At 37.7% G+C, this 144179-nt stretch overlaps 4 protein-coding genes and 1 pseudogene across 8 annotated transcripts; 1 reads left to right on the plus strand and 4 right to left on the minus strand.

Moving 5' to 3' along the window:
* Positions 1 to 22097: 22097 nt before the first annotated feature.
* On the minus strand, positions 22098 to 44858 carry MAT2B (methionine adenosyltransferase 2B). Of its 4 annotated transcripts, none has more exons than XM_042992850.1 (8): positions 42248 to 42419; positions 35807 to 36001; positions 33371 to 33485; positions 33029 to 33181; positions 29899 to 30092; positions 28449 to 28562; positions 27676 to 27847; positions 22098 to 22267 (listed from the first exon to the last, which is right to left on the minus strand). In XM_042992850.1, exons 1-7 carry the CDS (start codon positions 42308 to 42310, stop codon positions 27677 to 27679), a joined length of 1005 nt encoding a protein of 334 aa, XP_042848784.1. In that variant the 5' UTR covers positions 42311 to 42419; the 3' UTR covers positions 22098 to 22267; position 27676. The 4 variants fall into 4 exon arrangements, with proteins under 4 accessions (XP_042848784.1, XP_042848791.1, XP_007077698.1 ...); XM_042992857.1 differs by lacking the exon at positions 22098 to 22267 and adding an exon at positions 25906 to 26074; XM_007077636.3 differs by lacking the exons at positions 22098 to 22267; positions 42248 to 42419 and adding an exon at positions 44658 to 44858 and having other exon boundaries at positions 26920 to 27847.
* A 15635-nt stretch (positions 44859 to 60493) lies between these two features.
* HMMR (hyaluronan mediated motility receptor) lies at positions 60494 to 100152 on the minus strand. Of its 2 annotated transcripts, none has more exons than XM_042992883.1 (18): positions 99950 to 100152; positions 95824 to 95922; positions 95276 to 95355; positions 91622 to 91666; positions 88289 to 88477; positions 86495 to 86581; positions 86307 to 86407; positions 84681 to 84755; positions 84369 to 84547; positions 83554 to 83702; positions 78901 to 79115; positions 75828 to 75944; positions 69108 to 69254; positions 68686 to 68838; positions 68496 to 68595; positions 67639 to 67815; positions 61859 to 62021; positions 60494 to 61343 (listed from the first exon to the last, which is right to left on the minus strand). In XM_042992883.1, exons 1-18 carry the CDS (start codon positions 99993 to 99995, stop codon positions 61324 to 61326), a joined length of 2142 nt encoding a protein of 713 aa, XP_042848817.1. In that variant the 5' UTR covers positions 99996 to 100152; the 3' UTR covers positions 60494 to 61323. The 2 variants fall into 2 exon arrangements, with proteins under 2 accessions (XP_042848817.1, XP_007077696.3); XM_007077634.3 differs by having other exon boundaries at positions 91622 to 91669.
* Positions 100153 to 100430: 278 nt separating this feature from the next.
* Positions 100431 to 106333, plus strand: NUDCD2 (NudC domain containing 2). Its single transcript, XM_007077633.3, has 4 exons — positions 100431 to 100849; positions 103041 to 103089; positions 103295 to 103446; positions 105830 to 106333. The coding sequence occupies exons 1-4, from the start codon at positions 100661 to 100663 to the stop codon at positions 105911 to 105913; spliced, it is 474 nt and encodes a 157-aa protein (XP_007077695.1). The 5' UTR covers positions 100431 to 100660; the 3' UTR covers positions 105914 to 106333.
* Positions 106334 to 114553: 8220 nt separating this feature from the next.
* CCNG1 (cyclin G1) lies at positions 114554 to 120902 on the minus strand. Its single transcript, XM_007077632.3, has 7 exons — positions 120679 to 120902; positions 119313 to 119576; positions 117339 to 117592; positions 116690 to 116768; positions 116512 to 116610; positions 116085 to 116279; positions 114554 to 115284 (listed from the first exon to the last, which is right to left on the minus strand). Exons 2-6 carry the CDS (start codon positions 119574 to 119576, stop codon positions 116088 to 116090), a joined length of 888 nt encoding a protein of 295 aa, XP_007077694.1. The 5' UTR covers positions 120679 to 120902; the 3' UTR covers positions 114554 to 115284; positions 116085 to 116087.
* Positions 120903 to 132282: 11380 nt separating this feature from the next.
* On the minus strand, positions 132283 to 133653 carry LOC102968241 (annotated as a pseudogene).
* Positions 133654 to 144179: the final 10526 nt, after the last annotated feature.

The raw sequence follows: 144179 nt of genomic DNA on the forward strand, positions 1-144179 counted from the left end.
GGTCTGAGGCTCTGTCAGCATGTAGGAAAGGTTCCACTTCAAATTATCATTCCCCTCCCTACCCACTTCAGTGATAGAGGTTACAGGGTTTTCACACTTGAGAAGAACTCTTTCAGAAAGATCTCACACAAAAGTCCCTCAGAATTGATCCATCTGTTATGGACGGAATTGTGTCCCCCAAAATTCATATGGTGAAACCCTAACCCATAATGTGACTATATTTGAAAATAAGACTTTCAAGATAATTAAAGTTAATAAGGTCACAAGGGTGGAGTCCTAATCCAAATGGACTGGTCCTTACAAAAAGAGGGAAAGAAACTAGAGCACTCTCTCTGCGCATGCACTGAGAAAAGTCCATGTAAACACTCAGTGAGAAGGTGAGAAGGCGCCTTCTCCGTTTGCTAGCCCAAAGGAGAGCTCTTACCAGAAACCCACCCTAACAGCATCTTGATTTGGGATTTCCAGCCTCCAGAACTGTGAGAAAATGAATGTCTATTGTTTAAGCTACTCAGCCAAAGATATCTTATTATCACAGCCCAAGTCAATTAATACATCACCCTTGCTTTTTAACCCACAAAAATTGACCCATGCCATACTAAGGAAATAGATTCTACAATAGTCAGACTTACCAGATTTTGAACTTGCACTCCCTAATTACCTTTTCATAAAAATAAAGCTAAAAGGATATTTTCCTCTAATATGGATATTTTATAAAACTTGATCGTTCACTTTATTCTGACGTTACTCTGTTTGTCTGAGGAATTGGATATATAAGAAGCAAATAACTTCCACTGATTACCAAATAAATGCATAATGAAAATATGCAAAAGCCATGGGGTCTACACAAAGCCATCCTAGATATCATTACTGCTCCCTTCAAGCCTGCTTAAGTTTAAATTATAGAAAAATGATGGAAAAGTTCCTTTCGTTGTTTAGCTATGATGTTTAGAAAAACAGAAGGGATCATGGAGATTTTATGTTTGACACTAACAGAAAAGAACTTCCGTTGGAAAGCAAAATGCTTGTATGCTTCAGTACTCTGTAAAATGACCAGAAAGTCACTCTAAAATTTACTTCTGAAAAAGTGTCAGATTTTTAGTGACCTCATGGGAGCCAGATTTTGGTTAATTAGAAGCTCATTTATGAACAGGCGTTTGAAAGTTCAGTGAGGAACCATAACAATTTTTAGACAGGTTTTTCTTCATTTGTGGTCTAGGCAGAGAAGTCAGATAATATTGGGATCCATCCCTCTTTCTTATGATAGTTCTGTTTTTGCCACAACACACATTCAGTGAGCTGGTGACTTCTGAAGGACAAACTTTAGTTGGCCTCCTTTATTGATTTGCTTGACCCCAGAAATACACAATAAATAACATTATGTTCAACTATTTATTATTTTATTTTATTTTATTTTATTTTATTTTATTTTATTTTAAAGACAGAGAGAGAGAGAACACACGCAAGCAAGTGGGAGAGGGGCAGAGGGAGAAAGAGAGAGAATCTCAGATAGCCTCCATGCTTACCTACAATCCCACAATCCTAGGATCATGACCTGAGCTGAAATCAAGACTGGGATGCTCAACCAACTGAGCCACCCAGGCAGCCCTCCAACTTTAAAATACCAACCAGACTTCCAACATTATCCATCCAGTCTAAATCCTTCACTGATGAAAGAAAGAAAAAAAAAGAGGAGAGAGAAAGACCACACAAAGAGCAGGCAGCAAGCCAAAGGCAAGACCATTATAAATAAAATGATCTGCTTCAGCAAGGAGGCTTGATATTCTCCATCTAATTTGAATATTGTCATCCGGTGAGCTAATAATTGGATCATCTCTTTATATGTACCATATATAAAGTACCATAAAAGGGGATACCATCAGTGACAGAGCAAGAAGTGTATATATATTGGAGAAGTGTCTCTAACCTCCTTCTCTTGACCTATAATGACCTAAGCCTGCTACCCGGATTTTGCTCAAGGTGATGTTTGTAGTATAACAAATGTCCTTCCAATTAAGAGCAATTAAGTCTAGACCTATTTAAGTTATTCTTCTCACTACCTGGTATTATATTTATTTTTACTTGTATATTGCTCCTGAGCTCAAACCAGAATCAAACCCACAAAAGGCAGGGTTTGTATCAGTCACTTCCATTTCCTCAGTATTTGATGAATAAATAAATTAATGGATGAAATACAAGGGGTTGAGAATGCTGCCGTTGCTTTTAGAAAGCCCCTAAGGATGATATGAGAACTTAAGTGATCTAGAGGGAGGGAAATGGAACAACTACTGTAATCAGAACATTACCCCTTGATCATTAAGCAAGAGCTAGGAAAAGCCATCTGATATAAAATAGAGAGATCTTGTTGGGAACTATCAAAGGACACTGCCCCCCATAATCAATGACTATTTATAAAAAACATAACTTCAATATGATGGGAAACTATGTAGCCATTTTAAAAATCAGATTACAGATTGTATTTTAAAGGGGAAAAAAGGTGACTATAAAGGGGAGGTGGCCTGGCTCTATACCTATTCACTGGCTGGCATGTGTTTATGAGAAATAGTCATCTTTGAAATGGATGCCTCTTTGAAATGGATGCCTGGGCCATCAAAGCTTAAATCAGGCACTTGCATCACAAAGAAACAAACAAACAAACATACAACACCTGTCAGGGTTTACACTATAATCTCAACCTAATCTGTTAAACTCCCTGGGACTCACCCAACAGCAACATGGCTCTTCCAAGTATCCTCTGATCCTTTCTCTTACTTTGGATTCCTTTTCTTATCTATGTACCAGAGTCTTGCCTCCCATTTGTCCATCACAGATCTTTGTGTTTCTTGCAGGTGCAAACAGAAGGTTCCTATCCTATCTGTATCTACCCAAAAACTAAGACTCAAACTGAAAACTAAACATCTCCTTACGGCTGCAGGCTTACTGATGCCTACTGCATGGTGTTGTCTTAAGAACAAAGTGGTCATCCCAAAGTCAGATGTACTGGGTGGGGATAGGGAGAAGTTCCTGGAGGATGTCCCCTCAAACTAAACATAAAATTAATCTGAGGAGCTAGGTAAAGGACAAGTTTCCATGACCTGGCTTCCAAGGGTGGTGGTGGTTGTTGTTGTTTTTGGGTAGGTCATTTTTAATGTGTACAATGAATATGTTTCTAAGGCAATTCTGCTGCAGATGGTCCATGGATCACATTCTGAGAAATAGTGGTTTCAGACTTTATCTAATGACACAGGACAGGCTGTTAGGCCAATGGAAGTGCCTCAAAGTTTTACCCCATCTGTGACTGAACTGAAGTCAAGAGGTTTGCCTCTAGCTAGCTGTAAAAAATGCTGAAGTGATAAAGTAGATTTTCTGAGCATTTGGGATTTAAATATCAATTTCTCCTTTTAGGAATGTGACAGTGTTCTCACCTGGGGACTTTAGGCAAGGCTGTTTTGCATTTATAGTTTATTTTGCTCAGTAATTATTCGCCAAGTGTTTTACAGGATATATTCAGTCTCCCCAGCTTGATCGTAAACTCCTGGGGTAGCTGAAAGGCTTTCAAAATATTTCTTAATGACATGGAAAGAAAGAAATTGTGCTTAGCACAGTGTTGTTGACAAAAGTGCATCCAAGGTCATTGGGTGTATATTTTCTACTACACCTCATTTAGCTCTAAATCTGGGGTATGCTTCCTTTTAAATTGGAGACGAGGAGCAGAAATATGAGGTAGAGAACATAAACTTTTTAAAGTAAAGAAAGCTTACATTTCATAATCAGGGGAAATTTTGTTTTAATGCAGTGGTCCTCAAAATGAAGTCCACAACTAGCAGAATTAAAAAAGAAAGTTATCTTGTCAAAAAATGCAAATTATCAGGCCCCTCCCAGACCTACTGAATCAGAAACTATGGCAGCAAGCCCACCATCTGAGTCAGCTCAGGCTGCTATAACAAAATAGCATAAGCTGAAGGGGGGGGGGGGGGGCGGCATGCAGGATATTTAACAAATACTTATTTCTCATACTTCTGGAGGCTGTGATGTCCAATATCAAGGTGCTGACAGATTCAGTTCTCGGTGAGGGCTCTCTTCCAAGGTTGATGAAGAGTGCCTTCCTGCTGTGTGCTCACAGGGCCTTTCCTAGGTGCTCTCTTTCTCTTCTTATGAAGGCACTAACCCCACTACCAGGGTCCCACCTTTAATCTAATTACCCCTCAAAGGCACCAACTCCAAATAGCATCACATTGGGGGGTAAGGGTTTCAACAAGTGAATTTGAAGGAGACACATTCAGTCCATAATACGCTGAAATGTGCACTTAAGTTTAATACTGGGGTTGGAAAGGATGGGGGAATCTGTCCTGTGGATTTTAGAAACCAAAAAAGAAAACAAAACAAAGCAAAAAAACTTGGAAGACTATAAAACAGTAAAGCTACCATGTGATCAAAGTGCACAATCCGCTTGCTAGAAATCTCAGTGTTAGATGTGCATGAAAAGAGATTCCCGTATGTATATGTATTAAATGAGTAAAAGAAATACACAGAAATGACCAAAATATTTCTGCTGCATTTTACAAAGTGTTTTGTCTCACCTAATCTCAGTGGAGTCTCCTCACTTCCCTGAGATGAAGATTAAGTCCTATTATTTTCCTATTTTACAGCTAAAGATTCTCCACTCAGAGATGGCCCAGGGCAAGCCACATGGGTACCCAGGGGTGCCTAAATTGTATATTCACTTCCCTCCACCAAAAAGCATTTCCTTCTCTTATTATAACAAATGAATTCCCCTGTTCCTTCACCCTGCTTTGCAAGGATTGGGGTAAATGTCACCTTCCAGAGCTTCTTGCTAGTTTGTTTGTTTTCTATAGACCTTTATCTTCATTCACAAATTAACAGCTTGTCCTCATATTAACCAGATGGATGGATGCACCTGATTAATTGCAGTTGTAAGATGGATAAGTAGATTAAAGAACACAGCGGCTGGAGTGCTCACTGCTGGCCAGACATAATTAAGAAAGGAGGAGTGAGCAAGTTCTACTGGGGCTTCGGTGAGGCAAAGGCTCAATGGACTGATTTCCTGGAACTGCTTCAAATGCTAAATTATGAGAAGGGCTTGCTGCCGCACTGGGAGAACGTTGAAATCCTGCTGCTGAGAGGGCACAAATCCTGCTTCTTCCCTAAGATGCTCCGCATTTAAATCAATGTTTCTCTGAGTGTGTTGTTTGACTACCCTTGTCAGAATCATGTGGATGTTTATTGAAAATGCAGATTTCTGGATCTCATCCAGGACCCACTAAAATAGGTGGGAGGGTTGGTGGTGGGGATCAGGAATCTGCATTGTTGACAATTTACCTGGCTTATTGCTATCCTCAAATGTGTAGAATTTCCAGAATCACCTAAAAGACTGCACAAATTGGCACTTTGTGAACAATGAAGAGCACTTGTCTACCAAAACCTCCAGCAATTGAATATCCAACCCCTGCAAAGATCTGACAAAGCAGCGTCTATGCCAGAATCCAAGGTTTTGTCTCAGAAGTCTCCTGAGACACTTGTTAGGAGATGAGAGTGCTAGGCCTCGGCCAAGACCTAGTGAATAAGAACCTCTGGGGATGGGGTACCCTCCGGATGAGTGGAAGCGTGCTAAAATTTAAGGATTACTGCTGTAGACCCGTGCTGCTCAAACTTCAGTGAGCATATGAATTACCTGGGGATCTTGTTAAAATGCAAATTCTGTTTCAGTAGGTTTGGGAACTAATAATCTCCCCAGTGCCGTTGATGCTGCTGATTCACAGACCACATTTTGAGTAGCAAAACTCTAGGTTACTTTTTATCTAATGTCATGAGAGAAAATTCATATGTACAAAAAAAAAAGAAGTCAGAAGCAGGTCCCCAGGCCTGGGCTGAAATGATTGGCTAATCAGCATACCCCAGGCATAGAAAGTGAAGCTACCAAAACACCATCAGTTGGTTTTGAGTTTTGAATACTAAGCATGCATTTGTACTGATTGGCCTACATGCCATCTTCCAGGAAAGGGAGCCAAAATGGCTTTGCAGGAATCAAACTCTGCCTTTGCCCAACTTTCAAACAGCTAATAGGTTCCAATAAAGTGTACTAACCCTCTCTAGAGTGACAGTGTGCTGTGTAGCTGGCTCTGTCAGGACCTGGAAGAGTCCTGCTATCAGCCCACATCACTTCAATGGGCCTTGATTTCCTCACTTATTGAGTGATGGGTCTGGGGTCTTTACCTACCCTTAAAAATCTATGGTTCTATGGCCCCTTCAGTCCTTTTTTCTTACTGTACTTGCTGTATTGTTTCTGGTGCCTGCAGACTGCCACCGCCTTCCCTTTGTACTTAGCTTACCCTTTGTACTCAACTGAGAGCACAGGCATTCTGTTCCTCTGAGTCAGCCTCTACTGCTGATCCAGGGATCACAAGCTTTGGCACCATGTGTACAAATTCAGATGCTACACGGTTCTTGTGCTTGTGCTTTTCACCTTTACCTTGGTATGTTTTAAATTATTCAGCCTTGATGTTCCATCACGCTGAAATTACTAATTTGGAAAATGGTCACATACAGGATTAGTTTGCCTGGCTGTCAAGGGTTTACTAAGTAGCCCATGTCCGCTGAGATGAGGTATGTATAAATTAGAGAGTGAGGATTTGCTTCTAATAGGGGCCTACCAGAATAATTTGTGCAATAAAGACTTCGAATAGCTGGTAGGTTTATAGAATTTCTCTAGTGTAATTAGGAGAGGCATTGTTGTGTAATGAAGAAAATTAATTAGAACTAAATGTTTAGGGAATGTGTAGTTAGGTAACCAAAGGCATATTTGCAGCCTAATTGTTTTTTGGCAGCTGGAGGCATTTTATACCCTTTCAGGGTGTTTAGTTAATAGATATTTTAACATGCCCTACTGTTTGCTTTTTCTTAAATTTAAACGACTCCCATATAAAAAAACAACTCATCGAAGGCTTAAACTAAGTATGTATCCCATTGGAAAATGCCTCAGTCATCTGGTTTATTAGATCATACTGTCTGTCAAATGTTAATTATTTTCAGAGGAAGTCCATATTGAGGCTAATTGGTATGCCCTCCTGCACCACATAATTACAGAGTTCTGCTGTATGCTTATAAAACATAAACACCAAAACATTTTCTAGTATTTTGCCAATATTTCTCCTAACCTGCACTCAAATCACAAGTCTTCTGCCTCAAGTCTTCCCTGGAACAAGGCAGCATTTTTGAAAAGCCAGTAAATTTTAAAATAAGCTGGATTGCTTATTCAGTTGGTTATTTTTATAACATGTATAAAATTTTGAAGTCAAGCAGATGTAGATTCAAATCCTGGCTTTGTCATTTACTATGTGATCTTTGGAAAATTATTTAAACCACCTAAAGCTCTTTTATAGAGGGCTGTTGTGAAAATTCAACAAAATAAGTATATTTTATTCAATTATGGAATTTTCAGTTTCAGAGAGAAACCTAACATAAAATAACAAAAGAGGGAAATAGCTTTTATTTAGAATAATTTTATATTTCCAAAAGAATTACAGAAATGTTACTCAGTTTCCATGCACCCTTCACCCAGCTTCCCCAAATTAAACAAATTACTGTCATAAACTATGAAAACCAGTTTCAAATTCAAATTTTGACAATTGTCTTTTTGTGGTCCAGGATCCTATGCTGCTTTAAGGCTTCATATCTCCTTGGTCTCCACCCATCTGGGAAAGTTCCTCAGTCTGTCTTTATCCTTCTTGACTTTGACAAGTTTCAAGAATACCAGCTAGTTATTTTAAATAAGTCCCTCAACTTGAGTTTGTCTGATATTTTCTCATGAGTTAGATTCAAATTACACGTTAAGAAAAATGTTTGTTTATTTATTTATTTACGTATTTATTTTTTATTTTATTTTTATTTTTTAAATTTGCATCCAAATTAGTTAGCATATAGTGCAACAATGACTTCAGGAGTAGATTCCTTAGTACCCCTTACCCATTTAGCCCATCCCCTCCTCCCACAACCCCTCCAGTAACCCTTAGTTTGTTCTCCATATTTACGAATCTTTTGTTTTGTCCGCCTCCCTGTTTTTATATTATTTTTGTTTCCCTTCCCTTATGTTCATCTGTTTTGTCTCTTAAAGTCCTCATATATTTTTTGTCTTTCTCTAATTTCACTTAGCATAATACCCTCCAGTTCCATCCACGTAGTTGCAAACGGCAAGATTTCATTGTTTTTGATTGCTGAATAATACCCCATTGTATATATATACCACATGTTCTTTATCCATTCATCCTTCGATGGACATTTGGGCTCTTTCCATACTTTGGCCATTGTTGATAGTGCTGCTATAAACATGGGGGTACATGTGTCCCTTCAAAACAGCACACCTGTATCCCTTGGATAAATGCCTAGTAGTGCAATTGCTGGGTCGTAGGGTAGTTCTATTTTTAGTTTTTTGAGGAGTTTATTTATTTTTAAAAGAAAGAGACAGAGCACAAGCTGGGTGGGGGGGGGGGGGAAGAGGGGGGGTGGGGAAAAAGAGGAAGATACACAATCCAAAGCAGACTCCAGGCTCCAAGCTGTCAGTGCACAGCCCAATGCGGGGCTGGAACCCATGAACCCTGAGATCATGACCTGAGCCACCCAAGCACCCCTTAAATTATACATTAAAAAAAATGTTTATTTATTTATTTGGGGGGGGGGGAAGAGAGCATGAGTGGGGGAGGGGCAGACAGAGAGAGGGAGAGAGAAAATCCCAAGCAGGCTTCACACTGTCAGCACAGCACCCGACTAGGGGCTCAGGGGCTTTACCATGAGATCATGACCTGAGCTGAAATCAAGAGTTGAATGCTCAACCGACCGAGCCGCCCAGGCAACCACTTATGCATTTTTGATAAGAATACCACAGAAGTGACACTGTGTCAAGTTTGAAGAATATTAGCTAGCTATTTTAGTATATGTGCTGCCGAAGCGAGCATACTAGCTAGTATTTTAAATAAGTCCCTCAACTTGAGTTTGATATTTTCTCATGATTTAGATTCAGATTACACATTTTTTATAAGAATGCCATAGAAGTGACATTGTGCCCTTCTTAGGGCATCATATCAGAAGCCACATGTCAATGTCTCATTGCTGTGATATTAACTTTGATCATTTGGTTAGGGTAGTGCCTACAAAATTTTTCTATTGTAGAGTTTTTTCCTTCATAAGTAAGTATTTTGCGAGGTGATACCTTGGGAAAGTATAAATACGTTTTTTCTCATCACACTTTCACTCATTTTAGTCTCCACCAATGATTATTGCCTGCAACAATTATTAGCGTGGTGTTTGGCAAATGGTAAACTTCTGTTTCCACCATGCATCCTATATTTATTAACTGGAATTCTACTGTGAAGAAAGAGTTGACCCATTTCCCTGATTTATTTGTTTATTCCATTATTTACTTAAATAATTTAAATAGTTTATTGAAATATTTGTAAGTCCATACTCACAAATATTTATTCTATGGGATATAATTTATTATTATTATTATTATTATTATTATGCTAAAATTGTCCTAGATGTGGCTATTGGGATAGTCTTCACGTTGGTTCCTATGTCTTTTTGACATGCCCCTGTTATTTTTTTATCACTTTCTTATTTTCTGGCACCTATGTGCATCTCATAATTCCAGCCCTGGAATATGCCATTGCTCCAAGGAGTCCCATGTCATTGGCAAGTTCCAGGCAATGAGACTGGCTTCAGGCATAGCTGAATCAAAGGTTTCAACTGATGTCATTAGGAATTCAAATATTTCTCTCAAACTTTTGGCTCTGCTTTTCTCAGCTTTCATTCCTAGACTACATTCTAGCCTACACATGGTGGCCAAGATGGCCACTAATGCTTACCCTTAGAACTATTTTTCCTAAGAGGAAAGAGAAAACTCTTGATAGTCACAGCAAAAATCCCATGAAGAGGTTAAATTAACACAGACTGGATCATATGCCCATTTCTAATCCAATCCCTTTGGCCACGGAAATGGGGTACTCTGCCCAAGTACTGATCAAATGACCACTCCTTGACAGGCAGGGAGGAGGAGTTCAGTCTCTAAGAACCACATGGAATGGGTTTTCCCCAAGAAAAGTGGGCTTTAGTATGATACAGATAGGGTTCTACCACATGGTACATCTACAAAGTTCTTTGCTTAGTGTGGCACATAGTGAATATTATACAATGACTTTTCCATCAACTCACTCTTCTGTCTCATTTCATCACTTCCATCCCCAAACAGGCAAATCTGAGATGAGATAAAATTCATATAAATCAAGTTGTTTACCTGTTGGTAGTGCCGGCCAAAGATTTTCAAGGTGAAAAAATGAGCAGGATGTTACACTGTGGGGGTCTAAACCCTCTATCTACAAGAAAAGTCCACCCAGAATGGATAAGCACTCTTCTAGTTAACATTGTAAGTAGGTGTACACATAAACAATTGCATTCATGGGTATGCTATTCAGACCTACAGTTTTCAAAGATTAGGACAGAAATAATAGGACTTTGGATACAAACAGAACTCAGTTCCAACTCTGCCATTTGCTCTATAATCTTGGGTGAGTTACTTAGTCTCTCTGAGCTTTTTTCATCTGTAAAAATGGAATATGTACTTCATGTGTTGTGAGAATTCAATGACATAATGCATGTAAAGCACCTAGTACAACACTAAGTGCATAAGAAAAATTTAGAATAAAATATAGGTAGGGGCCCAAGGACGGCTCAGTCAGTTAAGTGTCTGACTCCAGCTCAGGTCATGATCTCACAGTTCATCAGTTTAAGCCCTGCGTCAGGCTCAGGGCTTCAGATTCTGTGTCTCCCTCTCTCTCTGCCTCTCTACCACTTGCACTCCGTCTCTCTCTCTCTCTCTCTCTCTCTCTCTCAAAAAATAAATAAACATTAAAATTTTTTAAAAAAATATATAGGTAAAAATAAAGGAAACATATAGAAAATATATATAAGAAAAAAAACTAGCATGAATTTCATCTTTCCTCAAAAGTAATACCGGCATCTTGGAATTTCTAAAGCAAAATTATAAAATTTTTTTTTAATGTTTTATTTTATTTTTGAAACAGAGAGAGACACAGCATGGATGGGGGACTGTCAGAGAAAGAGGGAGACACAGAATCTGAAGCAGGCTCCAGGCTCTGAGCTGTCAGCACAGAGCCTGATGCAGGGCTCAAACTCACAGACCATCAGGTCATGACCTGAGACCCGAAGTTGGAAGCTCAACCGACTGAGCCACCGAGGCACCCCTAAAACATAATTATAAGTATCAGTTATTATTGAATAAAATGTGAAAATTACTAAAGTTTGCTAAGCATATCTTCTTTTATGTTGCCCTAAAACAAACAAACAAACAAACAAAAAATAACAACAGCAAAAACTAGAGTGAGGAAAAGGAAACAACAGAGTGAAAAGGCAACCTATAGAATGAGAGAAAATACTTGTAAACCATATACCAGACAAGGGTTTCATTTCCAAAATATATAGGGAGCTCATACAACTCAACAACAACAACAAAAATGAATAACCCAACTTCAAAATAGGCTAAAGACTTATATAGTCATTTCTCCAAAGATACACAAATAGCTAACAGATATATGAAAAATATAATCAGAAAATGCAAATCAAAACCATAATGAGATCACCTCCCACCTGTTAGAATGACTATTAGACTAACAAAAGTAAGTGTTGGCAAGGATGTGGAGAAATTAGAACATTGTTGTTGGAACATAAAATGAGGCAGCCACTATGAAAAACAGTATGGAGATTCCTCAAAAAATTAATAGAACTACTTTGTGATCCAGCAATCTCACTTCTGAGTATTTATCTAGAAGAACTGAAACGAGGATCTCAAAAAGACATCTGCACTCTTATGTTCAATGAAGCACCATTCACAATAGGCAACATATGGAAACATCCTAAGCTTCCATCAATGGATGAATAAAGAAGATGTCATATATATATGCAATACAATTGTATTTAGGTTTAAAAAAGAAGGGACAGACAGTCTCTCCTTTGCTGTCCTGCCCCCCACTTCCTTGCTGTGTATTCAATAAATTTCTATCTCTTTTGTTCTGCCTTGGGTAAATTCTTACACTGCAGGCTTCCACCCAACTGGTTGCCCCACATTTAGTGGCCCGTACAGGGAGCCTTTGCCAGCCCGGGGATGTCCCCAAGATTCTCTGAGAATTTCTTGGGACTTTCCCTCAGTGGACTAACTCTAGTACTCCTTGGGAAACTGACAACCTCCAGCCAAGTTTACTCCTCCATGCAGATCCAAAGCCCCAGGGCGAACCCACTGAACTACTCTTGCCCAGAAGGGTGAGGAATTTCTACTTTTGCCCTTCAGAGGGATCCTTCCCTCCTTCTCCTTTCTCTTTTGACCCTTCAGCAGCCTATCTCCTAAATAAATAAATAAGTAGGGAAGGAAATCCTGCAATATGAAGCAGATGAACCTTGAAGACATAATGCTGAGTAAAATAAGCCAGTTACAGGACAAATACTGCATGATTCCACTTGTATGAGATACCTAAAATAGTCAAACTCCCAGAAGCAGAGTAAAATGGTGGGTGCCGGGGCCTGGGGATGAGAGGGTGCAGCAGAATGGGGAACTGCTAATCAATAGACATAAAGTCTCAATTATGCAAAATCGGTAAGTTCTAGAGATCTGCTATACAGTGTGCAACATTAACAATAACATATTGTACAACTAAAAATTTATTAAGAAGGTAGATTTCAGGCTAAGTGTTCCTACCACAATAGAATAAATTTTTAAACCTACAGTGAGTGAGGAAACCAAAGCCTTCCTTTCAAATGTGGGTAAAGCAGTAGGGTAGGAATTACATCTACTATTACTGGTGGCCATGATACATGAGGGCACCACTTTACTAAAACTTACTCCAGGGAGGGCACACACACAAAAAATTACTCCAACAAATTCTCCACACACAGAACCCCTTAACAGTTGTGTGGTATGTTGATATGACTACGGTTTAATGAGGCTGCTTTTTTTAAACAAATAAGCCAGAATATATATCCAAATAAATGTCATCACCTTCAAAATAGAGAAAAGATATAAACTTGTTTCAATAAAGTTCCAAATTTCTGTGTTTAAATTTTTTTCCCTTAAGACTCCAAGGCTCAGGTAAGTGATTAAGTTTGATGTACATGTTTGGAGTTAAAACACTTATGTAATAATAAAAGAAAAGAACTGGTTTCCATATAATGGGATACTACAAAGCTATTAAAGATAATGAAGCATATATATGTGCGCATCTATGAAATGACCTGCAAAATATATTGTCCAGTGAAAAAACAGCCAGGAACCTAAGGATTACGGCATGCTCTTAACCATATTTTTTAAAAAGGAGAATGTATATAAACATATGCTCATAGCACAAGCTATCTCTGGAAGGATACATAAATAATTGGTAGTTTACAAATAGCTGTTATTCCAAAAATATTAATGTTTACTGTGTAGCATCTTTACATGTTTGATTCTTGGCTCTTATTAGATTTCAAGATCCTTTAGGACAAGAGTTATGCTTCCTTCTTTGTGATATTGCCACATACCCAGGAAATTACATAGTACCCACATCCATCTGTGGATGAACATGATCAAATTTACATACGGTAAAGCCATGTAAAGAAAGGGGTGCAGAGAGAGAAATTTGTCCAAATGATTAATAAAAACATTGTGAGGGCTTATTTGAGGAAGTACTTAAATACAATTCAACCATATTCTTCTCATATTCTTATCACATATAAAAAAGTATAACTGATTTGGCAAGAGTTTATGCATTCTACTTGCTATTGTGATAAGTCACAGAAAAGATAAATTCATCAGGTTTATTTTGCAACCCAGTCTCACACACAGACATCTGCAGTTATATCCGCCACTGTAAAATTAATAGCCCGTGTGGTTCCCAGGAACGGGCCAGCTTGGAGAGGGAACTTCCCACCACATAGTGTACAGTTAGAAACAGCTGGCCCCATGGCCAGGGAATATGCTGACTCCTGCCAGAGCATTTGCCATGGGTCATTGCCATTCTTGGTGGACCAGCCCACCAGCTCTTCGTGATATGATAGAAACCCACGAGCAGGTGGTTGCTACTCCACTTCATTTCTTCATTCAAAACATTTTCTGAAGATCATATCAAAGAGCACACGTAAAGTGAAATATTAAAGTTTCAGATCAAAAACCCGTACATGTAAGAACATGTAACTTGGTACAACTTCAGAGATGTAGTCCTTGCCTACATGGACTGAAGGGGTGAAAAGTGCCAGTCTGAAAAGTTCATGATGCCTAAAGTTACCTCAGAGAGAGGAATCGTATTGAACCATTTTTCCCAGTAACATACAGAAATCAACCGATGTCACTTGCAAATTACATAGTGGAGAGAACATTGAGGGTGAGAAAGGGTTTGCTGCATGTTAACATTCTCAAGCACCTACTATGGCCATGAAAGCTTATGAGGATTATCTGTTTTCTACACACAAATAGTTATATGTTGCTGAGGAAACTAAAGCATGGAGATGTTACTTAATTTTCCCAAGGCAAAACAGCCAATATAGGTATCAGGATCTGCCTGTAAGCGCAGGTCTATCTTACCTAAAGCTGATGTTCTCCCCACTATGAGAGCCAGTGAAAAGCAAAAGTGAACAGTGTGGGCTCTGGAGCCAGATCACCTGGGCAGGAACCCTGACTCTACCAACTGCTGGCTGCAAGGCTTAAACAACATGCTTATCATCACTGTGTCTCCCATTCCTCCATGTGTAAAATGAGCACAAGAACAGTAAATACCCCAGAGGGTTATTTTGAGCCTAAATGGACTTATACAAGCAAAACACTTAGAAATGTACTTAGCAAGTATTTTTACTATTATTATGTCAAATGCTGATTCTGGAGAGAGTCAGGACAATCATACTTTGATGACAGATGAAAATTAACATGATCAAGCTGTAAATCAGAAGAAGGCACATCAGAGTTAGAAATAATGAGGTATGTACCTGTGATGGGATTTGAGGATGGGAGCGGGGAAAAGCTTACCAAGAGAAAACACGAACCGATGAAAGTGGATGAGAACATTAATGAAAACAAACTTAGAAATCAGAGTCGTCCTGCAGATAGGAATACCCTGAAGTTTGTTTTTCATTGGTTTGTTGTTCCTGTTCCCTGTTCTTTAAACAGAAAAGACATCACTTTGTTGAATGATCTCAAAAGCAATTGTGTAAAAAGTAAAGTCTACACAATGTGAACTCCTATGAGGGATTTAGTCCACCTTCCTCAGCTCAGGCAAAGGCTTCCAGAAACAAAGCACCAACTTTGATTCCTAAATGAGCATCAGTCCCTGTGGCTCAGTTACTCAAAGCTTCCAGCAGCACAGAACCTAATAGTTCGTGCTCCACAGCTGGGTTCTGAGCCTGGGGCTCCCAATGACTTTTTACAGAGCTTCATGATTGGTTTGCTTCCATGGGATTTGGATCAAGATGAAAAATGAGCCCAAGGTTATTTGGAAACAGTTCATATTTAAGAGACCTTCAAACACTTCACAAATAAAAAGTGGTCTATAAATATTGTATAATAACCCTAGATAACTTCCCACTTGCTAATGTTTATCACTGGGGGAAAATTAGCAATGGGCACACTCATACTTCAAAAGTTAGGAAATTGAGGATAAAATCCAAGTAGTTTGAAGAGTTGAAATCATTTTATTCACAGGGGAATAGCAGTTCATAAGGGAAGGAAATTGCGTTTGAATTTCTCAGCGCTGTGATAAAAGTACTCTATCTAGATGATACCTATTTCTCACTGAGTATCCCTAGCCTCCAGCACCCAATCCACCAACCTCTGACCCTATTAATTCATTACTGGCCATCCATGGAGCTGGTCTGTAGTCACGGGGATAGGGTTATGTAGATTAAAGATCATTTATCTTTAATACATAATGTAAAAACCAAAGACAACAATCTTGCAAACACATAACTGAATGTCTTTTCAGTCACCATCCATCACCACCCTTTTGTGGCACTGCGGTTGACCCTGACCCTTTATTCTGGCACAGAGCTGCCCTGTAGGGCCTGTTCCACATTAGGAAGTCAAATCGGTCATTTTTTCATTGCAGACCTGCTGGCTTAAAAATCAGCATTTACAAAGCAGCTTGTGATGCAGTGAAGAGCCCAGAAAGAGATGTAATAAACAATGTTTTGAATTACATTTTGGACATTTTAAAATGCTCTGGGCTCAGTTTCATAAGGCATTTGCATTTGTAATGAAAAAAAAATACATCTCTGAGGTTCCAGTCTCAGGTTAACAGCCTCTTTTATGTTGTAAATTTTTTTCAGGAGCAATTACAAATTGTACACGGATTCATTATTTCTCAAGTACTTTATCAGGACATTTCCCCATACATCTAATTTGTCCTGTCTGAAATGTAACTTGACATAAGGGATTTTCTTAATTGCTTTTGAAGCCCTTCCAAGATAATCAACTGCTTTTTGGAGCATGATAAAAGACAGTAGACAATATTGCCAGTCTGTCTTAGGATCACATACTGAAGTTTTTGAAGTTTTGGGGTAAGAGCAAAGAAAGGCAACATTTGCCTCCTAAACCATTCAGTATCTCCATTTTAATCTGGCTTCCCTTACATGCAGTGGCTAAGAATAGAAAAAAGAAAATGTCCCCACCATTTTTATCTGCCCCATTGCAATGGCTGTCACTTTGGGAGTAGATGCAGTCAATATTTATGAAAGGACAAAAGGATAGTCTTTGTTATTCTCAAGAATCTTAACCAAAGATTAAATAAAGATTAAAGAAAAATAAAATAACCAAATATGGGGAGGAGAAGAAATACTGTCAAAAGGTGGTTCCTTTTTTTTTTAATTTTTATTTTTTAATGTTTATTTTATTTTATTTTATTTTATTTTTGAAGGAGAAAGAGACAGAGTATGAGCAGGGGAGGGGCAGAGAAAGAGGGAGACACAGAGTCTGAAGCAGGCTCCAGATTCCTAGCTGTCAGCTCAGAGCCCTACACAGGACTCAAACCCATGAACCAAGAGATCATGACCCGAGCCGAAGTCGGACACGCAACTGAATGAGCCATACAGGTGTCCCAAAAGGTGGTTGTTTCTGCTACCCTCCTTTAACATATGTAAGTAAATGATGGAACACTTATTTACATTAAGGGAACATTTTTACTTGCATTTTCAACTTGCCAATTCTAAATAATTTCACTTTTTAGTTACAGAACAAAACTGTGGTTTAATGACAGGCAGGATTATGGTCACCCACAGATGTCTACACCCTAATCCCCAGAACGTTATATGGCAAAATGGACTTTGTAGATGTGATTAAGGCCACTGACCTTGAGATGGGGAGATATTACTGGATATTAGGGGATATACAATCTAATCATATGCCTCCTTAAATTTGGAGAACCTTTCCCAGTCAAAGAGGACACAGAGGGTTGGAAAAATTCAACATGAAGACTCAATCCACTGTGACAGGCTTTAAAGATGGAGGAAGGGGGCCACAAGCCAAGGAGTGTGGTGGCCACTAGAAGTTGGGAACAGCCATCAGTTTACAACTAGCAAGAAGGGACTAAATTCTATCAACAACCCAAATTGGCAGGAAACTTATTCTTCCCTAGAGCCTTCAGAAGGGAATACGGCCTGAAAACACTTTGATTTTAGCCCAGGGAGAGTTTTGTCAGACTTCTGACCTACAGAACTGTGAGATAATACGTTTGAGTTGTTTAAGCTACTAGATAGGTGGTAATTTGTTAAAGCTGCATAGAAAAATCAACACATTGTCTATATAGTATAAGATCCTACTTTTTTTTTTTAAAGTAAACTCTTATGTGTAACGTGGAGACTAAACTCACGATTCCAAGACCAAGAGTCATATACTCTACTGACTGAGCCAGACAGGTACCCCTGTAACATCCTTTTTATATATCCAGATCATTCTTGAAGTATCCAACAACAGATTTAATATTAATTGTATTATCATACAGCATTTAGCCCTGTGCAATGGAAATTCAAATACTGTTTGGTAAAATCAAATTAAATTATAATCTCACAAATGGAAAACAAAGAACCTAGTGTCCTTTCAGGAAGCTGGCATTATTAACTTAAGGACACTGATTGGGACATTGGGTAAAGGATGAAAATTATTAGCTTTGTTTTTAGATCAACACTGTTAAGATGCCCTGCTGCTTAACCTGCTCCTAAGAACTGCTCTTGGAAGGAACAGAACTTTTGTTTCTCAATTTTAAAGCTTAGCCTTGGCATTCTGTAATAAGAGGTCCACAGGACTTCAAAGAATTCTAGGTCTTTTCAACTAAAAAACAGTCCAAATACAATAGGAATCATGACTAACAACAGCATCACCTTTTCTAGGTGAATGCAGGCAATATTAATAACCAAAAATAAAATGGTTAGTTTGGTGCTTCATTTATATTAAATGATGGATAAACTCATCTAAGATACTTTTGTTCCTGTTGAAGCTAATCAACTTTCCCAAATACATATGGCAAAGAATAGCCATTCAAGTGAGCCAGGACATCACAAAATCTGTTATGGAGGCATTAAGCTAAAGAAAACAGAGTGTTCAGTTCATAAAGTGGGTCAGGAAGAGATTCATGATCCAAGCCTATAAAAATCAATACAAGTAAGGTGTTCCATTTTAAGATAGTGGATGGAAGACACGTATCAAATTTTGTTTCCTCCCAAAATCCCAGTGAAAGAAATTTTTGAACAAAAGTCAAGATAGCAAGGACAGAGAGAACAAGAAAGCAGACAACAGTAAAAAAATTTTGGAAGCTAGAAGGCAAAGAGGACTAATAGCTAACAATTTAACCAACCCCCCAAAACTGAATTATAGCCAATGGCTGGGAGAGCTGAGAACCAACATAATTTACTCTAAAAATCCTCAAAGTCTCAGGACTAGATAGATAACTCTGAATTCTAGGTGAGAGGGAAGGGGAAGAGTAAAGAGAAGTGGGTTAAATTAGATTCCCTGATCCCCTCCCCAACACCCCCAGATTACCGGACTTCTATTGTAGAGAGACTGGACTGGAAGGGTGTGAGATGGGCAGGGTGAGGATGGAGGAACTGCACTGAAAAGGGGAGGATTAAGTGAATTTATGAAGGCTCAATGCTAATCACAGGAACTCTGAACTGTGAGGGAACTCACATCATCTAGCAAGGAACCCAAAACTGCTTAACCTGTATCTTGAGACTAGATCTTTACTGGATGAATTGCACAATCTTAAGAAAGCCTGTTATATGTAAGGTAAACTTGGTTCTATCAAAGGCCCTCAACAATTACTAATTATGGAATCTCTAAGATCTAATTAACGTAGTAGAACAGGATGGTGTGAGTGAATTCCTGGGTAGTTATGAGTGCCACCACCAGCCCCCAAGGCTAGCTTCCCTTATAGCTTTTAAAGTACAGTGCTATAAATATATTTTCCTCATTATTTACAAAACATTTTGGTCACTCTAGTTTACTGTATTTTAAGAATCCAGTATACAAAACATGTAACATACATGTTTGTAACATACATGTTTGTATTTGTAACATACAAAATACGTATTAATCGGCTGTGTTATCAATAAGGCTTCCAGGGACATCTGGGTGGCTTAGTTGGTTAAGTGCCCAATTCTTGATTTTGGTTCAGGTCATGATCTCAGTTGAGATCAAGCCCCGAAAGGGGCTCTGCACTGGCAGTGCAGAACCTACTTGGGACTCTCTTTCTTGCTCTTGCTCTCTCAATAAATAAAGATTAAAAACAAAACAAAAAACAGAAAATAAGTTTTGGGAAAAAAAAAAGAGAGAAATTGGAAATCTTGTGCACTATTAATGGGAATGTAAAATGACACAGCCACCATGGAAAACAGTATGACAGCTCCTCAAAAAACTGAAAAACAGAATTACCATATGATCTAGCAATTCCACTTCTCAGTATGTACTCAAAAGAAGTGAAAACGTGGTCTTGAAGCAACACAGGACATCCACGTTCACTGCAGCATTATTCATAACAGCCAAGAGTTGGAAGCATCCATGGATAAATAAACAAAATGTGGCATATACATTACATTGGGGTATTATTCAACCTTAAAAATAAAAGAAATTCTGACACATTACAACATGGCTGAATGTGGGGGATAAGCTTAGGAATCCCCTGGGCTTACACCAATGGGTTGACAAGGCATAAAGAAATACAAAGTCATAAAATGCTCACACCCGAGTTTGGGTAAACCAGATTGGCACCCCAAGAATAGGGAGGTGCAAGGGTGCCAGGATTAGGGAGGTGCAAAGGCACCCAAAATAGGGAGGGGGTGCAGAGCCCCCAAAAGACAGAGGGAGAGGCAAAGGCCTGAAATAGAAATGGCACAAAGGTGCCCATTACACAGGTATAGGAAATAAACAAGATTAGATGTTCAGGGTGGAAGTACCCCCAATTTAGTACTATAACAGAAAAGTTCCTTTCACAGTAGCATAGGGGCAGGTTAGGTAAATTGGTGAATTAAACAATGGACCGGACTGCTGCGCTGCAGGCAAAGCAGCCCAGAGCGGAGATGGTTAACAAAAGAAAAAGTGCTTTGTCAACCCTGAGGTTATATCCCCTGTCTCATCCCCATCTAGCTAAGATAAACAGAGGTGCTACCTCATGTCCGCTGTGAACAACCTTCCTCCCAACTGCCCAGCGCCCGGATTTTGTTTTGTATTAACCCAAACCCCTAACCACAAATATCCTCAAGATCCCCTTTCCCTCACATCCACAAGTTAATATTCACAGATTCATTGTCCCTTTGTGCACGTCCATCGCCATGTTTGTAAGCCTTCTGATCCTAATAAAAACGGGGCAAGGACCTTATTCAGGGTTCTTGTCTTTTCCCGGACATTAGCCATCTCTCGCTTTAATCCTGAGTCCACTCTTCTGGTGGCCAAAAGAGAACTTAGACTTAGAGTCTATGACAGATGAACCTTGAGGACATTAGGCCAAGTGAAAGAAGTTGGTCACAAAAAGACAAATACTGCATGGTTCCACTTATATGAAGTACCTAGAATAGTCTGGTTCATAAAGAGAGAAAGTAGAATGGTGGTTGCCCAGGGCCACGGGGAAAAGGAAACAGGAAGTTGTTTAATGGACATAATTTCAGTTTTACAAGATGGAAAAGTTCTATAACTTTGTTGGTGAATATACTTCACTACTGAACTATACACTTCAGAATGGTTAAGATGGCAAATTTTGTGTTATGTGTATTTTTACCACAATTAAAAAAAAAGTTTTTTTAAGTGAGTATAATGGTTAACTCTGGAGGGAGAAGTGGCACTGTAGTGGTTAATTCTGTGACAATTTGTCTAGGCCACAAAGTGCCCAGAGCAAACGTTATTCTAGGTGTTTCTGGGAGGGTGTTTTATTTTATTTATTTGGTGCAAAAAGATGATTTTAATAAAGCAGGGGGACAAGACCCATGGGCAGAAAGAGCTGCCTATGAGGGTGTTTTAGAGGAGATTAATATTTAAATCAGTGGACAGTGAGTAAAGCAGACTGCCCTCCATCATGTGTGTGGGCCTCAATTCAAGTGACCAGCAGACAGCCTTCACACTCTATCTGCAATATCAGCTCTTCCTGGTACTACAACAGACTACCTTTGGACTCAAACTGAAAGATTGACTCTTCTGGATTCCAGCCTGCCAGTCCACCCTACCAATTTTGAATTTGCAAGCCTTCATAATCATAGAGTCCATTCATTATCATAAATTCTCTCAACATATGTACACACCTTATTGTTTCTGTTTCTCTGGAGAACCCTAATACACGTAGAATAGGAGAAAGGCATACAGTAGTTTCCCTTATCCACGTGGGATATGTTCCAAGACCTTCCAGTGGATGTCTGAAACAGTGGACAGTACTGAATCCTATATAGTTTTTCCTATACATACATACTTATGATAAAGTTCCATTTATAAATAAGCAACGTAAAAGATTAACAATAGCTAATAACAGAACTATAATATACTGTAAAATAAGTTATGTGAATGTGGTCTCTCTCAAAATGTTGTACGGTACTCACCCTTCTTCTTGGGATGATAGATGAGAAAATGCCTATGTGATGAGATGAAGTGAGGTGAATGACGTAGGCATTGGGACGTAACATTAGGCTACTACTGTCCTTCTGACCATATGTCAGAAGGAGGATCATCTGCTTCTGGATCGCAGTTGACTGCAGGTAACTGAAACCACAGAAAGCGAAACCGCAGATAAGGGGGGACTACTGTATAAGAGACTTGCTAAGGGATCCGTAATGTTCTATTTCTTAACCTGGGTTGTTGTGTATGGTATTTATCATTATTCTTTAAACTGCATACACATTTTAAGCACTTTTGTATGTATGTCTTATCACAATTTAGAACAATTTAATGTAAATTCTAAGATTGGGATGAAACCAATCTATTTACCAAAGTTCATATCTAGGTTTAACCCTTCAAATTTTTAAATAAATAACCTGGGCCTGCTAAGCCCATCTGTACCTGGAGATGATCTTAACTTAAATTGGTTTAGCTGACTTAAGTGGATCATATGGATCTATGATGAATCACTAACAGTAATGAAGAATGCTTTGAGTTTGACATTTTTAAAGATGATTATCCCTCATGCTGCTGAGAGATGTAATCAAACTAGACAGACAACGGTGCCATTTCAGACTTTTTCCATCATCCATCCTTGTCCTCTAGTTCCTCTAGAATACTTCCAAAGGCCAGAACCCTCATCACCCTTTCAACTATCCAATAACTTAGTATGTACTAAGCACATAAAGCCTGATGGAGAGAATAAAAAATTATTCCCAGACCGTCAACATGCCCAAGTGTTTAACTTATCCTGGGTAAGTTTTAGCATCTCACATTAAAACATTCTATAACCAGGACGCCTGGCTGGCTCAGTCACAAGAGCATATGACTCTTAATCTTGGAGTTGTGAATTCAAGTCCCATATTGGGTAGAGAGATTAAACAAACTTAAAAAAAAAACAAAAAACAAAAACATTTTGAAACCTCTATACCAAGTTTACATTTCAAAGGCTGTTTTTTTTTGAGTTCTTTAACTGGGGGAAAATTAAAATTATTCAATATGTTGTATGTTTGTCTAAAATCAGAATGAAGATGGGATCCATGGAAAGCAAAACAATTGTGGCAATGAGCTGAGCAATTTTATGGCCATCTTTTGATATTAAGCCAATTGCAAAAAAAAAAAAAAAAAAAAAAGCCCACCCCACAACAATTTTTAAAAAGTGGGACAGGGGGAGCACCTGGCTGGCTCAGTTGGTAGAACATGAACTCTTCATCTCAGGGTCATGTATGCAAGCCCCACGTTGGGTATGGAGCCTACTTTAAGTAAAAAAATTCAAAATAAATCACTGCAAATACAGGAATTTTAACTTATCCAATTTCCAGAGATATAATTAAGTATATATAAATTCAAGCATTTTGCATTTGTGTGGCAAAATACAGAACTTCAGAAGCTGTTACACTAAACAGGGTACAAGAATAATTTATCTTATTTAACATCTTTCGGGGGCACCTGGGTGGCTCAGTCAGTTAAGCATCCACTCTTGGATCTCGGTTTAGGTCATGGTCCCAAGGTTTCTGAGACTGAGCCCCACAGCAGGCTCTGGGCTGATAGCACATATGAGCCTGCTTGGGATTCTCTCTGTCTCTCGTGCCACCCCAAAAATAAATAAACTAAAAAAAAAAAATCTTTTAAAATGTATTTCCAAAATACTAAGCATATGCTCACTGTATAAATTTGGAAAATATAAAAAACCACTAAGAAAAAACTACTCGTAATCCTACTTCTGGAGGGAAACTCCTATGTCTTATGTCAGAAAGTGCGGCTGACAGAGTGTCTAAGCATAGGTTCCTCCACACACTCCCAAGCTCTTCCCCCAGGGACTTGGTTGAGTCCACTGCTGCTTTTACTAATTATCTGTGCTCTAGGCATTTCCACAACAGACCTGTGAAATAGGTGGTATTATTCCCACTTAACTCTAAAAAGAAACTGGAACTCAAAGGAAAAATAATTTGACAGGATCAAGTGTTAGAACCACATTGAAATCCAGATTTGAAGGTTCCTCTTCATCTACATTAATACTGCCCTCAAGCCAGAAAATTCTCTCTTGACTAACCTCCACAACTGAATTAAATCTGGCTTATTTACTGCTAAGTATGATTTGGTTTTCAAAGAGATAATTTAATTTAGACTCCAACAGTAATTTCTCCTAAAGGTTTTATTGGACAGTTGGATGTTTCCTATTTCCACTTTTCTTCATACACTCAGATCCATTTCAAGCTCTTTTCCTATTTTGGTAATGAATTTTTTCTGAATGTATTCTTATTCCACAGACTGATATATCCGGTACCTGCAGAATATACCTGTGGGCTTACAGGTATAATCTGTGGATATATAGTAGAAAAGAAGGTCTCACAAACTTAAGTGCTTTATACACTGGACTCACTGAAGGCATGCTCTAAAATTCTGACAACCTATAGCACATCATCAAGAAACAGATTAAATCAATTCTGGTTCATTCACTGATAGAATGGAATATATATGGCTATGGAAGAATACCTAGTTCCTTCTTTGGTGCTCTGCATGTACGTGGTACTTCTGTGGCTGTTGGTGCAGTGCCTCATCAGCTGGGGGAGGGACGGGGTGGCCTCAAACAGGCCATGACCTAGAGTTCAGGCATGCGCAACTGGCTCATGGAGGTCTATGATGAGGGTAGCAGAAGAACTTGGTGTGATCAGAATTGTTCTAATCAAAAAAATTGTGTTGGTTTTTTTTTTTTTAAGTTTATTTATGTATTTGGATAGAGGGAGAGAGAGAGAGGAGAGAGAGAGAGAGAATCCCAGGCAGGCTTGGTGCTGCCACCACAGAGAGCGATGCAGGGCTCGAACTCACAAACTGCGAGATCACGACCCTGAGCTGAAATCAAGAGTTGGACGCTCAGTCGAGTCACCCAGCCACCCCCAGAAGAATGGTTCTTATAGGTGACTTGAGCCAATTAGTAAGCATATTAAGAACAGTGGAGCTAGGTTTCTGTCAGAGAATGGAGCTACAAACACAGGAAAAAAAAAAGAAAGCTAAAATAAACCCTGTGGGGCAATATTGGCATTGGAAGTATCAATGTGAATTTAGTTTCTTATACGGAGAGATGTCAGAAGTCAAGATCATGAAGAGAAAACAACATTGAGGAACTGTTCCAGGTTGAAGCTGAAAAACGGTAAGAAATACTATGAGTTATCCTAGATTGGATAGACTTATAAAGGACATTACTGGGAACAACTTATGTGAACAGGGTCTGTGGACTGGGTAATAATGCATCCATATTAACTTCTTGATTTTGAAGGTTACATTATGGGGTTAAGTAGACGAGCATTCTGATTTTTAGAAATTATACACTGACGTTTAGATACTAAGTGGATGATTAAAAGGCATGTCTGCAACTTACTCTTAAATGGTTCAGGAAAAAACCATACTCTGTGTTAGAGAAAGAAAAAATGATAGGATATATGTGGCTAAATGTTGATAATTGGGAAATATGAAGGGAGATACAGACTTTCTTTGTGCTATTCTGGCAACTTTTCCTTAAGACTGAAATTTCAGGGGAACTGCTTGGCTCATTCGGCAGGGGCATGGAACTCTTGATCTCAGGGCTGTGAGTTTCATCCCTACGTCGGTAAAGATTGCTTAAAAATGAAATCTTAGAAAAAAAAAAGATCAAAATTTCACAGTGAATTGTAAAAAAAAACAAAAACAAAACCAAATATAGACATTCTTTATAATATAGAATAAAGACATTAATTTTTTTTTAATTTAGTACAGAAAAATGTGTATTAGCTACTATTTGTAGGAAGGGACGATTACATACATGTATGTACACACACATAGGTAGTGAGTGTATTCTTACAGATACAGAGTGTCTGCAGAAACATACCAGGATCTTATCTACATTGGGTTCCGCCACAGATGGAAAGTCAGTAGCTAAAAAAGAATGAGAAAGGTTTTTTACTCTGAAACTTTTCAATTTCGTACTTTGTGAAAGTAACAAAAAAAAATGCTTTAATTAGGTGGGTGCTTAAATTTAAGTGCCAGGCTGGCTACTTTAGAAGCATCCAGGGAAAATTTGAAACTAGATTAGCAGGCCTCAATTCCAGAAATTCTATTTCAGTGGGTCCAGGTTAGGGGTCAGATATCTCTAAAATTTCCTAATTTGAAAATATAACATGGTTTGGGAATTGGTGCTTTAACCAAATTACCCAAACCGGATTCTCTCTAAACTAAAACTCTAAGTAATTAGGAACTTAGAAACAAATACTTTTTGTCCAATGAAGGATACGATCATAACCTAGGGAAAGGATATTCTAGAAGCGAAATCAGAAAATCTAAACCAGGGTTTGCACTGACTCTTGAGTTGAAGTCAAGGCATTTACAAGTCACTCCACCATTCTGAATCCTTATTAAGGACCAAAAATATCCTTGAGGCTAAGGTCACCTGAATACTACTTAGTATAGATAATACATTCAAATACTCTGTATTCCTCAGAAGGAACATTCTATGTAAATATGTAGCAAGATTACATAGTTATGTTTAGTTAAAAAACAATCAGTTGGCAAAAGTAGATACAATATCTGTAACATTCTGCATCTCAAGTGGTGAGTTCACCAGTGTTCGTTACTGGTTTATAAACTTCGATAGTAACTATATTTTCTTATCTGCATCAGATTTAACACAAGAACGTAATTTTTAAAAACGCAAGCAACAAAATAACAATGAGTTTAGATGTGCGGTCCTTACATTTAAAAAGTAAATAAAAGAAAACTAAGCATTACCATGCCAGCAGTACATGTTTATTATTATTCGTGAATGGCCCCGAAGACTTACAAGGCCCATGTTTATTAGTATAACCACAGATATGAAATATCACTTAGTGACATGGAGTGAAAAGGACAGTTTTACACATATTAAAAAAATACATACACATTCACACATACTCTCCCTGTCAAGTGCTCACCATACACTGCTACAAAAGCAGGAGGCATCAAGCTGCAGGAGTTCCAATTTTACACATAACTTGTTGAAACATCTCAAGCTTAAAAACTGCACTTAGGTTGCAAAAATAAAGTTTCTTTCTTCAAACATTTTGATCAGAGCTCAAGCAATGCAAATAATGAACACCAATGATTTTCATACTGCTTAACACACTTTAAAACATAAAAGGGTCGACAGTTGCAAAAGTCCTGAAAATGTAGAGGTTATAGGAATGAACAATGCATTTCATCCAAGAAAAAGTCTACAGTAGATCTGTCTCATCCTGGCTCGTAAATATTTAAGAATCATAATTTACTATACTCAAAGTTAAGCCAGAGCAAACAAAATGATAAACAGAAAAATCATTACTTCAAATGAGGCATTACTGCCCTTAGTTTCTTTAGACAATTTCACTAGTGCAAGAGCATCATTTACCTGAAAGATCATGAGTCACAATTAAAGAGCACTCATACAAAACTATTTCCTTTTTTCTTTAAAAAGTGCCACATACTGTACTTCTCAATTAAAAAAAAAAAAAGCAAACTGCACATACACTAATGAAAGACCGTTTGTCTCCATCTCTTGTCAATGAGGAAAGGCCAGAGTGATTCTTTGATTCCAATTCGAAATGGTGTTCGCTGGCCAATGCCCAAGGTCTCTAATTTGGAGCAGTCAAGCTGAGCATTTCTTGGACGTTGTGCTCCTAAGACAGGACTGTCAGTTATCTTTAAAGAAAAACACAAACAAAAATATTTGAAATAAGTAAAAAGCCCATGTTGAGGTTTTATATTCTCTATTTGACTCTGTCCTTACTGCAAATCTGTCTGATTCCTGGAAAAATATACAAATAAACAATTAAGACAATACTTTTTCTATAAACTTCACCAGTACTCATGGGCTTCCTTGTACATGATGATTTAGAGATAAGTAACAATATAAGCCACCAGCAAACACGCAAAGTGAACTTTAATTAGTACTAGAAAATAAAGTCCTTCAATATTTTTAAAGCAACAAGAAAAATTGTATCAACAATACATACTATCGTGACAGATCTGGGCTTTCAACAAGTGAGGTTTTAAAATGCCATGTACTGGGTGGCTCAGTCAGTTGAGTGTCCAACTTCGGCTCAGTTCCTGATCTCACCGTTAATGGGCTCGAGCCCCGCAACGGGCTCTGTGCTGAGCGCTCAGAGCCTGGAGCCTGCTTCGGATTCTGCGTCCCTCCATCTCTGTCCCTCCCCCGCTCATGCTCTCTCAAAAGTGAATAAGCATTAAAAAAAAAACATTTTTTAAATAAATAAAACAAAACAAAATGCCATGTACTTACAGGTCTTAAGTGACTGCTGGGGAGATTGAAAGCATCCGCGATTGCACATGCCATTTCATACTTAGTCATCTGTTCATTGCCAGACCAGTGAAAGGTTCCTTTAATTGATGGATCCTAATAAAGACACAAGAATTCAAAATAGGATCAACTTTTTCAGCCGAGTGGAATGGTAGGTGTGACAGAAAAGCTAATTTAACAGGTCCAAGAATTGAAACACATCCCTCCTTTCTGGAATGCTCTCCACAAGGTATCTAAAATCAAATTCCTATAAATATACCCAGCTAAACATGAGAAGTAATTTCCTGAATTTAGGCTTAAGAATTTTTTTAAATAAAAATATAAATGACTCCAATTTTATTTAGTGGGAATCCTAAAAATGATTACAGATTTTTATGGAAACAGGCCCATTTAATGAGTATTTCTAATTATTCTAAGAAGCTAAAACCAAAACTGTTAAGAATCATTTTCAGGTAATTAGTCATAACATCATTAAATACTAGTATAGTACATATTTAAAATACAAATTTTTATGTGTTAAAAAACTATAGACAAACTTATTACTATTCTAAAATAAATCAGTCTCATCTTTCCATGAATACTAATACTCTATTTAGTTCCGACTTTTTCATGTCTAAAACTAACTCCTAATATCTAAAAATATTACAAATCATTCTTAAAAAGGCTGAAATTATAAATTCCTATGTAGATTCATTCTTCTTTGGCACTACACAGATCTTAAACAAAATAATTTTTTTTTTAAAAGATTCTATTTTTAAGTAATCTCCACACCTAACATTGGACTCAAACTCACAACCCTGAGATCAAGAGTCACACGCTCTACAGAATGAGCCAGTCAGGTGCCCCAAACAGAGTAACGTCTTAAAGACATTAGATTATTTTGTCATCCAAAGAAAAAATACAAGTTTCTAGTCATCTTGCAATAAAAGAATGACAGACAGTGTCCATAGTATATGAGAAATCAATTCAAACACAAGAGCATAATATTTTTACTATTTATAAATATAGCCTACTACTGCAAACCACTTTTGTTTGGTCTCTTTGTCGTTCTAAAAATTTTAAATAAAAACTTGCAGTTGTTTCTTTATATTATTAATTAAAAACTATTATTTAAGGGGCGCCTGGGTGGCTCAGGCAGTTAAGCATCCAACTTTGGCTCAGGTCATGATCTCGAAGTTCATGATTTTAAGCTCCACATCCGGCTCTGCACTGGCGGTGCAAAGCCTGCTTGGGATTCTCTCTCTGCCCCTTCACTTGTGCACGCGATCTCTCTCTCTCCCAAAATAAATATATAAACTTATAAAAAAACAAAAAAAACCTCAATGATTTTCCATCACTTTAAAAAGACAGAAATATTAGCAAAGAAAGCAAAAGCACTGTGACTTTCACTCAATGGTGGAAATCAGAAGTTCTTCCTTCCCAAGATTCTCACCAGCATCCTCTTTTCTGCTAACTGGCGACACACAGTGGCTACATCTTTGACGTGTGTGGGGAACCTCTGCTGCCAGTGGTCCATGTTTGCAGACTTGTTACTGAACTGCACTTTATCAAACATAACAGTCACAGCACTTTCGTCAAGCTTTTCGACTTCTCCATACAAAACAGGAATTCTCAAAACAGCAGCTCCTACGAATTAATTAAAAAAAAGATACTCTTTAAAAAAATCTTTTAAAGCTGACTGGTTCTTATCTTAAGTCCTGATATAAAATGAAAAGTATGCGGATTTAAACTAGACTGTAGGAAACTTGCAAAGTACCAAAATGACATATGGCTTCTCTGTAATAAGGCCCATTTAACAAATGTGATACTTTCTTTTTAATTTTTTTAAATGTTTATTTGTTTTTGACAGAGAGACAGAGCATGAGGAGGGGAGGGGCAGAGACACAGGGAGACAGAGAAGGGGAAGCAGGCTCCAGGCTCCGATCTGTCAGCACAGAGCCCAACGCGGTGCTCGAACTCACAGACCATGAGATCACGACCTGAGCCGAAGTCAGACACTCAAGGGACTGAGCCACCCAGGCGCCCCATATGTAATACTGAGTTTTTAAAGGTCTCTGTCATTTGGGGTATTTTTATATGTTATTTTCAATAATCCTAGTAATGAAGAAATTCAACCGATCATGACAACACAGTAAGTGATCTTTGGCTTATTAAAGAATAAAAAAATAAGAAATAAAATGCATTGAAGGCCATTATTAGGACAAGTGGGAAAATTCCTATATAAACAATATGTATAGTATAACATTATATTAATGTTACATTTCCTGAGTGTGATAACTACATTGTAATTATGTAAGAACATTCTTGTTAAAAGATAAATGGCATAGTAAACTATTCTGGGGTAGAATTCAACCAATTCTTGAATTTCAATTCTTGAAACCACTGAGTAAGGAATTATGATATATTTAGATTTTATGTTGGTCCCTAATGAGCTGTCACAACAGACTGGATAATTAACACCTTAACTGAAAATTAACAAACTATTTTTTTTTCAAATATTTATTTTATTTTTGAGACAGAGGTCACAAGTGGGGAGGGGCAGAGAGAGAGGGAGACAGAGGATCCAGAGCAGGATCCACACTGACAGCAGAGAGCCCAACACGGGGCTCAAACCCACGAACCAGGAGATCATGACTTGAGCAGAAGTTGGAAGCTTAACCAACTGAGCTATCCAGGCACCCCACAAAGTATTTTTAATTAAATCAACATATTGGATAACTGTGTATAGAAATGCATTCAAGGATGATTCCTGCATGATAATTTAGAATATTAAAAAAATATATATCCTGGAAATCTATATTAGAGGATGCTTCTCAAAGACCGTACAGTCTAGGGCAGTGCAAGGAATCATTACATCAAGTACTATACAGCCATTGATAGGAAAAAGATAACCCAGAGATGATTCACTATGTATTAAAATACAAATATGGGGGGAGAACCAGGTTATAAAACAAAACCCATACATTTTTAAAAATTCACAAAAATTGCTTCCATACCTAACCACATCTGGTGCTTCTCTGAGGCAGCGTTATAAAAGAACTTCTGCTCTTGACTTCTTTTTAAAACCCTAAAGGGGCGCCTGTGGGTTGAGCGTCCAACTTCTGATTTCAGCTCAGGTCACAATCTTGGGGTCATGGGATCAACCCTCTGTGCTGAGTTTGGAGCCTGCTTACGATTCATATTCATTCATTCTCTCTCTCTCTCTCTCTCTCTCTCTCTCTCTCTCTCTCTCTCTATATATATATATATATACGCACACATATATGTAAATACATAAAAATATCCATAAATATATATTTGTAATTTTTAATGTGGTTTTCATTATAAAATATATACAAATATATATATAATATATAATATTTGTAATATATATAAATATATATGTGTGTAATTTTTAATGTAATTTTTCTTGCTTCCCTTTTTCAAGTTTCAAACTTCCTTACCATATATGTAGGCCCTGAAAAGGAAGAGGGTGGTTGGTTAAGCATCCAACTTCAGCTCAGATCATGATCTCACAGTTCCTGGGTTCAAGCCCCACGTCGGGTTCTGTGCTGACCGCTTGGAGCCTGAAGCCTGCTTCAAATTCCGTGTCTCTCTCTCTCTCTCTTTGACCCTCCCCAACTCATGCTCTGTCTCTCTCAAAAATGAATAAACATTAAGAAAAAAAAGAGATTCTCTCTCTCTCTCTTTCTGCCTCTCTCCCCAACTCTAAAATAAAAAAATAAAAATAAAATAATGTCAGCTGTGCTGACAGCTCAGAGCCTGGAGCCTGATTCGTATCCTGTCTCCCTCTCTCTCTGCCCCTCCCTGTTCATGCTCTCTCTCTCTCAAAAATAAATATTAAAAAAAATTTTTTAATAAATAAAATAAAATAAATAATAAAAATAAAAACCATACAAAAAAACCCAAATACCTCAATCTAGGAGAAATGATACTGACCTGTTTTTTCAAAGTAGGTTACAAATATTTATACTATTAAGACTTCTTTTCTTTATACAATAATATATTTTTTTTAAGTAAGTTCTACGCCTAATGTGGGGCTTGAACTCACAATCCCAAGATCAAGAGTCACATGTTCTATGGACTGAGCCACCAGGTGCCCCTATAAAATGACATTTATGTATATACTGTTACTGGAAAGTCTGGAAAAATTCATAAATTCTTCATGATTTCTAAAATTCTTATTTTTCTTTTTTATTAACTACCTTCTTTCTCCAATGATTTATGCTCAATTTTTTCAAAATTTAAAAAACATATTTGTTTTTTTAAATATTTTATTTATTTACTTATTTATTGAGCATTTATTCATTTTTGAGAGACAGAGACAGACTGAGTGGGGGAGGGGCAGAGAGAGGGAGACAGAATCTGAAGCAGGCTCCAGGCTCTGAGTTGTCAGCATAGAGCCCGACGCAGGGCTTGAACCCACGGGCTATGGGATCAGAACCTGAGCTGAAGTCGGCCACCCAACCGACTGAGCCACCTAGGCGCCCTAAAAAACATGTTTGTATAGATGTCATATCATTTCCTCAAAGCAATCAGAGGCTAAAGAAATTGTGTCTTACCTAAATTGTTCTCTAGGACAGCCTTTTCTCCTTCTAATTTTGTTTTGCCATACAGATTTAGGGGACTTGGTACATCTTCCTCTCTGTAAGGTGGATTTGTTCCATCAAATACATAATCTGAGCTAATGTAGATTAGAAATGCTCCAATTAAAGCTAAAAAAGAAAGACATGAAAAAAATTATCTATTAAATTATTACACAACATTACTCTGTACTGGTATTCATAACAGCTATTCATCATATATAAAACAAACCTCTTATAAGCAATCTACGAAACTTTAATCTTTATAAACTCAGCAATTATTTAATATTTCATGAAGACTTTATATAACGTCATCATTACCTGCTTCCTTTGCTAAATTCCCAGAAGCATCCACATTAAGTTGCGAAGCAGCATCTGGCTGATTTTCAACAACATCTGGCCTTCTCTCTGCTGCACAATGTACTATGACATGGGGCTGGAAGTTAAACATTGATGTATTTTTAAACCATAAGCAATAAAACAGGGGTGCTACAGCCTTCCAACAGCAACTCAATTCATAAAAAAAAAAAACGTTTGTTAAATCAACATTCCTTCAACTAAAGAATCGCTGTAATTTTTATTGTAGTTTTGTCATGCTTTCCTTTTTCAAGTTTCCAACTTCCTTAACATACATATATAGGCCCTGAAAAGCAAAGAGTAATTTAGTAATCCCGAGGAAAACCAAAATCAGTGTCAACAACTATTATTTCTCAATCAAAATAAGCTTTGTCCTCTAATGTGGGTCGGAGAAAAGAGCTAACATTAATGTAATTAATATGACCTTAATACTTAATAAATCTACATTAAAGGGAGAATACAAATTTCAAATTAAATTCATAAACTCAAATCTCTTAGACCACTTAACAAATGTCAACTACCCACAAAAACTAAATTCCCAGTTCATCAGTTAGTATGTCAGCTGTATACTAAACACTGTGCAAGAAACAGGGATTTCATAATCTAGTAGAAAACAACAAAAAAAGACAGATATGTAAGGAGACTATTTCAGTACATTTCTATTTCAGATAGAATGGGGGGTGCCTGGTTGGCTCAGTGGGTAGAGCATGCAACTTTTGATTTTGTTGGGTTTGTGAGTTCAAGCCCCACATTGGGCCTACAGCTTACTATTTTTTTTTTTTTTTTAATGTTTATTTTGGGAGAGGGAGATGGAGAGGGAAAATATGAAGGTGCAGGGGAGGGACAGGGGCAGATAGACAGACGGAGACAGAGAATTCCAAGTAGGCTCTGTGCAGCACAGACACTGACTCGGAGGCTTGAACTCATGAACCCTGAAATCAGGACCTGAGATGAAATCAAGAGTCAGATGCTTAACCAACTGAACCATCTAGGCGCTCTCTAGAACTTATTAAAAAAAAAAAAAAAAAAATTATGTTTTTAATTAAAGATTGAGGAATGCATGGGGCATCTACTTCCCAGAGAAGCTGAACCAAGGTTAAGATTTGGTAAAACCACTGACACACAGGGCTAATGTACAAACATACCAAATGATCTCCTTCCTCAACAACTGTTAGAGGAACCATGACCTTTGGAGTTGTTTTAAAACTTCAATGTGCATAATCCAGGGTGCTTCTTAAGATGTCCTGGTCCCCACCATAGACTTACTGAATTAAAACCTCTGGAAGTGAGACACACCTAAAGAATAAGTTCCCCAAGTGATTCTGATGTGAGTGTCTCTTGGACCATACTTCTGAAAAGAACTTTAACTCTCAATTTGATCAGACGTAAAATAGAATATAAATTTTTTTCATAACTTTTCTATGGCAATGGTTAAGAGTTATTTAACCTCTCTGAGCTTTTTTCACCTCTAAAATGGAAACGATAGTATCAATTTTGCAGTGCTGTAAGGTTTACAGATAATATTAAAAAAGCATTTGCATAGAAAGTGGTACTTAACAAGAGTACTTAACAAACATAAGCTTTTTATAAAATGCTCATATTTCCAACTTATGTCAACCTATGTTTCAACCTAATCTTTTCAAGGACTACATATACTTTGCATGCTTATAAAAAAAAAAAGTGCACTACATAATTGACCTTTGAACATGGATTTGAATTGCATGGATCCACTTATATGCTGATTTTTTGTTGTTGTTTATAAATACAGTACTGTATTTTAAATGTATTTTCTCTTCCTTATGATTTACTCAGTAATATTTTCTTCTCCCTAGTTTAGTTTATTGTAAGAATACAGTATAGAACACATATAATGTACAAAATATGTGTAATCAACTGAGTTATCAGTAAGGCTTCCAGTCAATAGTAGGCTATTAGCAGTTAAGTTTGGGGGAAGTAAAATGTTATATAGATTTTCTTTCTTTTTTTTTTTTTTTTAAACGTTTATTTATTATTGAAAGACAGAGAGAGTCAGAGTGTGAGCAGGGGAGGGGCAGAGGGAGACGGAGAAACAGAATGGGAAGCAGGCTCCAGGCTCTGAGCTGTCAGCACAGAGCCCGACACGGGGCTCGAACTCACGAGCTGTGAGATCATGACCTGAGCCAAAGTTGGACACTTAACCAACTGAGCCACCCAGGTGCCCCTGTTATACAGATTTTCAATTGTGCAGGAGTCAGCATTCCTAAACCCTGCATTGTTCAAGGGTCAACTGTATATTATTGCTGCCTAGTAGGTTACAGCTTAAGTACAGTATTTTCCTTGAGAAAAGAACAATTTCTAAATCATCCAGACAATTCTTAACATAGTTTATATATGTGCTAAAATAAACAGACTCAACCATACCTGAAAATCATGAATGATGTGATGAACTGCTTCAGAATCCAAAAGATTAACCTGTTCAAATTTTGGTCTTGCTCTTCTAAAACCACAGCCAAAGGCATGCCAATTATTCTGCTTAAATTCTTTATACACAGCTCTGCCCAGAAGCCCAGTGGCACCAGTAATCAAAACCCGCCTACTGGGGAGGTTAACTTCCTCCTAAAAAAGTGAAGAAGGATAAAGATTACTCACTTTGAAAATATTCTAAGAAATCAGTCATCATCATTGCTCACTAAATACTTTGAGTCTAAGAAGTTAGCTTCATGTCCTACATCTATTAGACAACTCTTAAGTTAGAATAAAAATCAAACTGCATCAATAATTATATCACTTATTAAAAGTTTTATTAATCCTATCCATGAAAAAGAACCCAAAATGATACTGTAAGGATATACCTAGTCAATTAAATTCCACCCCCTCCCCCACCTTTTTGAAAAAAAAATAAAGATTTTATTTTGGGGGCACCTGGATGGCTCAGTTAACCGCCTGACCCTTGATTTCAGCTCAGGTCATGGTATCAGTTTGTGGGTTTGAGCCCTGCACTGGGCTCTGCACTTAGGGTAGAGCCTGCTTGGGATTCTCTCTTTCTGTCCCTCCCCTGCTTGCATGAGCACACTCTTTCTATCTCTGAAGACAAATAAACTTAAAAAGTATTTTATCTTTAAGTAATCTCTAGACCCAAGGTGAGGCTCAAACTTACAACAAGATCCAGATTCACATGTTCTACCTAATGAGCCAGCTAGGTGCCCTGATTTCTTATGTTGATAATGGAAAATCTTATTTTAATGATGAGTGATGTCAAAATGAACAAACAGCAATTTTAATTACATCCTCCAGTTTATAAAATGCACAATTAGTTTGAAGCTTACTTATTTTTTATGGCCTGATGAACTATTTGGCTGTATTCAACAATATACTCAAAAGTTGACATTTTTTGGTCTTCAGTTTGTAACCTCAACTTTTCTTTCACATGTCATTGATTTATCAAATTTGATAGGTCTGAGTTAAGGAATTCACATGTCACAGGCATTTATGTGGAGGAAAAAAAAAATGTGGTCTTAATAGTAATAATATTCTGAGTTTAACCAAACCAAATATTCAATTTTAACCAATGGTTTAAATTAAACCATTTCTAAATTTAATCAGTAAAGGTTCCTGAGTTAACTCTAAATTTATCTTAACAGACCTGTTAAAACTAACATAAAAGGACAGGGACACCTGAGTGGCTCAGTTTCAGGTCATGATCTTGTGGCTCCTGAGTTCAAGTCCCACATCTGGCTCTGTGCTGTGGGTGCAGAACCTGCTTCAGATGCTCTGTCCCCCTCTCTGCGCCCCTCCCCCACTTGTGTTCACACACTCTCTCCCACTCAAAAATATATTAAAAAAAAAAAAAAAAAAAAAAAAAACTAACACGGGTCCGCCTGGGTGGCTCAGTCGGTTGAGTGTCTGACTTTGGCTCAGGTCATGATCTTGTGGTTTGTGAGTTCGAGCCCCAGGTCAGGCTCTGTGCTGACAGCTCAGAGCCTAGAGCCTGATTTGGATTCTGTGTCTCCCTCTCTCTCTGCCCCTCCCCTGCTCATGCTCTGTCACTTTCTGTCTCAAAAATAAATAAAACATTAAAAAAAAAAATTTAAAAAAAACAACCTAACAGACAAAAGGACAAAAAAATTAACAGATGAGAAAAAAAAATAAACTAAAATATTTTAAATTGATCTGTGTTGCTATTGTGAAAGAAAAAATTCCTTACACAATGAAATTAAAAGGAACTACCTAGAAAATAAGTTGTTTCCAAAGCAGTTTAAAGAACTTCCCTTCTTCCCAAGACGTGTAACATCAAATTTCCCAGACTCATGAATAAAATCAACATTTACTATTTAAAAAAACAAAAACAGGGGCGCCTGGGTGGCTCAGTTGGATAGGCGTCAGACTTCGGCTCGGGTCATGATCTCATGGTTCGTGGGTTCGAGCCTCACGTAGGGCTCTGTGCTGACAGCTCAGAGCCTGGAGCCAGCTTCTGATTCTGTGCATCTGTCTCTCTTTCTCTGCCCCACTCCTGCTCATACTCTCTCTCTCAAAAACAAATAAACATTAAAAAAAAAATTTTATAACTAAATAAATAAACAAACACCAACAAAGTTTTATTAGGGGTACCCAGCTGACTCAGTTGGTACAGCATGCAACTCTTGATCTCAGGGTTGTGAGTTCAAGCCCATGTTGGATGTTGAGCCTACTTAAAAAAAAAAATTTCTTACAGTTTTATCAATTTGAGGTCTTTTTATTTCAAGTGCTGTTATAGTCATCTATTCTGAGCTGTCAAAAACTTTAAACAAGCTTATAATAACTAAAGATCTTTCTTTTTTAGCCCTTATGTCAGCAGAATAACTTGGCACTATAGTTTAAAAAAAAAAAAAAGGCCACCAAAATTATCTGTTTATACCATAGGAAAAACCTGAAATGAAAGGGCGGACAGAAACAGTACAAAAGGTAAATTCTTGAAGATATTTTTTCCTTAGTGCAACCAACTTCAAAACATTTTAAAAGTTGAAGTGAAATTCATCTAGGCTCTCTAGTGTAAAACTTGGCTCTAAGCCAACTGATCTATGAAAACAAGGATTTCAGCCAACAAAATATTTTCTTTGAATTTTGGCACAAAAACAGCTCTACAAAGACTGAATTGTTAAGAAGATAAAACATGCCAAGTCTAGTAGATACAATCAGAAAACCATTTACACAGAATACCATAAAGATCCCTGGGAAAATATTATAAAGTGGCTATAATTTGGTTTCTTCAGAGTTTCTCACTCTTTAGTACTTCACTTTATAGAAGCAAAGGAATATAGAACAGTTCTTAGGTCAGTGGTTTTTAGGCTTTACTGTAGATAAGAATCATGAGTGAGGCTTTCAGATCCAGTACATCTGAGGTAAATCCTGATAATTTACATTTCTAACAAGTTCTCAGGAACGTGCTGATGATGGTGATTTGGGAACTGTACTTTGAGAAATGTAATCTTGAACTCCAGGGAAAATCCAAGGTTTTCCTAAAGATGAATTTATCTTATTCAAACAAGCCAAAAATTGTCATCTTTCTAAAAGCAACAACAAACTTTCCTTCTCTCTTCCCCCGTGAAAAAAGAAAAACAACAAAAAGTCAAAGAACAAGCATCACACATTCCACAAAGGTTATTAAACAATGAATTCAGATCTCTGCATACTGCATTGATTCTGTGAAACACACTTTTTCCTCATTTTAACATCCCTGTTAAATGAATGAAATAGAGATGCATCTTATTACTGTCCTAGACTTGCAGTGTTTTTTGCTTTTTAGTGCATCTTAAAACAAGAACCCAGATGATATTGTAATCAAATACATCTTGGATTTGATGCAATATAGTAGTATTAAATTACAAGCACAGCAAGGCTCTTTGGGAATTCAATACACTTAACTTCAAAAAAGGGATGAGGTTACGAGGAAAAAATACCACCTTATATCCTTATCCTCTGGGGTAACTTGTATGGTCCCTAGAAGAAAATATGAAAAACAGTCCATGGTACCTAGCGGTCAGATGTCAATGCTCAAGAATTTTCTTTATTAAAATAGCAGAGATCTGAAGTGCAAGCATTTCCTAAAACAAAAATGATACTGCACTATCTTGTATTTGAAAACTATTTAGTGTTATGTAAGCCTATATCATACCTTTTGATCATAAGATAACCTTGTTAAACATGGAAGTATTTCCAAACTGAGGAATCTGAAGCCTAGAGATGTTAAAGGTTGTATGGAAAACGGGAAAGGTTGGGACCAGAACTTGCTTCTATGGTCCAAGCCAAATATATACAGAGTTGCATCTTAATCCTTTGACCTTCTATTTGACTTCATAATGATTAAATTTTAACTGTTCTGCCACAAAATATGGTATTGGGAAGTTACTGAAATCTCTATTGATCGAATTCCTCATTTGGACAAGATGACTAAGGCTCCTCATACAATTTTAACATTTTCCACATTATCCTCAACACAGAGTAGACGGAGTCTGAAAGGAGTGAAAGGAGCTTCATTTACTTAAAGTAATTTTTCCTCTTCACAGAGTTCTTTCTAGAGACTCAATGAGCACCTTCTGTCACCAGTGTAAGAGCCAAGACAAGGTTTTTCATTTGGACTGCAAATTTATTGGTTGTTAGCAAATAAAATATGCCTCACTCTGAAATTAAAAGACGCCTAACAAAAATAGCTCTTCTATTTTTGACTTTCTATATCAGAAATCTACCTGAAGCTTTTTAAAAGCAGTTTTGATTATTCTATTTTCAAAAGAAAAGAAATATTCCTGTAAAAAAATTATTTTAGACTGTTCCGCCATAAAATATTTTAGTCCTGCTAAACACAGAAATGTCCATGCACTTCAAGGAACTCAGAATGAAGAATAAAAAGTTTTCTAGTTAACCCAAAACCACAATAAACAGCTCAAAAAAATCATCTGCCTGAAAAATCTACTTTCTTAATTTTTATGATCTTATGTGTAAAGTATCAAACATCACTTTGTTATTCTGAATATACTTGCCACACTCTGCATAAACTCTTACAAGTTCAGAACTTCAAGTGACCAGATTTATAGACATCAAAAAATTCTTTGAAAAGTTAAATACATATAAATAAATGCAGAACTACCACTTTTATTATGCTACCTAATCAAGTGATAACAAACTATAGGTAATGAGATAAATGGATCTTTCCAAATGGCCACAGTACTCTGGGACAATTATTTCTACCTTAGCATACTTGCATTAACTTCCACTAAAAATGTCTTAGCAAAAGACTAACATCTAAATAGAGATCTTCTTAAGTTTTAGTGGTAAACATAATATTTGCTATTTGGAACCTTTTCAATTTGGCAGTTTCCCATCCCCCCCCCCCAATCCTCATACAACATTCCCCTGGAGGCAGATCTTTTGAGTAGACTGTACTGGACTCAAGACTTAACTCAAGATCCCCTGAGTACCTAGGCAACACTGGTCTAACTCCTACTGTTACCCTATTACTATCCTACAAGACAGTGTAAACAGGTACCAGTACATTTGTCTTCTCCAACACAATATGCAAGGCAGTCCTCATTCTCACAAGTGAATTTTAATTCTGTATGTTTTGAGAGAGCAGCAAGTATGTGTCAAGGTTTAGCGTGGGGACACCTAGCTGGCTGAGTCTGTACAGCATACAATCTGAATCTGGGGCTGTGAGTTAGAGGGCCCTGATGGATGTACAGATTACATTCAAATAAAAAACAATTAAAAAAAAAGATTTAGGCTGTATCACTTTTAATGAAGGAAATCATGAAAACCTATTGAAAACCTATTTTCATTAGTCTACAGAACTCCCACTGTGAAAAAAAGATTAAGCTTTACATACACGTATGCATATATATGTAAACAATATGTAACGTTATGTGTTCAGTACTTTTAGGAGCACATAGGAACAACACGTAAACTTAACCTCCCAAATCCCAAAGTGATTAGAAACACTAACTATGCTGTATCTTGAAAGCATAAAAATTCTGCATTATCAAAAACAGCCACCTCCCATACCGTCTCTTATTTTCATAAGACATTGGTCTAGGCATTAACATTTCTTTTTATCCCCACTGCTAGATAAATTCTAGCAGTTCTGTGGATTGAATGTGGGGAGGCCTGTAATGAAATATGAGAGAGAATGGAGAAAGCGCAATACCTGGGATAGCTCTCCCACCGTAACAACCTTCCCTTTTTGCAATCTCTGTAGCGGTTCAAAGCCCGAGAAAGTGAAAGAGATTTGTAGGTTCCAAGCCTACTTAATGAACTTGGGCCAAGGACTCACCCTACAAGCCTCAATTTTCTCATCTGTAAAATGGAGCAAAAATCCTCTCATAATTATGACGATTAAATAATGCATGTAAAGTGCATAATACAGTGCCTTGCACAAAACTTAAAAGTTCAGTAAGTTGTCATCTCTAAAACTGCTATTTCTGAAAAGCCACTTTCCCCTACTTTCTCAGACATAAGAACTGGTAGGATCGAGGGATATGAACAAAGAATGAAAAAGAAATTCAGAAAGATAAAACCAAAATCGAAACCGCTCAGAAAAACGCCTCTTCGTTGCTGGGAGGGGGAGACAGAAGACAAGAAAGTGAAACCGACCTACTCGTTTCCTGCCGCAGGACTGGAAGAGCAAACACAAACGGGTGTGCGCCGAGGTAAACAAACTCGGTGGCGCCGCCCTCTCCTCCCGGAGCTAGGAAGGTGCTGAGACGACTCAGGGCTGGGGGCTAGGACTGCTGCAGGAGGCGCAAGGAAAACCACCCAAGTCCTCCCTCCCCCTCGACCTGGCTCGTCCCCCTCCGCACTCCCCGTTGCAAGAGACGCCCAGGTCGACTCCCTCACCTCCACTAGCCGGCAGCTCCCGGGAACAAAGTGGATAGAGAGCTCCTTTTCTCGCCCCACCATGCCCGCCGTCTTTGCGCCGCAGCCGCAGCGACCGCCACTTCCTCCAGCCCAGGACCGCCACGGGCCGCAGCTTCCTCGCCCTCGGCCCGCCTCCCTAGGTCCGGGCCGACCCCCTGTTCACTGCTTCCGACTTCCGCCGCCAAGGCCGCGCCCGATGATTGGCCACATTCCGTGAATGCCTCCGAAAGGGGCCGGGCAGCGTCCTGTACGCAGCCAGCCCACCCCCCAACTCTTAAAGGGATACACAAAACAAAGGCCTTGGCCTTAAGCAATGAATACAAGTTTTGTTTTGGGGAAGATTGTTTATTTTATGTACTATTTTCTCTCTTCGTCTCTCTTCTTGACTAGGGAAGGATTAAACTGGATCGCCTGAGGCTTCAAGTTTGCAGACTGCGCAGTGCATGGGAATCAACTGAGCATGAAATACGTTTAGTAGGAGAAAACATTTTAAAGCCATGGGGTGTGTTTAGGTAAGAAGGGAAGGAGGGAGCACAGTGGACGTACAGCATTAGGAATGTTTTTTACAGAGATTTAGAAAGACGAAGAATAAAAACACAAGTCCTGGCATCTGAATCATTAACAACCTCAACAACCCATTTGTCGTTCTGGGATGCTAAAATGTAGTATGTGTCAAATTCCAAATAAACTATTTTTAACTAGTTCAAAAGAGGAGGGTAAGGGGAGGAATAACTTGGGTGCCTCTTCAAAACGCAGATTCTCGGACTTTACCTGTATTTACAGAATGAAAATCTGCGGTAATATAAAACCAGGGACTCTACATTTTAGTGGATTTAACAGGAGTCAAAACCCCACCGACCACCTTTGAGAAGCATCACATTAGGAACTGCCCCGTCAGGCTACGCCAGCCTGGCCTCCGTAACCATCGTAAATTAAGGACGAAACCAAGAGACAGAGTAATGTCTGGACCTTCCACCACCTGTATGACTTCTTAAAAGTAACAAATCAGAAACAACATATCTAAGTGTTGAGAACGACCTCTCAGGCAACTGGTTTCCTTCCTAGCTCAAAACAGCAAAATGCCTATCAGTTGGAATGCCTGAGAAATTTACTCAGGAAAAAACCCGCCATAGACCCTGTAGGGTTCGCCAACATTTCACCGCTCCAATCCGAGTGTCTTTATTCAGATATACACGATACCAAAACTGAAAAGTCTCTCACAAGTGTGACCGATGCTTGGATTTTTCTTAAAAGGGCTTCTTTTCATAATCCCTTTAGTTTACTTTAGAGCCAAAGACTAAGCAGCTTTTTGAAAAAGTTTTTCTTTGTCTGAGCCCCGTGAATTTCCTTTCTGCCCAACCCCCCAACAAGAACTCATTTCTTTATTCGTGTTAACAGGTTTTTTTTTTTTTTTTTTTTGGAATGGTGGGGGAAGAGAACCTGAGGCCCCTCGTTTTCGGAGTTTTATTTTTATGCAAGCTGCTACCCTTAATCAGTTTAGCATTATTCAGACAGTCCTTGAGAGGACTGTCCCAGCATTAAACATTCATAATCTGCAGACAAAGAGAAAGGTGAGTATGGGTGGGAGGTAGGAGAGGCAAATTTAAGATCCTCCTAATCCTCCTCCTTTAAAAACTGGGAGATTTTTGTTGTTTTTTTTTTAATTTCTAGATACAACGTTGCGATGCAACCTAATTTTTCTATTAATAAAAAAAGTAAGTGTTCAATATGAATAAGATTTCATTGCATATTATTTATTTATTATTATTTTTTTTGCAGAGCAGCCTTGTGTAGAGTTAGGAACAAGAGTTTTCTCACCTACTTTTGAGAACCTGGTCTGATAGCTCCCAGGTAAAACTTGCATATAGTTCTAAAGGTATATGTTCATGTATAGTTTTTTATCATTCTCTTTAAAGATGAAAGTTTCTTTGTGAACAAAAATGCCATTGTTGTAGACAATATCCAAGTACGTATGGTGGCTAAGTCTATAAATTTAAAGAGAGCAGCCTGGAGCTAAAAGTTATGTTAGCAGATTCAGTTCATGCTAAGACAAAGAAAGGCTGGAGCACACAATTACAGATAAAATCCTTAGTTACATAGAACCTTCACCTACATCATTGCATTTAATGTGGTAAATGAAGCTGCTGTTCTGTTTTGCATTTAATTTTTGTCAATTAATGAGTCTTAGCTGAGCTCTCCATAACCTGGTTCCCAGGGTCAATAATTAAACTTGGTTTATTCTTCCATGTTCCAAAGTTACATGTTTTAAAGAAATGAATGACACCCCGTTTCTTTTTTCTTCTTTTAACACACCTTTTTGGTTTCACTGGGATGCTTTTAAAAGAAACTAACTCCAGAATGCTTCATTTCTTGAATATCTGGCTCTTACCTGGTCCATGTCCTCCGGCATTTCAGGCATGATTCCAAAATATCTCAGGAAAACAGACTTGGGATGAGTCTCTGCCGCTTCTGCCTGGGTCTTTGTTCTGCCTGAAGAGAGCGCAGACACGGAAAAACGTGAGCTTCAGCTTCACTCGACCTTTTAAATTAGCATTTTGATTCCAATCCCAGAATCTCATGCAGTTTTCCACATTGCAGTAAACTGGCAGCTGATTCCCCCTGGCAGTCCTGAAAATACCCAATGAGAAGTTTCATGTTTAATTGCCTGCCAAGTTAAGGTCCATTACAAAACCATTAGGAGAACCAGTGTTGTTTTGTTGTTTTTTTTTAAAGAAGAAACAAAGAAGCAAAAAAAAAAAAAACTTCCTGTGAATACTTGTTGCAATTTTCTCTGGAAGAAGAAAAGCAAGAGCTCACAGATGGAAAGAAGGCAGATCATGCAATTGATTGATTCCTATTCTGAAATATTTTATTCAGTTACACATTATGGTTATTACAACAGAATCTTTGTAAAGTTTTTCAGTGTTTTTCCTCCCGGTGTCTCCTCATTAACTATTTCAAAGGACATTAAAAGGCACTGGTGGTAACAGCTCCCGACAATTAAAATGCAGCAGGTCATTTCTATTAACACTGATCTGCCTTCTGACTGAGGAAATGGTAGATTGAGTAGCTTTAAGTTTGGCCAGGCATTAAGTACTTCTAGATCAGCAATTCCCAGACCTGTCTGTACCCCAGAACCTATGAAACTAAGTCATTCTGTAGGAGTTAAGTCCAATAATCTTATTTTTAACTATTTCAAGGACAATGAATATGCTCAGTTAAATTTGAACCATTGTTCTGGACTATGGTTCTGTAACAATTTAAGAACAATAAAAAAAATTGCCATTTAGATAGAGCTAACTCTATATTAAGTCGTTATATTCTACACACTTAGGGCACACAGCACGTAGTAAACTCTATGAGACATGCAGAAGGTCTATAAGTAATGGAGGACTATACAATTTCTTAAAATTGATAAATTAAAATTTATCAAAATAAAAGAACTTGTACCCATCAAAAGACAATATTAACAAATAGGCAAATCACAAACTGAGGGAAAAAATCTTGGTGCATATATCTGAACAGGATTTCTAGTCAGAATATTTAAAGTACACCTGTTGAAACTGCTTGAAAGCATGAAGTTGAGGGGCACCTGGCTGGCTGAGTTAGAGGGGCATGACTCTAGATCTGGGGTTGTGAGTTCAAGCCCCACATTGGGTGTAGAGATTACTTAAATAACTTATTTTAAAAATGCATAAAGCTGAACAAAAATCAAAATGGCTACACGAATGCTTCAGCAAAGCTTGATTTTAAACTGAGTAACCCCTTCCCTCTCTTCCTCCAACCTTCCTTCCCTCCTCCATTCAGTAAACCTTCCCTTCTTAGCGTTTTGTTTCAGGAACCCAGTTCCACCCTGAAAACACATACACAATTCGTGTCTAAACTGGCTAGATCCTCTATTTCTCTATAAAATCCCCCAGCCTCTTTGTCTGCAGAGGGGGTGGGCAGGAAGGGGGCTTGCGGTTTTTGAAAGCCATGGCCTGCTGCAGCTGCCTTTACCCTGCAAAGCAATAAAGGTATTGTTCCTCTTTATTCCAAACTCTGTCTTCGTGTTAGATTTTGGATCCGAAACACAGAGGTTGGTTATTGACAACACTACAACTCAATTGTTTTTTAAAATCATTTAAAAAATGAACACAATTTTGGGACACCTTGGGTGGCTCAGTCGGTTGAGTGTCCAACTCTTGGTTTTGGCTCAGGTCACGATCTCACTCACGGTTCGTGGGTTCAGGCCCCACGTGGGGGCTCTGCACTGACAGTGTGGAGCCTGCTTACAATTCTCTCCCCGCCCCCCCCCCCAAATAAATAAACTTAAAAAAAGGACACTTTGAACACATACTTAACAAAGACAGAAAATTGGTCAATAATTACATAAAAAGATGCTCAGCATATGGGAAATGCAAACTAAAATCATACTGAAATACTGTCACCGGCTAGACCCCAAGACCTGACCTTTACTACTTACCTGCTTATACCCACCGACCTTTGTCCCACATTTTTCCTTAAGCTCTTCTTTCCAGCTTATCTCTTAACTCAGGCAAAAGACCTGAAGAGCAGAGTATCCCGAAACTGCAACTACCCCTCAAGCAGTATCAAATGGTAGGGCAAAGAATCTGCAGGCCCAGACCTCCAGACAAGTTTGAGCTCAACCCCCGAATCATTCCTGTGGAAATGGACCATTGAGTGATCTGTGGGGTGACTGACAGTCATTTTTTTACAGTCTTTTTACATTTTTTACATTTACTGACAGTAAAATGACTTTACCTCATTATAATACTAAAATCTCCACCCGGCTGGGGGGGGGGGGGGCGGTAGCGGGGAACAAGCCTCATTCACAGAACACATGTATAGGCATGTTTCCTTAAGGCGCATGCACAATCTTATGCCTGCTTCTACATATGCTGATGAGGTTCCCCTTTCTACTTGCATCCTAACCCTGAATAAAAGGAATCCATTCACCCTTGCTCAGGGACTCATGGCTTTGGAAGTTATTCCCTGTGATCTCCTTATTTGCTGCAAATAAAGTTTACTGTGTGTGACAACTCCACCTGGGGTGTAGCTCTTACCTGTGACTTACCAAGGATTGAATTTATGTTAGTTTGGTTACAATACCGTTACATACCTAATGGAATGGTTAAAATTTAAAAGACTGATAATATCGTATGCTAACAAGCATTTTCAGCAACTAGATTGCTCATTTATTGCTAGTGGGAGTATCAAATGATACAACCACTTTAGAAAACTCGTAATTTATTATAAAGTTGAACCCCTAACTCAGTAATTCTGTTTCTAGATGATCACCCAGGAGAAATTAAAGCATATGTACATAAAGACTTGTGCAAGAATATTCATGGCAGCTGAATTCAAAACAACCTAAAATTGGAAACAGCTCAAATATCCATTAATAGATGAATGGATAAGTAGATTATGGTATATTCATAGTACTGGTATCTTACTTAGCTATACAAAGAAACGAACTATATGAATGAAACTCAAAATCATTATGCTGAGTTAAGGCAGCTAGACACAAGAGAGTATGATTCCATATATGTGAAATTCTAAAACCAGTTGAAACTAATCTATGGTAAAAGAAACTAGCTTGGGGGAAAGGTAGAGATTGATCATAAAGGCCATAAATGAACTTTCCCAAATAATGGAAATATTTTATATCTTTTTTTTTTACATTTTCTATCTTGATAGCTTGAAATTTTTTTTTCATTTATTTATTTTTGAGAGACAGAGATTGAGCACAAGTGGGAGAGGGGCAGAGAGACAGAAGGAGACACAGAATCTGAAGCAGGCTCCAGGCTCTGAGCTGACAGCACAGAGCCTGATGTGGGGCTCGAACTCACAAACTGTGAGATCATGACCTGAGCTGAAGTCAGATGCTCAACCGACTGAGCCACCCAGGCGCCTCTATCTTGATAGTTTTATATCTTCAATATGCTTATCAAACTATAAGAATTATGATATAGGGGAGGCTGGCTGGCTGGCTCAGTTGGTAGAGCATGTGACTCTGATCTTAGGGTCCTGAGTTCAAGCTCTATATTGGCTGTATAGAATATTTTAAAAATTAATAATAAAAATTTTTAAAAATAAAATAAGTTGCAATAGAATTTAAAAAAAGAATTAAGAGCTGTTCATTTCACTGTATTACTATATGTAATTTATACCTCAATTTCAAAACAATATCACAGTCATATTTTGGGCATTTGGGTCACAACCTTAGATTCAGTCAACAATATCCAGTATACTAGTTTGAGGTAGTGTTAACCATTGCATTGGTAGTGTTCTCTAGGATGCAAGCTATCAGCAGAAGGGGGGGTGGGGGGAGGCACAAAATGTGTTTTGTTTTGTAGGACCAGTAGTTCCTGCCAAGCAGACACCTGGGTAGGTGTTTTGCCTGGTACCCCTTGTGTGAGCCATTTTGAACTAATTTGGAACACACAATTCCCCCTGAGCTGTCCTGAAGTTACCTTTAGGTCATTATAATACTAAGATCTCCTCCAATGGGTGGGGTTTTCCACCAGTTTTTGAACATACAATGTATGTTCTAACATGTTGACGTGCTAGGCATGTGCAATTGAACCAGAGTACCTAAGTGATAGAATATGCATATATGTTCCTTAATGCACATGCAAGCTCCCTGCCACTGCCCCCTAATACACTGAATAAAAGCTTCCTGTACTAACCCCATAGGGAGATAATGCTTTGAGAGCTATCCACCCCCAACCCCCTCCTAACTTGTAACAAGTAACAAAAAGTTCTTTGCTTTCAAGGCTTCTTTGGATTGTGTTCCATTTCCACCCCTTGAGTTCTGTTACAGTACAAATGATGAACTAAATGGACAGTATTTAAATTTCTAAACTCATTAGGACCTAAGAAATGTAAAACTTTTTCCTTGATAGGATATGCACACTGTTTTCAAGTTTAAGAAATAGATCTCTAAATTATAATGAATGATACCCCAAGGGCAAGAGCAAGGATTTTTCTTGCTTCTGTTTTATAACCTCCTCTTACCTCCCCACTCCTCCATTTTAATTTTTATTTATTTTTAATTTTATTTATTTATTTAGAGAGAGAGAGAGCAGGGGAGGGGCAGAAAGAGTGGGTGAGAGAGAATCCCAAGCAGGCTCATGCTGTCAGCACAGAGTCCAACCCAGGGATCTATCTCATGACTGTGAGATATGACCTGAGCCAAAATCAAGAGTCAGAAGCTTAACTGGCTGAGCCACCCAGGCGCCCCTCCTCTCTACTTTTAGAATACCCTTTGATTCCACTATCTCAGATGTTCCCATCTCTGTGACTCTAATACCTACATGAATGACTCTGTCCTAAGCTATGTTTTCCCATTTCCAGATGCCTAAAAGGTATCTTAACTGTATGTTCCTCTGGTATATCAAACTCACAGGTCCAAGAAACTAAAAGTAAATTTAATATTAATTCATCATCTTGTCCTCCAAATCCGATCTTCCTCTTAACCCTGAGGTTTGTGAGAAAGATACTTTTTATACTAATTAACTCATAGACTCAAATATGCATATGGGGATTTATTAAGGAATAAAGATAAATTAGAATTTAATCATTAAAACAACATAGTTGTTTCCTGGTTTCCTACCTCACTTGTACTAAAATTAGTTATTTTTAAGGGTTTCATAAATGTTTATTTATTTATTTTGAGAGAGAATGAGAGTGGGGGAGGGCCAGAGAGAGAGGGAGAGAATCCCAAGCAGGCTCCATGCCATCAATGCACAGCGTGACAGGGGCTCAATCTCATGAACCGAAATCAAGAGTTGGGTGCTGAGTCTCAACTGACTGAGCCACCTAGGTGCCCCATTAAAATAAATTAAACATATTAAACATATTAACATATTAAAAAAGTTTAAAATGTGGGGAAAAATTAATAGAGGAAAATGTATATAATAATCTTGGAGGGAGGAAGTCTTTTATGAGCATATCATAAAATTCAGAAACCAACAGTGAAAATATCAACAAAGTAGACTATATAGATTTTAGTATATATCTTCATAACAACAATAGCAATAATAATAGTGATAATTATCCAAGTCAAAAGACAAACTGGGAGAAAATATATATGATGCATGAGAAATCAAGAGCTAATTGCTATGCTATATAAGGAAGCTTGAAAGTCAGGGGGAAAAGAAAAAACCTTAAAAGTCAACCTTTTAAAGTGTAGAATTCAGGGTGCCTGAGTGGCTCAGTGGGTTAAGTGTCTCACTCTTGATTTTGGCTCAGGTCATGACCTCTGGGTTGGTGAGTTTAAGCCCGGAATTGTGTTCTGTGCCTACAGTGAGGAGACTGCTTGGGATTCTTTCTCACTCCCTCTCTCTCTGCCCCTCCCCTGCTCACATTCTCTGTCTCTCTCAAAATAAAATAAACTTTAAAAATAAACTTAAAAAAAAAATAAAGTGTAGAATTCAATGGTTTTCAGTATATCCAGAGCTGTGAAACCACCACCACTCTCCAGGAAACATTGCCAAATTCTTGGAAGTGGCCACTGAATTTCACAGGTTAGTGGAGAAGGGGTACAAAAGTTCAACCAAAGGATGAGAGAAAGGAATGGAAGATAAAGATGAGCTCAATATTGTAGAAAACTCTTCCAAACACTGGGAAGGGGTAAAGGCATGGGAGTGGGGGCGGATTTAATACCCAAGAAAGACTGTGAGTTTTGTTTGCCCTGTTTTTTGCTTAGTTTTAAAAGGTCTACTATTAGAGTATGTTTGTATAACAAGGAGTGTGATCAATTAATTGATAGGAGGTATTATGGGTTAAGTTATGACTCCCAGAATGACATGTTGAAGTCCTAATCCACAGCACCTCAGAATGTGACCTTGTTTGAAAATAAGGTTGTTGTCCAATTCATATTTATGGAGACAGGGATGTAGAATTCTCCTGAAGGGAGACACTGCAAGTCTCGTGGTTTAGTCTGCCATCAGTGGAGTGGAGAAGTATAATCCTGCCCCTGGGATTACCGTATTTTGAACAATAATACAAGGTACTGCAAGGAATAAAGGCAAGAGAATCTGAGGACACATATATTCAGTTGGAAAATTTAAAAGAGGAAAGATGAGGAAGTCCTGCCCATCTGTTTCAGTTTTCAGTTAAGTGTGTGGTAATATCGTCAGCTGGGGGTGATGAGGAAGGAGGGATACATGAGTCAGAACTTTGAGAAGAAGCCTCAAAATGAACGAAAATTGTACATAAGTAAGTTTTTAGCTAATGCAGATTTTTTGGGGGGGGCGGGTCTTTGTGTCATCTAATGTAGGAGGATTTTAAAAACTTTTTAATTATAAAAATTTTCAAACTTACAGAAAAATTTAGAGAAGAGTTTAATGAACAAACAGCCTTATACTTTCTACCTAAGCTCTACAATTGTTTATTTTGCTATACTTGCTTTCTCTCTATATATTTGAAATTAAATTTGTTTTTCTGAAACACTTCAAAATAAGTTGTAGACATCATGACATTTTACTCTATGTCATGACATTTTAGTCTTATTAAAAACATCAGCATTCATTTTCTAAAAATAAGGTCAGTCTATCATATGACTACAATACCATTGTCACACTTAGGAAGATTCACAATTCCATATTATCATCTACATTGTAATTTCTCTAATTGTTCCAAGAATGTATTTTATACCTTAAAAAAAAAAAAACAACATACCACCAAGGTCTGCACATTTTCACATTTTGTTTGCTTTATTCATCTCCTTTTTTTTTTTTTTTCCTTAAGACTGTTTTTAGAGTGGTTTTAGGTTCATAGGAAAAATGAGCGGAAGGTACAGAAATTCCCCTTATGCCCCCTGCCAGCCCCTTGTACCTCACAGTTGCAGTGTCCCTCATTATCCACATCCCCCACAAGAGTGGTACATTTGTTACAGTGCATGAACCTACACTGACACTTTGCAATCACCCAAAGTCACAGTTTACATTAGTAGACTCTTGGTGTGGTACATTCTGTGGATTTAAACATATCTATCTTTGTGGTACCATACAGGGCGTTTTCACTGCCCTAAAAATCCTCCGGGTTCCACCTATTCATCCCTTTCCTCCCCCAGTCGGCTCCTGGCAACCATTGATCTTTTTGTCTCCATAGTTTTGTCTTTTCCAGAATGTCACATAGTTAGAATTGTACAGTAGATAGTCTTTCCAGGTTGGCTTCTCTTACTAATATGGATTTGTTTTCTCCATGGCTTTTTATGGCTATGTGGCTCATTCTTTTTAGCCCTGATTAATATTCCATTGTCTGGATGTACCACAATGTATTTATACCTTCATCTAGGTAGTTTCCAAGTTTTGGCAAATATGAATAAAGCTGCGGCAAACTTTTGTGTGCAGGTTTTTGTGTGAACAGTCATACTCCCCACTGTTTCCTGCCCCCTACCCCGCCCCTCTCCCTGCCCATCACATTGGCTTTTTGAAGAGACGATACCCAGTTACCTGATGATTTTCTTCAAGCATTCATATAATACTTCACTAACCTTGTATTTTCTGTAGAGTGATTTTTTTCCTTTGGAGACTTGATTAGATTATAGTGCTGTGTATGCATATTGTATCATATTAGGAGGCACCTGACAAAAAGTCATCCCAATATTAGTGGTGTCTTACCATTTGGTAGAGTGTATATATATTTGGTATATATATATATATATATATATATATATATATATATATATATAGTTTACTTTGTTTGTTTGTTTGTTTATTTATTTATTTATTTATTGTTAGTAATCTCTACACCCGATGTGGGGCTCAAACTCATGACCCCAAGATCAAGAGTCACACACTCCACCGACTAAGCCAGCCAGGTGCCCCTGGTGGCACATTTTTTCACCATTTACAATTAATAACTAATCTTTGGGGTCCCACTTTCGAACCTGTAAGTATCCTGTAACCTAACAACTTTCACCTAATTGCCTCCATTGATGTTACTCAGCTAAGTCAATGAGTATATGGAGGTGGCAAAGTCCATAAGACTTAATGAGATTGTCTAGGGACAGAATGTTGATAAAGAAGAGAAGAGAGTCCAGGTTCAACCTTACTCCCTCCAATAATCACAAGTCAGGTAAAAGATGGTGCAGTAAAGGAGTGAGAAAAGCAGCAGTTAGGTGAAAGGAAAACCAAATACATGGCATTGGCTCTCTGGAAAACAGAGCATTTCAAGAATTCACTGGAGAAATTGCCAGTAGTTTTGCAGAGGACTGGGGACAGAAACGAAACTACAGTGGGTTAGAATGAGAAAGACAAGGCAGAAAGAACTTACTACGTACCTTTTTCACAGGTGGCTTTAAATATCTCTAGCCTGGGGCGCCTGGGTGGCTCAGTCAGTTAAGTGTTCAACTTCCACTCAGGTCAAGATTTCATGGTTCCTGACTTTGAGCCCTGCATTGGGCTCTGTGCTGACAGCTCAGAGCCTGGAGCCTGCTTCAGAGTCTGCGTCTCCTCCTCTCTCTGCCCCTCCCCTGCTTGCACTCTGTCTCTCTCTCAAAAATAAATTTAAAAAATACTCAAAAAAAAAAAAAAAATCTCTAGCTTGTGCTCGTCAATAAGCACAACTTACTGTTTTTCAAAGATTTTACATTTATTTCTCTTCCTTTGGTCATCTCTCTGAATATGAGCTTTAAAGTATTGTGTAGTAAGGTAAGATTTTGAAATCTTAATCTTTGAAATTTTTTAAAAATTTTATTTCTCGTAGCACTCTCTTAATTTTCTCCTACCCACCTTGCAGCATCCATAGAGCCAGAATTAGGATGGTTTAAGTGAAAATACACAAAATAGCAAATATTTGCCCTGCTGTTGTTATTGTCTTGAATGTACAGCTAATGAGGATTATGAAGTGGATGGGGGTAAAATAGGCTCAGTCCTTTTTCCTGACTCAGGGAGAAGAGGTAAACATTGTGACTGAGATGGGAAGGGAGGGTATTGGATGGAGCCTCTGTCATGATAGTCTCCAGAAAATCTAGTTGACAAAAATTTGATTGAAGATCAAGGCTCAGGTGACTCCTAATTTAAAGGAATATTGGGGACACCTGGGGGGCTAAGACGTTGAGCGTCTGACTTCTGGCTCAGGACCCTGATCTCAGGGTTCGTGAGTTTGAGCTCAGCATTAACTCTGCTGTAAGAACAGAGCCTGCTTTGGATCCGTATTTCCTTCTCTCTCTGCCCCTCTCCCAAACTCACTCTCTCTCTCTCTCTCTCAAAAATAAATACATAACTAAAACATTGAAAAAGACGAATGTTGAATGAGTTAGACCCGGAGTCTCAACAAAAACTTTTGTAAAGAGAGTGGATGTCTCCATGTCTCTAGGTTCTGGGGCCTTCTGTTTTACATTGCCATCACTTTTTGGGCCCCCACCCTATTTTCAGGGGATATTTCCATAGAAATCACGAATAACAGCAAAAAGAGAGGATCTGGAGGGACGGTTCCAGGGATGGTGAGAAAGGAGGCAGGGCATTCCAAACTGTGGACAATGCTTTCTTGTCAGTAGTGTGAGCATGAACTGGTATTTAAGGTTAAGGGCTAATGTGGATATATAGGGCCTGAGCTGAAGTACACATTGTGCTTAATTCCCAAGCCCAGGCTTCTGATCACTCGAATTTTCATCTGTCAGCCTCAGCAGACACAGACCAGATCCTGCATGTTCCTGGCAGGCAGCATGCCAAAACCCTTGAAGCAAAAGCCTAAAGGATTAAAACAGTCCAAAGTTCAGCCCTTTCCTTCTACAGATACCACATCCACACCTTCAGTACATCCTAGCCTGGCACTCCCTCAGAAATGTAATCCATTCATTTCACAGCTGATTTCTGAAAGGTCTGAACACTCTTCCCTGGATATACTTCTCTTTGGGGAGATCTGGGGCTGGGATGATGATGATGATGATGATGATGATGATGATTTTTGGCAACAGTACGGAAAGGTAATGTCACTGGCCTCTCACTCATGTAGCCCTTGATAGAATCCACTGTTAGAGTCATTTATTACCTTCTGTACCTCTATCTTATTATTAAAGCTGTGCTACTTTTTCTTTAGCATAATGAAATCAGTTTGTAACTATATGCGCATAAGTGTGATTCTTTCTCCCTAGACTGAAAGCTCTGTGAAGATAGGAACTGTCTTCATACATTTCTGTAGTCTCTGGCATAGTGATTATTAAAAAAAAACCTTGGTGGTTGTTTTTTGTTTTTTGTTTTTGAGAGAGAGAGAGAGAGAGAGAGAGAGAGCAAGCACAAGTTGGGGAGGGGCAGAGAGAGAAGGAGACAGAGAATCCAAAGCAGGCTCCAAAGCTGAGCTGTCAGCACAGAGCCCAACACAGGGCTTGAACTCACAAACCATGAGATCATGACCTGAGCTGAAGGTGGATGCTTAACCAACTGAGCCACCCAGGCGCCCCAACCTTGGTAGTTGTTACATGACTGGTCAATAAGGATCAGTTACCATCTGCGCACTCACCATTCCCAGATGTGTATGTGTTGTCCAGAGCCTTCTCCTGAGGACCTGTATATACAAGATTCTACCTGATATCTCCACCTCAAACTCAGTATGTTCCAAACCAAATGTGTTTACTTCACTTGGCAAATGGGGTCTTTCACCCAAGTTCTTTATCTCAGGGAATACCAAGGTCACTCATCCATTGTCCAAACCAGGCTATGGGCCATTTTCTGCTTTTATTTAGACTATTATCTTTTTTTCTTCTTTAAAAAAAAATTTTTTTTTAATGTTTATTTGTTTCTGAGAGAGACAGAGAGAGAGAGACACAGAGAGAGAGAGAGAGAGAGAGACAGAGCATGAGCTGAGGAGGGGCAGAGACAGAGGGAGACACAGAATCCGAAGCAGGCTCCAGGCTCCTAGCTGTCAGCTCAGAGCCTGATGTGGGGATTGAACCCATGAACCATGAGATCATGACCTGAGCCAAAGTGGGACACTTAACCGATGAGCCACCCAGGCACCCCTTTTTCTTCTTTTCCTAAAGTAAATAGACAGTATCTAACACATACTAGGTACCAGTAAATATTACTGGATAAATGATCTGACTTCTGGTCTATTCCCATAGAATTAATTTTCCACGCAGCAGAGTGACATTCAAAAACATATCTGATGCCCTTTAATAGCTCACCATTGTCCATAGGTTAAAGTTCAATGTGGGGCTTGAACTCATGACCCTGAGATCAAGAGTCGGATGCTTTACTGACTGAGCTAACTAGGCACCCCAAAGATCAAATTTCTTGTGTTTTCTCCTTGTGATTTGCGCAGTCAGATCTACTTATCCTTGCAGTTTAACTTCTTGCCATTTTTCTACTGGTGATATTGAATGTTGTTTCTCAAATGTGCCAAACTCTTGTACTTTCCCATTTGATGTTACATTTCCAGTGAATCCTCGTATCTATGATCCTTCTTTATCTGACTCACCCCTACCCATTTCTTCAGGTCCTGGGTCGTGCTTACCTCCTGACCTGACTTGGATGGGCTTACAGACTCCACTAGGTTACTAAGTACTTTGCAAAGTAAGATCTTAGTTAACTCCTTAGCTCATCAGGGACTGTATTGCCTTTTGCTACCAAACTTTACAGGGAATATTCTTATACTGAAGGCTTTGTATAGATATCTGAAAGACAAAGTCCTGGGAGAAAATTTCTGGGTCAAAGAACACATGTTTTTTTTTACTTTAACAGATACTGTCCAGTTGATTTTTAGTAATGTATCTATAGTGTATCATCATAGTTTTTTTAAATCAGGTTTTAAAAAAGTTTATTTATTTTTGAGAGAGAGAGAGAGTGCATGAGTGGAGTGGGACAGAGAGGGGGAGAGAATCTCAAGCAGGCTCTCCACTGTCAGCCAGACCCCAACGTGGGGCTTGAACCATAAACCATGAGATCACGACCTGAACTGAAATCAAGAGTCAGCTGCTTAACTGACTGAGCCACCCAGGTACCCCTATCATCATATTTTTGGATCATTGTTAATCTGATATGGAAGTATCGGCATTTCATTTTACTTTACATTTCTTGGATAATAAGTAAGATTATCTTTTCAAAATTAAAGAACATTCACATTTCTTCTAGGTTCTGTCTGCATAGATCTTGCCTACTTTTGGACTTTTAGTGTTATCCTTATTCATTTATAGAACTCTCTAATCAAAAGAAATTCTGCTTTGCCTATCATATGTGTTTGTCCTTTGATTATGGAACTTTTCTTCATCCAGATTCTTTTACTTTTTATGAAATCACAGCTGTATTTTGGGGCTTCATAGTCTTTACAAAATTTCTCCATTTTGAAATTATAAAGACACTCACATTATCTTGTACTATGATTAGATTTTTAAATTTAATCTGTATTTTATTTTTGGTTTGAAAGTGAGGTGAAATATACAACTTCTTTCCTCTATATGGAAAGCCAGTCATCCTGAAACTATTTATTGAATAACCTACATTTTGAGGAAATTCCACCATCGATTATTTCTATTTTATTTAAGTAGAAATAGCTATCAGTGGCTAAGAGGGAGATGCTGAAGTCTGAGGTTTGAGGAAAATTAAAAATGGGAAAGAGGGGTGCCTGGTTGGCTCAGTATGCAGAGCATGTGAATTTTAGTCTCAGGGTCATTAGTTTGAGCCTCATGTTTGGTGTGGAGCCTACCTAAAAAAAAAAAAAAAAAAGGGAAAGAAAAAGAAACACAGAATTGTTTGGTGACATCAAGAGCCTACTTAAGGTTGGAAAGCGGGACATGGTCACTACCTTTAATATTAGTGGATTTTATTTAGTACTGTTCAACAGTCTGGGTACAAAAGCATAAGATACAGACAACTGAATTTGTGCAGTGTTGAATTTTAACAGGAATGTGGAAGGAAATACACAAAAAGATAGAGTAATGGACCGTTACACCTAACATAAATAGTAAAGTGAATTAAACAGAAGGTGGTCTGGTAAGAATTTTAGGATCAATTATCGTCCTAATTGCTGTTATTTATTTTGCCCACAAATCTATAATTTGGGTATTTATTTTGCCCATGAATCTGTAATTTGGGTAGGGATCAGCCCAGGCCATTCATTGCTGTTCCACATCACCTGGGGCAGTTGGCTTGAAGGAAGGGAATCAACAAAAGATGGCTGGATTCCAAGATCAAGTGTCCAAGAACACCTTGGAAATACTGTATCATCTTTGATGACTGTGGTAAACAAAACAATGGTTCTTTCAATGATGTCCACATAGTAATCTCTGGAACCTATGAATATTACTTTATATGACAAAAGGAACTTTCCAGATATTATTAGAGACTTTGAGATGGGAAGATTATACTTACTTGATCAACTCTGTGGGTCCAATATAATCAAAAGGTCCTTAGATGGAAGGAGGAAGGTCAGAGTAAGAAAGATGTGACAATTGAAGCAGGGGTTGGAGTGATGCTTTGAAGATGGAGGAAGGAGATATGGGCCAAGGAATGCAGGCAGCCACTAGAAGTTAGAAAAGACACGAAAATAGATTTGTCCCTAGAGCCTTCAGAAGGGACACAGCCCCACCAACATCTATTTTTTGGCTTCATAACACTCATTGTAGACGTCTGACCTCCAGAATTATTATATAATAAATTTGTGTTCTTTAAAGCCACTAATTTTGTGTTGTTATAGCAGTAAGGCAGGGTTTCTTTCTTTCTTTTTTTTTTTTTTAACGTTTATTTATTTTTGAGACAGAGAGAGACAGAGCATGAACAGGGGAGGGGCAGAGAGAGAGGGAGACACAGAATCTGAAGGAGGCTCCAGGCTCTGAGCTGTCAGCACAGAGCCCGACGCGGGGCTCGAACTCACAGACCATGAGATCATGACCTGAGCCGAAGTCAGACGCTTAACCGACCAAGCCACCCAGGCGCCCTGGTTTCTTTCTTTTTTAAAGGCCAAATAATATTCCATTGTATGTATTTCCTTTATCCATTCATCTGTCAGTGGACGTTTAGGTTGTTTCCATAGCTTGGCTAATGTGAATAATACTGCAATGGACACAGAAGTGCAAATACCTTCTTGTGATTCTCATTTCAATTCTTTTGGATAAATATTCAGAAGTGGGGTTGCTGAATCACATGGTAGTTCTATTTTAAATTTTTTGAGGAACCTCTATACTATTGTCCATAGTGGCTACACTATTTTACCTTCTCACCAACAACTGTACAATTGTTCTAATCACTGGGTTCTACTCCTGAAACCAATACTACACTGTATGTTAACTAACTTGAATTTAAATAAATAAATAAACCACAAAAAACAAGGGTCCTAATGCTTCCATATCCTAATATTTACTTTTTTTTTTTGATAATAACCATCCTAACAGGTGTGAAATATTGTCTCTTTGTGATGACTAGTGATTCTGAGCATCTCTTCCTATGGCTGTTGAACACTTGTATGTCTTCTTTGGAGAAATAACTATTCAAATTCTTTAGCAATTTTTACATTATATTATTATTTTGCTATCGCGTTGTAATTTCTTACACATTTTGAAAATTAACCCCTTTGATGTACAGTTTGCAAATATTTTCTTGAATTCTATAGGTTCTTTTCACTGTGTTGTTTCATTTGTCATGCAGAAAATTTAGTTGGATGTAGTCCCACTTATCCACTTTGCTTTTGTTGCCTGTGACTTTTGGTATGAGAAATCAGCGCTAAGACCAATGTCATGAAGATTTCCTATTACATTTCTTCTAGCTGTTTTATACTTTAAGGTTTTTGAGATGATTTTTATATATGGTTCGTTCTTTTGCACTTAGATATATTTCTGAAGATATTATCCTTTCTCTACTTATATTCTTGGCACTCTCAACTAGTTTCTGGATTTCTCACAAGGGGAATTTGTTTATGTATTATTGTTGAATCAGTATGTCCGTGGGGAGAAGGCAGGTCCAAGGGTTCTATTCTGCCATCTTGCTAATGTCATGTCTCAGTATGGTATGTTTTAAAATTGCTTTAATTTTCACTTATTTTTGTCTTTATATTTGAAGTGCATTTTTTTAAATAATTTCTATATTTCTTCAGAACTGTGGCTTATAATATCATACCAACTTTGTACATCAGTTATGTTAGATGACGATTCACCATTTATACATAATATACTACCAAGTATGATTCTGGAGACAAGATAGAGAGGGGAGAGCAGAGACAATAAATATACCTTAAATAGAAGCATTAATGTAACTTCATATAATACAAGTTGAATAATTGGGTAAATGACTTAATGTGTGATTTTATTTCATATTACAAAAATATTAACCAAGCAGCCAGTAGTCAGATGGCAAGCACTCTATAACAAATTCTGTTGAGGTTATGAGCATAGGTTTTCAGAGTGTTACTGAATCTAAGAATTGACTGCAGAGTTTGTTAAAAATGCGTATTTTCAAGCTAAACACCAGATTCTAATTTAGTAGGACTGAGATAGAGTCTAGGAATCCACAAATTGTTGACCAACTTAGTGACCCTGGTAGGAGACAAAGAGATTACTATGGAGTTAGGCATACACTTATTTCTTATTTGAACTGGAAAAATGGATGATGGGTATGATAGAATGAACCTTGTTAGACAATCAACGGAGAGGCAGGAACGGGCCAACGTGTTTTAGCCTAGCTTAAGAGGCTCAGATTAGAAAAGGCCTCCAGTATCACACCAAAAAACCTATGGATTTGAATCTTGAAACCAAATAAGGTTTCAGAGTAGGGGAATAATAATCTGAGTGATTTTTAAAGGAACGTTGATTTGCTGGGATGAGTTGTAAAGATGGAAGGCCAGTGAGGTTTAGAATGAGGTGATAAAGGTAAGCATCAAGGGGAGGTACAGACAATAGAAAAAAAAAGTCGGAAGTCATATTGGTAAAAATGTTGAACTTCCATTTACATATGTAAGCATAGGAAGTTAATATTAAATACATTAAAAATACTCATTACAAACGTAACAGTAACAGCAACAATAGCAATAACAGTAATAAAAATAGTAAGAATGAAATAATCTTTAACAGGTCTTTCAGATGTTTACTTGCATCATTCTTGAAACTCCACAGGAGCTCAACAGCAGTTTGTATTGCCTGGAAGAATTATTAAAAAGAGGTGTTAGTAATCTACGTTGAAACTAATCTGTCAGCCATTATAAACTAAAAACAGGCATTTCCACCTTCTGTAAGGCAGGTGAAGCAATATTTTGTACCATAATTATATTTTTTCATTCACCATTAAAAAAAAAGTTTATTTATTTATTTTTGAGAGAGAGAGAGAGAACACAAGCAGGGTGGGGCAGAGAGAGAGAGAGACAGAGAGACAGAGAGACAGAGAGACAGAGACACACAGAATCCGAAGCAGGTTCCAGCCTCTGAGCTGTCAGCGCAGAGCCCAATGCAGGGCTCGAACCCATGAATGGTGAGATCATGACCTGAGCCGGAGTCTTAACGCTTAACCAACTGAGCCACCCAGATGCCCCAATATCAATTTTTTATATCAGAAACTGTCAACAAATTTTCACAGTTCATAAAAATGGACAATTTGTGATATGCTGTGAAAGCAAATTCAGAGGAAGATGACACTTACCCATTTATTCATTTCTTACCTTCTTTCAATGGGGTTTTGAGAGCAAAATTTTCTTTACTTTCATGAAGAAAAGCCTTTGAAGGATCAAAGTGTTTGATACCCAGAACTTTATTCAATTCCTCCTGAAGTTTTGTTTCACTTTGTTTTTTCTTAGCAAGCTGAGAGCGGAGTTTTGACACCTCCTATGTAAGAGAAATATAGAAAACAAACAATTACTAAACCTCATGTTGGTGAAATGTGTTATCAGTGTTACTGACAAATTTCCCAAGGTGCTCATGTATCAAACCAAAAGGCAAAAAATCACTACCAGATACAGGCTTTAATACTACAAATTATAAAATGACACTGAACAGGTGTGACAAAGGGGATAATGAGACATTTCAGTCTTTTTGCCACTCTACAGATACAAAGCTATGTTTCCGATAAAAGTTCATCTCCAAATTAAATGCTGAGATGAACTTGTGGCATGATAGCAAGAGAAGCTCCAGTAACCTGCTTCCTAATGAAACTAAAAATTATTAAAAAAAAAAAAAAAAGGCAACCATTTAAAGCCTGTAAAAATGGTTCTAAGGCAAAACAGCCAATGAAGAAACATCTATTCAACCAAATCTACAAAAATATGGTAAAAAAAAAAAAAGGTAAGGGTCTGTGGTATTTGACCCAAGTCTGCTCCCTCTCTCGCAACTCCCAGTTTAGCAAGGTGGCATAGACAGCTGCAGGCAAGAACAGGGCCCTCTGTTTCTCCAGCTCCAACTCAGAGGCTTTTCATGTTGCTGAGGCCACATCCCAAGCAAATGTGGTTGAGAGGTGAAGGATCCTTTCTTCTGTGCAACAGGGGCTCTACCTTAGGTGCTGTGTGCAGAAAATGCTGGGACCCTGATCACCTTTGCTGCCTTGGCTCATAAGGTGATGATTCCATGCCAGAAAAGGCAAGCTGAGAGAACCTGAGGGTGCTCTCCTTGCCCCTCTCCCCCACGTTTGTCAAGCACTCAGTTCCCAGGCCAGATGTCTCATTCAGAGAAAAAGCTTGTCATTTTCTCCTACTTCAGCTCCAGAACCCTGTCTCAGAGATTTTATCTGGGGGAGCAGGGGTAGAGAAGTAGACTATAAAACACATAGTTCCTAATTTCTCCCCAAAGGAACTGACTTCACTTGCAACAGCATTTGGAGAAGTTCAAGCTGGAGGGTGCTGTGAATAACAGTCAAGGTGGTGGCGCAAGGGAGCTGGGAGGTGATTCAAAATACAGGCAAAGCTGTAGGTTTACAACTGGTGAATAAGACAGCTGGGAGAAGTCCTTCTGGGGTCAGCACACAATCAATCAATGACCTCAGACATAATTCCAACAAAGGAGCCAGAATTCAACTGGATTAGTTTGAAGAGCAATTTATACTCCAGGGCACTGTTAAGAGCAATAAGTTATCTAGTTTAATGTGTGATGAGGGAAATAGAGGAGACAGCTCTACCAAAATCAGTGTCATCCCAGGGTGACCGTGGGCACACTTCAGACTGAACCTCCCTGAGCAGCAGTATCAGAGGCACTACACTACTGGGGGGGTGGGGGGTGGGGGAGGAGGAACAGACTTCTCTAGCACAACCCAGCCAATTACTAAACAAATCAACAAGAAAATAACAACACACCTTGAAGGAAAGGGCTGTAATCAAAGGTGCTACAACATATAATCTAAAATATCCACTTTCCAACAAAAAAGGCAGGAAAGCATGACCTATACATTGGAAAAAAGCAGGGAACAAAAACTGCGAGAGTAACCAGATACTGGATTTATTCAAAAACAGTTTCAAAGTAGCCATTATAAATATGTTCACAGAACTAAGAGAACTAAAAAAAAAAAAAAAAAAAAAAAAAAAAAGTGTGAATAGTCAAATTACTAGAATCAGAAATGAAAGAAGGGACATGGTGACTGACCTTACCAAAATAAAAAGGATTACAAAAAAAATACTATGAAGAGTTGTATATCCATAAGTGAGATAACTTAAATGAAACAGAGAACTTCATAGAAAGACACAAACTACTGAAACTCTCTCAAAAAGACAGTATGAACAGACTCATAAGAAGAGACTGGATAATAAAAACTACCCACACACACAAAAAGCTCAGATCCAGATGGCTTCACTACTGAATTCTATTGCACAGTCAATGAATAATTAATACCAATTCACAAACTATTTCAAAAAATAGAAAAAACAAAATTTTTCCCAATTTTATGAGGTCAGCATTGATACCAGAACCAAATAATACCAAAAATATTGTATGAAACCTGTAGACCAGTATCTGTTGGGAATATGGATGAAAAAAACCTCAGCATATATTAGCAAAAGAAATCCAGCAATACAAAGGGAATTATGCACCATGGCCAAGCAAAATTTATCAGAATGCAAGGTTAATTTAATATCCAAAAATCAGTTAATTTAAGAAATAAACAGAATGAAAGTCACATGATCATCTCAATAGACACAGAAAAGGTGTTTGACAAAATTTAATACCCTTTCATGGTAAAAACACTAAAAAAACCAGGAATAGAAGGAAATTTTCTCACCCTGATAAAGAGTATCTGTGACAAGCCTGCAACTAATAGTATACTTAACAGAGAAAGTGTGAATGCTTTCCCCCACCCAAATTAGGACCAAAACAAGGATCTCCACTCACACCACTTCTATTCAACTTTGTCTGGAGGTTCCAGCCAGGGAACTTATTAGGCAAGAAAAAGTAATCAAAGGCATTCAGGTTAAAAGAGAAGTAAAACTATATTTACAAATGATCATCTATACAGAAAATCCTAAGGAAACCACTAAAAATCTATTACAACAAATAAATGAGTTCAGCAAGATTGAAAGATACAATTTCAGTATACAAAAATCAATTTTATTTCTACACACTTGCCAGGAACCATCTGAAAATGAAATTAAGAAAACAACTTCATTTACAATAACCTCAAAAAGGATAAAATACCTAGGAACAAGTTTAACAAAAGTGTAAAACTTATAATTTCAAAACTCCAAACCATTGTTGAAAGAGATTAAAGATGTAAATAATTGGAAAAACATCCCATGTTCATGGATCAGAAGATGTAACATAGTTAAGATGGCAATATGACCCAAACCTATCTACAGATTCAACATAATTCCCACGTGAATCTCAGATGACTTCTTTGTAAAAATTGAATAGCTGATTCTGCAATTCATATGGAATTGCAAGGGACCCAGAATAGCCAAAACAATCTTTAAAAAGAAGAAAAGTAGGCGGATTCATGCCTCCTGGTTTTAAGGATTCCTTTCCTTTCCCCTTTGCCCTCTCTCCCTCATTTCCTTCCTTCATAGAATCCCAAGTAGGCTCTGTGACATCAGTGCAGAGCCTGACACAGGGCTTGAATCCATAGAACCTGAGTCAAAATCAAGAGTCGGATGTTTAACTGACTGAGCCACCCAGGTGTCCCTACCCTTTTTTAAGGTTATTTATTTATTTATTTATTTATGCATGTCTTCTGGTTTTAAAACTTACTACAACCCAACTGTAATTAAGACAGTGTGGAAGCACAAGGATAGCTATATAGATCAGTGGAAAACATCTGAGAGTCTAGAAATAAACCATAAATATGTGGTCAGCATATTTTCAACAAGGGTGTGCAGATCATTCATTAGAGGAATGAATAGTCTCTTCACCAAATGGCATGAGAACAACTAGATATCCACATGCTAAAGTATAAAGTTGGACACTTACCTCTCACTGTATACAAAATCCTCAAATATATCAATGAACTAAATGTAAAAGTTAAAACTGTAAAAACCCTTAGAAGAAAACATAGGGATAAATCTTCAAGATCTGGGATTTGGCAAAAGATTGTTAGAGAATAAAGAACAAGAAACAGAGGAAAAAATAGATACATCGGACTTTGTCAAAATTTTGTGCTTCAAAAAACATCAAGAAAGTGAATGTACAGAATGAGAGAAAATATTTTCAAAGGCTACATGTGATAAGGAACATATACATAATATATAAAGGACTCTCATAATTTGTTAAAAAAAAACCAATAATCCAAATAAAAATAGGCAAAGGGTATAAACAGATATTTCTTCCAGGGAAGATATACAAATGGCCAATAAGGACGTGAATAGATGGTCATTATCAGTCACCAGGGAAATGCAAATTAAAACCACAATTAGGTATCTCTTCATATCCACTAGTATAGTCAGAATGAAAAAGTCACATAACAAATGTTGGTAAAGATATGGAAAAACCAGAACCCTCATACTTTATAGGTGGAATGTAGAAAGATACAACTGCTGTAGAAAACAGTTCCTCAAAAGATTAAACATTAAGTTACCCAATTACCTAGAAATTTCACTTTTAAGTACAACCCAAGAGAAACCAAAACATGTCCACACAAAAACTTGTACATGAATGTTTATGGTAGCATTATTCATAACATTCTGAAGATGGAAACAAGTCAGATGTCTATCAACTGACAAATGGATAAATAAAATGTGACATATCTAAGCAATTAAATATTATTAGGTCATAAAGAAGAATGAAGTACAGACACATGCTATACTACATGGATGAACTTTGAAAACACTGTTAATCAAAACAAGCCAGCCACAAAAGACCACATATTATTTGAGTGCACAAATAGGAAATATTCAGAATAGGGAAATTTATGGACAAAAAGTAGTTTAGTAGTGGGAGGGATGAATGAGGAGATAAGGAGATGACAGTTAAAGGGTAAGGAGTTTCAGTCTGAGGTGATGCAAATATCCTAAAATTGTGCAGATGGTTGCATATTTGTGAATGTACTAAGACCTACTGAGTTGTATAAAACTCAACTTTAAATGGGTGAATAGTATGGTATGTAAATTATATCTTAATAAGGCTGTTAAAAACAACTTAAATGATTAACTGCTTTTTTAAAGTAATCTCATGACCCCAAGATTAAGAGTCATGTGCTCTACCCACTAAGCCAGCCAGGTATCCCAAATGCTTAACTATTTTTGAATACTGCTTATCTTTATATTTATTTATACCAAGGATTTTGCTATTTTGCAAATAGAAATGGATATGTAAAGCTCTGTGAATTCTTCCAATTACACTGGTGATAGTTTTTGAAAAAAATTTTAATGTTTATTTATGTTTTTGAGAGACACAATGTGAAGTGGGGGGGGGAGGGGGGGAGGGGCGGGAAGGGCAGAGAGAAAGGGAGACACAGAATCTAGAGCAGGCTCCAGGCTCTGAGCTGTCAGCACAGGCCCAACGCAGGGCTCAAACCCACAAACCGTGAGATCATGACCTGAGCTGAAGTCAGACACTTAACCAACTGAGCCACCCAGATGCCCCTAGTGATTTTAAAAAATGTTTAAAAAATGTTTATTTTTGAAAGACAGTGAGAATGTATGAGAGTGGGGGAGGGCTGGAGGGAGAGAGAGAGAAAGAGAGAGAGAGAGAGGATCTGAAGGGGGCTCTGTGATGACAGCAGAGGCCCCAATATGGGGCTTGAACCCACGAACTATGAAATCATGACTTGAGCTGAAGTTAGGTGCTTAACCGAATCAGCCACCCAGGTGTCCCACTAGTGATTTCTAATATACTAATGAAGTATTTGGAAAACCTGAGAACATAATACCCATCTGGTCAATGGTCTAAAATAAATCCATAATCAGATGGATTTTCCCCTATAAACTTAAGTTTTCCTGATATCAAAATTCTTTGTTGAACTTAAATGTTATAGTTAGAATAAAAAATACCCCACCCTGATATCTTCAGTAGGACTAAGTGTTATTTTACAAACCGATTTGAGTTGGCTATTTTCATCTTTCAGTTTCACAACATGCTTGATTTTTTGCTTTAGATTTTGATGACCCAGTAATTTAGCATAAGAATCTCTTAGTTTATTAAGCTGTTCCTGAGCTGCACCATGTTCATTCAACAAAGACTGTTTCTCTGCTTCAAAAGCATCCAGTTGTAGCTGAAAAAGAGGTTTTTTATAATTAGAAATGTTAAATTTACTTGTCTCATAGAAACTACAGAGGAAAAAAGAAAAAAGAAACTACAAGGAAATTCAAGTACAAGAACATAAAAAACAATGGATGAAAACAGATCATGCTGACATATTCTCAGGTTCTCCATAAATTTTGGCTCTTTCAAAAAAACTTTTGTGTATTTCATTTCAAAGGTCATTAAAGTAGGGAGAAACCCATGGAAAGGCCAGGAGCCAGCCTACTCTGTATATCATCTGCATCATCACGTTATAACCAATACTGCCCTCCCACTCTTTTTAAGGGTGAAGATTAGCCTTTATCCTTTTTGAAGATCAGTTTATTAATTTGAGAAACACTGAGCAAGATTGTAACAAAATAAGCATCAAAAATTTACATAGATTCGTTATCAAAAATTTCTATCAGGAGAGCCTTCTAAACTATTAACGTTAAGTCTCTTATGACAAGGTAGTTCTTAGCCTATAGAAAGTGCCATAAAAAATGTCTGCAGAATAATTTTAAAAAATGTAAAGTCCCCTTTAATAGGGAGTTAAATCGGCACTGGAAATGCACAGCAAAATGATCTTTCAGTAAAATCAGGTCACTGTTGTGACTGTGACAGGGAACAAAGCGCCTAAACCAAACACAAGTGAGTGTGGTCCTGACAAACCTGGAAAGGTTTTGTTTTATTATACAGTTCTTCATAAAGGAGATGCCACTTATTCATTTCCTCAGTTAATTCTGCCACTGTGTTTTCTTTTCCAGCTTTTCTGTAAGGGAAAAAAATGAAATTAAAAAACATAGTGTGCTAGAAGAAATAACTGAGGTTATGTGGCAGTCCAATTCTAAATCTAGATTACCTTGCTTCTTCCTCTTCCAGTTGTTTCCTAAACTCTTCACCTTGTTGCTTGAGTTGGTTCCGCAAATCAGTTATTGTTTTAAGAGAAGAGACTGTGATTTCTTTAATTTCTGCTTCTTTAAGTGCTGATTTGGTCTGCAGATCTAGAAGCATCCTTGGGTTTGAGAGAGGAGAGTCCACTAAACATTTTATAGCCATTTAGTAACTTTCCCCCCTTTCTTTTACTGAAAAAACAAATGAAAAACACAACTCAAGGAACTCTTCAAGAATTGTACCCTCTTAACTGTGCAAATTCTTACTTTGTAATTGAAGATCACCCAAAGCTATAATTCCCTGGATCACTTCTTAGCTGGCTTTCAACATTAAATTGTCGTAACAGTTCTAAGGCTACAAGTATGGGCAGGTTTTATTTTTCCCACATACCTTGCATATTCTTGATTTGCGCTCTCAGTTGCCAATATCTGATGTTGAACGTCCTCTGCACTTTTCTCGGCACTGGCCACTTTTTCCTGAAGTGCTGAGTTCTTCAGCTTAAGATCTTCTATTTCATTAGCTGTTAATGCTTTATAACTAAGTAAAAAGAAAATTAAAACAATATAGTGTTCTGAGTACTAAGGAGCTTATATGGCATATGCTGTTCATTCAGAAAAAAAAAAAACAAGTGCCTACTATGTATATGAAGTATACTTAACATGAAAATTACTCCAAAATGAACAAATATATGATCCCTGCAAATATGGTCACAGAGTTATGGTCTTATGGTAAGATATGGAAATTCCTCTCCAGGCCTTGGCAAAAAAATGGGAAATAATATGTATAATTAAATTTGTGGTATATGTTATGAAGAAAACTTTAGAAAACCTTAAACTGCAAAACGGGAACATACTTTCTTTGGTGATTCAGAAAAGGCCTTTCTAGGGAATTTATAGTTAAACTGATGTGATGGACAAAGAAAAGTTATCTAAGGATTTAAGGAAAAGTATTTCAGAAGGAAAAGATGCATATGTGTTCTGAGGCAGGTAGGACACTGCATTAAGACACGAGATTGGAGTCTACCGAATAAGAGCGGCCGGCGCAGATGCTAAAGCCATGGGCCAGTAATCACCATGGTGCACATCAGTCCTGGTGAGTGAAAAGGAGGGTTAGACTAAGAACTTAGCAGTCGAAAGATGTGAAATCTCTTTTGAAGGCAAAATATGAATTTCACTAAACACACTGGATATTGGGAGAAAGGGAGAGAAAGTGATTAAAGATGACTCTAAGATTTACAGAAAGAGAAGATGGGAAGATTAAGATGCCACTGACTGAAATAAAAAAGAATGAGGGAGAGGTAGAAAGAGAGAGAAGGGAAATCACAAGTTGTTTTAGACAGGTTAATATTACACGGTAGTGAGATATCTGCTTGGAGACGTCAAGTAGGCAGCTGGATATATGGGTATAAAGCTCAAAGGAAAGACCTGGTTTGAAGAAATGAATTTTAATACTATTGGCATACTGATGGTGAGTGAAGTCACAGAGGCTAGAAACCTAAGGTACTATTTCTCAAAGTAGCAGGAAGGGAAATCCCTTCACAAGGTTGAAAACAGCACTAAAGCATAATATATGATATATATGTCATAATACATTATATCACTGGCTGTGGTATTTGGAATCTTGAGGTTCAGGGAATTCAGAGAATTTGGTAGCACAGTGTTTTGGGAGAAAAGGCAAATTTCTGGGTGATGGACTGGTCACTCTAGCTGACATGTTTCTAGAAGTGAGTGTGTGGATTTGTTTGAACAAGTCCTGGGCTTTCGCAGGATGGTAGGAGAAGAAGAGTCTCCTTGCGGCTGCACTTCTGTGAATAGTTCTCTCCCCTGAAAGGATTGTGGTAAAGAAATGAAAATAAACTGAAGCAATAAGTCCAAAGATAGAATTAGAAAATGTTAAATTTCCAAATGCCCATCTATTCAGATGGGTGGCTTTCTCAGTGTCCTTTTCTCCTGTGATCGTTTGCTCCCACCTCCTGCTTGCAATAGCAGTTTAATGAACAGTTTGAGAACAAATCATTAAGTACATATGCACGCATATACAACTGTGCTTTGAAGATAAAGCAAGTTTGAATTCATCAAAAAAGGACTAAAAATTTCTGTTTTCTGATAAGAGTCACTTCGTATTTTGTTTTCTATTAAAATGTATTTAGTTTCAAAAAAAAAGATCATTGGGGAAAGAAAGTACCATTCAATGAATGGGCATTAAGCAATATGTTCTCCATATGGAAAAACAAAAATAAATTTGATCCCAGTTTTACTGCACTCACAGAAATTCATTCTAGATGGAAAATGAAACTTAAAAAAATAAGTTAATACCTTTTGGGATAGAAATTTTTTTTATAATTTTTTATATATAAGCTTTTTACAGAAAAGGGAAGGTGGATTATCTCCAGGAAAAAAGCCATTTTATACTAAGTACACTGGCAAAATTGAAGAAATCTAACAAGCTGTGGAGAGGAAGTAGATCAATGGTTACTCGTACAACGCTAGTGAGAGTGTAGAGTGTACAAATTGTTTTGTAAAGCAATTTGGCATTAAATTTTAAAGTTGAGCAGTCATAAATGTATGGTTTTAGAGTAATTCTTATTCAAGTATATTAGGAGACTACAAGAATATTAGTAAAAATACTATTAATAGTAACAAAAGAATCTACCAAACATTTAAAGAAGAGTTAATACCTACTCTTTTCAGTAATTAAACTTATAAGAGGACGAACAACTTCCAAATTCATTCTGTGAGGCCAGTATCACCCTGATACCAAAACCAGATAAAGACACCAAAAAAACCCCCAAAACAAAACAAAAACAAAAACAAAAACAAAGAGGGAGAAAGAGGGAGAGGGAGAGAGAAGAAGGGAGGGAACTACAGGCCAGTATCTCTTATAAATATGGATGCAAAAATCCTCCAAAAATTTTAGCAAACTGAATCCAACAATACATTAAAAAAGTCTTACACTACAATCAAGTAAGATTTATTCCCAGGATGCAAGGGTGGTTCAATATTCACAAAACAATCAATGTGATACATCACATCAGTAAGAAAAAGGATGACAATCATATGATCATTTTAGTAGATGCAGAAAAAATATCTGGCAAAGTACAACATCCATTCATGATAAAAACCCTCTGCAAAATATGTCTAGAGGGAGCATACCTCAACATAATAAAGGCCATCTATGAAAAACCCACAGCTAACATCACATCATACTCAATAGTGAAAAACTGAGAGCTTTTCCCTTAAGGTCAGGAACAAGACAAGGATATTCACTCTCACCATTTTTATTCAACACAGGACTGGAAAAAGTCCTAGCTACAGCAATTGACAACAAAAAAGAAGTGAAAGGCATCCAAATTGCTTAAGGAGAAGTAAAACTCTATTTGCAGATGACATGACACTATATATAGAAAACTCTAAAGACTCCACCAACAAAACTAGTAGAATTGATAAATGAATAAATAAATTTTTAGTAAAGTTACAGGATACAAAGTCAACGTATAGAAATCTGTTGCATTCCTATATACTAATAATGAAGCAGCAAAAATTAAGAAAACTACCATTTACAACTGCACCAAAAACAATAAAATATCTAGGAATGAACTTAACCAAAGAGGTGAAAGACCTGTACTCTGAAAACTATAAAACACTGATGAAAGAAATTCAAGACAATGCGGAGAAATGGAAAGACATTTCATGCTCACAGTTTGGAAGAACAAATATTGTTAAAATGTCTATACTACCTGAAGCAATCTACAGATTTAAAGCAATCCCTATCAAAATACCAACAGCATTTTTCATAGAACTAGCACTAACAATCCTAAAATTTGTATGTAACCACAAAAGACCTCGAATAGCCAAAGCAATCTTGAAAAAGAAAAAAAAAAAACACTTGAGGTATCACAATTGCAGATTTCAAGTTATATCACAAAGTGCCAGTAATTAAAACAGTATATGGTATTGGCATAAAAATACAGACACATAGATTAACGGAACAGAATAGAAAACCCAGAAATAAGCCCACAATTATATGGTCAATTAACCTTTGACAAGGGAAGAATGAATACACAATAGGAGAAAGACAATCTCTTCAACAAATGGTGTTGAGAAAACTGGATAGCTATATGAAAAAGAATGAAACTGGGCCACTTTCTTTCACCATACACAAAAATAAATTCAAAATGGATTAAAGACCTAAATGTGAGACGTGAAACAATAAAAATCCTTGAAGAGAGCACAGCATTAATCTCTGACATTGATTATAGCAACATTTTTCTAGGTATGTCTCCTGAGGCAAGGGAAATAAAAGCAAAAATAAATGATTGGGACTATGTAAGAATGAAAAGTTTTGGCACTTCGAGTGAAGGCAACAGTTAACAAAACTAAAAGGCAGCTTACTGAATGGTAGATGCTATTTGCAAATTACGTATCTGATGAAGGGTTAGTATCCAAAATATATAAAGGACTGATACAACTCAATATCCAAAAACCAAATAGTCTAATTAAAAAAATGAGCAGAAGACATGAACAGACATTTCCCCAAAGATATCCAGATGGCCAACAGATACATGCTCAACATCACTCATTATCAGAGAAACGCAAGTCAAAACTACAGTGAGATATCACCTCACACTTGTCAGAATGGCTAATATAAAAATAACACAAGAAACAACAAGTATTGTGAGGATGTGAGAAAAAGGAATCCTTTTGCACTGTTGGTGGAGTTTGCAAACTGGTGTAGCCACTGTGGAAAAAAGTATGGGGGTTCCTCAAAAAATTATAAATAGAACTACCCCATGACCCAGTTCACACTACTGGGAATTTACCCCTAATATATAAAAATACTCATTCAAAGGGATACAAGCACCCCTATGTTTATTGTAGCTTTATTTACAACAGCCAAATTATGGAAGCAGGCTAACTGTCCACAGATGAATGAATACAGAAGATGTGGTGTGTATATATCTACACACACACACACACACACACACACACACACACACACACACAGGAATATTATTCAGCCAGAAAAAAGAATGATATCTTGCTATTTGCAGCAACATGGATAGAACTAGAGTGTAACGCTAAGTGTAGTAGTCAAAAAATACTTGTACATGAATACTATACGATCTCACATGTGCAATTTAAGAAACAAACAAGCAAAAGTAAATAAATGAATAAATAAACAAGACAAAGCAAGAAACAGATTCTTAACTATAGAGAACAAACTGATGAGTTACTAGAGGGTAAGTTGGTGGGAGGGTATGGGGAAAATAGGGGATTGGGATTATAGAGTACACTTATGATGAAAGAAGCAACAAAAAAAGGAAAACAACTCGAAAGTCCAAAGTGAGAATGGGTAAATTGTGATATACTAATAAAATCGAACACGTTACAGCAGCCACTAGGAACAAACTATAACCTCAGTCAACAATGTGATTCAATTCTAGAAACCTACATATTGCAGAATAAAAAAGACAAGTCCCAGGAAATGACATACACCATGACGTAATTTTTTGGCCAAGTTCAAGTTCAGCACAAAAGTAGTATTACATAAAATATTATTTGTATGGATATACATGTTGTAAAATTATATATAGAAAAAAGTGAGGCAATTATAAATGGAGGCTCTGAGATGGTGTTTCCGTTGGTGGAAAGCATGCAGATGGTGGAGGAACTCCTACATAGATACCAAGTTGTTGAATCTTTTGGCTTACTGGTTTGGTTGTCTTTTATGGGCTCATACATGTTGATTTTATCTTTATGCTTTATAATTTATGTAACTGTTGTTTATATTTTGTATTTCTTAAATATATTAAGATAGACACAAGAAAAAGAGACCTTCTGAAATGGTCTAAAGTAATATAACAAAAATGTTCATATTAATACTCTCTTGGTGTGAGATGCATATACATTTCTTAAACTATCCTCTGCAATGTATAGTTCCCCCACAAATAAACTTTTTTAAAAGGGAAAATAATAAGTAGATGATATAGGAAGTGAGGAAGTGGATACAGTAGGTATAGAGAATCTTCTATTTATTTATTTTTTTAAATTATTATTATTTTTTTTAATGTTTATTTTTGACACAGAGAGAGACAGAGCATGAATGAGGGAGGGCCAGAGAGAGAGGGAGACACAGAATCTGAAGCAGGCTCCAGGCTCCGAGCTGTCAGCACAGAGCCCGACGCGGGGCTCGAACTCACGGACTGTGAGATTATGACCTGAGCCGAAGTTGGCCACTTAACCGACTGAACCACCCAGCGCCCTGAGAATCTTCTATTTAGATGAGCTATAAAGATGAGTAGAATTTTGGATTAAAAAAGGGTGTTGGGAGTGAGAGGTATTGCTGGATAGTGCAGGAGGAAGTTGGGGGGAGCTGTCAAAGGAGTTAATAAAATTTATATATTTTACTTTATTATTTTTTTAAAGTTTTTTTTTCTAAATTTATTTTTATATTTTGAGAGAAAAAGATAAAGAGAGAGTGTGCATGTGTATGCAAGTGAGAGAGGGGCAGAGGGAGAGGGAGGGAGACAATTCCAAGCAGGCTCCATCCTCCACGCTAAGCACGGAGCCCCATACAGGGCTTAATCTCAAGACCATGGGGTGATGACCTAAGCCAAAATTGAGTCGGATGCTTAACTGACTGAGCCACCCAGGCACTCTGAATTTATGCATTTCAAAGATAAGTGAACATTAACATGTTTTAATACAGATAGGAAAAAATCCAGTAGAAAGGCTGTAAAGGAGAAGTGAAATATAAAGTCACTTCTCCTGTAACAGGTGGGAAGATAGGATGAGCATAAAGGCAGGTGTGTTTACAGGCAGGGTAATGAGATAAAAGCTTTAGAATTCTTCATGAGGAAAATAATGGTGTCAGGAGAGTAGGACAGAAGGGCCAAAGGATTGAGAGTTCATGAAATTTGAAGTGGATGGCAGGAAAGGAAATTCCTATACATAAGATTACCAGGTAACCCTGAATGCCCATTTATGGTTGGTCATTATGGAATCTACAGTAATACCAACTATCTGTGTGATTGTTTTTTCAGATTTTTCTAGATAAGCACCCCTCCCTACGCATATCATATTTGAGAGTGTAGGCTCCCAATAAAAATACCTTTCAAATTGAGCAGTAACATCTCCAAGGTTTTGCACTGTACTCTGATACCTTTCCTGTAAAAGCAGGGTGGCTTGAGCGTGAGCAGCATTACTTTTCTCTAGTTCAGCTTCTTTCCTAAGGAACAATTAAAAGATAAAAGGCTAATTACAAATCATATTCTATGAAAGCAGATAGTATTTACCTTTGGCACTGTGAATCATGTGTCCAATGTCTGTATCTGCATAAACTACTGGACTGTTCAGATCTAACTTTATGACCTGCTTCTAATAGCATGTTTATTTATGTACTAACTTCTCTTCTGGCTTCATCTTATCCTTCCTGCCCTTATTTTACTTTCATTTTCATCCTAATTTACTCATTTCTAAATTTATCTTTTGACACTATATGCACGTATGTAGGTAGTTTAAACATTTTTTTTTTAGAAGAAGGTCGGGTAAGACGACTCTAAAACACAATCTTAACGGCAGCAGCCAAATTACCAGCTAAAAAGCTGGCTGACTGAATAAAGTGTCTCTGCATTTAAGAAACACTCTTTAACTACACTTGGTATTTCTTTGAAAAAAGAGTTGATAGCACTATGTAGATTTAAATTAAAAAAAATTTCTTTTAACGTTTATTTATTTTTGAGCGAGAGAGATAGAGTGAGAGCAGGGGAGGGTCAGAGAGAGAGGAGACACAGAATTTGAAGCAGGCTCAAGGCTCTGAACCATCAACACAGAGCCTGATGTGGGACTCAAACCCATGAACCGTGAGATCATGACCTGAGCCGAAGTTGGACTCTTAACTGACTAAGCCACGCAAGTGCCCTTAGGACTATGTAGATTTATTTTGATTATTTCAGTAATCCATATATGAAATTGTTATTAAAAAATATTCAATAACTTATTTGGTGGATTACTTACATAGACAAAATAGCTTTTAAGTCATCTTTATTCATATATATTACAAACCTCAGAAAGTTTTTGAAATATTAACATTACATATTACCAAAATAGTGAGAAAAATTTTGAGATATGCACATGAGCTTGTAAGAGACCTTTTAAAGAACATATAGAACTAAGAACTATAAATAAGAAGCTTTATTTGCTTATAGGCTAAGTTGGACACAGATAAAATAAATGGAACTAATCAAATTCCTTCTGTAATGAGCATGGGATTAAAAAATACACACCAACAGCTAAAAGCAATCACATAGTACTAAAGGCTTTATAATAAAAATATTCTCTTCCCTGCCCCACAGAGAAATCATTTCCAATTTTCTTATTTTTTCTCTTATGCCTAAGATTTCAGGTTGGAAGGGACCTTAGAGATCGTGTTATTAAAATCCCTTTATTTTATATCTGATGAAATAGTAAATTAAAGAAATTAGAATTGTCTTGCTTAGAATCACACAGCTGGTTAACAGATCCAGCAATAAAATCCTTATCTCCTGACCTTTGCACCGAATTCCTTGAGTTGAATAAATGATTGTCTCAACTTTCTTTCCTCCCTGAAACTGATGTCATCTACTCAGTTTCTTAAAGTGCCTGCTCCCTGAGAATGGTTCCAGTATAGAACAATTCCCTAAGAATACTCTGGTACTTCTCCCCGCAAAAGCAGGCATATAAAAAACCTTTGTGTCCTTTTTATCACTTACCACCACAAGAAAACAAAAAAAAAAAAAGGATTTTAACAAAAGTATCCAACAGGAGACAGATACACAGTTGTGAGATATACTACAGTCCTGTAGACTCATGTACAGTTCTTGGTTCCTTGTTAAAAATATTTTTAGTAATGAAATCTTAAGGAGTCAAATAATGTTAATTATTGTACAGTTTGAACTCAAGAATCCACTTGGTATTTTAACCTAAATAAATGTAGTGGAGAAGGATGCACAATGTGATGAAAGTAATACGGAAATAGCAATAAAAGAAAAGCCTGAGGGGCACCTGGCTGGCTTACTTGGTACAGCGTGCAACTCTTGATGTTGGGGTGGTGAGTTCAAGCCCCATGTTGGGCATAGAGCTTACTTTAAAAAAAAAAAGGAAGGAAGGAAGGAAGGAAGGAAGAAAGAAAGAAAGAAAGAAAGAAAGAAAGAAAGAAAGAAAGAAAGAAAAAAAAGCCCAAGATCTCTTAAATTTCTTATTTTTGAATGTTGCCCAGGTTCGGTTGTTTTTTTTTTCTCATTTTGTTTTCATTGCTACTTCTGAGTATTTGTGCTCCCTTAGAAAAGGTAATTAAAGGTATAACTTATGCTTATGCTATGTAAACTGATGTACACACAGGGAAAAAATGGAAATGTTTCTTATTAAAGGGTGAGATTCTTAGCCTTTTTTCTAAATCTGTTATTGCTATAATGCTGATGTCCAACAATTTTAGACAATGTAACAGCAGTAAAGAAACCCCAAATTTTGAGTTTGTTTATTAACAGCCTTTTAAATTAAACCTCTTGCCTAAAAAAAAAAAAAAAAGAAAGGGCAGGGGCACCTGGGTAGCTCAGTTGGTTAAGCATCTGACTTCAGCTCAGGTCACGATCTCACAGTTTGTGTGTTCGAACCCCGTCAGGCTCCATGCTAACACACCCGAAGAGCCAGCTTCGGGTTCTGTGTTCCCTCTCTCTTTGCCCCTCCCCAACTCATGCTGTTTTTCTCTCTCAAAAGTAAGTGAACATTTAAAAAAAAAAAAAAAAAAAAAAAGAAAGGGCACAGCTTCTGATTTTGGCTGTCATACTTGTTTGTATGCATATTCTTTGGGTATCCTTTTTTTGAGTTTTATTTATTTATATTTAGAGAGGTGGGGGGAGGGACAGAGAGAATCCCAAGGAGACTCTGTGATGTCAGTGCAGAGTTCGATGCCAGGCTCAATCTCACAAACCATGAGATTGCGACGTGAGCTGGAATCAAGAGTCAGATGCTTAACCAACTGAGTCACCCAGGTGCCCCTCTATAGGTATACTTTACCTCTCTGTGTCTACTCCTTACTTGTAAAAGAATTCCAACCTTGACTGAAGTGAGATTGCTAAGAGAATGTACTGGAGGGCACATTTTAACATCTGAAGTCGTATGAGACAAGAGATCTTATTGATACCAACCCTTTCAGCTTTTCTTCTAGGAGTTTCAGTTCCTCAGCTCTAGATTTTGTTTCCTCTTCCAATTGTGTAATCAGCCTTTCAGCTTGTTCCTCCTTTTGCTGTAATTTATCTAGTTCTTCCAGTGTTTGCTTTAATTCTTCCTCAAAGAGATCTCTCTCTTTCATCATTTCCTCTTGAAAAGAACCTAGCTTCTGTTGAAGACTGGAGGACAACTCCTACATCCAAATAGAAACCACCAAAATAATATGAAATGGCATCAAGAGATTTTTACTAATGACAAAAAAAAAGAAGTACAGAAAGTAAAGTATGAATACTAAATTCAAGAGCCTCAAAAAAAAAAAAAACCTTTGAAAAATACGGATATCACCTGCATCTTGTCATTGATTATATTCTGCACCTTGTTAACAATGTGGTAAATGTTTTTTCAGTTTTTCTATGCAACACACACTCACATACTTCTTATAAAACTAAAATTATATTCTACAACTGACTTTTAGCGTATTTTTCTCAGAGGATACCACAGAAAAAGTGTACTATGATTTTGACAGTACGTAAATATATTTTAAAGTTATATAATATACAGGGGCACCTGGGTGGTTCAGTCTGTTAAATGTTCAGCTCAGGTCACGACCTCATAGTTTGTGAGTTCAAGCCCCACAATGGGCTCTGTGCTGACAGCACAGATTTGGGATTCTCTCTCTCCTCCGCCCTCTGTCTCAAAATAAACATTTAAAAAATAAAGTTATACAATGCACAAATATATCAATACTGGGAAAAAGTTCTAACATTAAAATAAAGTGAAGACACAAATAAATGGAGAGATTCTGTGCTCATGAATTGAAAAAATTAATATTGCTAAAATATCCATGCAACCACAGTGATCTATAGATTCAGTGCAATCCCTATCAAAATGGGAATTTTCACAGATATAGAACAATGGAATAAGATAAAATTCGTATGGAAGCACAAAAGACCCTGAATAGCCAAAGTGCTCTTGAGAAAGAAGAACAAAGTTGGAGGTATCATACTCCCTGATTTCAAACTATGTTACTCAAAATAGTATGGTGATGGCATACTAACAGACACATTTATCACTAGAACAGAATAGAGCATAGAAACAAGCCCACACATACTAATTTATGATAAAGGAGTCAAAAATATACAAAGGGGAAAGAACAGTTTCTTCAATGAATGGTACTGGTAAAACTGGAAAACCACAAACAAAAGAATGAAAGTGCACTACTACCTTAATACCATTCACAAAAATTAAATAAAAATGTATTAAATGTAAGACCTGAAACCATAAAACTCCTAGAAGAAAACATAGGCAGTACGGTTATTGACATTGTTCTTGGTGATGATCTTTTGGATAGAACACCAAAGCAAAGGAAACAAAAGCAAAAATAAACAAGTGGGACTACATCAAACTAAAAAGTTTCTGGGGGCGCCTGGGTGGCTGAGTCAGTTAAAGCATCTGACTTCTGCTCAGGTCATGATCTCACAGCTCGTGAGTTCGAGCCCCATGTTGGGCTCTGTGCTGATAACTCAGAGCCTAGAGCCTGTTTCGGATTCTGTGTCTCCCTCCCCTCTTTCTGCCTCTCCCCAGTTCACTCTGTCTCTCCCAAAAATAAATAAATGTTAAAAAAAAAAAAAAAGCTTCTGCACAGGAAAAGAAACCATCAAGAAAATGAAAACGTAACTTACTTACATGGGAGAAAGTATTTGCAAATCATATATCAGATAGGGCAGACAGGGGTTATAACCAAAATATATAAAGAACTCTTACAATTCAAAAGCAAAAAACCCAACTCTAATTAAAAACTGGGTAGCAGATCTAAAGAGGCATTTCTCCAAACATCCAGATGGCCAACAGGTACGTGAAAAGATGCTCAACATCAGTAATCAACAGGGAAATGTAAATCAAAACCATAATGAGATTCACCTCATACCAGAATGGCTATTATCAATAAGACAAGAAATATGGGTGCCTGGCTGGCTCAGTCAGTGGAGCATGTAACTCTCGATCTTGGGGTCTGAGTTCGAGCCCCATGTTGGGCACAGAGATTACTTGAAAAAAAAAAAAAGACAATAGTAAGAGTTGGCAAGGATGTGGAGAAAAGGGAACGCTTGTGCACTGTTGCTGGGAATGTCAATTGGTGCAGTCACTATGGAAAAGAGCATGAATGGTCCTCAAAAAATTAAATACAGAATTGCCATACAATCTAGTAATTCCAGTTCTAAGTATTTATTTGAAAAAAATGAAAATACACACTTGAAAAGATTATGCACCCAATGTTCATATCAGCATTATTTACAATAGTCAAGATATGGAAAAAACTTAAATGTCTACTGATGGATGGATGAATAAAGAAAATGTGGTATATATACACACAAATTGATTATTCTTCAGCTATAAAAAAGAAAATCTTGTTATTTGTGATGCTATGGATGGACTCTGAGGGTATTATATTAAGTGGAATAAATCAGACAAAGAAAGAACAATATTATATGATCTTATTTATATGTGGAATCTGGAAACAAACAAAAACCCAGCCATAGAGAACAGACCGATGGTTGCCAGAAGTGGGGGTGGGTAAAATGGGTGAAAGAGTCAAAAGGTACAAAATTCCAGTTAAAAAATACTTCAGTCATGGAGTGTTATAGCATGGTGACTATAGTTAACAGTACTGTATTGCACTTTGGAAGTTGCTGAGACAGTCTTAAACACTCCTCAGAAGAAAAAAAATTTATAGTTCTATATAGTGATAGATGCTAACTAGACTTATTGTGGTAGTAAGTTTGCAACATATACAAATGTTAAATTGTTATGTCATATACCTGAAACTTACATAATGTTGTAAGTCAGTTATACCTCAATAAAAAAGCAAAAGCAAAACCCAGCGTAGATGTGCCCAGGAACACTCTATGAAAGAAAACAGGGCCCTTTGCCTTTAAAAAGAACGGTCAACATATGGGGTGCCTGGATGGCTCAGTCTATTAAGTGTCTGGCTTTGGCTCAGGTCATGATCTCCAGATTTGTGAGTTCAAGCCCCGCATTGGGCTCTGTCTTGACAGCCCAGAGCCAGGAGCCTGCTTCAGATTGTGTCTCCCTCTCCCTCTCTCTCTCTCTCTCAAAAATAAACATTAAAAAAAATTTAAAAAGAATGGTCAATGTAAATAAGCATTCTCTCCATCCTGTACACTCCTAACAATGCATTTAGGAGACACATCTCTTAAATACTAAGATACAAGAAAACATTTGAAAGGTCTGCCAACTGTAACTGCAGTTGTGGGACTGGATGGGACAAAAAATAACAAGAAACAAAAAACAAATGAAGTGGAAAAATGCTTCTGACTATACCACACCCCAATCCTAGTTTCCTCATTGTAGAGATAACCACTAGTTTTGGTATATATGCCTTCTAGTCTTTTTTACACATTTATACACTTAAAAAATACATACATATAAATGATATATACTACGTATGTAACGAACATTTAAAAAAATCCTAAAAATAGTTGAGATCTTCAAGCCAGTATATATAGATCTATTTAATTCCTTCAGTTGTTGCAGGTTGCCCAAAATATAATATTTCACATCAGTGCATTTACCTGTTTGCTCCACTCTCACTAATGTGTTCTGTATTATCAAATATTTTAAATGTTTATTTATTTTGAGATAGAAAGCACAGCTGTGTGCCTGTGCACACAAGTGTGCATGAGTGGGGGAGGGGCAGAGAGAGAGAGAGAGAGAGAGAGAGAGAGAGAGAGAGAGAATCCCAAGCAGGCTCCACACTGTTGGCACAGAGCCTGATGAAGGGCTCAATCTCACCACCTGTGAAATCAGACACTTAAATGACTAAGCCACCTAGGTGCCCCTATTATCAAATGCTTTAATGTGTGCCAATCTTGTAAGGGGAAAAAATTATTTCCATTTCTTTGATTATTACTAAGGTAGAGTATTCGTGTTTACAGATTATCTGAATTTCTACTGAGAATGATAAATTTACAGCTATGCTCATTTTTTTAATAAACTTTCTTCTCACATAAAATTTTTTGTGTAATCTGGGTTTTAAAAATTTTTCAGTTTTGTTTCACATGCATTTAGACACTATTTTACAACATAACTGTAAATGCCTAAGTAGTAATCTAACACAAGAATGTGCCAAAAAATATTAAAAAAAAATTTTTTTTTATTATGTTTCTTTATTTTTGAGAGGCAGAGAGAGCATGAGTGTGGAGGGGCACAGAGAAAAAGAGACAAAGAATCTGAAGCAGGCTCCAGGCTCTGAGCCGTCAGCCCAGAGCCCTGATGCAGGGCTTGAACCCACAAACTGTGAGATCATGACCTGAGCCGAAGTCGGACACTTAACCGACTGAGCCACCCAGGTGCCCCTATGCCAGAAAATATTTTTAAACAATTTTCTTATTTTGGTTTATTAGTTGCTTGTAATTTTTTCACATCATCAATAATGTGATGAACATTTGTGTGGCTTAACAGCATATACACGACGATTTCCTCAAGATAAGACTTTAAAAATAGAATTGTTGGATCGAAAGACATATATAATTTAAAGGTTTTCAGATACACAGGGAAATGTATGACATATAACAAGCAAAAGTTTTTGCTTTTTTTTTATTGTAGTGTACTACCTTCTCTTGTTGCAGAAGTGAATCACTTTGCAGTTCTTTTTGTCGTAACTTTTCATGTTCTTCCTTTTCAAGAATAAGTTTCTCCTTTAAGTTTTGCATTTCAGAATTCAGAGCTTCATCCCGTTCCCTATCCCTGTTGATGAGGTCTTCTATACAAATGAAAATGCTGTATTTAGATACATGTATTTAGAGAATGTATTGCATTTAGAGAAACTGGATTTCCATATACCCATTTTTTGCTGTTAGCATGTTATACAGACCAAGTATTTCCAAAGAAATAAAGCCAAAACATAATTCTGAAGTTTGTATCATTTACTACACAAAATGTAGTGCATATCCTATGGTATGTAGTAAAACCTCCAAACCTGGTTTGATATATATCTTCTCGATTTAAATGGCCACCCAATGAGGAAGTCAAGAAATGTACCACTGTATATATTTCAATCAAGACAAGCAATATATTGAAATAAACAGAAAACAAACATTGTAAAAGACAAACATTCTCATATGGGAATAGGATTTTAATGTTATTTCCACAATTTTTTAAAAAACTCTTAAATACAGAGAACAAACTGAGGGTTGATGGAGTCGGGGGTTGAAGGAGGGGTGGGGGAGACGGGTGATGGGCATTAAGGAGGGCACTTGTTGGGACAAGCACCGGGTGTTGTATGTAAGTGATAAATCATGGGAATCTACTCCTGAAGCCAAGACTACACTGTATGTTAGCTAACTTGACAATAAAAAAAAAAAAAAAAGTTTGTTTTAATACAGCAGTACAGTCTTTACATACTATACATGTTACTTATGTTACATACCTTTTTCTTTTTCAAGCAGCTGACACTTAGCATTTAGGTTTTCGACTTGTTTAGAAAGCATAGCAACATTTTCCTCAAGAGATTGCTTAAGGCTTAAAACTTCATAATTCTTCTCTTTCAAATTTTCTTCTAACTGGGCAATATCTAGCTTGTATTTTTCCACTTGATCTGATGCACAACTACAGTAAAACAAATTATTTTGAAGAGCACATAATTTAGGCACAGGGAAAATTAAACTAAAAAGGATGAAAATGATGTATTCATCACTATTCAACAAAATAAGGTCCAATTTAAAACTACTATTAATATTACCTAATTTCTTCGATGTATTCTAAGAGTTTTTCTGTTTCGGATTTTTCATCAATCTTGTCCTTCTCTATTGAAACACTGAAAAAAATTACATATATGAATACTCACAGTAGTCACACATAATGTTTAATCTGTACTAGATACTGCTGTATCAGATAGGCTATCTCTAGACTCCAAATCCTTAATTCTTATTTTCTGTGACCTCTTAAGTTGACAATTTAGTATATGCAAATAGGAAACTGAAGGTTTTTTTTAAAGTGAGAAAGCTTTCCAAATAAATTCTGATAAATTTCATGATGATGAAATTATCACCTATAACACTCCAAGTGTTAGAAATGATCTTTCTTGTAGCCTTCCCAGCCCCCACCCCACCATCACACATACAAAATAGCCTTTGTTCTAGGTTTATTTTTATGCAATTACTTCGGTGTTTACCTCCTCCAAACAACTCAATTTAAAAAATGAGCAAGAAAGTTAAATAGACACCTTACAAAAGGATATATATGAATGGTCAGTGAGCACATACAGTGAAGCTCGGCCTTAGACTAACAAAATTACAAATGAGATACTATTTCCTACCTACTAAAAGGTGGAAATCAAACAGACTGACAATATCAAACCTTGGAGACGTGGAACAGTTGCACCTATCACGCATTGCTAAGTGGGACTGTAAAATGGCTCATACAACCACTCTGGGTTGGTTGGTTTGTTTGTTTTAATAATTTACACATATACTACACTACCCTATGACCCATGTATTGCAATCCTAGATGTTCATTCAGGAGAAATAAAAACTTACGTCCACAAAAAGATATACATAGCGGACTTATTCACACTATCAGAAAACTGGAAACACAAACAATGATCAACAGAGGAATAGTAAACAAATGGAGGTACATTCAGATAGTGGAATACTACTCAGAAATAGAGAACAAATTATAATACAACAGTATAGATGAATCTTAAAATACTATGTTAAACAAAAGAAGACACACACACACACACACACACACACACACACACACACACACACTGTGATAAACACCTCCCATCCCCACCCTCCAAAGACCAAACTAATTTATATGATGGAAGTCAGAAAGTGGCTTCACGGGTTGGGGGCCTCATAATGGGGAAGAGAAGGGGAGCAGGAAGAGGCAGGAAGGAATTTTCTGAGAGGATGGTAATGTTCTCAGTCTTGTTTGTAGGGTGATTACAGAGGTGTATACAATTGTCAAAAGTCATCAAACTGAATACTTATGATCTATATATTTTTTGTAGGTAAGTTACAGCTCAATCATAAAAAGGAAGGCTAGGATTATACATTAATCACGCTTCTTATACCAATATTCCTCAGTTTTGGTCTACCATCTCCATAAGATGATGCTACTACAAAGATGAGGAGGCCTTTCCTCATAATTTGTACAAAAGATGGACAAAAGTAGTACATTTATACATCTTTTCAGCATTAAATGGGAGTGATCAGGGCTCAGCTAAAGAAGAGAAATAAGGCAAGCAGGGAGGCAATGAGAGAAGTATGGAGGAAGGTTAAGTCTCAGTAAACAAGAGAGAGGTGAGAGAAGGAAATCAACAGTTACACTTAACAATTTCTCTTTCTTTTTAGGCACTCACAGTTTCCCCTCCAGTTGTGCTATTTTCCCCTGAGACTCCTCAAGATTCTTCTGAGTGACCTGTAGCTTCACCTCCATGCCTTCCTGTTTAGCCATCATACTCTACACAACAAAAATAGGTGTTAGGAAGTGGAAGTTGTTCAGGTCCCCAGATCCAGACACAGCAAACTCACCAAAAGTATCACTCACCCTTATCTTTGTTTCTCTCTTGTTTCTAAGTTTCATTAATTCGAGGCTTAGAATTCTCATAGTCTTCTGGTTACTATCTTCAGAAAACTAAGTACAAGAAACATATAAAAACATTTAGATATATTTTCTGTTAGATCTTATATAAAATCACATAAATATTGATTATTACTGGGACTATTATTTACCTACAACATTCTGGTAGAGAAAATGCCTTTGATCACACCAGGATTACTGATTTTATGTAATATTGCTACTATTCTTGTCCTTCTTTTTGATTAATGTGACTTTCTGGCTTATTTATTTTTATTTTACTTTTTCTAAAGATTCTATTTTATTTAAAAAAATTTCTTTTAACATTTATTATTTTTGAGAGACAGAGAGAAAGATGGCACAAGCAGGGGAGAGGCAGAGAGAGACAGATACACAGAATCCAAAGAAGGTTTCAGGCTGTGAGCTGTCAGCACAGAGCCTGATGTGGGGCTTGAACTCACAAACTGTGAGATCATGACCTGAGCAAAGTCAGATGCTTAACCGACTGAGCCATCCAGGCTCAGTTAAAGATTTTATTTTAACTAATCTGTACACACACACACACACACACACACACACACACACACACGGGGCTTGAACTCACAACCCTGAGATTAAGAGCTACATGCACCACCAAGTGAACCTTCCAGGCACCCTTTTCTGCTTACATTTTATTTTATTTTATTTTTTTTTTTTTTTTTAAACATTTTTTAATGTTTATTTATTTTTGAGAGAGACAGAGACAGAGTGTGAGTGAGGGAGGGGCAGAGAGAGAGGGAGACACAGAATCCGAAGCAGGCTCCGGGATCCGAGCCATCAGCCCAGAGCCCGACGCGGGGCTCGAACTCACGGACCGTGAGACCGTGACACCTGGCTGAAGTCGGACGCTTAACCGACTGCGCCACCCAGGCGCCCCCTGCTTACATTTTAAAGCTCCTTGGGTAGTTACCTACCTCTACATGCTGGAGAGTCCACTGCAAGCCTCCAAAACAAGCTTCTCAGAGAGGATTTTGTAATATGTGCTTGCTTAACAAAATGCATCTAAATTGCCTAGTCTATTTTGAAATATGTAGACTATACAGTTCATCCCAGGCCAACTAAATCAGAATCTCCCTGGATGGGGCCCAGGAATCTGCTTTTTTCCCTAAGCTTGATTCATACGCATCCTCACTCAAAGAGCTCAACACATTACAGGCTCTGAATAAATGATTGCTATTAAACTGAACAGTGACGTACAGCCTCCTTTTACTTCTGACGAAAGCAAATGACTGTGTTATGTCCTTTAATATCTATTAGTATAATATTATTAATAATACTAATATTAAATAAAATATTAATAAACAGAATATCTATTAAACACATTTAATCCACAAATTTATTCACTTCCCACTTCAATCCCAAAAGGATTTGAAATGGAAGCCTGCTGTCATGTGATTATTTATTTCAGAGAAAGATCTAGTGGCTTCTAGATATAAATTCTACAAGTTTTATTAATGCCCTTATTTATTAGGAGTGACTTTGAAGGAGGGTGAGAAAATGTCAGACATTAAAACAAAAAGCAACTTGTTTATCATTTCTTATGTGTCAGATACCATAATAAAAAAGACAATGATAATTCTTCTTGGAAGCAGCTTAACATTTAAGGTACATTTGGTAAAGGAATAAGGCTAAACTAGAGCCTAAAATTCTCAAGATAGAAGAAAAAAAACCTACAACATGTTTATAACTTATTCAGTTGTAAATATTACCATGAGATTTAAATACCTTTGATTTTAGTAGCTCATTAGTCCTGGTTAATTCAATAAGCTGTTTTTCTAGTGAAGCATTACTTGCAGAGACAGATGTTTTCTCCCTGACTGCAGCATTTAGCTTAGCCTCTGTCTTCTCTAACTCGGCTTCCAGATCCTGGATCCGCTTATCCTGAGCACCACGTTCCTGCACGAGAACACGAATCTGGACGGAAACAAGGTGATAAATGAATGATTTACCAATACAATGCCAATGTAACTAGATGCTACTGAAAATAAAACATTCAAATTCTAGAAAAAGCTTTGTGACATGATGTTGTTAAATATTCTGATTTCACTAGCTGTTTGAACATTCATATTTATATGTTTTAAAAATCTGTAAGAACTTAAATCTGTAAGCATTTTAAGAAGAGAGGATTTTAATTGTTGTAAGCTTCCAGGTATAATTAAACTGTTCACTTTTAAGGTATTTCTACCTATAAGAGTTCTTCTTTTCTCTAGTTCTAGTTATATGAACTCAAATTATAGCTTGAAATGCTAACTATCTTTTTTATTTCAAGAAGGCAGAATGGGGCTTCTGTGTAGGATATAGTAAGCACTACAATAGAAGTGATCAGTAAGCCACCACTCTTGTTGCAATTATGAGATCAAAACCAAAACCAAAATCAAAACCACCTATCTGACAACAGAAAATGTGGAAGTCAGGAGACAATGAAATGACTTGTTTAATATAAGGGGAAAAGTACCAATCTAAAATTCTGTTCCCAAGGAAAATATCCTTTAAATTTGAAGGTGACATGATGATGTCTTACGAGAAAAGAAAAGCTGAGAGGATCTGCCAATAGCCTGCAGAACAAAAGGTACTAAAGGAGTGTGTAGGCTCAACAAAAATGATCCCAGATATTTACAAGATTTGCACTTTAAATACAAGGACATAGAAAGACATAATAATGGGTCAGGAAAGATCTACCATGTAAATATTAAACAAAAGAAAGATGGGATGCCCTTATTAATATGATACAAAGTAGACATTTAAGGCATAAAGTATTATTAGCGATAAAGAAGGAATTTTATAATGGAAAGGTCATTTCAAGAGGAAGATACAATCAAATTTGTTGTGCAACTTTAAGTTCAAAATATACAAAGCAAAATGTATATTGTGTACATTACATAGGTGTATGTATGAGGTGGAAATGAGAAAGTACCTCTTTCTCTAGCTAATAGAATAAACAGACAAAAATATCAGTACAAAACTTTTAAACATATTGAACTGACATATATAAACTGTACCGACAAGTACATATACATTCTTTTCTAGTGCACATAAAACATTTACCAAAACAGATTATTTGTTGGGTACAAAAGCATCGAAACAGCACAGTTGTGTTAAGTCACATGAAGTATTTCCTACTCTTTCTTAACTGACTTTGTGTTGATACTAATCTCAGTATTTTAGGCCAAAAATGCTTACCTAAAAATGTATCAAACACCATATGTATATATATGGCTATGAACTAGATGCTAGCGATTGAATGAGCTTTAAGGTTCCCTACCAGAAGATTCTCTACGCTTATATTATTGGTTTATAAACAACATTTATAGCAAAATATTATAAACTAGAAAAAAGAACACTGAGATTATCTTTACAGGTTTTTGCAGTTAAGGAAGTTTAAGCTTCAAAAAAAGGGTTTGTACACTCAAATGCCTATGTGGCCAAGCAGATAATATAAATAAGTAGAGAGAGCCAGGTGAGGACTGAGGAACAAATGTGGAGTATAAAGGAGGCAGCCCTGCAAAGCCCTAGCACATTGTTGCCCTGTAGTGGAAAGTGGAAACAGTGTCATCAGATCGTCTGATTTTGCAACATAAGCCAGAAATCTGAATGTTTTACATGAAATGTTACTTTTAAATATTGATAACTAATTCAAATTAAATAAACAAACAAACAACAAATACTATGGGGCTTAAATAAAAAAGAGCTCTATTTGTAAAAAAAAAAAAAAAAAAAAAAAAAAAAAAATCTCTATTCTAATGGTGCCTGGGTGGCTTAGTCAGTTAAGCATCTGGCTCTTAATTTCAGCTCAGGTAATGATCTCATGGTTGCAAGATTGAGCCCCACATAGAACTCTTCACTGGCAGTGTGGAGCCTGCTTAGGATTCTCTCTCTCTCTCTCTCTCTCTCTCTCTCTCTCTCTCCCCCTCTCTCTCCCTCTCTCTCCCTCTCTCTCTGCGCCTCTCAAAAATAAATAAACTTAAAAAAACCTTTCTACTCTAAACGATTAAGAAACTGATGCAAATTATCAGTTCTAATCTTGGCACTGCCACTCACTTACCAGTTATCTGAGACTCAGTTATCACCTCTCTAAGTATTAACCCTTACATTGTAGGCATGTATCCTCAATAAAATGATGGCCAACATAATTAAATACTAAAAGAATCAGAGCAACCAGAGCAGAGATGTGCAAAGCTATCTTGACGTATTCTTGGTCCTAAGCTAACATTTAACTGTAATCACTGGAAAGTTTTAATATGTCATAAGAATATGTGCACTAGAAAAAGAGTTGGTCAGCAATGTAAACATGGAAAGAAGACTGCTAGAGAAGCAAAACTGGTAGTGACCATCTTACTCCTGCTTAGGGAAGTAAGTGGACTCTTTAGGTCAGCATTGCTCAGTAGAGACTTCTGCCATGGTGGAAATGTACCGTATAGTATGGGAGCCACTCACTGGAGTACTTACAGCGCATTTAAAATGTGACTAGTGCAATTGAACTATTGAGTTCTTTTACTTAATTTAAATAAGTCTCAAATGGTGAGTGGCTACCATACTGGACAGGATAGCTCCAGATTTACCCTCCAGCTCCATTTTATCCTTAAATAAGGCATATATAACTTACAGAGCAGAGGATGCGGAAGATTAGCACAACTCTTTCACAATTCAACTAACCTGCTAGGATTTCATGCTAAGAAATTCTCTAGCTAGTCACTGTCTTAACATAAACATTAGCATACAGGAAGAGTGTGCACTGAGTAAATGTAAATATTTGACACACGCATAATTGCAATATAGCAATATATTAATTTTTAGTGGTCAATTTTTCATAGAGTGGGTAATCTTGAATCTACCCGTAACAAACTTGACACTGTCAGCATACCACACTGACCACCAGGCTCCGAAACTTAGTATCTAATGAAGCTAAGGAATAGTTACCTTGCAGGCACTGGTCTGGACAGATTATCTGCCTTGCTATGCAACTCCCCAAACTGCAACAGAATACCTGTCTCTTAACTCTAAGTCACTCTGTATTTTATAGCACATTTATTTTTCAATTAAGTTGAAAGCATTGCTTACCTCTTTTTCTAGTATCTTCAAATCTTTATCATTCTTTTGAGACTCCTTCTATTTAAAAATCAAAGAACAGAGATAAACAAATTTAAGCACCACAAATATCACAGCCAGATTTGATTTTTAGCTATTAAAAAGATTAAAGAGTTCAAATTCATTCTTTCTTTCTTTCTTTCTTTCTCTCTCTCTCTCTCTGTTTCTTTCTTTTAAACTTTACCCCCAAAGTGGAGCTCAAACTCATAATCCCAAGATTAAGAGTCACATGTTCTGTTGACTGGGCCAGCCAGGCGCCCTTTTCTTCTTTTCTTGAAAATATAATTGACTTTATTAATTGATTCATGCATCAGGCAGCATCCCATCTAGCAAGTAGAGGGGAGCTGCCTCCCAAACAGTTAATTTTTATTTTAAAAATTTCACTGAGTCTATTAAACATTTTGTAGGAGACTTACCTGGTAAAAGAAGGAATGGATTCTTTAAGTCTTAAAATATTTCAGGTTTAAGTTTTCACCCCCATAGATTATTAGGCTTTTCCTAATAAGTCCAGGGAAAAGAACAGGTGGCGCTTTACGAATAAAGCTACTGAGCGCTTTCTTTCTAATGTTAAACAGCAATACATTTTGAATATTTAATTATGCTATCCCAGAAAGAAAACAATCTTATGAAGAAAAATCAACTTAAACTCTGATACGCAAAGAGGAAAAAAATGTGTGTGTGTGTGTGTGTGTGTGTGTGTGTGTACGTACACACACACACACACACACACACACACACAGAAATAAAAATTAAGGGGCGCCTGGGTGGCTCAGTCCGTTAAGCGGCTGACTTCGGCTCAGGTCATGATCTCGCCGTCCGTGAGTTCGAGGCCCGCATCGGGCTCTGTGCTGACAGCTCGGAGCCTGGAGCCTGTTTCGCATTCTGTGTCTCCCTCTCTCTGACCCTCCCCCATTCATGCTCTGTCTCTCTCTGTCTCAAAAATAAATAAATGTTAAAAAAAAAAATTAAAAAAAAATTAAAATGGTATAAGATGATTTAAAAAAAAATTTTAAGTCTACTTATTTATTTTTGAGAGACACAGAGAGCATGAGCCAGGGAGGGGCAGAGAGAGAAGAAGAGAGAGAATCCAAGCAGGCTCAGCACTGTCCGCGTGGAGCCCATAGCGGAGCTCGAAATCATGAAACCACGAGATCGTAATCTGAGCCAACACCGAGAATTGGATGCTTAACCAAATGAGCCTCGCAGGCGCACCAGTAAAAACTTTTTTTTTTTTTAGTGTCTATTTATTTTTGAGACAGAGAGAGACAGAGCATGAACGGGGGAGGGTCACAGAGAGAGGGAGACACAGAATCTGAAGCAGGCTCCAGGCTCTGAGCTGTCAGCACAGAGCCCGACGCAGGGCTCGAACTCATGGACCGTGAGATCATGACCTGAGACGAAGTTGGACGCTTAACCGACTGAGCCACCCAGGCGCCCCAGTAAAAACTGGTTTTAATCTAATTATTGCCTTCATTCAAAATAAGACATATAATTTTGGTCTATGTCTTTTATATCCAACAGCCTTTCTGATACAATGGCCCCAAACTGAGTATCTATCTTTCCCATGTTAAATGGAAGAAAATGGATAAATATATTGAATGCAACCTGTTTTATGTACTTCTAAGTTGGGGAGGGAGGGGGCTACACAACTATCATATTTATTAATTTCCCACCTGATGGAATTTTCTATCAAGGAAGGCCTATTATTTAGGGGTTTTGCACAAACTTGTATGTAATTTAGTTTTCTAAAAGTTACATAATTAATTCAAAATATCAGAACTGTTTCTTCAAGAAATTCAAGTCAAGAGATTTAAATCAATTTCTTTTTAAATATTATTTTATTAAAAAAATTTAATTCCAGTACAGTTAACATACAGTGTTCTATTAGTTTCAGGTGTACAATATAGTGATTCAACACTTCATACATCACCTGGTGCTAATCAGAAGTGCATCCTTATTCCCATCTCCTCTTTTACCCATTTCCCCCCCCCCCCCCACTTCCTCTCTGGTAACCATCAGTTTGATCTCTATAATTAAGAGTCTGTTTCTGGGATTGTTTTTTTTCCCTTTGCTCATTTTCTTTTTTGTTTCTTAAATTCCATGTATGAATGAAATCATATGGTATCTGTCTTTCTCTGACTTATTTAGCTTAGCATTATATTCTCTAGCTCCAACTATGTAATTGCAAATGGCAAGATTTCATTCTTTTTTATGGCTAATATTCCATTGTGTGTGTGTGTGTGTGTGTGTGTATTTATTTGAATCGATGTGTAAGAAAAGACTGTCTGTATTAGTGCTGCCTAATAAAAATATATCACAAACCACATATGTATTTTTTTTAGTAGTTAATTTAAAAAGTAAAAATTTTAGGGGTACCTGGGTGGTTTAGTCGGTTAATCGTCTGACTTTGGCTCAGGTCATGATCTCACAGTTCATGAGTTCGAGCCTCACGTTGGGCTCTGTGCTGACAGCTCAGAGCCTGGAGCCTGCTTCAGCTTCTGTGTCTCCCTCTCTCTCTGCCCCTCCCCGACTCTGTCTTTCTCAAAAATAAATATTAAAAAAATATGTACTTTTAAATAAAAAGTAAAAAATTTTAAAATATATTTTACTGTACCATAAATGTAAAAAAGTATTATTTCAACATGTCATTAGTATGAAATTATTAGTGAGATATTTTATATGTTTTGTACTAGGTCTATAAACTTTGGTTTGTATTTTACACTTAACAGCATATCTCAATTCAGATGCTTAAGTTTCATCAGAAATAGCCATCTATATTTAGATTTCATAAAATGTACAGATGAAAAAGTAGATGCACATTCCAAGTTGTTCCAAAAACATTTAAGTTTTCCAAGAATAGAATCAAGTATCAGTTTTTTATATATTACTTAAAATTAAATAGTATCAAAAATTTAGCTGTTCACTTTGAAGTGCTTGATAGCCACATGTGGCTAATCACTTCCATACTGGATAATGAAGCCCTATAAAACAAGAAGCTTAGATAATCGCTAAATAAATGAACAAGACTAAGCCTTGGTTTCCCAACTCTGAATCTTTTTCACATTTAACAAATCACTCTTTGCAACTCCTTAAGAAAGTACAACTTGCTTTATAAACTAATGGAAACAGTGATAATAAATAGGCTGTTGCACAAGCCGCAACATGAAGTTAAGAATTTAATGTCCCGCCACTCCTTGGCAGTCTTTGAATAGCAAATAAATCTCTTTTAGGCATTACAATACTTTTTTCCTTTTTCTTCAATATTTACCCTTCTGCACAAGTAAGCAAACAAAACCAAAACAACTCAAACAATGATAACTAATATATCAAAGCACTGCATACTTTTTAAAGGCTTACTAGGTATTATAAAATTTATCTAGATAGAGAAATGACTGAGAAGTGGAGACCATTTTGTAATTCTGAACTCCAGACACATTTAAACAATGTATGTAGTAGTGATGTAAACATAAATCTTGCTAGAGTCCTAATGATGATATTTTTATTAATTTATAGATTTACTTATAACCTTAAATTATACACTTAACCCATTCTAGTCAAATAAAATAACTTTTGGAAATGTTTTCATGATTTAGGTACTAAACCAGCTAGAATATCAGAGTTCCTCACCTTTAATCCCAAAGTCTTAACTTTTCTTGCTGAAGCAGGCAAGGTAATATCTTTGTCAACATTAAGATTTTGTTGAGATTCTAAAATAAAATAAATTGTACAGATTTTAGTTGGCACTTACATGTTTGAAACACAGACAAAACCCAATTTCCAAATTTCTTATTATAATTATTAGTGAGGTAGTATTAAAGTTATTTTTTTCTGACTGTATATGTCCAAATAATTAGTTGTACAATAGTATTTACACATCTAATACTTTTCTGATTTTCCTAATATTCCCTGATGGAAAGTTAAGGTGATTACCAAAAGGGAAACTATGTATCTATGTGAGTGTCTTGTTTAACTTTCCTGGTTACACAACAGTGAAATGATTAAAGCATTAGTCTGCAGTTGACTCTTTTGTAAATTCATCAAATAAGAAAATTTAAATATAACTGTAGCTTTGCATTTTTAGAAATACTATAGCATCTTTTAATTTAAATACTGTTACTCATAACTTTAAAGCTTATGAGATCATATAACCATTATGTTATTTGGGAATCTGTTACCTTTCTGTTTTTTAAATCTTTGTGATTTCTGAAAAGATACCGGTCCTTTCAATACTTCTGAAGTTGTAACATCATAAGCACCTGGAGATGGTGCACAACCTACAGGAAACATAAAACATTAATTAATGTCTCATCTTATGCTACTTACGATCTTAAGTTAAAAATATGTTATAGTAAAATGCCATTAATAAATTGTTTGTTTTTCAGGGGTTCCTGGGTGGCTCAGTTGATTGAGTGTCTGACTTGAGCTCAGGTCACATAAAGCCCTGCATCAGACTTGTTGCTGTAAGCACAGTGTCCACCTCAGATCCTCTCTTCCCCTCTCTCTGTGCCCTCCCCCATTCACGTGCTTTCAAAAATTAAAAAAAAAAACAACAAAAGAACAAAAAAACCTAAACATTAAAATAAATAGTTTATTTTTTCAAATGTAAAAATTTGATATTACAAAAACAGGCCTCTTTATGAAGAAAACATCATTATCTTCCCAAATGATCTTTATTTCAATGAGTCAAAGGAACACAGGCAACTGAGCAAAACAGCAAAGACAGTCTTGAAATAAACATCAGGAAAGAACAAGCAACACGGCTTTGTTATTAAGGATTGAATATAAGAAAAAAAGATTTGGAATCAACCCTACCCAAAAAGAGTCACAGGTAATTACCATCAGATTCTAGAAATGAATAACGATCATTTTATATGTACTCACACAAAGATTCCAATACTGGGAGCTTTTAGATCTAAATGTGGTCAATAAGGGGTTGAGGTAGTAGATTTCCAATCAGGAAAGAGTCTCAAAATGAAGTACAGAATTCAATGGGTCATCTAAGGTAAAGGCAGACTTAGAAACATTAGTCTTGGCTAGCTCAGATCTCTCACACTCCACCAACTGTTTACACCCTGGGGTAAACAGGAGGCTGACAGCGGTTTCCCTAAAATCAGTTTAAGGGTCGCACATCTTAAAGCACCTATGTCACCCATTTGGAATAGGGATCAGTGGAAGCAGCGCAGAACATATCCTATTTTAAAGTAACAAGAGACTTCAAAGAAAACTGCCGGCACTGTTGCCCTTTTTGGGGAGGTGGGGATGAGTGTATGCAGAACGTGTGGCTATTCTTTGCTCCCTGCTTTTGTTTTTTATCCACAAATGTTTGTTTGTTTATTTCTTTAGAGTATGAACAAGTGGGGCAGGGACAGAGAGAGAGGGAGAATCCCAAGCAGCTCTACGTTGTCAGCACTGAGCCTGATGTGGGGCTCAAACTCACCAACTGTGAGATCATGACCCAAGCTGAAACCAGGAGTTTGACGCTAAACCGACTAAGCCACCCAGATGCCCCATAAAAAAGTTTTTTTTAAAGCTGTAGGCCCAAGCTGGGGCTTGAACTTACAAACCTGAGATCAAGAGTCACATGCTCTACCAAGTGAGCCAGCAAGATGCCCTGCTCTCTGCTTTTAGGAATGTTTCTGTGGCAAAGTGTGAGAAGCACTGGTCTAGACTCGTCAGAGCAGCCAGAAGATAAAATGCTGTTGAATTCTTGTATTCTGGGTCATCATTAGGTCTACACTCTCAAAAGGGGATATGGGCCAGCAAAAGATCAGATGGTGTACAGTGACTAAGCAGCATCACGCGAGTTGAGAACAATTAAAATCACACTTAACAAAAACTTCCCTAAAGAGCAAAGAAATCCCATTTGATACTTATGGGGATTTAGATTCAAGAACTAGGTTGAAATCCAGGCTTTGTGAGACTGTAGTATGTGCTATTTTCATGCTCTGGGTCTTTTCCTTACTAACGCTTAAATGTACGACATCACAGATACATATGACTTGCTAGAAATGTGGGGAGAGGGGACATTAGACAAACGGGATGGGATATCCTGGGAGATAACACAAGCTTTCTGGCACAACTTCTATTTTGATCAACAATAATCGGAAGCTAACACAGGCAGTCAATACTTGTAAACAAACCAAACATTTTATGCATTACATTAAATAAATGCTTCAAACTTCCAGATCTCTTTATTTTCTATTTCTTCCACCTCGAATGGACAGCCCACTTTCCAGTTTGCCTGGCTAACTCTCACTTACCTTTCAGATCTCAGCCTCTTCCAGTTTTCTCTGAATCCCCAAATCAGGTTGGAAACCTCCCTCCATAGCAGCCTGTGAATAGTGTTCTTATCAAAGAACTTGACACTTTTGTAATGGCTTTTAATACACTTATCCATCTCCCAAATCAGATAATGTACTTATTCATCTTGCAAGTTAGATAAAATTGGTTGAAGTTAGAAACTCTCTTGATCATGCCTGTATCCCCAGTATTTGGCTCGGGGTTGAGTTTGGCAGTATGGTGAAGAAAACATAGAAAGTCACTGGGGATGCCAGAATGGGAATAGAGTTTTGTAATTCCTCCAATCAGGCTTCAAATCCAGCTTTGTATGCCAATCAATAGACATTACTATGTGCCAAGTACTTTCAGTCATAGGGGAAAGATGTGAACATTATACTCTGATTTTCTAATCTAGCTTTAAGACCCCTGGAAAGTTATTTTTATTCAAGGCTGAATTCCCCAGTTGTGAAACAGGAATAAAAGAGTATCTACCTCATAGTTGTTGGGGTTACTGGAGTAATAAGAGAAATCACTACAGTGCTCACATATGCACAAAGCATCAAATAAGTGATAACTATTATTACTCCTGAAACTCTGAGTCTGAAATATTGTAACACTGGTAAAGGCAATTTAATCTATTATAAAGAAAATAAAATTCTCCTTAAAAGACACACTGCTGAGAGAATTTAGAGAAGGTTCTTTGAATATCCAGGAAATATACATTCCCTGAATCTCTTAATTTAGAAAATATGCTTGTGCTGATCCATTTGTCACTTGGCTTTTGTTTGTGAACAAAGTGATTCTTATTTCCACTTGCATGTTGGCTGGCAAGTTAAAGATGTAACAAATGATCATTAAAAAGTGTATATTATTGGAGAGCTGGGGGGCTCAGATCACGATCTTATAGCTCCGGAGTTCAAGCCCCGCATCAGACTCTGAGCTGACAGCACAGAGCCTGCTTCAGATCCTGTCTCTCTCTCTGCCCTCCCTTTCTTGTGTGTTTCTCTCAAAAATAAACTAAAAAAACATTAAAAATATGTATTATAATGGGTAATGGATAAATCAGGGGCTTTGATGTTCAGCCCTCCCCCTCACTTGCCGCTCAGTACAGTTACAAAACTCCTCCATTCCCTCAAGTGTACAATGAGGACAATATCAGTACCTTTCTCACCTGGCTGTTGGAAAGAGTAAACCAGACCGAACAGGGAAGACCTTAGCGCAGTCCCTGCATACAGTTTGTGTCTACTGAATGAGGGCCTCACCAACCACATCTGAGTCTTACGGTTATTGTGCTTATGCCCTACAGTGGTTAAGAGCACAGGTTGGATTCATGGAGGCCGGGTTTCATGTCCTAGTTCTGCTAGTTTGGTTGTGTAACGCTGAGCAAATCTAAATCTCAGTATTTTTGTCAATAAAATACTGAATAACAGGATGACCTCAGGAATGTTGGACAATTAAAGAAGAATTAACTGTAAATACTTAGCATGGTACTGTTGATATTACCTGTTACTACTTCATTAATAATGTTCTCAGTAAGCGCAGCTACCATAATTTTACCCAAAAACTGCCGTTCCCAATCAGCATTCTTGTATTCCTGAGTGGAATATCTACAAGAAATCCACAAGTTCATACGAAAAAGTAGTGGTCAATTTTTTTTTTTTTTTTTTAAATAAGTGAGGCCTTCTGGGCTTGACCACCAAATAGCTACCAAATAGCTTCCTTATCCCCATCCCCTTCCCTCTGCTTTAGTTTCTCCACAGACTAATTGTTTATTGGCTGTACTGTCCATTTGAATGCAAGCTACTTGGGCAGGGACTCTGCTTCATTCGCTGCTGTATCCTTCTCACTCTGAATAGTGCTAGGCATGTAGTAAATGCTTCGTATAGATCCCAGAAAAACTAGTCAGTTGAAGGAGACCCATCCTAGCCCTAAAATCGCCTATTTGCCTCTGATGAAGGGAACCGAGAGGGGCAAGGTGCGTGACACCATATCCCATCCCCCATCTCCTTTCCCTGTACGCACCAGAAGGGTCATTGAATCGTTTCAGGGGCGCCTTAGGAAAGGACATGTTGACGACCAGCTCCACAAACCGAAGGTCACTAGCGGTCCTCGGCAACTTCCCGCTGCCTTACAGCCTACTCGCTCCAAATTCAAATCTCCCCGCTTATTCCCCGCCCACCTTCACGTCAGCAGGTTCGAAAACCAAAACCCTGGGCACACCAATCCAGGACGGGAACAGCTAAAGAGCATGCGCACCTGGCCTCGCAGCATGTAATTAGCGGTTCCGTGAGTTCCGGTTACTAGCCAATAGGAGACTATTACTGCCTCCTCCCTTCCCTACCCCAAGCAGTGTCCAATCATTCTTGGCGTTACTCAATTGTAACTTACAAGAAGAGCAGCATTTGCGCAAGCGCATTTCATAGCTGAAAAGGTCGGAAGTCCGCTTTTGGCGTCATATAGGTGGCAGTGCAGTGAGTTCTAGTTTCACTGGTTCCAACCTCCTCTCGCCGTTCCTTGGGTGTAAACCCCCCGGGTTTTAGTTCTTTCAAACCGGCTACTGAAAGGGTCCTAAATGGCCATTGAAAAGGAAAAAGGAACACGCGGAGACGTCGCTTACGTCCCTGCGCATGTGCAGTGACCTGAGTGGACTCTCCGGGGCGTGGCCTAAGCGTGGACGCTCCGCGCGTGCGCTCACCTCGCTTCTTGTGGCTGCAGCTGGGAGGCTCCTGGAGTATGTCGGCCCCGTTTGAGGAACGCAGTGGGGTGGTTCCTTGCGGGACGCCGTGGGGTCAGTGGTACCAGACCTTGGAGGAGGTGTTCATTGAAGTTCAGGTGCCGCCAGGCACTCGCGCCCAGGATATCCAGTGCGGCCTGCAGAGCCGGCATGTGGCGCTGGCCGTGGGTGGTCGCGAGATCCTTAAGGTAGCGGCAAGTCGGGGCTTGTGCCCAGTTTCTTCCTGGCCCCTGAGTCCCCGAGTCCTAAGGTTCAGGGTTTCCGTGGAAAGACTTGTAATGCCGAATGGCTCCTTGCCCGAAAGAGCTATAGCATTGGCCTAGTTTTGTTCTGGTCGGAGCCCCCACTCAAGGCTGGTCCTGAGTTGAGTGGAGATTTGAGGAGCCCAATTTTCTGGCTTTCTCAACCAAATGAAACGGCTTCTTTTGTTCCTCTGCGGGTCTTCACCTGGATCTTTAAAGGGACAAATGTTTATCGTACATATATTTTCTTCCAGGCACTGATTTAGGTGCTAAGAGGTCAGAGGTGAATAAAATATACGTTTCTTGCACACAGATTATGTTCTTGTAGGGAGGCATAATAAAACTAAACTAATAAATGTTTAGGCAGTCACGGAAAAGTGAAGAAGAAAATAAGGGATAAGGATACAGGGATGAGGATTCAGAGACGATATCAGGTGATTTATTTTTTCATCAAAATGAGACAAAAATCTGCATGTTTGTGGAGTGGTTAAGCAGATAGTCTAGGGTTGTTTGGAGAGAATAATACTTCATTTATTCTCATCATGCCCCTTAGATCTGAGAACTGCATTTTCCTGGATAAGCTTTATAGTTAAATTCAATTCCGTCGAAGTTGGACTTCTTTCCCAGATTACATACTCACGATGTTTGACGATAGTGTAGCGAAGGGAGATTCCTTGATGTAGGATACCTGGCTCTGCCGTTTCTCTAATTTTGTAACCTTGGGCAAGAGATTATTCTGTGTCCCTGTGCCTTCATCCACAAAGTGTGATAATTATAGTACCTTTCTGATAGGATTGTTTTGAGCATTAGGTGCTATCCATGGGAATTAAGAGTTTGGGCAAGTGCCTGGTATGTAATGAGTTTACATGCTAGCTGTTACTGTTATTTTTAATATGGAAGTGCTTTAAGTGCCTCAGAGAAAAGGAGAGAGCCATGTGGAAGACATTGATTTATGTCAGCTTGGATTTTAATGACCTTTCTGAATAGTTGTGCAGTTCGTGTTTTCCTGAACAGTGGTTTAAGATTACCATTCAAATTTCCCTTAGTAATTTCAGAACTTTAGCAGTGACTTTAACAGTAACTTTATTTACAATTTAGCAGTAACTTCAACTTCAGGATTTTAGATACATGTTTAGACTAGTAAGATTTTTTTCTCACTGGTGTTGAAATACAAAAAAAATGTGTTTGCTTTATGTGGCATTTTAATTTTATTTCCTAAAACTTAAATTTGGCAAGTAGCAACAAATCAAAATGGATTTGAGCAGATGCATTCTCTTTTAAACTTATGTTCTGTTGATTTCTTTCTTAAAACAACAGTTTCATCACAGTTTATCTGAAATCAGAACTACAGTATGTGCTTTAAAATTTTTTAGTGCTACATTGCCCAACAAAGAGATTGAACCAGATTTTTGAAGTTTATTTTAAAAGACATCATTTCTTAATTTCAGCAGGGAAGCTCTTGTAGTTCATTTTAATTGGTAAAGTCAAAGCATTTCATATATTAATTTCACATTTGGCTACTAAGTGATCAGTGATATTTATTCATCTCCTGAAAATTAAGGAGTTCTGATCTTTCTTTTGAGAGCCGTGTGTTGTCAGTAAATATCCCAAGCAGTGTAAACTAGGTTGCATTTAACTTGCTAGGAGGAAAGATAGGGTTGAACACCTATCAAATATGTTGAAATGGTATAAAATTTTATCTCCCTACCATAACCAAGCTAGACAACTAACATCTGGATTAGATAGGAAATTAGCAAAGTTGGGGCACTTGGGTGGTCAGTTAAGCGTCCAATTTTGGCTCAGGTCATGATCTCACAGTTCGTGAGTTTGAGCCCTCATTGGGCTCTGTGCCAATAGCTTGGAGCCTGGAGCATGGTTTGGAGTCTGTGTCTCGCTCTCTGACCCTCTCCCACTTGCACTCTGTCTCTCTCTCTCTCTCTCTCTCTCTCTCAAAAATAGATAAACATTAAAAAAAATTTGTAAACAAAAAGGAAATTGGCAAACTCTTAAATCATGAAAGTCTTATAAAAATTAATGACATTAATGTTTTCAGTACATAGATATTTCATGTACTAAAATAAACATTTTTGTTTATTTACTTATTTTTTGTACTAAAATAAATATGTTTATTTTTCAGGGCAAACTCTTTGATTCTACAATAGCTGATGAGGGAACATGGACTTTGGGTAAGGGTGATCTATAATTGTTGGAATCTTTTTAAAAATTAATCTTGTCTTCAAACTTAGTATGTTTCTTCTGTGGTATCAGGTTCTTTGTCTTTGCAGCTCTGGAAGATAGAGTGATAGAAATGTATTGTAAATAGTTACCTAATGGTTTTTGAAAATATACAATTTTATGATGAACTCTAATTTCTTTGTGATTTTTGTTTAGAGGACAGAAAAATGGTCCGTATTGTTCTTACAAAGACAAAGAGAGATGCAGCAAATTGTTGGACTTCTCTTCTAGAATCTGAATATGCAGCTGATCCTTGGGTGCAAGACCAAATGCAGAGAAAACTTACATTAGAAAGATTCCAGAAAGAAGTAAGTCAGATGAGTGTATGAATATGTATTGTTAAGCATTTTAAGATCATAGAAAAATTATTTTTTGAAATTAAAACTCAAATTTGGTTACAGAAAAATCACAAAAGTTCTTTAAAGGAGTTTTTAAAGTTAAATGGTTAGAAAAATTACTGGTCTTTTTTGTGGATTTTAGTTTTTCAGAATTTCTGGGAAGGGTTTTGTTTGTACTGCCATAGTTTATAAGTTTAAATTTATTTAATGTACACCAGTAATGCACGAGTGAACTCATAAAAATTTAGTGTAGATTTACATAGTGTAAAAAAGTTATAGGTTCCTTTCATTAACATCTCTCCATTCCTTGCTTCTGTTTCATTTTTATCTCATTGATATATTGGCTTGCTGCTTTGTTTGTAACATAAATGCAGGATCACACTATATGTATTGTTTGTTTTTTTTCTCCTTCTAAGTGCTTCAGAATGTTTTCTAGTTTGACTGTATCATCGTTATTTATTTGGCTCTTCCCTTTTGATAAGATTTGGATTTTTCGATTTGTATCTATTTCACAGTTTGTTCTTTCATCTTTTTGAAACTATTCCAGTGTTCCATTAATTTATCTAGGAGAAGAATTACTGGATCAAAGCACTCTTCAAGTTTTGATGGATAATTTCTATGTATATAATGGTGATTTCCTAATTTGTATCTCCAGTCTAGACTTTTCTCCCAAGTATTGGACTCACATTTCTAGTTGCGTATTCAGCATCTCCACTTGTTGATCTGACCTATCAGACTCAACATACTCAACATGAACTCCCTAACTTCCTCCCACACTTGTTATACCTCTAGCCTTCTCATCTTGGTTGATGGAAACTGCTTGTTCAGAAATGGGAAATCATCCTCCATTCCTAGCTCTCTCTCACACACCGTATCCAATTTGTTAGGAAACCTTACTGGCACTACCTTCCAAGTATATTCAGAATTTGTCCACTTGTCACCACCAACTTTCCAACCACTCTGATCTGGACCACCTGTAATGTCTTGCCTAAGTTACTCTTCTAATGGTTCTCGTCTACCCTTGCCAAGCTGCAGTGTTCTCAAAACCGCATAGCAGTCCTTTTAAAAATGCAAGTCAGAACACATCGCTTCTCTTCTCAGAACTCTTTCACTCTAGTAAAAGACAAAGTTTTTTTTTCCAGGCCCTATCTGATGTGGTCTTCCATGATCTCCCTGACTTCTTCTCCTGCAACTGTCTGCTTCAGTCATTTTACCTTAGCCATATTGTATTACCTTAGCTTTTTTGTATTTTTGAATATTCCAGGCCATTCCTTTTCTGTCCTTTTGACTACAGTGTTCTCCCAAAGCTTGGCTGACTTCTTCATTGTTTTCAAGTCATTGCTCTGTAAAGCATATTTTGATCTTTGATCATCCTATTTAAATACTATGATCTCATTTCCCTTACTCTGTTCGCCCTGTCTTCTTCCCTCCCTCCCTCCCTCCCTCCCTTCCTCCCTTCCTCCCTTCCTTCCTTCCTTCTTTCCTTCCTTCCTTCCTTCCTTCCTTCCTTCCTTCCTTCCTTTCTTCCTTTCTGGCACTTGCACCAACTTCTAACGCTCTGGATCAGGGGCTGGCAAGCTATGGTCCATGGGTGAAATCTGGCCGACTCCCAGTTTTTGAAGTGAAGTTATACTGCAATACAGCTATGCTTGTTCTTTTGGTATTTTCTTTCATATAGCGATACCAGACTTACGTAGTTATGGCAGAGACTATGCGGCCTTCATAGCCTAAAATATTTACTACTTGGCTCTTTACAGAAAAGTTGGCCAACCCCTCTACTAGCTAACTTACGGTTTTATTGTTTGTGTTCTCCTATAACAGTGGCAGCTCCACCAGTGCAGGGATCTTTGTTTTATTCACTCTTGAATTCCACATGCTTCTAATGGTGTCTTCCAAACAGTTGGAACTCAGTAAATGTTTGTTGAATAAGTGAAATGCCCTCCAAAGAGACTAAAGCATGAGATAGTACTTACTTCATAGGATTATTGTGAGGATTAAATATGTTAATAAATGCATTGCTCTTAGAACCCTGCCTGGCATGTAGCAAACTCTCAAATGATGCTAGTTATTAAAATCTATTTTCACACTTTATACTAAGTATTGTGTTTGTCCATACACTTGCCAACCTTTTAATATACAACATTTGTAGATCTGAAAATTCAAATATACCTTCTAATTTTAAGTTCTGTTTTGGTGATTACAGTGAAATTTGGTATCTTTTCACATGTTTATTGGTCATTTAGATTTCCTGTTTTGTCAGTGGCTAGTTCATGTCTTTACCATTTCCCTTTTGGGTTACTTATACTTTTCCTTAAAAGTTTTATTTTATCATTATTTTTTTCATGTCTTTTAGAATCCTGGTTTTGACTTCAGTGGAGCAGAAATCTCAGGAAACTACTCTAAAGGTGGACCAGATTTCTCAAATCTTGAGAAATAACCACTACTTTTTTTTTTGCTGCATTCTGTGGATCTCAGCAGATGTTGCCAACTTAATCAAAGGAACAGATTATGTGATGGAAGGAAAATGTGGATACCTGCAGTTAACAAATTGCAAAATATATTTACCTATGGTTCTAAAAATTGTATTCAAATATGAATTACATAGGAAACATCTTAAATACTGTGGAAGCTATTCTACTAATAGAAAGTAACTTTTTTTTCTGGACTTGTTTTTTTGCTCAGCATGAAGTTTTATATGCTGCATTTTACTAATTTCATATTTAACCTGTATTTTTAATACGAAAAACATTAGGGTATAGATCATGTGAAATGACCGGGTGCCTTCAGGGACAATTAAATTTTTCTTTCAATAAGTGTAATGCAGGAATAATGATCAATAAACTTTTCTAAATAGGAATTGTGGACCCCTTTGTCTAAGTATACCAGTTCATACAAGGAATTATATTGCTGAAAAAAGTTTTAAGAAAGGAAAAGTCCACAAATATATTCTGAGTAATGTAATTTCAAGAGTTAATGAAAATTTCTGAAGTAGCATATTATTCCTTGGGAGATGACTGTCAAGAAATTTGAAAAATAGTTAGAAACCTAACAATAGGAATGGATTAATACAAAACAGAAGCAGTAAAGTGAATGTGGTTATTGGGTGAGTCCTTTGTCAGTGACAGAAAGCAAATTATGGTTAATGTTTATAAGTAAGTGACATAATTTTGCTTTTCAGTGATCCAGACACATAAGTATGGATTGTCTTAAAACTGTGATTCATTCTTTTTATGTCCTTTGAAATTTAAAAATATTTCTGTCTATATTTTTTAAAGGTTTTATTTTTAAGTAAGCTCTATACCCAGTGTGGGGCTTAAACCCACAACTCCAAGATCAAGAGTCTCATGCTCCATCGACTGAGCCAGCCACCTGCCCCTAAGAAATATTTTAAACGGTCCCAACGTTTAGAAAAGTTACGTGTAAAGTACGCAAATTGTTTTCTTCCTGATCTGTTTGTAAGTTTATGATATGATGCTGCATCACCTCTGAGTACCTTAGTGTGTATTTCCTTCAAAGAACATGCTCTTACGTCACAACAATACAACCATTAAAATCAGGAAATTAGCACTGATACCTTCTGACCATCTAATCCTCACATCTTCATTGCATTCAAGTTTAACTGATTGTCCCAGTAATGTCCTATATAGCAAAAGGATCCAGTCGGAATCATGCCTTGCCTTTAGATTAGATGTCAGGTGTCTTTGGTCTACTTCAATCTGTACCAAGTCCTCATTTTTTCTTGACTTTTGCAGCCTTGGCACTTTTGAAGATTACAGGCTAGTTTTGTACAATATCCCTCATTCTAAGTTTTGTCTGATACTACTTCTTGATTAGATTCAGGTTATGCATCTTTGGGAGGAATGTTACAGAAATGATGCCATGTTCTTATTGCATCCTGTCATGAGTTAGTAACTTTAATTTGTCCTTTTTCTGATGGTCTTTACTTTAGATCACTGAATAAGTGGTGTCTGCCAGTCTTATCCACAGTAAAGCTATCCTTTTTTGGTTTATAATTTTGTGGGAAAGTAGTTTCAGAGTACTACCTTGTTTTTCATCAAACTTCCAACTTATATCTATATGGACTCATGATTTGCTACTTTGTTCAGTGGGTTAAAATCTATTGTTACCATTACTGTGATGCTCACAGTTTTTCTTGATTTGGCCAGGGGAAGACCATTCTAGGTGACTTCTGTCCTTTTGACATGTCCCATCATTATTTGAGTAATTTCTTACTCCCTTCCATGAGATATAACAGACTTATGGTTTCCCTGCCCTAGCTCAAGAAAAAGCCATTTTTTTTTTTTTAACGTGCCCTGTTTTTTTTAAATGGAGGATGGTATTTAGAAGCCAAGATTTGTGTGCTAGTGAGCAACTGCTGTTGGTGTGTGTGTGTGTTGCTTATATATATCTGTATTTATTTCTATATGTATATTGAAAACCATGAGTTCACACTTACGCTTTCATTTCTGATCCCATGGGGTTCATTTTTCTTTTCTCCCTTCCTATAAAACAGTAACGGTGAGAAGCCTGATTCCTATATTCTTAATGTATTTGGTTCCCTATACTAGGTCATCTTCTCATCTTCTCATGAATTCTTTCTTTACTCTGCTCAGGCTCCCGACACCCTGCTCCAAGCAAGGATATCCTCACCTGCTTGCACCCGAACACCCTATTATGGGCCAATGCAACCCAGCCATACCCTTTGTCAAAATGTCTACCTTGTTCACTTTACCCAGTTACTTTAGGAATTAATTGTTGGGGAAGAGGCTTTTTTCTTCTAATTGGCTTCTCTTCTTGACATTTAGAAAAAAAAAATACTTTGAATAAACAGTAAATTTAACTCTCCTGTTCATAGTTTTATAAATTTTTTAAAAAATATTTATGTATTTTGAGCATGAGCGAGAACCAGCAGGGGAGGGGCAGAGAGGGAGACAGAAGCCTGAGCAGGTCCATACTGTTAGCGCAGAGCCCAATACAGGGTTCGAATTTACAAACTGTGAGATGATGACCTGTGCTGAAATCAAGAGTTAGATGCTTAACTGAGTGAGCCAGGTGCCCCCATAGTTTTGTGAATTTTTAACATATTGATTCTGTTCATAAGTTTTGTGAATTTTAACATGTAGAGGTATGTGTAAGCACCTCATAAATTAGGAGATTGAACTCTATGCCCCACATTGGGCTCAAACTCATGACGCTGAGATCAAGTAGACCCATGCTTTACTGACTGAGCCAGACATGCACCCCAAGAGGTTAGTTTAATCAGCACAAAAACAATGCTCTTCTTTGTAGTCATACCCCACTCCTAGCCTCAGACCCTGGCAACCACTGATTAAGACTGTCTCTAGTTTTGTCTTTTCAAGAATGTTACAGCAATGGAATCATACATAATACTAAAAAAAAAACCACCCAGCTTTATTGAAAAATAATCCACATAGTATACATTTCACCCATTAAAAGTATGTAATTCAATGGTCTTTAGTCATCTATTCAGCCATTACTATAGTCAGTTTTCATTTTCATCACCTCAAAACTCATTCCTTTTCGCTATCAACTCTCTCCCTTGACAGAACCCCCAGCCAAGCAACCACTGAATAATCTGCTTTCTATCTCATAAATTTCTCTTTTTTGGACATTTCATATACATGGAATCATAATATGTGGTCTTTTGTTACTGGCTTCTTTCACTTGACATAATGTTTTAGTTGTTTATCCGTGTTCTAGTACGTCAGTATTTCAATCTTTCTTTATGGCTGAATAATATATATTATTCAGCTGAATAATCCGTTGTATAACTGCCACACATTTATCCATTTGTCAGTTGATGGACATTTGGGAGGTTTTTACCTTTAGGCTATTATTAGTAATAATAGCCAAAACATTCAAGTTCAAGTTTTTATGTGCGTGTATATTTTCATTTCTTACCTAGAAATTCTATAGAAATTATGTCTGATCATTTGAGGAATTTCTGGATTGTTTTCCAAAGTTGCTACACCATTTACATTCCTACCAAATATCTCCACATCTTTGCCAACACTTTTTATACAATTTTTGTTTTTTATTTTAGTCATCCTAGTGGATATGAACTGGTATCACACTGTGGTTTTTTGTGTTTCCCTAATGACTAATAATGTTGAGCATCTTTTCTTGTGCTTATTGGCCATTTATATATCTTCCTTGGAGAAATGTTTATTCAGATCCTTTGCCCATTTTTAATTGGATTATCTTAAGAGTTCTTTATATATTCTGTATGCAGTCTCTTATATTATTTGTATGTATTTTGTTCTATTGTGTAGTTTTTTCACTTTCTTGATGGTGTCTTTTAAAGTGTGAATGTTTTTAATTTTGATGTATTCTAATTCATCATGCTTTTGGCATCGTGTCTAATAACCCTTTGTGCACTCCTAGGTTATGAAGATTCTTTTCCAGTGTTTTCTTCTAAAAGTTTTATTGTATGTTTTACATTTAGATCTGTCACTTGTTATTTTTTTTTTTTGTATAAGCTGTGAAATCTAGTTCATATTTTTGCATGTGGATGTCCAATTGTTTCAGAATAATATATTGAGAAGGCATTTCATTCTTCATTAAATTGTTTTTGCACTTTTGTCAAAAATTAGTTGATATTTATATGGGTCTGTTTTTGGTCTTCCTATTGTATTCTATTGATCTTTGTCTGTCCCTTCACAAATACCACACTACCTTAATAATTGTAATTTTGTGATAAGTCTTAAAATTGGGTAGAAGATTCCTTAAATTTAATCCTTTTTTAAAATTGTTTTGGCTGTTTTAACTTCCTTTGCCTTTCTGTATAAAGTTTAGAATCAGCTAGTCTATATCTACAAAAAAGTCCTGCTAGGGTTTTCATTGGAATAGCATAAGTCTTCAATCTATGAATGTGGGACATCTCTCCATTTAGGATCTCTTTGATTTCAATCATGAGCATTTTGTGATTTTCAGCTTGTAAAGCATTTATATCTTTTGTTAGATTTATTCCTAAATGTTCATTTTGTGGAGCTGTTGTAAATGATACATTTTTTGAAATTTCAGTTTCCAATTGCACATAAGTAGTGTATAGAAATGTTGATTTTGTTTGTTGACCTTGCATCCTGTAACCTTGCTAACCTTGCTAAACTTATTTCTAGGGGTTTTTTGTTATGAATTCCTGGGATTTTCTTCATAAACCAAACAGGAGGTTTTATTCAATCAGTACTACTTCATAAGTCTATTTGTTCTTGCCCTATTGCACTTGCTATAAGAATAGAAGTGGTGGAAGTGGCCATCCCTGTCCTGTTTGGGTTTCAAATTTTGATTTAATTTTCAAATTTTGAACCTGCTTGTATTTTCCCACATCCCAAACTTGGTCATGGTATGTTACTGCAGTTTATGTATCTGGATTGTTTGTTGAAGATTTTTGTGTCTGTTCATCTGGGATACTGGTCAGTAGTTTTGGTTTTTGTATTATCTTTATCTTGGTTTGCTACCAGGGTAATGCTAGCCTTATAAAATGAGTTGGGAAGTTATTCTTATACTTCCTAGAAGAGATTTGTAGAATTTGTTTTGCCTTCTTTCAGTGTTTTATGGGATTTTCCAGTAAGATTTTAAACAACAAATTCAGTTTTTTTTTTTTTTTTTTAATTGTTCTAGGTAATCTTTGCACCCAGCATGGGGCTCAAACTCATGACCCCAACCAAGATCAAGAGTCACATGCTCTACCAACTGAGCCAGCCAGGCACTTGAATTCATTTTTTGTTTTTAATTTTTAATTTTTTTTAATGTTCATTTATTTTTGAGAGAGAGAGAGGGAGAAAGAGAGAGAGCACGAGTGGGGAGGGAGCGAGAGGGAGACAAAATCCAAAGCAGGCTCCAGGCTCTCTGAGCTGTCTGCACAGAGCCGGATGCAGGGCTCAAACTCAAAACTATGAGATCATGACCTGAGCCAAAGTCAGACGCTTAACCAACTGAGCCACCCAAGTTTGAATTCAGTTTTTAAAAACAGCTTACTCAGGTTATCTAGTTTTAGTTTACATTATTTTAGTTTAGATCTGGTAGTTTGTGTCTTTCAAAGAACTGATTCATATAACTCAATGTGCATAGTTGTTTGTGTTAGGTCCTGAGTGTCCTTTTAACATAGTGGTACCTCTTTCAGGCCTGAGATTGGTCATTTATGTCTTTTTTGTCAGTCTTGCTAGAGACTCGTCAATTTTATTGCTTTATTCAAAGAACTTGTTTTTGGTTTTGTTGATATTCCTTATTGTTTTCAATTTCATTGATTTTTTTTTTTTTTAGCCCCTCCTTTTTTTATGACCATTTTCCATCTGCTTGCTTTGGGTTTATTCTGCTCTTTTTCTAGTTTCTTTCTGTGGAAGGTTATTGAGACCTTTTTTTTTTTTCTTAATAAAAGTAATTTGAATGTGAATTACTCTAAGCACTAGTATAGCTACATTTCATACATTTTGATATTTTCATTGGGTTCAAAATATTTTACTCCCTTTAGACTTCCCCTTAGAGCCATGAATTATTGAGAAGTCTGTTGGTTTCCAGGTGTTCGTAGATTTTCCTGTTACTGTTATTAATTCCTAGTTTATGATCAGAGAACATAGTCTGTAATTTTAGTTATTTTAAACTTCTTAAGGGTTGTTTTGTGACCCAGGATATGGTTTTGGTGAATGTTCCATGTCTATTTGAAAACAATACTTAATCTGCTATTATAGGATAAAGTTTTTTATGTCAGGGATTCAGTTAGTTGTTGGTATTACTCAGTTTTTGTATATTCTTGCTGATTTCCTAGTAGTTCTATAGATTACTGGTAAGTGTTTAAGTCTCCAGATATAGTTGAAGCTTTGTCCATTTCTCTTTTCAATGCTGTTTTGGCTTCTTGTATTTTAAGTTCTAATGTCAGGTGCACACAAAGATTTTATTCCTGATTTTAATTGCTCCAAAATCTATTTTGTCAAATTGATACAAAAAATTGGTATATCTGTTTTTATTCATTCATTCATTCATTCATTCATTCATTATTTTACGGATTCTCTACCCCCAGTGTGGGACTGAGACTCATGACCCCAAGATCAAGAGTTGCATGCTGTACTGAGTGAGCCAGATGCCCTCCTCCCCGCCCTAAATTGACATCTGTAAATCAAGCTTATTTGGCTTATGTTTACTCATTTTGGTTTATGAAAATTACAGGTTTTAAACTTAGTAAGCCATAACACATCTTATAAAAATCATTTTATTAGTAAAAATAGGAAAAGCAAATTCCATAGTATTATTTTCTGATCATGATGGTGGCACTGAAGTTCATGTGGCCAGAAAATAGTTTCAGTTGTAAAGTACACAATTTCATAAGTCCATGTAATTGTCCATTTTGGGAGGTAATGTGCAGTGGTTAAGAGCACGGCCTTTGCCTGGATTTAAATCCTCATTCCCAAATATCAGATATGTGACCTTGGGCTAATTGCTCACCTTTTGTGTGGCTCCAGTTCATTTGTAAATTGGGATACTCTCATTTAATTTGGAGGAATTGAGATGATTCATATGAAACATGACAGTAGTACCTGACAGTAGAAAACTATCATTGCTAATCACAAATGTTAGATCTAGCAATGTCTGTTTTTATATTTTTAAGTAAGTACTGTGCCCAACATGGGGTTTCAACTTAAGACCCAGAGATCAAGAGTCACATGCTCTACAGACAGAGCCAGCTAGGCCCCCCAGAAATGTGTTTTTAGATAGTATGTTACATAATTTGAAATACATAAGGTTCATGTGCCCTTTTGAAAACTAACACTGAAAAGAGGGGTTATTAAGTATGTCTAAGCTAAGTGCAAAAGGAACTTTCCTTTATAACAGTTTTTGTATCAGTAACTCCTTGCAATGTTCACATTGTCTTCTTAATTAACCTAATTGCTTCAAAATCCTGTTGTTTCAGTTCAAATTACCAATTGATCTAAGCAGGCTAACACAGCACCTGGTTGTTAATCTGTCATTACCAAGCACATTGCTGGAATGCCCTTTAAAGTAAGACAGTTTGTACAGAACTTCAAGTGGGCTGAATATAAGGGTGAATTTGTACTGAGGATATCCACAGTAGTCCTGAATCTACATGAGAGAAGTAACCAATGTTGCATAACCACCACCTGTTTAATGCATATTAAAACATATTTGTCCTAATCTTGTGTCTTCTAAAAAGCCATTAGCAAGTAAAGCAACAATTAGGTTAAAGCCATACTATTAATTGAGATTTTGTTCCTGCTACTGTGCATCTTACTTTCCTGCTAAATTTAAATTTACTGAGTGGAGATAGCTTTTTATTGTGGTTCTGGCATCACATTGCCAAAATAGTTAAACCAGAAGAGAAACAAACACAAACTACCCAGCAAAGGAATGCATGTCAGTAACTTTATTGAAAGATAAATCCCTTAGTACCAAAACATAATGGTAGTTGGTTAGGCTGCCTTTGCCAACTCAGAATTAATCACTGATGAGGTCAGATTATTGAAATGATGAGCCTTTTGGGAAAACTGAGGTTATCCACAAAACACAGTTTACAAAACTATAAGATATATTATGGTTCTTTGGTTTATTTTCCAGGCACATTTACCCATAACATGTCAAATTTGGGTAGAGCCATTCTGGATGGACTCAGGGTACTACTCACTGCACTGCGTAACTGTTTACAACACTTAATGCCATAGATCTCCTTATAGACTTAATAGAAAATCCTGAATACTACCTTAGCAACTTCATAATTATGAAGACATCTCTTACCTTTTTAATGACTTCCTTTAGGCACAAGAGGGACAATTAGTGAAAGTATATTCTCTTCCTTTTAAAATTCTAAATCAGCAGTTCTTTTTTTAAATGTTTATTTTTGAGAGAGAGTGCGAGCATTGGAGGGGCAGAGAGAGAGGGGGACAGAGGACCCAAAGCAGGCTCTGCACTGACAGCAGAGGGCACAATGCAGGGCTCATGAACTGTGAGATCATGACCTAAGCCAAAGTTGGATGCTTAACCGAATGAGCCAACCAGTACCCCCTGGAATAGCAGTTGTTATAAAAACAGCCCTTAGTAGAAGCTTACGGAGTGTTAAATCAAGTTTTTGGAGTGAAGTTGATTTATTTTGAATTACACAATTAAACCAGTTTTTCTTGATGGGATTAGACGGAGGCAGTAGATATTGTGTAAGTTTTGTCATGGATACAAATATTACCTGTTTTTTAGAAAAAATATTAAAGATAACTTAATATGCCAAAATGACTAGGTCTGTAGTTTTGCTTTTATAAAATGCCCTCAAATTTAAATGTGATTTCCAAGTAGCAATAAAGTCCACATCTCTGGATTATCTGTTTGCACTACAGGTACCAAGAAACCATTTTCACTGCCTAAAACAGTAACCCTTATTATGCCTTAAAAGTGCATTTGTGAATTGTTGGTTTTGACGTATATCTCATAATTTAGAATTTAATTAGGTTACCACTTTTAATACCACCTAAATACAATATACTGACCCAATCTACAAAGTTGGATCAATGTTTGAAATGAAGATTCACAGTTAACCTTCCCAGGCCTGTTATTAACATTTCACATTTATACTCTTAGCTTTGATTTATATGCCTCACAGATGAATTCAAATTTAATTATAATTCCACTACAACATGTTAATTAGGTAGTTTTCCCAAATCTGAAAACATCAATGCTAATCTCGTTGTGATGTTTTGAGGCTTCACAGCTTAAATCCATTATAACATTATGGAATCCATAGCTCAGGATTGTGGAGAAAGGCTTCAGAGGAGTATTGTCATTGTAACAATCCTATTTAAACAAAAAATCAAGTTATTAGAAGTCTGCAAAATATAAATATTATTAACTATTAAAAATCAACTGTTCAATTGAAGATTTATAATCATGTCATATGTAGATGTGTTAATATTTAGTTTGAATAGGAAAAAGTGAAATCACCACTCAGGTAAATTTAGATGGCACCAATGTGTATCGTATCAGTGACAAGGTTTACATTTTTTATGCATATAACTATTTTCCAGTGTTCTAACTGCTATAGCAATGGTATACAACTACAGCACTGAGACACCCTGGCAATTTGCAGATACCCAGTGTGGAGACCATCTGCCATAACTTACTTTAAGAATAACATCCAAGTTCATACTGATTTTGTTTATAAGTCAATAGTCTCAAATTACTTCATTTATGGTTGAAACTTTTGGTCCTGTTGTCCTACTCAGGCTTGTGTTAACTTTAAATGTGCAAGAACTTGAGTCTACATAAAGCAAAATAGGTGAAAAATACTGTCTTAGTGCTTCTTTTAAAATTCAGCTTATTAAGGTGATTTTCTATGCTGCTAATTTAATGAAGTGGCCAATGTACATATCAATGATTGGATAAATTCCTTACTCTCAGGGCATTCTATTTTAAATGTAGTTAGTACATGCCCTCAAATATTAGCTAACTAGATCAGTGAAGTCATTTTCTCCATTGCTATTTTAATTCCATTGTTTATTTTGAAAATAATTCAGATTTTAATTCCTAACTCTAGAATAAAACTGTAGCGTTAGAAGATTTTCTCTGTATGGAGAGTAACTATGAACCAAATTTACCAATTAAGGGACCATTTCAGGAATTGTTGGAAGGTGGGTTATTCTGTAGTAACTATGTTTCAATTGCCGTGCTGTACGTCCAGAAACAATCCATTTCAACTTTTGAACATTTGGTTTGGAACACTTGTTTGATGAATATTCAGTTAAACACTTGGATACAAGCTCTTGCCAGAAGGTCAAATCTCTGCCACTTATCTGTACATAAAAAAAAAAAAATTATCAGTCAATAAAAAAGTCCTATAGTATTTAACTATAGCAATAATTGTCATCTTCCTAACATGTGTCTTTCCTTGTCAAATAAATCTGAGGATAAGCTACTTACGTTTCAAACAGACACATGACATCTCATTTTACTTCAGGAGATAGTACAAGTGGTTTAGTTTCTTTTACAGCTGTTAACACCATTTAGGCTATGACCTTGACATACCTTGGAATGTGTCTGAAGACATTCTATTCCTTCTGTTAACTCTACACACTTCTGTGCTTGGATCTCCAGTGCAATGATAGACAATGCCAACACAGAAGGCTAAAAGATAAAATTTAAAGTAAGTATTGAATAGAAAATATGTATATAAGTAGGTTTAATCTTTATATAAAATATTTACCTTTGCTTTAGAAAATATGATCCTGCAGTGGCATGCCTTAAGCTGAGCTTCTAGTCTTTCAAAATTAAGGCTATTCTTCCTTTAAAAAGAAAATGAGATTAATTTTATATAGAAAATTTAAATGTAGTCACAAGATATTTTTAGAACACTGAAGTCATTTTAAAGTAAAGTTTATGCACACTTACCACAGAAAATAAATTATTTGAAGAATTCCTTCAATGGCATTAACTTCTTAAAGATGTCATAAATGAATTTTAAATAATTGGTTCCCCCTTCTTGAAAAATGTATTATGCCACAACTATCCAGTTTTTTAATCTATTTCTACACCTACTAAAGTTCTTTTTCCATAAATCTGTTAGATGCTTACTTACTAGGTTCTATGAGTTAACTAGTCTATAAATGGAAAATATAATTTAAAAATGTAAACATGTCCTTTAATCCTAAGAATTGGCCTTCACAGACTTCAAGAAGCTGTTGACAGCTTCTGCTGGATAGTGAAGTGAAAGTGCTGAAGGTGTCATTTTGTTTAGTTTTTTTCCCCCTCATTTTACTTATTTTCATTAGAATTATCCCAAGATACTGATTATTTGCAACATCCAGAACACCATTTTGATTTCCAAATCTTTGGGCAAAACAAAGGTCACATACCTTTCAACTGGCAAGTTCTCTTGAATAAGTGAATAGTAGAGTTGCAGAAATTGAAAGGCAGTAGTAGCTTTGACTTTCCAACACACTTTCTCCAATACAATCTTTTCCATTCTCATCAAGTCTGAAACTGTGAACCTATACTGGCTTATTCGGATCAAGTCAGTTGCCAATGGGACATTCCTTTCCTCTTCTATTGATTTTACAGCCAGATAGAAGCAGCTCAGCCCAACACACCCAAGGTGTTTGGGCTGTACCTAAAAAGACAGTAAGCCCATTTCTTTAGCTTATTTCAATTAAACCATAAAGGATAATATAGAACTCAGACCCATCATTATGACAATGTATCCTTGAGGTTTATTTTTCAACTGTGAAGGACCTAACAATATCCAATCATACTTCAACTGCAGCCGGTCAATGCTATGTACCCACTTGGAACCAATTTTGGAGAAAGTGGACTAAGTTTCAGTGTAATGTTTGGATTTAGCCCATATGAAACTTTTTTTTTTCCCCTTTGTAACTCACTGTAGAACTGTCAGCACTGTGTTCTAGTTGGGCCAAATAAATTAACTGGTCAAAGGCTTCTGTGAGGACTGAAACACCTTTACAGCTTATGCACAAAATTTCTTTCTAGGATGATGTGTTTTTCCAGGCTGTTTTCTTTATGTAATATGTAAAATAGTTTTTAAATACTTTAGCACACACTGTTTATTCTGCTTCTAAAGCTTTACCCACTCCCAGTCTTTTATTTATTCTTTCCAGAATACCTACAATGTAACAGTGTCAAGCTTCTATCCATCCTAAATTCCAGCTTAAACTAAACTTTAAGAAGCTTGTACCAGTGTTTGTACCCTTCTTTTCTTGGAACCCCTCTAACATATTTATTCCTCTTTAGATGTTTAATTTTATTATACTTTGCATTGTATAATAGTTATTGGCACAAACATCCTCACATAAGATAATATTTTTAAGGGACAGATGTGTATTATTAATCTGTGCAACATTTATAGATTCAAAGGTAGTGTCCAAAGAATAGTTTAATTAGTCTGTCTGAGCAAGTTTTTTGAACCATCCAATTCAGCAAACACTGAGTTCTTTCTGTATATGATGTGTTGTGAAGGACTAAAAGATGAGTGTCATTCAAATGGCTGTATCATCTCATTCACTAATGACCATGGGCACAGAGAAGGCAGATATATTTTTAACAGTTAAGCAAGCTCTGAAAGTTACATGGATGTCCACTTATCCAGTATAGGGAAATAATTACATAAATGTTCCTCCTTCAGAAGATACTGTCTTCCCTACTGTGTGCAAACTGATGTTGGAAATGGCAATTATAAGCAAGATCTGAATAGGTCTAGGGCTAAAACAATTAGAACTTTATATATGACTAGAAATTAAGATACTCTATTGACCAGGTGGTTCACAGCATCAAAAAAACAAAAACAACAAAAACAGCAAAAAACCTCTCTCTTAAGTAGGCTTCACGCCCAGCATGGAGCCCAGCTTGGGGCATGAACTCCTGACCCTGAGATCAAGCCCTGAGTTGAGATCAAGAGTCGGACGCTTAACCTACCGAGGCACCCCAGTGCCCCAAACCTCTAATTCTTAACCACAATCTAGCATTCGGCCTCTAACAAATTTCTTTAAATTTAAAAACAACAGTAAATAAATGAAAATGCCCAACCAAAAATTTTTAAAAAACAACAGCCACCTCTCATACTGGCAGAGTCTGCAATTATTTGTTATTAGGTTGTTTTTCAATGTCAGAAGTTAAATCTAATGATGCATTCCTCTTGATTCTAAGGAAGAGTACTCATCAATGCTGTAGCACACAGAATCATCACAACGTTTTGGCTACTTGATGAATATAAAAAGGTCAAGTTTATGAATACCAGCCCAAAGCTAGCTATTCCATCTCCAAAACACACTGAGCAAAATTAAGAAATACTCTGTGTAATGTAGCTTTAAACATACCTTCATTTTGGACAGGAATCTGTCCAGTAAATTCACAGCTAGAGAAAATGTCTCCGTGTCGAAGCCAAAGAACTGAGTTAGACTAAGAAGATCTTTTACTTCAAAGTCCCTTAGCCTTGCAGTCATTCTGAGGCCATTATCGTGTGCAGATTCGATTAGTCTCAAGCCGCAGACCTTTGGCTGACATCTCGACTCCTGTTCCAACAGGGCATTCAGCTGGTGTAGCAGTTTCTGAGAGTCAGTTGTTGTCAGTACCTCTATCATCTATATATAGAACAAGGCACAGAAAGGAGTGTTAAGAAAAGCCCTTCCTGCCTTCAACAGAAAGCCAAGCAGTTTTTACTCAAGTCTCCCCTCCCCCAAAGCTGCTAGTGAAATCTAAGTCCTTGCAAAGTGCCATCTGTTACCCCCAACCCCATCCCACCAGTTGGTCACATCCCAAATTGTGAGTTTTCTACAGGGTGGGAGCTGTGCCTTAAAAAATGTGCAAACCTTCAAGAAATTCTTGTTCAAGCCATTCACTGTCAAGAAAGAACTATTAATATCGATGCTGCAAGAGTGAAATTAGATGGTAGTATGTATTCTGCTACATATTAGCAACAAGAACTGTTAATGTTAATTTTACTTAATCTCTAGTGCCTCATCTGTAAAGCGGGTATGACTATTATTACCTACCTCACAGGCTTGTGTGGAAAAATGAAATCACCTAGGTATAGTGCTTAGCACCTATAGTAAGTACCTAGTAAACACGGACAATAATAACTTATTTCTACCTCTGTAAAACGAGGTAACAATATTGGTCTCTGAATGGCTATTAAGATGATTCACCTAGAGTTTTGCACAGTGCGTAACACACAGCGCTCAATAATTGATAACTGTTATTGGTGTCAGGAAAGGAAGCTTAAAGGGTGCTATGGGAACACGTAGTGAGGGCAGGAGGCTAATTTAGTTGCAAAATGAATTTAGGAGTTTCATTAATTTAAAAGCCGGTATTCCACAGCTACTATGTCCTGGCCACAACTAAGCCCCGGATACAGGGCTCCTCCCATACACCAACTGAAAGACAGGGAGGCAGGGGGATCTTTAAAGTGGGGCGACGGACGCAGATGAGGAACCACTAACTTTATGGGTCCAGCTCTTTTAGCCCTGGGCTGGTCCCTGGGGCCTAGCCAACCTGGCGTTAACACTTCTCAGGAGGTCGGGTCTGGCCCCGCCCCTCCAAGCTCGAACTAGCCTGGACTTGTTGCTTACAGCAGCGGGAGAGTTAACTGAGAAAAAGGGCGCGGGCCGAACTTACCCCTCACCCTACGCCCCCAACCCTGCTACCTAGCTGCACCACGAAGTCAACCCCGAAGTCCCAGCTCACCTTGACCGCGACTGCGGCTCCTCGGTGGTAACCTCCCTCCCCGGGCCTGCTCTCACCTCACCCCAGGATATCAGATCCGACAAGCCCACGAGGCGAGAGGACTCGCGGGTAAGAGGTGAGTGGCCCGGGGAGGGGGAGCCGTCCTGGGTGGAGGTCTCCGCAGCGCCGCCCAGACGACACTGCCCACCACAGAGTCAGCGCCGAGCCGAAGGGGCCGCGCCTGACTGCCGGGGTAATATATTGGAGGGCGGGGCTTTCCCGAGTCGGGAGGGGGAGGGGGAAATTTTCGCCCCTGATTGGTGTAGTTCCTTTGATGGATGGCCCCAGCGGTCCAAAGAGGGCTGGTCTGTGGAGGAAGAAGTCTAGCCAATCAGCACACAGTTTCCATCAGAGTCAACTTCTCCGGCCCTTGAGACCACGCCCTACTTCCTCTAAGCGTCTCTCATTGGAGAATTTTCTAAAGCGTCTTCAATGAAGGGGAGGTCGAACTAAATGCTGCACGCCCCCTGTCCCGGGTAAGGTGTCCTCTGGCAACCGGATTGACCAGGACATCCTTCCAGAGTGTACTGGGAGTTTTTGTTTCCTGTGGTTTAGTAAAGTGGTTCGGCCTTCTCTTTTTAAAATTACAGTGGCTAGTTACAAAACACAAAGTAAAGCCTTGATTTTTCATTACAGATGGAGAGTTGGTGTATTTTCTATGGGGTGGTGTATTAAATTTCATAGGTTTCTTCTTGTGAGCTTTGGATATCAATATTTCTTGCCTTAATTTGCTTTTTGTATAATTTACCAAAGAATGGAGTCGGGGTAGGTACATTCTTGGTCTTTACCAATTTTCTGAATTTTATTTTTTAACAAATTGAAAGAGAAAAGTTGGTAGCTTTTTAAGGGCTTAAAATGGAAGGTGTGTGGTTGACTCCTAAGAGGAGTACATGGGGAAATAGTTGTAGTAACTATGAATCTAAGTCCGCAGATCCGTGTGTGAAGTGAGCCCATGCCATGTTGGTGGGAAAATAATTGGCCTGAAGCCTTCCTGGACTCCCTTCCTCTTTCTCTCACTGTCACAGATGAGAAGGGTCTGCGTTAAAAGGACCTGAGGACTGGTGAGCAAGGAGTCAGTTATCAGTTCTCATGGACTGTGCTGGGATGTCTCTGTTCTCATGATCTATTCCTGGTTAGTGGCCATCTGGGCTATTAAAAGTAAAACTCTGAAAGATTTACTGGTATTTCCGCTCTTTACGGTGTATTTTCTTGAGGACTTGAGAACCAAGTCCTGAAATGGGGGCAGAGTTGTGGAGAGAAAGGGGGAGGAGAAACTGGGGAGAAAAGTTAATATTTCAAAATAACACCTCAGCCACAAAATCATGTTAGTTGACAAAGTGCAGCCTTTCAAATGGGGAAGGAGCCTTGGTCCTCCTTGAAAACAAACTTACATAATGAATATAAATGGACAATTTAAAATATTTAAAAAATACTATAATAATGTGTTAGTTTACAAATGCACATGTTTCTCTTTTGGCTTTTAGTTACAACATCATTCACTAATATCTATTGAACACATAATACGTGCCAGTGGAGGACAACATTTATTGGTCCCTGTCCTTGTGGAACATGTAAGGCTTCTGGACACTATGAACACATAGACTTTGGAATAAAACTTTTTCAAATCATAGGCTACTAACTAGCTCTGTGACTTTTAGCAAGTTATTAAATCACATTGAGTTTCCATTCTTTTTTCAAAAATGGGAAGTAAAAGCACCCTCTTCATAGCATTATTGAGAAGATTAAAGCAAAGTACATAAAGAAGTAGGCAATATGCCTGGAACAGAGTAAATACTTGCTAAATAGTAGCCTTTATTATTAAATTACTAAGATTTCTTTCGAAATGTCTTGCTTAACCATACATTTGATTGTGTTTTCTCTATTGTCAGATTTAGTGTTCTCAGCCTAGAATCGGACTATTAGAATATTATTTATTTAAAATTAATAAAAGTATCTAAGTTGCATGTATTATTTTCTATACCTATTATACTTGAAATTTTCACATGAGACTCTAGGTAATATATCATTATTTATGTAAAAATGTTTCTCTCACATTAGGATCTTATTATTATTATTTTAAAATCTGCAATTCCCTACATGAAAGAAATTGTTTCAATAGCGCTAAAGAAACATTGATTAGAAATAAATCAAGTCAAATGGATATTCCTTACCTTTTCTCGTTCCCCTCACCCCGTCATTTTTATTCATAATATTAGAATACAGACAATCATTTAAATAATTGAAAAGACCTAACTAGAAAAATGTGCAAATGTACCACCCAATTATGTGCTCTTGTAAAAGAAAGAAAATGAGCCATTCATTAGTTATGATTTTATTTTTAAAGATGTGTAGATTTAATAATGAGTTTCTGTCAGGAATAATTCAAATGACTGGCTTCTGAGGTATTTTCTAGGCTCAATGATATATGCAGCTGCCATCTTTTTACTTTCTTCTCTGTCGACAGTTAAGTGCAGCAAGAACCAAAGCTCAGAATAATAGCCTTGAGGCTGGGCAAGAATCCCAGGCAGTCACAGGAAGATTTAATCATATTCTCTACATTTTAAACTGCAGAAGTGCCTTTGAGCAACAAAAATTATAACAGGTATAACAGTGGTTGTATGTCAAATGCTGCCATGACTCATAGGGAAATTCCTAATTGGTTCTGTTTCCATCCAGGAGATTGGAGGAGGTTTTGCCTCACCCTCTTTGGGCTCCTTGACAAATGTCCAGAACTTTTGGATGTAGATTTTTCCAGTTGTGATGAGGGACTAAGAAGTGAGGATGAAAAGGATCTCAGCTTAGTACCTTCCCCTCTGTTTCCTGATCCTTCCTGGAACGAGTTATTACAACCCCTCCCTACTACCTCCAGCTGTTCGCTAGAACATCTACTCAGTCCTGTTTGTATGAAGACAGCTTGCTTGTCAGTGGCTTTTTTTGAGTCTTTACTAGCTCCTAGGATACCAGAGAAATTGTGTATTGTCTGGGTGATGGTGGGGAGGCAGGACGAAGGATCCATGGAAAATAGATTAGTAAGGTCAGGTATATCTTGCCCTTCAGAGATTCTCACTACCTCAGAAAAGGTAACCGCTTTCAACTAATTGGGGTTTCATTATATTCAAAAAACCTAAACTTTGTTAAGTAACCACTGCTTCATAAAGGCACTGGGAAATGTTAGAGGGAGATCTCCCGTTCTCTAGCATTTAGTTTAATGGTCATAGATTCTGTTTACTGCAGGGCTAAAAGCCAAGATCAGCAAATAATAAAAAGAGTTTGCAGGGCATCTGGGTGGCTCAGTCAATTGAGTGTCAGATTCTTGATTTCAGCTCAGGTCATGATCCCAGGATCATGGGATCGGGCTTTGCATTGGGCTCCTTGTCAGACTCCCTGCTGGGCATGGAGCCTGCTTAAGGGTCTCTCTCTCTCTCTTTCTCTCTCTCTCTCTCTCTGTCTCTCTCTCCCTCTCTTTTCTCCTCTGCTCCTTCTCCTGCCCCCCCCCAACCTCCTGCCTGTGTGTGCCCCCTCTCTCTCTCAAAGAGTTTGTATTTGTCATATATTTACCATGTTCCAGGTTGTATGCTGAACTTAAACCCACGTGATCTTACTTAGTTCTCTAAAACTCGGATATTATTATTATCATTATTATTATTATTCAGAAATGAGGGATATCTTGGATACTTTCTATTTACTAGCTACCATTTACTGTTTACTAAATATACTTTATACATAACTTGAATTTGGATTTTATTACATTAAAAAAAAGTTTTTATTTTGGAACATTTCAAACTCATTACCTACTTTCAATAGCTATCAACATTTTGTCCATGTTGTCTATTTACTTTCTGTTTGTCTGTCCATTCAACAAATATTTACTGAGGACTTTGGAGGTGTCAGACCATTGTATTTTGTAGTCCAGAAGTAAAAATGTTATAGTTCTTGGGGCGCCTGGCTGGCTCAGCCATTAGAGCCCGTGACTCTTGATCTTGGGGTTGTGAATTCAAGCTCCACATTGGGCATACAGCTTACTTAAAAAATAAAAGAATAAATAAATAAATTTAAAAAATGTAATAGCTTTTGGGCCACAGGGTGTGTTGGTTGTTGCTCTCTGTGAAGATAGGGGATGGAAGGAGCAGCTGGGTCATTGTTTTCCAGGTGCATCTCTTCTTTAGTCTGAAGGCCACATTGAGGGGGTCTCTGTGGTCTTCTGCTTTAGTAGGAGAGGGTGGGAATGGGGAGGGATAACAATTCCTTTCCTTTTAAAAAATTTTTATTTAACATTTATTTTGAGAGAGAGAAAGTAAGCAGGCAAGAGGCAGAGAGAGAGGGAGAGAGAGAGAATCCCAAACAGGCTCTGCACTGTCAGCACAGAGCCTGATGAAGGGCTCAGTCTCATGAACCATGAAATCATGACCTGAGCCAAAATCAAGAGTCTGCGGCTTATCTGACCGAGCTACCCGGAAGCCCCAGTAATTCCCTTCCTTATTCAGGTTTCTGCCTAGGCTGCTACCCTGTCTTCCCCAAAGCATGTGCGTATACACATACACATCTAAACAAAAGGTTTTGACATAGTTGAGGTTTGGCAAATGAAACATTGCATTTGCTAATCTTGCTTTTTTCTTCCTTTGCATTGTACTAGAATAAGGTTATGTTGTAGGTCAGAACTTTTGTTCTCTATGTTAGCCTTAAACTGTCCGAGGCCTTCCTTGCTTCATGTCACTACTTTCCTCATTTCTTTGGCCTCTTGACTCTAATTCCTGATGTGAGCTTTGAAAGATTTAGCCAACTGAAGAGGCTGGTGCAAAGGGCATTCCAGACAAAAGCAGCAGTATGTTCAAAAGGCTCCAAGGAAAGAGAGGGTGAGTGGATTTCTACAAATGGGATATAGATTACTCTGGCTAGAGGTTGGAGGGTGTTGAGCGGAGGTGTCTAACAATGAGATGGGGAAAGAAACAGTTGTTCATCCTAAAGGGCCATGTATACCATGTATACCATTCTTGGAATTTTGGACTTTATTCTATAAGTTTTAGGGAACCAACCATGGAACTTAAAGAGAATACCACAATTGGATTGTGATTTAGAAAGACCACTGGGCAACAGTGTGGAGGCTGGGAAGAAGGAATCAAGAGTGTACTTGGGAAGAGTAGTTGAGAGACCATTGTCTTAATCTAGGGAAAAAGTGACAGGATTGAACTGAGAAGTTAAGAAAGTAAAAATGGGAATGGAAAGAAGGAGATAGATTTGAGGGACCTTTTGGGCTAGAGCTGGTGGATGTGGAGACTGGTTAGATTTGATTGGCCAGGGGATCAGGAAGAAGGAAGAGTTCAGTAATAATGTTCAGATTTTTGGTTTAAGTAACAGGTTGAATGGTGATTCTATTTATGTGCTAAGATCAGGGAATACAGGAAAAAGACCAGGTTTGTAGAGGAAATATTTGAGCCAGTGATGCCTGAGGATAGCGATGTCCAAAAGACATGCAGAACAACTCTGGGCGCTCCAGATAGCTGTGGGCTTCATCAGAATATAGGGGATGATTTGAGTTATAGAAATAAATCAGGGAGAAGAGATACAGGAGAGAATGTGTTAAGGAAGCAAGAGAGAAGTTTTCAAGGAGAGAGGGAGCACCAGTACTTGATGTTGTAAAGAGGATAAAATGATGTATGAACACAAAAGAGAGAAAATGAAATCAATGAATATACAAACCATTCTTTCAAGGATATTGACTGTGAGGGGTGGAAGCAATGGGCAGAGGGTGCACATGATATTGAGAGAGATGTTTTGCTTTTCAAAGATGAGCTAGATTTGCACATGTTTAAATGATGCTTGGAAAGAGCCAGCAGGGAAAAAGAAGCATCTGACCACTGGAACAATCTAAAGCCTCATGTGACACTAGTCAATTTACATTTGGTCAGCTGTATTGTTATAGAAGCTTCTAGTCAAATACTCACAGATTACAATGGAAGCGAACATCACAGAGGAGCAGAAATTCGATGTATTTAGCATGCTTGAAATTCTCTAAATAGATGTTAAGAAACATCACTAAAAGCTTCATATATGTTTATGTTTTCTACAATTGTTTTATGTTCATGATTTCCAGTCTGAAATTATTTAAAGGGCTCTTCTTGATTTAAAATATTCTGGCTTGTCAAGTTTAGGAGCATTGTATCAGTGTTGAAGAAAGAGTAATAAATTAAAACATGCATTTTATGTGCCCATGTGTAGTTAAAATATGATGGAACAAAGCTTCAATTTGCTTAAGCCTTCTAAAATATCTAGCTTTTTGTTGGAAGTCGCCCATGCATAGATTTAGCTCAAATAGAATAAAAACTTCAGGCACATTATTGAAGTTTCTATTTTTAATGGAAATATGCATATATTTACATCCTGCAACCATAAATACAGTCTATGTGAGCATGAAAATACTTGGATGTGATAAATAATACTGCCAAATAGCATTGATACAGATTTCTCTATAAGACATTTCCTGCCAATCCTTGCCTGGTAGAAGAACTTTCAATAATTAATTTGGTTAAGACACAAGGGACAGACTACATTTTGGGTCTATTTCCCTCCTTATTAGTTCACAGCCTCAGTGCTTTCATATTTTAACAGTTCGTCAAAAGTTGTGAGGCTTAATTGAACTAATACATGGAAAGAGAACATGTAAGAGCTCAGTATTACATATTATTATTGTTATTATTAGCATTTTTTATTCATTTTTGAGAGACAGAGACAGAGCGCTAGCTGGGGAGGGGCAGAGAGAGAGGGAGACACAGGATCTGAAGCAGGCTCCAGCCCCTGAGCTGTCAGCACGGAGTCCGACGTGGGGCTTGAACCCATGTACTGTGATGCGAGAGCATGACCTGAGGTGAAGTTGGATGCTTAACCGACTGAGCTACCCAGGCATCCCAGTTATTATTATTTTTACGTAGGCTTCAGAACCCAGCACAGAACCTAGCACAGGGCTCGAACTCACGACCCTGAGATCAAGACCTGAGCTAAGATCAGGAGTCTGATGCTTAACCTACTGAGCCACCCAGGCATCCCAAGTGTTAGATATTATTATCTGTAGGTTTAAGTAACCTTCTGAGAGATAAATTATAACCCATAGCACTGCTGACATCAGTGATTAAGTGTATTTAAACTGAGTAATGTTATCAAGACATTGCCCTTCATTACTTACAATAATAAGTTAGCCTTCCAGTTGTTTTAACCTTGAAGCGGGAATTCATCTCCTAATATGCCAGATATAAGAGCTCAAAAACTGGGAGGAGTTGGCTTAATATAAATCTAATAAACATAATCCAATATGTTAGGTTTTTCTTTAGACTTCCTTCTGGTAAGCATTTTCCTTAAGAACTTTCCTTAAGAAACTTTTCATTAACGTGAAAGTGTGTAATGGTTCCCATCAAGAGGTAATGGCATCTTCTAAGTAAACTTCATCATTGACAAAGGAATTTCACATATATTTTCTTGTCTAAACTTCCTAGAATCCTTCCCAGAGTTTCAGGGCAAAGATTACGTTTTAGTTTGCTAGGTTGCCATGATAAAATATCTCAGACAGAATGAATGGCTTAAATGACAGAAACTTATTTTCATATAGTCCTGGAGGCTGAAATCCAAATTCGAGGTGTCAGTAGGTTTGGACTCTCCTAAGGTCTCCCTTTGGCCTACAGATGGCCACCTTCTTGCTGTGTTCTTACGTGGACTTTTCTCTGTGCTCACATCTTGCTGGTGTCACTTCGTCTACTTATAATGACAGCAGTCATATTGGTTTAGAGCCACACCCTTAGGATCTCATTTAATTTTCTCTCATTAAAGGCCCTATTCCTAAAAATAGTCACAGTGGGGTTAGGACTTCAGCACATGAATTTTGAGGGGGACACAGTTTAGTCCATAGTTTCTTGGAGAGAACAGTAAGGCCAGAGATTTTTCAGGGTCACTTGGCTTGTGGTTAGCTTTTCATGATCCTATTTTTCCCCATCACACATCTCACATTTCCTGCTGAAATTATTTCTCCAGAAATGCTTTCTTGATGGCATGTATTTATGAAATGATTTAAATTCAGAAACAAAAGAATGGTATTTTATTCACCCCTGAAATCCAAGTTTAGAATTTCTTTGATTGAATTTTGCTCTAGTCAACTGAACTGACTGTCTTGGACTTCACTATTGTCTATTTTTAGATGGTCATTTCACAATAGCTTTTAGACTAGCTTGAGAAATTAAAGGTTAGCTTATTCTAATAGTCCCTAACTCACAAACCCTTCGACAAAAAACACTTAAAAAAGGGAAAGAACCTGTTATGAAATTGCTAGCAAGGGATGTCATGTTACAAACCCCTCTTGGGCCATGAATTAACTATTGCTGTTTCAGATTTTCTTTTTTTTTTAGATAGAGGAATTAATAGAGACATCTTATGAGTATCAAAACAAATTATGTCTGCTGTGCCCTCCCTTCACCTTTCTGGAGGCTGGGGAAGCCAACAGTAAGGTGCTGGCAGATTTAGTTCCTGGTGAGATCCCTCTCTCTGATATACTTATAGCCACCTTTTAGCTCTATCTTCACATAGCAGAGGGGGTTTGGGGTCCCGGGCCCTGGGAGGATGGAAAGGCAAGCTCTCAATGAACTATTGGGACTTCATCAAGATAAAAACCTTCTTCACACTGAAGGGAACAATCAACAGAACTAAAAGGCAACCAACAGAATGGGAGAAGATATTTGCAAATGGCATATCTGATAAAGGGTTAGTATCCAAAATCTATAAAGAACTTATCAAACTCAACACCCAAAAAACAAATAATCCAGTGAAGAAATGGGCAAAAGACATGAATAGACACTTCTCCAAAGAAGACATCCAGATGGCCAACCAACACGTGAAAATATGCTCAACATCATCATCAGGGAAATACAAATAAAAATCACGATGAGGTGCCACCTCACACCTGTCAGAATAGCTAAAACTAACAACACAGGAAACAATAGATGTTGGTGAGGATGTGGAGAAAGGGGAACACTCTTGCACTGTTGATGGGAATGCAAAGTGGTGCAACCACTCTGAAAAACAATATGGAAGTTGCTCAAAAAGTGAAAAATAGAGCTACCCTAAGATACAGCAATTGCCCTGCTAGATATTTACCCAAAGGATACAAAATTACAGATTTGAAAGGGACACGTGCACCCTGATGTTTATAGCAGCACTATCAACAATAGTCAAACTATGGAAAGAGCCCAAATGTCCATCAACTGAGGAATGGATAAAGAAGATGTGGCATATATATGCAATGGGATATTACTCAGCCATCAAAAAGAATGAAATCTTGCCAGTTGCAATAAAATGGATGGAGCTAGAGTATATTATGCTAAGTGAAATAAGTCAGGGAAAGAAAGAAAAATACCATATGATTTCACTCATATGTGGAATTTAAGAAACAGAACAGATGAACATATAGTAAAGAAAAAGAGAGGGAAGCAAACTATAACAGACTTTTAAGTATAGAAAACAAACTAAGGGTTGATGGAGGGAGGTGGGTAAGGGAGGGCTAAATGGGTGATGGGTATTAAGGAGGGCACTTGTTATGATGAACACTGAATGTTATATATAAGTGATGAATCAGTAAATTCTGCTCCTGAAACTACATATTAATCAGAATTTAAATAAAAATTTGAAATAAAAAAAAAAAAAAAAGAAAGAAGAGCTGTCCAATCCCATCACCTGAGTCCCACCCTCCTCACCTCATTCAAACTTAATTATCTCCCACAGACCTCACCTTCAAATCCATCACATTGAGGAGTTAGGGCTTCAACATATGAATTTTTGGAGAGCACATTCACTCCATAACAGAGTTGTTTCTACTTTTTGTTTGCTACGAGTAATTCTGCGTTCATGTACATGTTTTTGTGTGGATATATATTTTTATTTCTGTTGGGTATTTACCTAGCAGTGGAATTGATCGGTCATATGCCAGCTCTATATTTTGAGTAATTACCAAGCTTTTTTTCTAAAGTAGCTACACCATTGTCCCTTCTCACCAACAATGTATAAGGGTTCCAATTTTTCCACATTCTTGTCAACACTTGTTATTTGGTGTTTTGATGATAGTCATCCTAGGGGCTGTGATGTGTTATCTCATAGTTTTGTTTTGCATTTGTCTAATGACTAATAATGTCGAGCATCTTTTCATGGCCTTACTGGTCATTTTAATATCTTCTTTGGAAAAAAAATCTTTTGCTCATTTATTATGGTAAAATATTCATCAGATAAAATTTACCACTTTTAAGTGTACAGTTCACTGGCATGAAGTATATTCAAATTGTTATGCAACCATCACCACCATCCATCTTCACAACTTTTTCATCTTCCCAAACTGAAACTTAATTCTGTGCCCATCAAATAAGTCCCCTTACTTTGATCCCCAGCTCCTGAAAACTACAATTCTACTTTTTGTCTATGAATTTGACTATTCTAGGTATTTCATATAAATGTTATCATACAGTATTTGTTATGTTTGTGACTGGCTTATTTCACTTAGTATGATGTCCTCAATGTTCATTCATATTGTAGCATTGGCCAGAATTTCATTGCTTTTTAAGGGTGAATAATATTCCATTGTATGTATGTACCCTGTTTTGTTTACCCATTTATTAATCAAAGGATACTTGGGTTGTTTCCACCTTTTGGCTATTGGTGTGATGAACACTGGTGTATAAATGCCTCTTTGAGACCCTGCTGTCAAATGTTTTGAGTATATTGAAGTGGGATTGCTGGATCATATTATAATTATATCTTTAATGTTTTGAGAAACTGCCATACTGTTTTCTATAGTGGTTGTACCATCTTACTTTCCCACCAACATTGCACAATGGTCTAGTTTCTCTACATCTTTGTCAACACTTGCTAATTTCTTTTTCTTTTTTTTGATAATAGCGAACCTAATGGGTGTGAAATTGGATTTATGTGGTTTTAATTTGCATTTCTCCAATGATTAGTGATGTTAGACATCATTTTATGTTCTTTATTTTATTCTCTTTTCTTTGTTCAACTGATGTTTATTAGGTGTCTGGGCACACAGAAACAAAATACATGATCCAGGATCTCCAGAAGCTCTTAGCAGAGTGTAGTCTAATAGTAGTCGTCGTCATCGTCGTTGTCATCATTGTCTAATGCTTAAATTTCTTGGAAAAAATTACTAACTTGTCTGAGTACCCACTCTCTCTTCTGTGTAAAAGTAATAACACCCATTCCACAGGAATGGATGTTGTGTCTTTTTGTGTCCTTATTGGTCATTTGTATATGTTCTTTGGAAAAATATCTATCAAGTCCTTTCCCCATTAAAAAAAATGTTTATTTATTTATTGTGAGAGAGAGAGAGAGAAGGAGAAAGAGAGTGAGCACGAGCAAGGAAGGGGGAGAGCGAGAAAGAGAGAGAAAAAGAATCCCAAGCAGGCTCCACACTGCCAGTGCTCAGCTCAACGCAGGGCTTGAACTCACAAACTGCAAGATCGTGACCTTAGACTAGATCAAGAGTTGGAGGCTCAACCGACTGAGCCAATCAGACACTCTACCATTTATTTTTAATTTTTTAATTTTTAATTTTTTTGTTGACCTCTGAACTTTTTATTGGCCTCCTGCTCTCCATAGGTACCCTGCTTCTGCTGCTTCAGTGCCTCAGAACTTTGGTATCGTTGGTCTCAGGACCTTGCTGTCCACAATCCTGTGGGTGGTGGTTATCTAGATGGTTTACAAGGAATTGCTGCTATCCAGGGCATCACCGAGACTGAAGTCCTACCTGTGTTCCAGCAGGCGACGGTAGGTGGTGATCTCAGCCTTCAGCTTAAACTTGACATTGAGAAAGGAAGGCCTCATACTCTTGGCCACTCTCTGCCACTGCCCCTCTGCCTGGGCTGGGACAGCTCTGACTCCAGATGCAGCAGGACCCTGTTGAGTTGCTTCATCTGCATCATGTAGTGGGCCTCCACCTCCCAAGCTGTTCTCCAAGCTGGCCTTCAGGTTTCTCATTGAGTGCAGGTTGATTTCCAAAGTCTGGGCTGTACGTCTCAGCTCCATGAGGGTCATCTCAACTGATCCTATCTTAGTGGTCTGTGAGGTAACCACTGTGGTGCTCTCCTCAATCTTCTCAGACCAGTACTTGTCCAGCTTCTCTCGGTTTTTGAGCCAGCTCATCATCCTGGGCCTGGATGTCCGCCATGATCTTGCTGAGGTCCTGAGATTTTGGGGGCATCCAAATCCATGGTCAACCCAGAGCTGACAGTTTGGTTTTGTAGACCTTTTATTTCCTCCTCCTGGTTCTTCTTCATGAAGAGCAGCTCCTCCTTGAAAGCCTCAATCTCTGTCTCCAGCTGCAGCCAAGTGACATTGGTGTCATCAATTACCTCACAGAGGCCATGGATGTCACTCTTCAAAGACTGGCACATGGCCAGCTCCATCTCATAGTTGACTTTGAAGTCATTATTAGCAAGATGGGCATTGTCAATCTGCAGAACAATGTGGACATTGTCCACAGAATTTTCAAAGAACTGAGCCTTGATGGTCTTGAAGTAATGTCCCCAGTTTCTGACCTGGGGTTCTTTCTTCTCTAGGTGTTTCCAGATTTTGATCTCCAGTCTCTGATTATCAGCCTCCAGGTTCCTCACCCTCTCCAGGTAGGAGGCCAGATGGTCACTCAAGTCTTGCATGGTCTCCTTCTTGCCCTGGATTTCCCCTATGCCCACCAGACCCCTGGCTATCCTGGTGGCCATGTCCCAGACCCCCAACCATCCTGAAGCTAGAGTAGCAGGATATGGAGATCCAGGAGCTTGAACCCTCAGTGCCTGCATAGACCCTGGCTGCACTGCTGACTGGCTGAACCTGGTGGCTGGGCGACTGCACTGAGCCCAGGGACCTGTAGTTGGAGGAAAAGGTAGAGCGGTTGGTGAAGCTCATGCTGTTCCAGGAGTAAGAGGAGAGGCCAGGAATCAGGCTTGGGCCACCACCCATACCATTTTTAAATCAGATTTGTTATTGTTGAATTCTAGGCATTCCTTTTATATTTGGGATATTAACCTGTTATCATATACAGTAAAACCTTGGTTTGTGAGCATAATTCATTCTGGAAACATGTTTGTAATCCCAAGCACTTGAATATCAAAACGAATTTCAAGAACCAATGGCCCAGTTGTGATCATGTGATGTTTGGCATCATATACTACTCATATTGCAAGACATCACTGGTTTATCAAGTTAAAATTTATTAGAAATGTTTGCGCATCTTGCAGAACAAGTTACTCACAATCCAAGGTTTTATTTATATGACTGGCAAATATTTTCTCCCATTCCATAGGCTGCATTTTTACTCTGTTGATAGTGTCCTTTCATGCACCAAGGTTTTTCATTTTGATGCAATCCAGTTTTCTATTTTTTTTCTTTTGTGGCGTATGCTTTTGATGTCACATCCAGGAATCATTACTAAATCCAATGTTGTGAAGCTTTTCCCCTGTGTCTTCTTCTAAGAGTTTTATAGTTTCTCTACCCAACATAAACAGAAAAGGTTTTGCTTTAGATAAATCATTTCTCTTCTTCCTTTTTCTTTTCATGTTGTAATCCCTCATGTTCCCTATATTTACCACAAAGTGGCTAGCTAATCTGAGAATTTAACCTGTACCAATATTAATGTGTTTTTCCTGTTGGTTATTTATGGCTACATTAAACAACAACAACAAAAACTACCTCAAAGCTAAGTGACTTAAAACAGTGATGCCATTTACTTACTAACAAATCCATACTCAGCCAGAGTAGACTAGAGTGGCTCAGAGACTGATAGCTGTAATTCTCTGAAGGGTCACTCACTCACTCACTCACTCACTCACTCACTCACTCACTCACCTGTGTGGCCTTAATGCTGTCTGGGTGGGACTTCAGCTTTGGTTGTAACCAGAATACTTGCATGTGATGTTTCCATATGACTGCTGGGCTTTCTTATAGCATGGTGGCTGGGTTCCAAGGGTGAGCACATAAAGAAAGAGAGATAGAGATTAGAGAGCAGGCAGGAGCCATATGGTCTGTATGAACCAGTTTCTGAAGTCATGCCACATTCCTTCTGTTGTTCTCTATTTGCCAAGTAGCCTAGTCCACTTCAAGGACAGGGAAAATAGGCTCTGCTTACTGATATATGGCTGCAAGGTTCTGGGAGAGCATTTAAGGCCAGGAATATTTCTGTGGCTGTTTTTGGAAATACAATCTTCATACCTCACAATGGCAATATACAAATTCTGAAAAGGCAATATTAAAAATCTAAAGAAATGATTGTCAAAATGGGAGTTTCAGGCAATAAAACACAGTTTTGGCAGAGACAGTTGGACAGCCCTTTCAGTAACATTAGGTGGGCAACCACGTATTCTATAATACATGGACCAGTTCTAAAAGGGAACAATGAGCTTTTCTAAGGATTATGTGAGTCAAGCTGTCTACGCAAAGTCTTGCAAAGTAGAATTTATTTTTGAAAACTCACTAATCTTAAGATTTGAAGAGAATGTTCTAGTAAGTTTCCTTATCATTGCTGCTTAAACTTGTGTAGAGATACTGTCATCCAGAATGGTCAGGATGTTATCAGTGTGGGTTCTTTTTTTTAAATTCTGAAGCTACCTAACTATAAAATTAGTAAAGATTAGACAGTTTGAAAGATGAATGTTGAAAAAATATTATGTCAAGGAAAGCAGAAAAGGACATGGATTTGAAGGTCATCTAGAATTCTGTGGAGAGTGATTCTGTTGGAATTGAGTGCTGAGAATATCAACAGTGCCTTATTCATGCTGTTTTTGAACTTAAGGTTTAAGTGATTTACATTTGGTAACCAGATCTTATTATTATTTCTACCATGTACCTGTCGAGAAAGTTACTCGTAACTGGGGGAAAAAGAACTACTCCAAATTTATACTGTTTGTCACTTTGCCAATCAGAAAGTTCTACAAATGAATACTTTTGATATTTTTTGCAAACTCTAGTCTAATTACCAGTACCAAATGCTGACACTCACTGGAACAGAGCATTAAGTGAATATTGGGTTGTGACAGCTAATTATTCTGATTTAAGAAGGAGTCTGTTTCTTCATGCTCTTAGTCACAGACTGTTATAGTGAGACATTGTTTTTCTTTGTTTACTCCCATGAGTTTTAGGTTAATGGTTAAGTAAACCCTAATATTATCAGTTAACCACAATGTTTGATTAATTCTCCCTTGTCATTGCCCCAGACAACAGAGCCTTTATCTTATATGTAAGCTCAAGACCATTGTGGTAGGTACTGGGAGTTCTTGTTACATAAGTGCTGATGCAAGTTACCCCCAGTTACAATAGTAGACATAATATGAACATATTCACTAATGAACCAAGCACTTATGAAATTAGTCTCATCTCAAAGATTCTTTCACTCATTAACACTTGTGTCTAGCCCACCCATCAGGTCAATGTCTTTGTCAAGCAGAATATATAATGTAAATAGGACACAGATGGATTACAAAATGAAGTTGCAAACCTTGTAAAAAGGATGATGACAGGATAGATAATTCAGAAGGGAATGATTTGAATATCAAAGGATAAGGAGGGGCCCTTGGGAAAATTGATGAAACTCTAGTATATTTTGCAAAAATCTGAAAATTGAATATGAAGGAAATACTGACTTAGGACTCTCATCAACTTTATCAAAAGAATCATGCCAGAACTAAAACAAAATCAATCCTTAATTCATTTTTTGTTTGTTGTATTAGGACATATTTGCAATTACAAACTAACTTTTAAATATAAGATAAAATTACAATCTTTGGTTTCTCTTCTCATTATGAATGTCTCTATAAAAATTTTTTTCTCATTATTTAATATGAATTTCTATTCCACTTTTAATAGACGTTGTTTTCCTGTTATTAATTATCCTCAGATAATGAGGACATCCTAAATCAATGCTCTTCATGTTGGTAGTTTTCTAAAACCTATATTCAATTATTTATTTATTTAATGTTTATTTATTTTGAGAGAGAGAGAGAGCGAGAGTGAGCGAGCTTGAGCAGGGGAGGGGCAGAGAGAGAGGGAGACAGAGAATCCCAAGCAGGCTCTGTGCTGTCAGTGCAGAGCCCAACACGGGCCTTGAAGCCATGAACCATGAGATCATGACCTGAGCTGAAACCAAGAGTTGGATGCTTAATTGACTGAGCCACCCAGGCGCCCCTAAAACTTGGATATTGAAACATTAATTCTCTCTCCAAGACTACAATCCTGTAGACACTTCCTAGTCCCAAATACTAGAGTTCACACCCTCCGTTAAAAAAGTTTAGAATAACAGCAGATTTCTAGAATGCTAGAGTCTGACATGACTTAACATGTCACTGTTAAGTGACAATGCACCTCTGCAGCCCTCTGTTTTCTTGTGGAAGAAACTGAATTGTCGTCTTGTTCCCCTGTAACTGCTCCAGTAACATTGATTCTGTTTTCCCTGACTTGCATGTGTGATCTAAACATAAATTCCTCTGCTTGAAATGTCTTCCACCTTCTTTTTTCTATCCTTCTCAATCGTTATGGCCCTTTAAGATAGTTTTCAAACACAGCTTCTTCAGTGAAGAACTCCCTAGTTCCCAAAAGAAAAACAATTTTTTCTAAGTTTTTACATCATTGGTCTTATACATTTGACAGTTATCATCTTTGTCTTCTTAGCACTTATAGTAACAGCTAATTCCATCTACCTCTGTGACTCAAATCCCCTACCCCACTTTTCATCCCTTGCTTATGTTCATTAGAGACAAAGCACCGAACATTGTAACTGCCTCTTCTTGCATTTACCTTAATATTTTATTTTGTATTTTTAAATGGACTGTGGGCAATCATTCATCTAAGAGCAATTTTGCCCCCCAGAGGACATTTCACAATGTCTGGAATATTTTTTTAAAGTTTATTTATTTATTTTTGAGAGAGAGAAAGAGAGAGAGTGAGTGAATGAGCATGCACAGCTGGGGAAGGGCAGAGAAAGAGAGGGAGAGAGAGAATCCCAAGCAGGCTCCATGCTATCAGCACAGAGCCTGATGAGGGGCTCTATCCCACAAACTGTGAGATCATGACCTGAGCTGAGATCAAGAGTTAGATGTTCAGAGCGCCTGGGTGGCTCAGTTGGTTAAGCATCTGACTTTGGCTCGGGTCATGATCTCGTGGTCTGTGAGTTTGAGCCCCGTGTTGGGCTCTTTGCTGACAGCTCAGAGCCTGGACCCTGCTTCTGATTCTTTTTCTCCTTCTCTCTCTGCCCCTCCCCTGCTTGTGCTCCGTCTCTCTCTCTCAAAAAATAAATAAACCTTAACAACAACAACAAAAAAGTGTTGGATGCTCAACTGACTGAGCCACCAAGTTGCTCCTGGAATAATATTTGATTGTCACCACTGGGGAAGAGCTATGTCTTTTAGTGGTAGAGTCCAGGGATGCTGCCAGATATCTTCTAATGCACAGGACAGGCCCCACAACAAAGAATCATATGGTCCAAAATGTCAGTTATACAAAGGTGATTGCATGTAATGACCTCTGCTGTGTTAGTGATCAGACAACTGGGGATACATCCCCAAACTTTTTTCAAAAATTATTATAGAACTTCTTAGTGAGCATTCATTTTCTCCACCAAGGGATCCTCTAATATTATGCCTGCAGAATAAAAAAAAAAGTTTAGCTGACAGTGTTTCGGGAATGAGATAGGGAGGGGGAATTCTCAGTCCCCCTGTTTCCAGTTAGGTGCCCTACCCCTTCTCTCCTCAGTGCCCAGTGTTCCAGAGTCCAGGATCTCTCTGCTTCAGTGTCTTTATAGAATAAGTCCTGCAGTGTCTTGTGGTGGTCTGGGAAAAGTAAATTCCTGGCTGTGGTGTGGTCATGGGGATATGGGGGTTTAATGACTCCTTATACAGATTTTTAAATGATCACCACATCTCACTCTGTTTTCTGAGGTACTTGGAGCCTTCAGTTCCTGTGTGCTTCTCTCTTCTCCTTTTCTCCCTTCCCTACCCTTACATCTGTGTCCTTCCTTCCTTCTTCCTTTCTTTCCTTCCGTCCCTCCTTTCCCTCCCTTCCTTTTGTCTTTCTGTCTTTCTCTGACTGAATAGGTTTTCTTTGGGGGTATAATCTTTTTCCTGAAGTCAGGTTTTAAGCTTTCTCCACTCTGGTGAATCAGTTAGGTTTTCATCTTTCAAAAATGTGTTAACTTCTTCATCAGCTTCCTTCCATTCTCTTTGCATTTTAGAATGATATTGTTTGTATTTATTTTACTATTGATTTACTATTGTATTTATTTTACTATTGTTTACGGAACACCTGTATTCAGTCAGCCACCTTAGAAGAAGTCCAAAGTGTCCTTAGTCTTTTTTTAAAAATATTTATTTGTTGAGAGAGAGAGAGAGAGAGAGAGAGAGAGAGAGAGAGAGAGAGAGAATTCCAAGCAGGCTCTGTGTGTTGTTAGCGCAGAGCCTGATGTGTGAGATTATGACCTGAGCTAAAATCAAGAGTTGGATGCTTAACCAATTGAGCCACCCAGTTGCCCCCAAAATGCCCTTAGTCATTTTGCATGGCTTTGGAGTATTGGCTAATACAAGATTGCCATAAAAGAATGAAGTGATTCTTACTCCAGAGATTCATTTTTTCCCCTTTTTTCTGGCATAGGGGGTGCGATATACATGCAAAGGCAGATAACCAGAGAGCATACACATCAGATCTGGGACAGCAGTGTTCACTGGAGAAAATTCATAGAGACAGAAGTAGCAGGCAGGTTGTTAACTTTTGTCCACTCATTCTAGGGCAGTACAGAAGTCTAGCAAAATCAGTATTGCCAGGAAGCAGAATTCTGGGGCTACTGAGCTAGGTAGGCAAAGTCCTTTGTGCACCATTGACATGGTAGCAGTGGAACTGCCCACCTCAGGGGGTCCTGCAAAAGCAGACAGTGAGGATAGTGGCAACAGTCACAATGGACTGAAGATTAGATGACTTCTGTTGCTTTTTCAGGTGCTGGTAAGCTCCCAACATTCCCATGTAACTCTGGGAAAGGAAATGATGACAGAGCTGGGTTAAAGGGAAATACATGTGAAATTTCTTACACACTTGGACAATTAAGTGTCACATAGAATATGTATGTTTGAGATGTTGTCCCCCTGTCTCACTATGGCCTGACTTAAAATGAAACTAGGATGTTTTTAAGGCTTGTTGAACCAAAAGAGACTTGATCTTTTTCGCTGCAGAGAGGGCAGACTATTTATTGCTATGAAAACTTTAGTTTGTTGGCCCTTGACGTTTAGAACTATGGGGGTGGGGTGGGGCATTATAGTGTTCGAGAAGTAGAAGTGAGTTTAAACAGCACAATGGGAAAAGGGGTGAGGGCAGGTTGAGTCTAGATGATATAGACTAGTATGGGGCAGACAAAGACTAATGGAGCACATGCTCTCTCCTGTGGTCCCTGCTTTCTCCAGGAACCAGGTTATTGTGCAAAACCAAACTCTGCATACTGAGCAAAACAAAGCAGAAAGATGAGTTCATTGCAACAGTTTTGACGTGCAAGCCCAGAAACTCAAGACTATGGAGCAATGAGTTCCAAGTTGCTCACAGACTGAAGGACTTTTATAGGGTAAATGCAGAAGTTATCTGGCTTGTTCAGCTGATTGGTTGCCAGGTGGTCTTTTTCCTTATCTGGAATAGGGTGGCTGAGTCAGGGCAACAAGGATGTCCAGAGATGCTGTGAAGAGCCTTGGTGTTTGGGGTTTGGCTGGCATCCTCTGCTGATCTCTGAGGAGAGTTGTGAATTCCTGTGAGGTGAGGTTAACTTTTGTTCTTTTTTATACACCTGCATTGACCGTCTCCATTTTTCCCCTGACATAATGACTCCGTTTGAGTTTGGTTCTACATTGTCATTGCAGGAACTGGCTCAGAGAGGACCTGCTTCCCTTGCCTCTCATGTCTTATGTTGATCAAGGGCTTCCAGCTGTGTTGGCAGGTGTCACAGAGGAAGGAGGATCACGGATGTGTGAGCACCACATGACTTAGTCGGGGAAATGGATCAAATCCAGACTGGTGAGTCCTGTGCCTCGGGGTGTAGTACGAATGACATTTCTGGGGATAGGATGATGGGGGAATTTGGTTTGGAGGCTGAGAAGGACCACTTTCAGGATAAAATTAAATCTTGGCTAAGACAGATCATGTGTTTCAAAGTAAGTAGACTGAAGAGTTCTTTCTTGGGTTAAAAATATCACTGTTTGTCTTCTTTTCATTTGAAATAGCTTATTTTGCAGTTATTTATGAAAAGATGCTATGAGCAAACAACATTTCACAATTAAGTACTTTACAGGATCTGTCAAAGAAGATAGAGAGTATCTTACTAACAAGTGAATGTTTTCAAAAGCCTAGAATTCAACCATTTAGATACCATCCTGTGTGCTAGCTATGAAGTAACTGTGATTTTAGCTAAAAAGAAAAGAACCCTTCAGTGAATAGGAAGTAATAAAGAAATTCTTTAATGCAAATTGTATTTGCTTTATATATATATGTATACATATATCTGTGTGTACATAGTATGTGTGTAAGTATACATGTATATTTATATATGTAAAATTTACAACAGGCAACCTGTGGCAAGTTTGAGAGGGCAGTGACATGTACCAGAGTGGGTGTAACTGTTCTTAACCATCTCTTTTTTCCATATTGAAGCCAGTCCCAGAACAATGGCCTAGGTGCCCCAGTGCCAGTAAACACAATCCTTCTGGAACTCTCTGGCTCTGTTTTTGGTGATGCCACAGGGTGTGGGCTTGTTTTGTTAAAGTAATTACACAAGCTGGCCGTTAGACTGGGGTACCTCTAATGCTTGTTAGCCTGCTGAGCAAACCAAAACCTGAGCCAGGGCCAATGCACTGGAACCCGAGAAAATCAAACTGAAGAACAATCACAAACAGTCAACCAGGCATTCCCAAATAAGGCAAGCACTTAAGCTATCACCAATCAAATAATTTCCTTCTTTGCTTCTAGGTCTCCTCTCTAAAAACCTCTCCCCTAGTGCCTGTCAGTGGAGCAACTCCTAACCACTGACCGTTTGGCACTGCCTGATTCCAATCAATGTCTGCTCAGCTTAAGTTTTGAAAATGTTAAGGTGCCTCAGTTTAGATTTTAACAGTTTTCTTTCATTGCAGCATAGTGGCAAAGAGCATTGGAAGTCGAGGGAGTAAATAGGGAGAACAGGCCTCAGAGTTTGTTTTGGTCTGAGGCTTAGGAGAAAGAAAGCTTCTACCTGGTTCAACTTGATTATTAGATTTCTGCTCTTGAGATTGGGTTCAAGGCCTGGCTGGTATTAAAGTGTTCCTTTCCTCTCCTGTGTCTGGTTAAGAGCAATGATAATAGCTATTATAATTCTCCTATTTCTGAGTTTGCTGCCTGTAATAACATCCAATACCTCTTAATATGATTCCAGTTTCTAACACAGCATAAGATTCACAGCCCTGCACAAGCTAGTGATATCCTACCTTTTGAGTTGATTTATTGGTTCTTTCATTAGATTTCTTGGTGTCTTCAGAACACATGATTTTTCTTATGAATCTATTTTATTGTCAATTGGCTTATATACAACACCCAGTGCTCATCCTAACAGGTGCCTTCCTCAATGCCCATCAACCGTTTTATCCTCTCTCCTCCCCTATCGACCCCCAGTTTGTTCTCTGTTGTTTTTTTTTTTTACTTTTATTTATTTTTGAGACAGAGAGAGACAGAGCATGAACAGGGGAGGGGCAGAGAGAGAGGGAGACACAGAATCGGAAGCAGGCTCCAGGCTCCGAGCCATCAGCCCAGAGCCCGACGTGGGGCTTGAACTCATGCACCGTGAGATCATGACCTGAGCTGAAGTTGGACGCTTAACTGACCGAGCCACCCAGGCGCCCCTGTTCTCTGTTTTTAAGAGTCTTTTGTGGTTTGCCTCCCTCCCTCTCTGTAACTATTTTTTCCCCCATCCCTTTCCCCATGGTCTTCTGTTAAGTTTCTCAAGATCCACATATGAGTGAAAATGATACCTGTCCTTCTCTGACTTATTTCACCCAGCATAATACCTTTCAGTTCCATCCATCTTGCTGCAAATGGCATGATTTCATTCTTTCTCATTGCCAAGTAGTATTCCATTGTATACATAAACCTCATTTTCTATATCCATTCATCAGTTGATGAACACTTAGGCTCTTTCCATAATTTGGCTATTGTTGAAAATGCTGCTATAAACATTGGGGTACAAGTGCCCCTATGCATCAGCACTCCTGTATCCCTGGAACCTCCACACTGTTTTCCAGAGAGGCTGCATCAGTTTGCATTCCCACCAACAGTGCAAGAGCGTTTCCGTTTCTTCACATCCTTGCCAGCATCTGTTGTTTCCTGTTCATTTTAGCCACTCTCACCGGCGTGAGGTGGTATCTCAGTGTGGCTTTGATTTGTATTTCCCTGATGATGAGTGATGTTGAGCATCTTTTCGTGTGTGTGTTGGCCATCTGAATGTCTTCTTTGGAAAAGTGTCTACTCATGTCTTCTGCTCATTTATTCACTGGATTTGTGTGTGTGTGTGTGGGGGAAACACATGATTTAATGAGATTGTACCTTTGTGCTTTCCATTTTCATCGACTAGCAGCTTACTTTCAATTCACCCTTCAAGGCTGTTTTAGTTTCCTGGGGCCACCGTTACAAATTATCACACATTTGGTGACTTAACACAACAGAAATTTATGCTGTCACACAGTTCTGGAGGCCAGAAGTCCAAAATTAAGATGTTGGCAGAATTGGTTCCTTTTGGAGACTTTGAGCCCCTCTCCCAGCTTCTGGTGGGGGCCAGAAATCCTTGGCATTCCTTGCCCTGTCACTCCAGCTTCTTCCTCGATCCTCACGTGACCTTTTCCTCATTTCTCCTCTTCTCAAGTCTCCCTCTTCTTTTAATGTTTATTTATTTTTGAGAGACAGAGAGAGACAGAGCATGAGCAGGGGAGGGCAGAGAGAGGGAGAGACACAGAATCCAAAGCAGGCTCCAGGCTCTGAGCTGTCAGCACAGAGCCTGATGCAGGGCTCGGACCCACGAACCATGAGATCATGACCTGAGCTGAAGTCGGATGCTCAACCAGCTGAGCCACCCACCCTCCCTCTCCTTTCTCTTAGAAGAATACTACTAGTCATTGAATTTAGGGCCCACTCTAAATCCAGGGTGATCTCATCACAAAATCCTTAATTACATCTGCATAGACCTCTTTTCCAAATGATATCACATTCACAGAAACTGGATGTTAGGACTTAAATATATCTCTTGGGGGGGGGGGCATTATTCAACCGATTACAATGGCTTAACTCACTTTTCTTGCTGAAGACTTTCCAGAATGGTCCACACTATTTCTGCCTCCCCCGTGATCCTGTGGCACTATTCTAATTGTTTGTGGGCCTGTAACGCGTGAGAGATTAGGTGC

The sequence above is a fragment of the Panthera tigris genome, chromosome A1, assembly GCF_018350195.1.
Source record: "Panthera tigris isolate Pti1 chromosome A1, P.tigris_Pti1_mat1.1, whole genome shotgun sequence".
NCBI classification, from domain to species: domain Eukaryota; kingdom Metazoa; phylum Chordata; class Mammalia; order Carnivora; family Felidae; genus Panthera; species Panthera tigris.

What these genes read in the sequence shown, in the direction of transcription:
- MAT2B (XM_042992850.1), bottom strand. Translation starts at nt 42,310, where the DNA reads ATGGTGGGGCGAGAAAAGGAGCTCTCTATCCACTTTGTTCCCGGGAGC. An exon ending in GAATTTAGCAAAGGAAGCAG is followed by an intron (nt 33,182 to 33,370) that starts GTAATGATGACG and finishes TTTCTTTTTTAG; the next exon opens with CTTTAATTGGAGCATTTCTA. An exon ending in CCAGCAGTCACTTAAGACCT is followed by an intron (nt 27,848 to 28,448) that starts GTAAGTACATGG and finishes TTTTCTTTAAAG; the next exon opens with ATAACTGACAGTCCTGTCTT.
- HMMR (XM_007077634.3), bottom strand. Translation starts at nt 99,995, where the DNA reads ATGTCCTTTCCTAAGGCGCCCCTGAAACGATTCAATGACCCTTCTG. An exon ending in TTAAGACTTTGGGATTAAAG is followed by an intron (nt 91,670 to 95,275) that starts GTGAGGAACTCT and finishes ATTTTTAAATAG; the next exon opens with AAGGAGTCTCAAAAGAATGA. An exon ending in GAATACATCGAAGAAATTAG is followed by an intron (nt 84,548 to 84,680) that starts GTAATATTAATA and finishes GTTTTACTGTAG; the next exon opens with TTGTGCATCAGATCAAGTGG.
- NUDCD2 (XM_007077633.3), top strand. Translation starts at nt 100,661, where the DNA reads ATGTCGGCCCCGTTTGAGGAACGCAGTGGGGTGGTTCCTTGCGGGACG. An exon ending in TGAGGGAACATGGACTTTGG is followed by an intron (nt 103,090 to 103,294) that starts GTAAGGGTGATC and finishes ATTTTTGTTTAG; the next exon opens with AGGACAGAAAAATGGTCCGT. An exon ending in TAGAAAGATTCCAGAAAGAA is followed by an intron (nt 103,447 to 105,829) that starts GTAAGTCAGATG and finishes CATGTCTTTTAG; the next exon opens with AATCCTGGTTTTGACTTCAG.
- CCNG1 (XM_007077632.3), bottom strand. Translation starts at nt 119,576, where the DNA reads ATGATAGAGGTACTGACAACAACTGACTCTCAGAAACTGCTACACCAG. An exon ending in GATTCCTGTCCAAAATGAAG is followed by an intron (nt 117,593 to 119,312) that starts GTATGTTTAAAG and finishes CTGTCTTTTTAG; the next exon opens with GTACAGCCCAAACACCTTGG. An exon ending in GAGAACTTGCCAGTTGAAAG is followed by an intron (nt 116,769 to 117,338) that starts GTATGTGACCTT and finishes TTCTTTTTAAAG; the next exon opens with GAAGAATAGCCTTAATTTTG.